The 129,211-nt window shown below is 40.0% G+C and overlaps 3 protein-coding genes across 3 annotated transcripts; 1 reads left to right on the top strand and 2 right to left on the bottom strand.

Annotated features, from left to right (window-relative positions):
• Nucleotides 1-45,370: 45,370 nt before the first annotated feature.
• DCAF13 (DDB1 and CUL4 associated factor 13) lies at nucleotides 45,371-71,382 on the bottom strand. Its single transcript, XM_032415819.1, has 11 exons — nucleotides 71,049-71,382; nucleotides 67,983-68,182; nucleotides 67,302-67,409; nucleotides 63,257-63,346; nucleotides 61,260-61,415; nucleotides 57,283-57,360; nucleotides 55,327-55,409; nucleotides 51,427-51,591; nucleotides 48,143-48,278; nucleotides 46,759-46,922; nucleotides 45,371-46,074 (listed from the first exon to the last, which is right to left on the bottom strand). Exons 1-11 carry the CDS (start codon nucleotides 71,116-71,118, stop codon nucleotides 45,987-45,989), a joined length of 1,338 nt encoding a protein of 445 aa, XP_032271710.1. The 5' UTR covers nucleotides 71,119-71,382; the 3' UTR covers nucleotides 45,371-45,986.
• SLC25A32 (solute carrier family 25 member 32) lies at nucleotides 71,251-84,309 on the top strand. The gene is made up of 8 exons (XM_032415820.1): nucleotides 71,251-71,295; nucleotides 71,521-71,818; nucleotides 77,210-77,360; nucleotides 79,382-79,467; nucleotides 80,603-80,763; nucleotides 81,146-81,259; nucleotides 81,575-81,720; nucleotides 82,877-84,309. The coding sequence occupies exons 2-8, from the start codon at nucleotides 71,665-71,667 to the stop codon at nucleotides 83,016-83,018; spliced, it is 954 nt and encodes a 317-aa protein (XP_032271711.1). The 5' UTR covers nucleotides 71,251-71,295; nucleotides 71,521-71,664; the 3' UTR covers nucleotides 83,019-84,309.
• Nucleotides 84,310-94,019: 9,710 nt separating this feature from the next.
• On the bottom strand, nucleotides 94,020-104,710 carry CTHRC1 (collagen triple helix repeat containing 1). The gene is made up of 4 exons (XM_032415914.1): nucleotides 104,483-104,710; nucleotides 99,909-100,130; nucleotides 97,666-97,882; nucleotides 94,020-94,508 (listed from the first exon to the last, which is right to left on the bottom strand). Exons 1-4 carry the CDS (start codon nucleotides 104,633-104,635, stop codon nucleotides 94,366-94,368), a joined length of 735 nt encoding a protein of 244 aa, XP_032271805.1. The 5' UTR covers nucleotides 104,636-104,710; the 3' UTR covers nucleotides 94,020-94,365.
• Nucleotides 104,711-129,211: the final 24,501 nt, after the last annotated feature.

Raw genomic sequence — 129,211 nt, 5'->3', positions numbered from 1 at the left:
ATTTTTGGCATATATATATAAGTTGTTCTCTCTTTAAAATTTTGAGATAGTTTCTTCTAACAGATCAAAATATACTCTAAATCTCTAGTGTATGGTTTTTTTCTACTCCCCTGCCTGATCACATTCTCTCCCTTTTTTCTTTCTTTTTTTTTTTTTAATCCTCTTCTTTCTTTTTTCAAACAACTTATCAAATCCTTTTTTAAAAATTTTTATAATTTCCATCTTTACAGTCATATTCCATCCCTTCATCATATCAACCCTTATTTTTGTACATATATAAGTTTTTCTTTCTTTAAAATTTTGGGAGGGACTTTCTTTTAACAGACCAAAATACACCCAAAATCTAGTGTGTGGCACTGATCTATAATCCAGCCTGATCATATTTGATCACATTCTGTTTTTGTTTTGTTTTGTTTTGTTCTGCTTTTGTTTGTTTTTATCTTTATCTTTTTCTTTTTTCTTTTTTTCTTTCATTTTCTTTTTTCTCTCTTTCCCTTTCTTTTCCCACTGCTTCAGGTCTTTTCTGATTTGTTTAGAGTATATTTTCTGGGGACGTTGTTACCCTGTTAGCATTTTGTTCTCTCATTAATCTATTCTCCTCTGCACAAAATGACAAGACGGAAAAAATCACCTCAACAAAAAGAACAAGAGGTAGTACCGACTGCCAGGGACCTACTCAATACGGACATTAGTACGATGTCAGATCTAGAGTTCAGAATCATCACTTTAAAGATACTAGCTGGGCTTGAAAAAAACATGGAAGTTATTAGAGAAACCCTTTCTGGAGAAGTAAAAGAACTAAAATCTAACCAAGTAGAAATCAAAAAGGCTATCAATGAGGTGCAATCAAATATGGGGGCGCTAACTGCTAGGATAAATGAGGCAGAAGAAAGAATCAGTGAGATAGAAGACCAAATGATGGAAAATAAAGAAGCTGAGAAAAAGAGAGATAAACAACTACTGGATCACGAGGGCAGAATTCGAGAGATAAACGATACCATAAGACGAAACAACATTAGAATAATTGGGATCCCAGAAGAAGAAGAAAGAGAGAGAGGGGCAGAAGGTATAATGGAGCAAATTATAGCAGAGAACTTCCCTAATTTGGGGAAGGAAACAGGCATCAAAATCCAGGAAGCACAGAGAACCCCTCTCAAAATCAATAAAAATAGGTCAACACCCCGACATCTAATAGTAAAACTTACGAGTCTCAGAGACAAAGAGAAAATCCTGAAAGCAGCTCGGGAGAAGAGATATGTAACCTACAATGGTAGAAACATTAGATTGGCAACAGACTTATCCACAGAGACCTGGCAGGCCAGAAAGGACTGGCAGGACATATTCAGAGCACTAAATGAGAAAAATATGCAGCCAAGAATACTATATCCAGCTAGGCTGTCATTGAAAATTGAAGGAGAGATAAAAAGCTTCCAGGACAAACAAAAACTAAAGGAATTTGCAAACACGAAACCAGCCCTACAACAAATATTGAAAGGGGTCCTCTAAGCAAAGAGAGAGCCTAAAAGCAACATAGACCAGAAAGGAACACAAACAATATACAGTAACAGTCACTTTACAGGCAATACAATGGCACTGAATTCCTATCTTTCAATAGTTACCCTGAATGTAAATGGGCTAAATGCCCCAATCAAAAGACACAGGCTATCAGATTGGATTAAAAAACAAGACCCATTGATATGCTGTCTGCAAGAGACTCATTTTCGACCCAAAGACACCCCCAGATTGAAAGTGAGGGGGTGGAAAACCATTTACCATGCTAATGGACACCAAAAGAAAGCTGGGGTGGCAATCCTTATATCAGACAAATTAGATTTTAAACCAAGGACTGTAATAAGAGATGAGGAAGGACACTCTATCATACTTAAAGGGTCTATCCAACAAGAAGATCTAACAATTGTAAATATCTATGCCCCTAACATGGGAGAAGCCAATTATATAAGGCAATTAATAACAAAAGCAAAGAAACACATCGACAACAATACAATAATAGTGGGGGACTTTAACACCCCCCTCACTGAAATGGACAGATCGTCTAAGCAAAAGATCAACAAGGAAATAAAGACTTTAAATGACACACTGGACCAAATGGACTTCACAGACATATTCAGAACATTCCATCCCAAAGCAACGGAATACACATTCTTCTCTAGTGCCCATGGAACATTCTCCAGAATAGATCACATCCTAGGTCATAAATCAGGTCTCAACCGGTACCAGAAGATTGGGATCATCCCCTGCCTATTTTCAGACCACAATGCTTTGAAACTAGAACTCAATCACAAGAGGAAAGTCGGAAAGAACTCCAATACATGGAGGCTAAAAAGCATCCTACTGAAGAATGAATGGGTCAACCAGGAAATTAAAGAAGAATTAAAAAAATTCATGGAAACCAATGAAAATGAAAACACAACTATTCAAAATCTTTGGGATACAGCAAAGGCAGTCCTAAGAGGAAAGTATATAGCAATACAAGCCTTTCTCAAGAAACAAGAAAGGTCTCAAGTACACAACCTAACCCTACACCTAAAGGAGCTGGAGAAAGAACAGCAAATAAAGCCTAAACCCAGCAGGAGAAGAGAAATAATAAAGATCAGAGCAGAAATCAATGAAATAGAAACCAAAAGAACAGTAGAACAGATCAACGAAACTAGAAGCTGGTTCTTTGAAAGAATTAACAAGATTGATAAGCCCCTGGCCAGACTTATCAAAAAGAAAAGAGAAAGGACCCAAATCAACAAAATCATGAATGAAAGAGGAGAAATCACAACCAACACCAAAGAAATACAAACAATTATAAGAACATATTATGAGCAACTCTATGCCAGCAAATTAGATAACCTGGAAGTAATGGATGCATTCCTAGAGATGTATCAACTACCAAAACTGAACCAGGAAGAAATAGAAAACCTGAACAGACCTATAACCACTACGGAAATAGAAGCAGTCATCAAAAATCTCCCAAAACACAAAAGCCCAGGGCCAGATGGCTTCCCAGGGGAATTCTACCAAACATTTCAAGAAGAATTAATACCTATCCTTCTGAAACTGTTCCAAAAAATAGAAATGGAAGGAAAACTTCCAAACTCATTTTATGAGGCCAGCATTACCTTGATCCCAAAACCAGACAAAGACCCCATCAAAAAGGAGAATTACAGACCAATATCCCTGATGAACATGGATGCAAAAATTCTCACCAAAATACTAGCCAATAGGATCCAACAGTACATTAAAAGGATTATTCACCACGACCAAGTCGGATTTATCCCTGGGCTGCAAGGTTGGTTCAACATCCGCAAATCAATCAACGTGATACAATACATTAACAAAAGAAAGAACAAGAATCATATGATCCTCTCAATAGATGCAGAAAAAGCATTTGACAAAGTACAGCATCCTTTCTTGATCAAAACTCTTCAGAGTATAGGCATAGAGGGTACATACTTCAATATCATAAAAGCCATCTATGAAAAACCTACAGCGAATATCATTCTCAATGGGGAAAAACTGAGAGCTTTCCCCCTAAGGTCAGGAACGCGGCAGGGATGTCCACTATCACCACTGCTATTCAACATAGTATTGGAAGTCCTAGCCACAGCAATCAGACAACAAAAAGAAATCAAAGGCATCCAAATTGGCAAAGAAGAAGTCAAACTCTCACTCTTTGCAGATGATATGATACTTTATGTGGAAAATCCCAAAGACTCCACCCCAAAACTGCTAGAACTCATACAGGAATTCAGTCAAGTGGCAGGATATAAAATCAATGCACAGAAGTCAGTGGCATTCCTATACACCAACAACAAGTCAGAAGAAAGAGAAATTAAGGAGTCGATCCCATTTACAATTGCACCCAAAACCATAAGATACCTAGGAATAAATCTAACCAAAGAGGCAAAGGATCTGTACTCAGAAAACTATAAAATACTCATGAAAGAAATTGAGGAAGACACAAAGAAATGGAAAAATGTTCCATGCTCATGGATTGGAAGAACAAATATTGTGAAGATGTCAATCCTACCTAGAGCAATCTACACATTCAATGCAATCCCCATCAAAATACCATCTACTTTCTTCAAAGAAATGGAACAAATAATCCTAAAATTTGTATGGAACCAGAAAAGACCCCGCATAGCCAGAGGAATGTTGAAAAAGAAAAGCAAAGCTGGCGGCATCACAATTCCAGACTTCCAGCTCTACTACAAAGCTGTCATCATCAAGACAGTATGGTACTGGCACAAAAACAGACACATAGATCAATGGAACAGAATAGAGAGCCCAGAAATGGACCCTCAACTCTATGGTCAACTAATCTTTGACAAAGCAGGAAAGAATGTCCAATGGAAAAAAGACAGTCTCTTCAACAAATGGTGTTGGGAAAATTGGACAGCCACATGCAGAAGAATGAAACTGGACCATTTCCTTACACCACACACAAAAATAGACTCCAAATGGTTGAAAGACCTCAATGTGAGACAGGAGTCCATCAAAATCCTAAAGGAGAACACAGGCAGCAACCTCTTCGACCTCAGCCGCAGCAACTTCTTCCTAGAAACATCGCCAAAGGCAAGGGAAGCAAGGGCAAAAATGAACTATTGGGACTTCATCAGATAAAAAGCTTTTGCACGGCAAAAGAAACAGTCAACAAAACCAAAAGACAACCGACAGAATGGGAGGAAATATTTGCAAAGGACATATCAGATAAAGCACTAGTATCCAAAATCTATAAAGAACTTATCAAACTCAACACCCAAAGAACAAAGAATCCAATCAAGAAATGGGCAGAAGACATGAACAGACATTTTTCCAAAGAAGACATCCAAATGGCCAACAGACACATGAAAAAGTGTTCAATATCGCTCGGCATCAGGGAAATCCAAATTAAAACCTCAATGAGATACCACCTCACACCAGTCAGAATGGCTAAAATTAACAAGTCAGGAAATGACAGATGTTGGCGGGGATGCGGAGAAAGGGGAACCCTCCTACACTGTTGGTGGGAATGCAAGCTGGTGCAGCCACTCTGGAAAACAGTATGGAGGTTCCTCAAAAAGTTGAAAATAGAGCTACCATACTACCCAGCAATTGCACTACTGGGTATTTACCCCAAAGATACAAAAGTAGGGACCCAAAAGGCTACGTGCACCCCGATGTTTATAGCAGCAATGTCCACAATAGCCAAACTGTGGAAAGAGCCAAGATGTCCATCAACAGATGAATGGATAAAGAAGATGTGGTATATATATACAATGGAATATTATGCAGCCATCAAAAAGAATAAGATCTTGCCATTTGCAACGACGTGGATGGAACTGGAGGGTATTATGCTGAGCGAAATAAGTCAAACAGAGAAAGACATGTATCATATGACCTCACCGATATGAGGAATTCTTAATCTCAGGAAACAAACTGAGGGTTGCTGGAGTGGGGGGTGGGGTGGGAGGGATGGGGTGACTGGGTGATGGACACTGGGGAGGGTATGTGTTCTGGTAAGCGCTGTGAATTGTGCAAGACTGTTGAATCTCAGATCTGTACCTCTGAAACAAATAATGCAATATATGTTAAGAAAGAAAAAAAGAAGAAGAAGAATGTAGCAGGAGGGGAAGAATGAAGGGGGGGAAATCGGAGGGGGAGAAGAACCATGAGAGACGATGGACTCTGAAAAACAAACTGAGGGTTCTAGAGGGGAGGGGGTTGGGAGGATGGGTTAGCCTGGTGATGGGTATTGAGGAGGGCACGTTCTGCATGGAGCACTGGGTGTTATGCACAAACAATGAATCATGGAACACTATATCTAAAACTAATGATGTAATGTATGGGGATTAACATAACAATAAAAAAATTAAAATAAATAAATAAATAAATAAATTACACCCTAAAAAAAAAAAAAAAATTTATTTTAAAAGCAAAAAGACTCAAGGAATAGAATATATATATTGTATCAAAATACCAGGCAAGCAGGATTTATAAACAAAGGAGATTTAGGGGATTTATAAGTCTTACATATCCTTCTTCCTTGGTGCATATACAGCTTATTCTTTGTTTGGAAAGGGCACAGAAAAATTTAATGTATCTTGCTAACTAGCAGGAGACCATCGTCATGGTTTGCTAATCTGAAGGCTGAGCCAAAGGCAGATGCTTAACTGACTGAGCCACCCCGACGCCCCTTGGTGAGCATTTTACGAGTTAATATATATAAAGTTCTCAGAATAGGACTGGTCTAGAATGTGGACTGTGAAGCTAGACTGGGTTTACATCCCAGCTCTACCACCTATGAGCTATGTGGCCCTGGGCAAGTTCCCTAACTTACCAGTGCCTGGGACTCCTCAACTGTACAATGAATGTGGCAAGAACAGTACCTACACCTCAGAGTTTTTATGAGGATTGAATGCATTATATCTGTAAAACGCTTAACAGTGTCTGGCAAATAAGAAGCTTCTCCCCATTCTCTCTCTTTTCCTGGGACTCCAGCTACATGTGTTAAACCTAATCACCATGTCCCATTTGACTTTTACTCTCTTTTCTGTGTTTTCCATCCCATTTTGTTCTCAAGTTTGAATATTTTCTTCTAACTCTTCTTCCAGTTCATCGTATCAAAAATAAATCAGATACGTGCATGTACTTTATTGTTCTAAATGAAGAATTTTGTGCACTCAGAAAATAAAAGTAAGTATGTGAAAAATACTCTGTGCATAGCATATACTTGACAAATGTTAGCTCTGACGATTAACCCCTATGTAACATTAGAGGAAACCAAAATCTGGGGAGAGCAAATCACTTTTCAAGGTTGCACAGCTAGTGGCTGATGCAGCTGGGATTTAAGCTCAGAGTCCATAGCCTTAATTACTTTAATTATCACGCCACGGCTGCTACTGCCGGAAAAGAACTACCTTGATCTTGAGGGTGGATACTGCCTTTGTTATCGAGCATATGTGTATGTGTGTGTGTATTTTAAGGGCTTTGTCAGACTGGGGTTCATTTCAACCTAATCCACCCTACCTATATCATGCTCAATTGTGCTCAAAATACCTACCTCCCAAATAGAAAGCCTAATTCTCATCTGTCACTCTGTAGATGCAATCAGTGGGAGCTCCCACCCAGAAGAGATGATCAGTGAAACAGTTCTCAAGCAAGCAGCCTGTGATTCCAGAATTAACCTCATGCTGCTGCCGTCCTGAGCCCTTGGGCTGAGATGTGGCTCATCTGAGGAAATGAATGAATCACCATTTGTTGTTTTTTTTTTTTTAATTAGTCTTTAGCTATTTGGAGCAGCACCACTTTAAATAATTAAAGGAATCCAAAGGGGAAAAAAATAAAAGAAATAGCGATTACTTTCTTTGCTGATAAAGCCAGAATGTACCAGTATTGACTAGCTGAGAGAGAAAAGAGGAAAAACTTTCAGATGATTCTCTAGAAACAGGTCTGCTTAACTAAAAGGCAAACATAGCAGGAAAACAGATTAAAAACTGGAATGATAGACTACAAAGAAAGTTTAATTATTTTGTTCAACCATCCACTTCCCATCAAACACAGACATATATACATTATCTTCTTTTACAGTAAGTTCAATGATTTCATTCTCCAACCATCAGCACTTTTTTTGCAGTTTATTTTTCCCCTAAAATATCATATTCTATCAGCTCTGATGATCACATCTGCAGATAACTCCTGAATTTTCATGTCTTTTGTCTCACATTTGTTACTACTTCTTAAAAATAGCTGCATGCTTATCCTGCCATAAACCCAAATCAAATATAATTAAAAGTAAACACAATTCTAGTTCTATCTAGGATATAGGGAGCTGGAAATAATATTGTTTCCACCCTAACAAGAGAGAAAAAGCAGGATAATCAATATAATCATACCTTTTCTTAAACCTATCAAAGAGCTGATATCACTGGACAACAAAGTACATTGAAATCCAAGGAAAGACAAAAACTTCCAAGGACAGAGAACACTGGCTCGCTTGTGGCAGAACATTGGAGGAAGAAACTCCAGATGCCATACAAGCAGGTAAGAAAAGAATACAACTAGTTTTTTCTTAGTAGACTCCATGCCCAATGTGGGGCTTCAACTCATGACCCCAAGATCAAGAGTCGCATACCCCACTGATTGAGCCAGCCAGGAATCCCCAGAATACAACTAATTTTTAAATGAATTGCTGAAGTGAGAGTCTGGTGAGAGTGTTTCGAATCCCTGCAAACTGCAGACACAAGGGGAAATCACATCCATTTACAGGCTCTTCTTCATGAATATCCACTGAGTGTGTATAATAGGTGCTTAATATATGTGTAGTGGAGAGAATATGGTGTCTGAACAGGGCCATTCCAGAGACAGGACACATTTAGAGATGAACATCAGACACACCTTGATGGAAAAAAAAAAGTCACAGAGAACTACAAAGAACCTGAATATCATGTGCACATACGCGCTTGTTTGGGAAGGAAGATAGAAGAGGCAGGAGGAGGACATGAATTCTCACTTGATTTGACTTGGAGAATAAGGGTTTTAGGTATCCACCATAGTGTGGCTCCCTTTCCACAGTTTCCTAACATGAGACCTGACCATTGTTAACACCGTGAAGGGAAGATATAGAGGAAGACGTGTGAAATCAAGACTGAGAAACGGTCGAGAAGGAAGACAAAATTTGACAGCTGTTTACATGGTTGCTACCTTCTCAAAAAAAAAAAAAAAAAAAAAGCCTTTATCCATCACCCATACTCACCTCCCTGCTCCCTCGGGCTTATATGTGCAAATATCAAATTCTGCCTTCATTTCCAGCACCAGGTGTATGTTTAGGAAATTCTCTTCTTATTACCTGCAATATAGATTATCTTGTTCTCCCCTTGGCCAAATGCCCACCTGAGTTTTTATCCTACCGCACTGCATGGGGGTAGGGCACTAACCAAAGAGCCAGGATAGCATCCGCAGGTTTGTCTTACCTGGGTGATGGCTGTCCCGGGTGAGCAAGGTGCCATCTATTAGTGACACTGGACGCCGGTCTCCCATTTCTGACATAGCACAGTGTCATATGCCCCGTTTTCCTTTTTTCACCCAATGTCTGATTCTACCACCAAGTCATTTCATTTCAGTAAACCTCCAAATTTTTTCCATATCCCTGAATCAAAATTTTGTGCTGCCTATGATGACCACCAGATTCAATTAGCAGCTTTGCTTTTAAAACAAGCCAACAACAACAACAACAAAACTCTTTTAACATAGAACTGGTCTTTGAGGGGAAGAGCTCTAAGAAAAATGTGTATGGAATTTCATCACACCCAAAACAAAGGAATTTTAAAGTAACCTGAATCAGAAGCAATCAAAAACTTACCACTGCTTGCCAAACCTAAATGGTAACATGATCCTCCACCTGTAGGGAAGAATAGAGCAATTGTGGTAGAAAAAGAGAGAATACAGAATTTCACCATGTGTTTCTTTGGTTTCACTTCTGACATAGGAAAATTTGGTTTGAAAGAAAACGTATCTAAAAATATTTTACTTATACTTCAGCTATAATTGAATTTCAGTGTGAATATATATGTATTTAAGTATTCAATAATATATATATTTAAAGTGCATTCTGACCCACCTCAGTTCATACTCAGAACCAGACATGGCAGGATTTGAAGGGTACTAGAAAAATCTCATACCCCTAAATAATCCTTTTTATACCTTGGGACAAAGATGTATCATAGTAGTCCCCAAGAAATTCTTCCTAGTAGTCCATGACTGGTAAGTTTCCCCATCACCACTTACCATGCGCACCGTGGCCTTGTCCTTGTCTGATTTATTTGTATGTTTGTTTGTTTCTGGTTTCTTCTCCTTTCTGGGTCTTGCTGTCTCAGCCCAGTTAGTCACTTAGGTTTCAACAAGGCTTTGTTCTGAAGTGAGGAGATTGCAGGATACAAATTATCCCGAGTGACAGGAATACAGTCTGGCTTCTTAAAACAGCTTGATGATTTTTAACTCACTAAACCCAATTTTAACAGATTGTTACTCAAATTTCACTGTCAGGTCAGGTGGTCATTAAGCTCAGTTCTAGCCACCATGCGTTGTCCTTGGTCCCAGCTAAACACCGCTTTCTCTCTGCAACCTCCAGATACTGCTTGAGCAGTTGACTCTGGATTCCGTTCTAACTCTCTTCATCAAATTTCCCATCTCAAGATCCCTTCGGTCTGTTCAGAGGAAGTGGTTTAAGCTGCTATTTCCTCTTTCCAAGGCTTTTCTGGATACTTATCTCTATAAGGCTAATGTACTTCTCCCACCGGACTCCACTAGCATACCCTTCCAACCTCCTATCCCTGCTCTAGTTTCCCATTTTTCTGGAATTTTCCCCAAGTGTCTCTTTAAGTAACTTCTACATTTCATTTTATCCATCTTCGTCTCTCACCGTTATACCTCCAATACTTCCAGAGACTTCATCCTTTCCCTCTTGAGACAACATGAAACCCATTTACATTTCAATTATTCTTACCTCCATACGGACAGGAGTACTATACTCTTAAATCCATACATTCATTAGGGAAGGGTTATCTTTTTTATTTATTTATTTATTTATTTATTTATTTTTATGGATTTTATTTTTTTAAGTAATCTCTACACCCAGTTTGGGGCTCAAACTTACAACCCCGAGATCAAGAGTCACACGCTCTACTAACTGAGCCAGCCAGGTGCCCTGGGTTCCCTTTTTTAATCACAACTGCTAATCAATGAAAACTTTGTTAGCAAAGATCACTTTACATCTGGGCACCTGACTGAGACAGGAAGGCCCTGTCACAGGTCACAGACTAGGGCCTGCATACAGAGATGCTGAAACATTGCATGGAACAGTGCAGTAATTCATTAAGGTTCCAAACAGGAGATAGCTCCGAAATTTAGGGATAAAGTTAAGGAAAGGTTAGCTTCTGATATTAAAACTGATGGAAAGTGAATAAGACTGCATCTGCAGAAATGACTCACTTGAAGTTGTTTATAAACATGTCCAAAATAGAGCCATTGTCTCTTAGTCCAGTTAAGAAAGTCACTGGGTTTCTCAAACACAAAAACAAAAACAAAACTGCAGTCTTGTCAGTGATATTGCCAAATGCCTCAGATTTTTGTCGTGCTGTCATAACAGAAGGAGGGCTGGAAGTCTGCCTTAGACCTAAGAAAAGGAAGGCAGGAGACCAAGCTGATGTTAGGTTTATCCAGCCTCCCCAGATGGAAGGGCACTTTGACTTCAGAGGGCCAATGTCAATTACTTAGTTAGAATATACCTAGAATAGAGCAGGGGCAAGCTACACTTAATTTTATAAAAATAGCCAGTAATTACATCTAACTATTTTTGTTGTCATTATTTTCACCAAGCGTTGCAGTAGGCAGAAGGCACTAGGAAGAGGAGAGGAGAGGAATGTCATGGGTGAGGAAAATAATGTACATTTAGTGCCAGATAGGAAAATAAATTGCTAAATGGAAGTTTCAAGAGAAATACAGCTCAGGGGTGGGTGAAGAGAAAGGAAGACCAGGAGAAAGGCAAGGCTGACTTACTGATAAGAGGAAGTCAAGATGAGGCATAATCACAAGGGAGTGCATTTACAGATAAATGCTGAATCTGAATGCTTGAATGAAGAGGAAAATTGGGGGAAACGTCCATGGAGAGCTTGCCATAGTAAGCATTTTTTTTTCCCAAATGAAGTTGATACTTTGTAATGTCAAGCAATTGAGGGGTAAGCATTTACAACCAGTCAAAGTAGGAGATAGGGAATAGAATGTGATTAGTTGGATTTATTAAATCAGCTATCAGACATATTGCAGAAAAGCTGCTAAAACTTTGTCACTTAATATAAGACAAATAAATTCGGTGTTTCCCAAATTTTGCTCTTTGGTTATTTACCTTTATCATCTTTGCCATATTCTCCTACCACCTATACTCTTCAATGTAATTCTTTAAAACAGCTCATGGATTTCTTTAAAACAGTTAATTAACAATATTTTTCATACTTTAGTTTCACCCTAAGCAATGGTATCTATGACACCTTGAGTTTGATAAGCTAGTTAGATATTTTTCTAACACACATTAACATAAATGCATAACCTTAAAAATAAAATCTCTGCATCTGGGTAACAGCTGAAATCAACCTCTGCACTGCTGGTAACACCCAGACCCGTTTTGAGAAACCCTAAGATAGGTATTGCTTGTCCACAGTAATGTTGTGGTTTGGTGTGTGAGAAGGGAAGTGTTAAATGCTCTTACTTTTTTTTCAGGCTCCTTCTTGCTTTTTGAAAGAAAGTGTTAAATGCACTTACTTTTTTTTTAGGTTCTTTCTTGCTTTTAAAAAGCAAGAGAAAATAAAACACCATTAACTCCCTGCCGCTTGGGATGGCTCAGAGCTTAATTTTTAAGTTATTAAACTCCTGAATTACTCAAAGTGTAATTCGGCATTTGCCTCTGGGCTTGAGATTCATGGAAGAGCAAGATCTCCCCTAATATGGAAGGAACTGTGGGTAGAGACATGTAGATAGAATGATGTTCCTGGATACTCTGAATATGCTTTTGTCCAGGCTATGACCCACAAAGAGAAAAGCTGTACATGGGAATTAGTGGTGCACCTCTTGAAAGACAGAACCTCTTTGGGGAAGGTCAACTAATATTTATACGTGAGTACCCTCCTTCTATGAGCTGAGAGGGGCAGGTGAAGATCCATACTACCTGGAACCATCACATGCACTTTTACTGTATTTCTACCAAAATGCAGCACCAATTTATTCTCCCAGTAGATTTACCCCTAAGATAGAGAAGTTGAAGCAAATAGCCAATGTTGGCCTCTGGGCAGATATAATCTCTATAAATCCTGAAACTGGCATTCTAACTGATAAAGCAACCTCTTGTGAGTTGTTAGAATGAAATGAATTCCTCCTAAACTTGAACAATTTCTTAATAAGTAATAAATAATTTCTCAACCTGCAAAGCTAAACATCTACGGAGACTAGCCATAAAAACCATTCACATCTGGGATATAGGCTGGTCAGAAGGCTGTCTCACTGTGTTTGAAACCTTAGTAGGTACAATAGGTACAAACTGATAAGAGGAAGAGGAATCTCTAGTCCAGTTTTCCAAAGGCTGGCCCTGCTTTGGATAGCATTATGAGGGCATCCTACTACTCATTTCAAAGCTGTGTCTAACATCTTATTGGTGGAGGCTCTGCCTTGATATTCAGTGAAAGGTATTAACTAATGGAGCTGCTTAAGAAATGAAATTAATTTATGTGATAGCTAAAATATTTTGAAACACAGCAAGGATTGGTTTGTGCTGTAAGCCTTCATTTGGTAAGAAGCTTGGCATCGTGTTACAGAACCATCTGCCTATCTTCCAAGGGCTATGTTGACCTTCTTATTAAATTGTCTTTCTCTCACTTAGCTCATCAGTTAACAATCTCTGTTAATTAGATGCTAAGAGGACAATGTGACGTCTAGGTAGCAGAATCTAGGACCAACTTCTAATTATATAGTACTGAAAACAAAAAGTCTTCAGCATTAGATAAGCTCTACTCTGGAGCAGGTTAGTACATAAACTTTATTGCTTTTTACTTTTGTTTTTAGCAGTCACGCTGTGCTAACTTCACAAAAGCATTTGATGCTATAAAACTCTTAGAAGAAAACACAGTAAATCTTCATGACCTTGGATTGGGCAATGGATTCTTAGATATGAGATCAAAAACACAAGCAATGAAAGGAAAAGTAAGCTGGACTTCATCAAAATTAAAAACCTTTGTGCATCAAAGGGCATTATTTAAAAACTGAAAAGAAAACCCACATAACTGAAAAGAATATTTGCAAATCACATATCCAAGAGGGAACCTTTACCCAGAATATATAAAGAACTCTTACAACTCAACAATGCAGACAAACAACCCATTTTAAAAATGGGCAAAGAACTTGTAAAGACATTTCTGTAAAGAAGATATGCAAATAGCCAACAAGCACATGAAAAGATGCTAAACATCATTAATCATTAGGGAAATGCAAGTCAAAACCACAATGAGATGCCACTTTATACCCACTAAGATGGCCATAATAAAAAACAAAAGGAAAACAAGTGTTGGTAAGGATGGGAACAAACTGGAACTTCTGTATATTGCTGGTGGGTATGTAAAATGGTGCAGCTGCTGTGGAAAACAGTGTGGTGCTTCCTCAAAATGCTAAACATAAAACTACCATCTGACCGAGCAATTCCACTCCAAGGAACATAGCCAACAGAATTTTAAAAAGATACTCAAACAAATACTTGTACATACATTTCTATAGCAGCACTACTCCCAATACCCCAAAGATAGAAACAACCCAAATGTTCATCAATAATAAATGGATAAGCAAAATGTGGTAGATCAATACAATGGAATATTATTCAGCCATAAAAAGAAATAAAGTACTGATACATGCTATGATGTGGCTGGACCTCAAAAACATTATGCTAAATGAAAGAAGCCAGACACAAAATGTCACATATTGTATGACCCCATTTATATGGATTATCCAGAATAGGTAAATCCATAAAAACAAAAAGCAGATTGGTGGTTGTCCCAGGCTGGAGGGAGACAATGGTGAGTGACTGCTTAATTGGTATGGGATTTTCTTTTGGGGTGATAAAAATGTCTGGAAATTGATAGAGGTGGCGACTGCACAATATCGTGAATGCACTAAATGCCACTGAGTTGTATACTTTAAACTGGTTAATTTTATGTTATGTGAATTTAACCTCAATTTATAACAAAAAGCAGTTGGTGATTGTTACTGAATGATCTGACATGCAAATTTGGAGCCAGAATCAACAGAATGCAACATTGTTATTTATACCCATGATGTTTGATGATGTATATAGCTCACTGAACTGAAATAATTTTCCAAAGAATCATAAAAGACTATCTTCTCAGGGAACCCTTTTATGACTGTGTATGTTCAAAGCTTAGGGGCTCTCTGTTAAATAGCAGTGTAAATTATTTAGCTTTGTTCCCCATAACTGATGGAGAATTGGTTCAGAACAAGTGACACTAACCTGAACATGACTGACTATCTGAAGTGACTGGGAGATCATGGGGAACTTGATAGTGTCAAATGATGATGCTGATAGATACATGGCATTGCAGCTGGCTGCTTAGAAACTACAGAAGTATGTCTGTCACTCTGGGGAGTACTAATCAGAACCAGGGGGAGTCGAAAGGAGAAGTGCTTTGGAAGACCTGTACATCTTTCCACTAAAAACAGATGAGTCTGCCAAGAGAGCATGTCCGATTCCCAGAGATACAAAATTGGGGTAGAAAAAATAAGAATACTTACAGAGAAGACATGCTTTCTACTTTATGGAAGTCAGTTTCATTTCATTAACTTGCACAGAAAATGACTTGATTTGAGCTATCTGCACTTCTGATACAAAGAGATTAACTTTAAATTTTCTCCTTCCTGGTCTGTAATTGGCCTCATTTACCGAACTGCTTAAAAGGATGATTCTTGAACTGTGTTACATACACATCTTGATGATGTGCTAAAGTTTGCAGAACACTAAACTATCCCCTTTGGAAAGGTCCAGCTTACTTACTGAATTGAAAACAGCTTATAATGATTAGTACAGATGAAACAATCTCACCTAAAATAGACAAGAGATAAAATGGAAAGTATTAACATCCTTTAGGGTGGGGGTGGTTCTCAGACTGAAATTCAAACCAAACCTTGTATCAGTTAGGGTCTTTTCTTGGTTGTAAGTATTCAGAAAATCAAACTAACAGTGGCTTGAGTCAGTAAGGATTTATTTGTCTCATTACAATTAGAAGACAGGAAACAGGAAGTTGTATCTCCTTTCTGAATGATGTCGTCAGAGACCCTGGCCCTTTCTATCTTCCATTCCATCACCTTTAGCTTAATACGTTGGACTCATGGTCACAATATGGCCACCACAGTACCAGACGTCACTTTCACATTTAAGGCATAAAGAAATTAGTGAGGAGGAGGAAAAGGGTAGCACCAACCACATCTGTCCCTTTATTAAAAAAGAAAAGCTTTCCCAGAAATCTCACAGTAGACTTCTGTTTATGCCATATTCGCCAGGACAGATTCTCATGGCCACCCCCAGCCATAGGGAGGTAGAAAGAAAGTATTTCTTTCTAAAAAGCTAGCATTTCTAGCCTCTCTAGTGGAAAACTGGGAATGGAGAAGAGGAAGGGGAATGTTTTAGACTAGTAAAATTTCACTGTTTGCCATGCTTTTCCTTGTACAAACATGAAAGAGGTTCTTAGGTAAAGAAATAAAATAACTGATTTTATGCATAATAAGAAGAACCTGAACAATGTATGACTCCTATTTCAACTCTCCTAATGTACAGAGTATGAGTTGCTTATGTTTTCACTTCATCTCAGAAAAAAAAGAAAACTAGCATTCTACCTTAAATGATGTGTGGCCTTCAGGAACTAAGAGATCTTCATGCATATTGACTCATTTGGTTTTACTACATCTAAGAGAAGGACATTGGGGGTGGGGGATGAGGGAAAGATGGGAAACAAGCTATATGATCATTTACTCACTTAAATTTAGAACTTTAATATTCCTGGTTTGAAGTTCAGGATATTTGGCAGGTACTTTTTCTCTACTATTCTTTCTCCCCTTAAATGCCCAATTAAACACATATACTTCACACACACACACACACACACACACACACACACACACACACAATGATATAAATAGTTGCCACCAGCATAAGGTACGGAAACAATTCCCTAAATGTTGGCATGAGCAAAGGAAGGTCGTGACTGAATCCCCAATGCCCAGGAAAAGAGGGAAATTATTATTTTCCTAGGGAATACAATCTCTTTTAAGTTACCAGATCTGAAAAATGAATTTATACAGCAATATTTCAGGGAACAGTGGTCAGATTTATGATGACATAAAATTCATTCAATTTTAGAGGAAAAAAAATCCAGCCTCTTTGTTATCCACAGAACCGATCTTACCCAACCAGGCAAAATAAGCTTAACCTTGACAAATTTTCTTCCCGCAGCAAATGCTCACATCGACTGGCAGATTCTCCTGGCTGTGGATTTGTGATTACTTTCTGAATTTTGAAGAACAAATGAAATGACTACATAAGGATCTAAATATTATCATCCACAAATCTTTCTGCTAACTGATTACTATGAGTAATTAAATGAGTTTTCCACGTTTCATAAGCATTTCCTGTGCTGGTCCATCCTTCGCAATACTACATATTGCCTCTGACAAATAATTCAAAAATAAAATATGAGCTTCAAAGAAAATAAAGCCAACTGTATGATAGAATAGATTTCAAGGAAGATTTTTATAATATCTTAGGGGGAAGAACTTTAAACATACATTTTCCAAGGCAAAAAGATAGCAGCCTTTAAGTATTGCACATAAATGTTAAAATAAATTTTATCAAAAGAACAAAAGTCTTTATAAGTTGCTATGTTTATAGGTTTAGCATTTGAACTTTAATAACTTGGACTGCAACTGTGATAGAAATAATCTGTAAAGATCACTTAGAGACAGAATGCATTCTCTTCTCCTAGGTTGAAATGGACTTCTAATCTGCTAGCCAAAGGGCATAGTTTAACTATCTCTATGGCAACCATTTTTTTTTTCATTTATTGCAGCATCTGAAGAAAGAACACACTGTGTACAGCTGGGTAATGCAGTTGTCCTAGACTTTAATAAATTTGCTTTTCTAAGCTATTTACAGATTTCTATCATATCCACAATCTTAGACATTAAGGTTGAGAGATACACAGAGTCTTCATAAAGTTCTACCGATATCTGGTTATATTAATCCCCCTTGGTAAACTCCTATAGTACAATGTTTTATATTTGGAAAGTACATTCTAATCATTTCTGTTTATCTTCTCAATATCCGTAAGGATGGAGTAAGTTCTGGACAGGGGAAGTGTTAGCTAATATTGAAGGCAGAGGAGTCTGCTGGGCTTTCACAGAGATTTTATAACAGTGAGCAAAAGTTGAGAAGATAGAATATCATCTTGTTGGAAATGCCTTAATCAAGTCAGACAGACAAGGAGGCAGAACTGAGAACCTAATGCTGGAACTGAGAGAAAGGAAGACACCTACTAGACCTACTAGCTTCCAAGCTCAGAGGGTAACAATAGTCCATAATTGGTGAGCTTAGTGTGCTGGGCACTGAGATAAGCATTTTACATCATTTATTATCACTCAAATCTCACAACAGTCCTGTGAGAAAGATATTACCACCATTTTCAGGTAAGGAGAGGAGGTTTGTGGAAATTGCTCAATAAAATTTAGGTCCCTTCTAGGGCACCTGGCTGGTTCAGTGGGTAGAGCACGTGACTCTTGATTTCAGAATCCTGAATTCAAGCCCCACATTGGGTGTAGAGCTTACTTAAAAAAAAAAAAGTTAGGTCCCTTCTCTGCTATTCTCCATTATGATGATGCCTAACAAATGATGACCATTCATTCAGTCATCCTTGATTTCAAGCTACAAGTATTTAATGTACAACTACTTAGTGCTAAGATAAAGTGCTAATCAGTGAGAATACCAAAATAAAGAAGGCAGACCCAAGCTCTACCCTCACAGGGTTAACTTTGTTAGTCTAATGTAGCACAGAGTCCATGTTCAAGAAATGATAATAGCTAATATTTGCCTAACATATATTACATACCAGGCACTGTTCTAAGTGTTTGACATATATTAATTCACTTAATTCTCCCAACAACCCTATAATGTATTACCACTACTTCACAGATGAGGAAACTCAGTCAAGGCTAGAGATTAAATAATTTACCTAGACTTACATTCCTTGTGATTGACAAAGTCAGGATTTGAACCCAAGTGGTCTAACTTGAGGGACCACGATCTTAACTAATCTACCATTCTTTCTCTCTAAAATTTCTTATTGAAAGAAATAGTTTGATTAGAGCCCTCTCTCATTGACTCCCAGGGCTATAGAATTTTAAATGAGGGATATATTTCTCTAAGAGAGTTCAAAATGAGAAAAGGAAGACAGAAATAACATCTACTCCTTAGAGTATAGGAAAAAGGGGACTTGTGGAAGGTATAATAAAGCAGAGAGGTCAGGGAGTTGAGAACACACCCAAGGATAACAGACATGGTCCATGACTTCCTAAGGCTCACAGTTGGCAGAGCAGTCCTCTGGGATTACATCATAAGGGACCTACCTGACCTTTAGGGACAGGAAAGTGTTCTCTGAGGAAATGATGTTTGAGGTGACCTGAAGAATTTGGGACAAGTCCCCTAAGGGCAGAGGGAACAATCTGTGGAAATCTTGGGGCAGAAGAAAGCCAGCATAACTAAAGAAACTGAGAGAAATCCAGTTGGCTGAACATAGAGATGGAAGAGGAGTGTGGCATCAGAAAGAAATGTGATGTTGATCAAGAGAGCAGACCATGGAGAGCCTTGTAAGCCATGTGATACTTTGGACTTTATTCTAATGGCAAGAATAAGCTATTGAAAGGCTTTTAAACACAGGAGAGTCGTCGTGGTGAATTTACTTTTTGAAATGATTACTTTGCCAAAGGGTAGAGAACAAATTAAAAAGGGGAGAAATTTATGTAAAAAGACCCATTAGGGGGGTGCCTGGGTGGCTCAGTCGCTAAGCGTCTGCCTTCAGCCCAGGTCATGGTCCCAGGGTCCTGGGATTGAACCCCGCATTGGGCTCTCTACTCTGCGGGAAGCCTGCTTCTCCCTCTCCCACTCCCCTTGCTTGTGTTCCCTCTCTCACTGTGTCTCTCTCTGTCAAATAAATAAATAAAATCTTAAAAAAAAAAAAAAAAGACCCATTGGGGGAAGAACTAAGATGGCAGAGTAGTAAGAGGACCCTAGGCTTGCCCCAGCCCTGGAACACAGCTAGATAAGTATCAAATCATTCTGAATATCCAAGAAATCGATCTGAGGACTAACAGAACAAAATGCATGAGAGGGAGAGAAGAGGCCACATCTTGGAAGGTAGGAGTTGCAGAGATGTAACTGGGGGAGAAAAGGAATGCGGGTGCTGCAGAGGGGAGGGAGCCCTGGTCACAGAGCAAAGGGAGAGAGAGAGAGAGAGAGATAGAGAGAGAGAGAGGAGTGCACAGGGGATCGCACAAGGAGAACATTTCCCCAAAGATAATGACTGGAAAAATGAGAGGGGTTGATTTTTGTGTGCAGGTGCTGCTTTTCTAGAGCAAGCATGCCTGAGAACCAGAGCAGTGCCCACCACCCCCCAAGATCAACACAAACCCTCCACGTGCACCACGCCTACTGACCATAGAGTTCTGCAAAGCTTCAGTTCTAGTGGAAATAGCATCAGGTATCATTTAACAAGCAGACCAGAACACACCCAGTTAAAACTCACCACACTCTGGCCAAGGTCCAAATACTCCCCACTGCAGGTAAGGAGAAACTCAGCAGATGACTGGCCTGAGGGATAGAGCAGCCAAAACACAACAGCAGAATGCAAACAGCACACTCCAGAGACACTTCCTGAAGCGGCAGGCCCTAGACACTATCTGACCTCTTCTTCATAAAGCCATTACTCTCAGGAGCAGGAAACACAATGGCTGTTCCTAACACATAGAAGAAGACAGAGACCTAGACAAAATGCTAAGACGGGGGAATTCATCCCAGAAGAAAGAACAAGAAAAGGTCACAGCCAGGGATCTAATTAAAACAGATATAAGTAATATGCCTGATCCAGAATATAAAACAACAATCATAAGGATACTAGCTGGGCTTGAGAAAAGCATGGAAAATACCAGAGAGTCCCTTACCTCAGAGATAAAAGAGCTAAAAACTAGTGAGGCCAAAATAAAAAAATGTTATGACTGAGATGTGAAACTGACTGGATGTAATGACCACAAGGATGGAAGAAGAAGAGGAACAAAACGGATATAGAAGATAGAATCATGGAAAGGGACACCTGGGTGGCTCAGTCAGTTAAGCGTCTGCCTGTGGCTCAGGTCATGGTCCCAGGGCCTGGGACTGAGTCCCATGTCGGGCTCCTTGCTCAATGGGGAGCCTGCTTCTCCCTCTCCCTGCTGCTTCCTCTGCTTGGGCTCTCTCTCTCTCTGTCAAATAAATAAATAAAATCTTTTTTAAAAAAGATAGAATAATGGAAAATAATGAAGCTGAAAAAAAGAGAGGAAAATTTGGGATCACGAAAGTAGACTTAGGGAACTCAGTGCCCGCATAAAGCATAATAATGTTCGTATCATAACAGAAGAAGGGAAATAATAAAGATGAGAGCAGAAATAAATGATATAGAAACAACAACAACAACAACAAAAAAAAAACAGAATGGATCAAAGAAAGCAGGAGTGGCTTCTTTGGAAAAATTAATAAAATTGATAAACCCCTAGCCAGACTTACCAAAAAGAAAAGAGAAAGGACCCAAATAAATGAAATCATGAATGAGAGGGGAGAGATCACAACCAACACTACAGAAATACAAACAATTTTAAGAGAATATTTTTTTAAAGATTTTATTTAGTCATTTGAGAGAGAGAAAGAGATAGAGAGAGCATAAGCAGGGGGAGGGGCAGAGGGAGGAGAAGCAGACACCCCCCGCCCCAAGCTGGGACCCCCAACAAGGGGCTCTATCCCAGGACCTGGAGATCATGACCTTAGCTGAAGGTAGACACTTCTGACTGAGCCACCCAGGCATCCCCAATTATAAGAGAATATTATGAAAAATTATATGACAATGAATTGGGCAAGCTGGAAGAAATGGATGAATTCCTAGAAACATATAAACTACCAAAACTGAAACAAGAAGAAATAGAAAACGTGAACAGACTAATAACCAGCAAGGAAATTGAATCAGTAATCAAAAATCTCCCAAGAAACAGAAGTCCAGGGACAGATGGCTTCCCAGGGGAATTCTACCAAACATTTAAAGAAGACGAGCGCCTGGGTGGCTCAGTCAGTTAAAACTCTACCTTCAGATCAGGTCATGATCCCAGGGTCCTGGGATGGAGTTCTTCCTGGGGCTTCCTGCTCAGCGGGGAGTCTGTTTCTCCCTCTCCCTCTGCCATTTCCCCCTCCCCACCCCACCTCCGTGCTCTCTCTCTTTCTCTCTTAAATAAATAAATAAAATATTTTAAAAAAATTAAATAAGAGCTAATCCATAGTCTTCTCAAACTGTTCCAAAAAATAGAAATAGAAGGAAAACTTCCAAACTCACTCTACAGGACCAGCATTACCTTGATTCCAAAACCAAAGACCCCACTTAAAAGGAGAATTACAGACCAATATACCAGATGAACATGGATGCAAAAATTCTCAACAAGATTCTAGCAAATTGAATCCAACAGTACATTAAAAGAATCTTTCACCACGATCAAGTGGGATTTATTCCTGGGTTGCAAGGTGGTTCAATATTTGCAAATCAATCAACGTGATACACCACATTAATAAAACAAAGGATAAGAACCATATGATTCTTTCAGTAGAACAGAAAAAGCATCGGGGCGCCTGGGTGGCTCAGTCGTTAAGCGTCTGCCTTCGGCTCAGGTCATGATCCCAGGGTCCTGGGATTGAGCGCTGCATCGGGCTCCCTGCTCAGCCAGGAGCCTGCTTCTCCCTCTCCCACTCCGCCTGCTTGTGTTCTCTCTCTAGCTGTCTCTCTCTCTGTGTCAAATAAATAAAATAAAATCTTTAAAAAAAAAAAAAAGAACAGAAAAAGCATCTGACAAAGTACAGCATCCATTCTTGACAAAAACCCTCAACAAAGTAGGGATAGAGGGAACATATCTCAACATCATAAAGCCCATATACAAAAGACCCACAGCTAATATAATCCTGAATGGGGAAAACCTGAGAGCTTTTCCTCTATGGTCAGGAACAAGACGGGATGTCCACTCTCACCACTGTTAATTTAACACAGCACTAGAGTCCTAGCCTCAGCAATCAGACAACACAAAGAAATAAAAGGTATCCAAATTGGCAAAGATGAAATCAAACTTTCACTATTCACAAATGACATGATACTCTTTATAGAAAACCCAAATGACTTCACCAAAAAATTGCTAAAAGTGATATACAAATTCAGTAAAGTTGCAGGATCAACATACAGAAATCTGTTGCATTTCTATACACCAATAATGAAGCAGCAGAGAAATCAAGGAATCAGTCCCATTTACAATTGTACCAAAAACCATAAGATACCTAGGAATAAACCTAACCACAGAGGTAAAAGATCTGCACTCTGAAAACTATGGAACGCTGATGAAAGAAATTGAAGAGGACACAAAGAATTGGAAAGACATTCCATGCACATGGATTGGAAGAACAAATATTGTTAAAATGTCTATACCACTCAAAGCAATCTACACATTCAATGCAATCCCTATCAAAATACCACCAGTATTTTTCACAGAGCTAGAACAAACATCCAAAAATTTGTATGGAACCACAAAAGACCCCAAATAGCCAAAGCAATCTTTGGAGGCATCAGAATTCAAGTTATATTACAAAGCTGTAGTGATCAAGACAGTATGGTACTGGCATAAAAATAGACATGTAGATCAATGGAACAGAATTGAAAACTCAGAAATGAACCCACACTGTATGGTCAACTAATCTTTGACAAAACAGGAAAGAATATCCAGTGGAAAAGCAAGAGTCTCTTCAACAAATGGAGTTGGGAAAACTGGACAGCAACAGGCAAAAGAATGAAACTAGACCACTTTCTTATACCATACACAAAAATAAATTCCAAATGGATGAAAGACCTAAATGTGAGGCAGAAAACCATCAAAATCCTAGAGGAGAACACAGGCAGCATTGGCTGTGGCAACTTCTTACTAGATATGTCTTCTTAGGCAAGGGAAACAAAGGCAAAAATGAAGTATTGGGACTTCATCAAGATAAAAAGCTTTTGTACAGCAAAGGAAACAATCAAGGAAACTAAAAGGCAACCTTTGGAATGTGAGAAGATATTTGCAAATGACATACCTGGTAAAGGGTTAGTATGCAAAACCTATAAAGAACTTATCAAACTCAACACCCAAAAACCAAATAATCCAGTTAAGAAATGGGCAGAAGACATGAACAGACATTTTGCCAAAGAAGACATACAGATGGCCAACAGACACATGAAAAGATGCTCAACATCACTGATGATGAGGGAAATACAAATATCACCTTACACCAGTCAGAATGGCTAAAATTAATGACATGGGAAACAACAGGTGTTGGTGAGGATGTGGAGAAAGGGAAACCCTCTTACACTGATTGTGGGAATGCAAACTGGGGCAGCCACTGTGGAAAAACAGTATGGGGGTTCCTCAAAGAGTTAAAAAGAGCTACCCTATGATCCAGCAATTGTACTACTAGGTATTTACCCAAAGGATACAAAAATACTGACTGGAAGGGACACATGCACCCTGATGTTTATAGCAGCGTTATCAACAACAGCCAAATTATGGAAAGAGCCCAAATGTCCATTGACTGATGAATGGATAAAAAAGTGGTGTATATATATACAATGGAATATTACTCAGGGATAACAAAGAATTAAATATTGCCATTTGTAAAAACATGGATGGAGCTAGCGTGTATTTTGCTAATTGAAATAGTCAGAGAAAGACAAATACCACATGATCTCACTTTTATGTGGAATTTAAGAAATGAAGCAGATCAACAAAGGGGGAAAAAAGAGAAAGGCAAACCATAAAACAAACTCTTAACCATAGAGAACAGACTGAGGGTTGCTGGAGGGGACATGGGTGGGGAGTTGGGTTGAATGGGTGATGGGTTTTGAGGAGGGCACTTGTTGTGATGAGCACTGGATGTTGTATGTAAGCAATGAATCACTGAATTCAAGTCCTGAAACTAATATTACACAATATGTTAACTAACTGAAATTTAAATAAAAACTTGAAAAAAAAAAGAGGCCATTGCCATGGTCTGAGTGATGTTTGATGGTGGGCTAGATTAGGGTATTGGCAGTGGGGATGAAGAGGAGAGGGAATATTCGAAGATAATTAGGAAGTATGTAGGACTTGATGACTGATGGAAAGACAGAACAGAGCCAAGGACATCCAGAAGTAGAAGTCTAGTGCCTGGGTAATTATCAAATGAATTAATGGAGCAATGTTAGCATGTTGCAGGGCAGATAGAAGGAGCCGAGGATTGGGATATAGGATGATGGTATGACAGCTGGAAGAGAAAACAGGCATTGATGCCTAAGATGACAGTAGGAGAAGTGTCTGTGGGTATGCGCAGTCTTCGAGCTGTGGAGGGGGCTCCTGAAGCTTCTTTGGCATTTTCAAAAACAATTCTTCTTTTTTTTTTTTTTACTAATTTGCTTTAGTTATCTGGTGCAGATTCACTGCTGAAAGGAAAATTTGAGCAAACATTTTAAAATGGAGAGCAGTTACTAGTGAATATTAAATATTTTCTTTATTAACTCAAATCGACTTTGGGTAAAAGTCTCTTGTATTAAAGCCATCACTGCCGACATTAGTTCTCTTCCTAGGAAGGGCAGTCCCTAACCAACCAGAAATTGCCTTACAAAAGCTTACTTGTAAGACCACTATATGATTCTTTTTTTTTTTTAAGATTTTATTTACTTGAGAGAGAGAGAGAGAGAGCACGAGCAGGAGGAGAGGCAGAGGGAGAGGGAGAAGCAGACTCCCCGCTGAGCAGGGAGCCCAATGTGGGGCTTGATCCCAGGACCCCGAGATCATGACCTGAGCCAAAGTCAGACGCTTAACTGACTGAGCCACACAGGCGCCCTGACCATTCTCTGACTCTTGCAATATAATTTCTAATATAACAAGTTACAAATTGTGGCTAAGTTCCCAAAGTAGCTCATAAGAAGTTATTTTAAGCCTTAATATAGTTAGGCTAAGACTCTATATAAATCATGTTGAAGAGATTCACCACATTTATTCAACAAACCCAATCAAGTATCTATGATTCCATAGACTCTGTTTATATGCTGAGAAATCAACAATAAACAACACAAAGTCCCTTGCAGTTCAGTTGGAAATAAAAGGCTGAGGATCGAAAGTAGTGACAAGAAGATTTTCTTTCTTCTTCTACCTTGACCCCTGTCTCATTTCTCTACCGCAGGAGTGGAAAGCAGAAACTGCAGGGAACGTAGGAGAGTGAAGTTTACTAAAGTAAAAATGTGATAAGCTTCCTTCTTCTTCTACCCGCACCAGATGCTGACCACAGTTTTTCCTTCCTTTGTGCTCCTTCTCCCTATGCAATCTCCCTTCTGTGAAAAACTGGAGCTAACCAATAAATCAGTGAATGTGGAGTGGGGCAGGGATTGAGAGATGAGAAAAAAAAATCATCTTGAGAAGAGCAAGACAGAGTTACAAGGAACAGCGAGAGGAAAATGTGCAGTTCCCAAAGGAGGAAACATGTCCCCATCAAAACCAGTTGCAGTTCATACGCAAGATACCCAGGTCAACGATTGTACAGGGTCTACTCTTCTTTGTAGGGTTTCCACTCAACTGCTTTTTTTAAAGAAAAATGATTCTCAGAAAGGCAAGATTGACTTAAGAAAAGCTAGTAGAGGGACACCTGGGTGGCTCAGTTGGTTAAGCGGCTGCCTTCCACTCAGGTCATGATCCCAGGGTCCTGGGATCAAGTCCCGCATCGGGCTTCTTGTTCAGCAGGGAGCCTGCTTCTCCCTCTGCCTGCTCTGCCTGCCGCTCCCCCCTGCTTGTGCTCTCTGACAAATAAATAAATAAAATCTTTAAAAAAAAAAGGAATGAAAAAGAAAAGCTAGTAAATTAGACTCTTTTCTAATGCAAACACCAAAAGGTAATTTCCTAATGAATTAGTTGGCCAAGAGCTATACACTTGTTCTTGAAAACAGACAGAAACTGACTGTTGCTAACTTCAGCAGAAAAGGAATTTGCTGGAAAGGTATAGGGTAGATCACAGATTGGATATGAAGGCTGGAGTTCAAGGCTAGAAATTTGATAGGGGCCAGGGAAGGTTACGGAACTGGAAGCAGGCCAAAGTCCCACTGCAGGAATGATCTGTTTGGGGTGTCTTGATGGACAGGTCCTCCACTGCTGCCCTCCACTGCTGCTGGATGCACCTCTATGTGTCAGTTCAGAACTGGCCCTCCATGATAGTTTCACTTACCCCAGATTCAAAGCACTGGGCAGAAGCATCTAATTGGCTTTGCCCATAAGGGAATAGGGAGAGGGAGTGTCTGGCTCCATCACTTCCAAGAATCACACAGTGCAGATTCCATCAAAGTAAATACTGGGCAACCACAAAAAGGACAAATGCCCACTGCATACTGCTTATGATAATTTACTAAAGTGTTATTTTAATGAAGGGGTAGAATTTCTGCCAAGAATTTCAGACATGTTTGTAAGGGTAGCAAAGAAACTGCTCAAGTAACCTCCACTAGTTGATTCATTTGACAGATCCCTTCTAGGTCTCTCCTTGACTTTAATTTTAAGATCTTTAAGCAAGCACCTTTGTCAAGATTGCTATTTGGCTAGAGTGTGGCATTGTCTCACTAGAAACCCTCAGCCCTGTGAAGGTGTGCATAGAACCACCTTAATATACCCATTTTTTTGTATGACATGGCTGAGTCTCAGACAGGATTTTGGCCTATAGTCACACACTATCAGCATAATTGGTTATTATGTAAAACAAACAGATTTGGAGTAATTAATTTCTTCTACCTTATTTACTCCAATTTAAGCAAAACATGATTAGTAAAATTATTTTAAAATATGTATTTCCTCTAGGAAATTGTTCACATTTTTTTCCTCATAAAATGAATGACGGTGATTTGAAAATCCCTGATGGATGAATAGGAAATTTTGTTACAACAGAAATTGAGTTCATTAATTATAAATTGGAATGGATAATGCTATTCAAAGCTTCACATTTCACCTGGAAAGAATCTAATTAACAAGATTGCTTTTTATAAATTAATTTTCTGACCTATTTCCTTATAGAATTGAAACTAGACCCAAATATATTTGTTCTAGTTACTTGTTATATTTGAGCTTGAAATTTTTGTATTTGGGATTCTATGTACTGTTGTAACATGTGTTAAGTTCAAATGAATTTTTAAATTAAAATTACAAATATTGAGAACAATAGCTTTGAGGAGCATGTATTACCATCATACCAAACTCAGTATTTGGGCTTACATTCCCTACCAATTCTAATTGCTTAAGGGAACTTTCTCACAAATCTAATGTTGTAATGTTTTGATTAAGGAATCTTTGGGGAAATAAGTTTCTTCATGAGGAAGTTAAGGTGTTAAAGCCAATAAAAAGCTTCATAAAGCATGCAAAGCAAGGCTTCCTGAGCATGTTAGCAGGACAACAGCACCTCTGTCCATAGCCTCTATTTTTCCCTGCTAAGGTGATGATAAAATTCCCTTTGAAGTAATAATGAAGTCTGCAAAGTTTGTGTTTTTCTCAGATGCAAGGCAGGCTGGAACCTCAGCAGCAAGAGAGAAGCTCAGGCTTGGCAAAATGGGGGCTGCAGTTGCTGGTCCTGGCTGTGGCTTTGTGAGCTTGGCAGAATTCTGGGGCTCATGGTTGTTGGCCAGGGCATGGAGGGACAGTTTCTGAGTACTGAAGTTTAGGAGCCAAAGAACTTACTACCCTCCATTAGGCCAGTAAGCAGGGCATGGGCTATCAGGATCCAGCGATGGGGAAGTCAATTTGGTAGGAGCTAGTTAGGGTTCCATGGCATTACTCACTGCAGGGACTCAGGGTGGAGCCACATGGAGAAAGGATGGTAATTGGGATCTACACCCAGATCCAGGGAGACACTGAGGGTATAGGGACAGTAAAAGAATTCCAAGACCCCCTTACAGTTCCCACCTCAGGAGGAATAGAGGCAAGATTGAGCCTGCTCCCACATATTTGGGGGTGACCATCAGGAGACACAGGGTTGAGAAGCTAGGAAAACGGAGGCAGTTAAAGTGAGTTAAGGATGAAATCAGCCTCCTCTTTCTGTGCCCTTTTATCAACTCGGAGTGACCTATCCCCCACTTTGGACTCCCAAGAGTCCGTTTCCTACTATTCCTTGCCCATATCAAAATATTGATAGGATGTTGCTATTCCTTTTGATCATTAACTAAAACGTACTAAACATTTTAGTGGCTTAGTACCGACAGCTCATTTTGAAAACTCCCACCTCTAGCTCATGCTACATGAGAGGTCAAGGGCAGACCTGTTAACCAGGGCCTCCAAGTGACTCTGATGCAAAGGACTCTGCCCTCAAGTAGCTGATCCCAACTAAGGGGTTTTCCTCTCTGGGAAACTGAAATTGAAAGACACAGAGGTAAGCAGCCAAATGATGGGGCACTGGAACTGAAAAGTCATGTCTAGTCAGGCTGGGGCAGTTGTTTGGGTACAGGAAGAGCTGAAGTTGTAAGAAATTACGAGCAAGGGAAAGAGGCCAATTGGTAGAGAACACATAGAGCAGATGCAGGAGTCTCATCTCCTTGCGGCTCTCCAATGCCCAGCTCCAGATCCCCGAATGTCTGGCTCAGTGGTGGTTCTGGAGTTCTTGTCCCTGGAGTTCCATGAGATTTCTTCCCCACATATTTCTTGAGCTGCCTTGAGGAAAATATTGTTCCTTGCAACTAAATGATCCCTAATCTACAACAAAGCTATAGTGAGTTTAAATCAATGTATTAACTCAACCAATCATTATATATTAATCTTTGTGTTTCGTTGCAGTAAAGAGATATTTTATTTAGTGGGGGCAGGAGAGAGGAAGTCACAAAATCATTCAGGCCTATTTTTAAAGCTGGCCCTAAAAGTATATCTAATTTCTTCATTTGGTTGGGTGAATTATGGGGGTAAAGATCCGAAGAGATGCTTTCCCTTTTTGTTGCTGTCAGTCTTCTCTCCGCTCCCTCACGCAAACATAGGCATATGTGTGTGCACTTGCTGTAAGCTTCTTTCCTGTCACTGTTGACTGATCTTGTCATGGGCCTCTCCACCAGGATCTGCCGCACATCCTGTTCTGCCTCGGTGCCTCCAATTCTCACACCAACCTTCATCTTTACCTAACAGTCACTCTTTCTGTCCCATGTCCTACACCCCTAAATATGTTTTTTGTGTTTTCTGATCCATTCATCTTTAATACCTATTAAGACTTCTATCCCATAACTCTCTTATCTCTCTGGAGAACATGAGCCCAAACCTTATATATCATTTGACCTAGGGTAATCGATTTCTGATAATATAGCATTGCTGCAACAGATTCTTTCATTAATAGTGACATATCTGAATGAGGGGATCACAGATTTATTTTGAAAACAGCCCTGCTATACTTCTACTCGTCCATGCAATATCCAGAACTAGCTGGCATTGATAAACATCATTCACTTCTGGGGGCTTCTTCCTTTCCCAGCAGGAAGCTAAGGTTTTCCTCATGGGTGCTGCTATGGTATCCTGCTGAGGCATCACAATGGACTGCCATAACTTGTTTTCAATTACTTGTCTATCTCCTTTGAGACTGAGCTCCTTTCAGAATCTTTTATAGATTGAGTGCCAAGTACAGAGACTAAATATGGATTATAACAGGGCCTATAAAGGTTCTATTAAAATAGAACCTTTTGGGGTTCTTAAGAGAATTAAAAGTAAATTAGTTTAAATTAAGTGCATGTAAAACATTTGCTGTATTATGAGTGTTCAATAAACATTAGCAGCTATTGTTATTAACACTATTATTAATAATAAAATTTGCTTCCTTATACCCAGGTTTCTGTCTGGGTATCTTTCTGTGTGACACACCATTCAGAAAAAGGTAATGGAGAAGGAGATGAAATTTGGCAGATGGAACAGAATAATGAGTTCATTTTTGGACATTACCTTTACTGCTTGTGAAGAGACCCAGGCATAAAGCTGACTTAAGACACACACCCATAGCTGGGACTCAAATGTCAACTAAATGAAAGAATGTTCACTCACTCTAGAGGGGAGGGGGGTGGGGGGATGGGTTAGCCTGGTGATGGGTATTAAAGAGGGCACGTACTGAATGGAGCACTGGGTGTTATACGCAAACAGTGAATCATGGATCACTACATCAAAAACTAATGATGTAACGTATGGTGATTAACATAACATAATAATAAAAATAAATAAAATAAATAAATAAATCATTAATTAATTCACTCATTCATTCATTCATTCATTCATTCAGTGAAAGAGTTCTTGGCCCTGACTTAATCCTAGTTATTTAGTAACTTTGAAAGGAGGGATCAAAGCAAACTTACATTTACTTTAAAATGTATGCACCATTAGCACTATTACATGTCATAATACTAAAAAACTGGAAAACACTGATCAATTTTATGTTTTAAAACCTCCTTCACCAAATAATCAAACGCTTATTTAGTACCTTCTATTATGCAGCTTTAAGGCCCTGTATAAATCACCAGTGTTCACTAGGCTGCAACCAATTTTGGATTCACTGCTCAAACATCCAAGCTGACCATGAATGTTCTCTAAAGACTTAAGATGCCAGATTTCCTGAGTATCTCTTTTTTCCCATGACACAGTCCTTAAGTCTCTCTAGTACTGAGATGTCACACCGATTTTTAAAAATCTCTGTAATCTATTCTGCAATTGTAAAAATGTAGAAGATAAAGAAATGGAGGAGATGGAGAAGGAAGGAATGAAAGGAAGAAGAAGAAGAAGAAGAAGAAAGGGAGGGAGGGAGGAAGAAAGGAAGGACAGACAGGACAGAAAGACTGCTCTATGTCCACATCACTAAATGGGTAGCAAGTAGAGGGAAATCAATTCCTCTTTCCCTTCTTTTTCTCTTTAAAAAAATTTTTTTTATTTTTATTTTAATTCCAGTATAGTTAACATACAGTGTTACATTAGTTGCAGGTGTACTCCCTTCCTCTTTTTTTTTTTTAAAGATTTTATTTTAAGTAATCTCTACACCCAACATGGGGCTTGAACTTACAGCCCTGAGATAAAGAGTTGCGTGCTCTACCGACTTAGCCAACCAGGCAACCCCCTTTCTTTTTTCTTAAAATAAGAAGATGAGTGGGAATCATTAAAAAAAAAAAAATTGTTGGATAACAACCTGCTTTCTCTGGTTCCATCAAAGATAAGGCCTAGGGGCGCCTGGGTGGCTCAGTTGGTTGAGCGTCCGACTCTTGATTTCAGCTCAGGTCATGATCTCAGGGTCGTGGGATCGAGCCCCGCATCAAGCTCCACACTCAGCGTGGAGTCTGCTTGTCCCTCTCCCTCTACTCCTTCCCCTCCCTCTCTGTCTCTGTCTTCTCTCTCTCTCAAATAAATGAATAAAATCTTTAAAAAAATAAAAAATAAACAAAAAATAAAGATAAGGCCTATAGCAGTGACCAAGTGCCAAGACTTAATAACAAGGTATTTGATGAAACTTCTCTTTCCTGAAGGTTACTAACAATCTTTTGTATTCGCTAGCATTTCTCTACCTCCTTAAGCAACTCTTTCATATCACCTCCATCCTTATTTCCTTCCTTTCCTGTTAGGGTTTCACCCTAACAACCACACTCTTAAAACATATCTGTGCATTTTATTCCAAAAGATTTTGACTGATAAAGTCAAATTCAAAAATGGTCAAAATCATGTTCCCATTTCTAGATTAATAGAAAGCTTGAATTACAGGAAATTGCTCATGTCTTTCACCAGTCAGATTCTGTTGAGTGCAATTCACTGAGACATCACTATGGAAACCACAGGGTGTAGCAGAAGGTAGTACCCGTGACTCAGCAGGTGTTACTTCCAAGTCAGTAGGACCCAATGCCCTGACAAGAAGCCAGGCAAACACCATACTATGCCTGTTTCATTTTTTAAGTGGTATATACATTGACACCGGGCTAAGGTGCAAATCAGACTTCAGATCAGCCAAAACAGGACCAGGAAAAATAGCAAGAGAAAGATCAGAGTCAAATGATGAAAGAGAAAGAAAAAAATAATAAATTTCCATTCTACTCAACTTTGTAAATCGGTGAATGTTGGCCTCAATGACTGGAACTGATTACTCAGAGGAAGCTGTAAGGGAAGGATGCGCTTTCCTGCTAGGCTCATTCTTATTACCCGTAAGTGTAAGATATTGCTAGATAATGAAACAGCTTTCCTACCTGTTTTTTCTTTCTTAATGAATTATAAACTGCTTAAAATTTGCAGTTTTGAATTTTGATTTAAAAAAAGAAGGATCCCTGTTGTTATTTCTGTAGTGGCTTGGCTAAATTTGACCAAAGCAAGGTTTCTCAACAATGGCACAATTGAGATTTTTGTACCAGATAATTCTTTGTTGTGGGGGTGTTGTCTTATGCATTATAGGATATTTAGCAGCATCCCTCCCTGGCTTCTACCTACTAGATGCTAGCAACAACCCTTTCCCCACCAGGTATAACAATAAAAAAATGTCTCAGACATTGTCAAATGTCCCCAAAGGTACAAAACTGGCCCCAGTTGAGAACCACAGGGCTAAAAGTAAAAAGCCCTGCTCTAAGGTAACTGAGAGCTATAAAGCCAGACTCTTCTTAAAGATTTTTAAGAAAAAAAAAAGTAAGTTTTTTATTAAACACCTAAACTTCAATGACAGAGGATTAAGACTCATTTCAGAAGTGACTCCCTTTCCTGGGGCACCTGGGTGGCTCAGTTGGTTAAGCGTCTGCCTTCGGCTCAGGTCATGCTCTCAGGGTCCTGGGATCAAGTCCTACATTGGGCTCCCTGCTCAGTGGGGAGCCTGCTTCTCCCTCTCCCTCTGCCCTTCCCCTCCTGCTTGTGCTCTCTCTCTCTCAAATAAATAAATAAATTAAATTAAATTAAATAAATAAATAAAATGTAAAAAAAAAAAAAAGTGATTCCCCTTCCTGAATATTTGCAATATGTGCCAAGTGTTTGGGGTTTTTTTAAAAACATAATTTTATACTGCTTTTTAAAAAAGCCTATATGACATGATATTACTAAAAGCTCCACCAAAAAATTATTAGAATAAACAAATTCAGTAAAGTTGCAGGAAACAACATCAACATAAAAAAAATCTGTTATGTTTCTATACACTAATAATAAACTATTAGAGAAATTAGGGGCACCTGGGTGGCTCAGTCATTAAGCGTCTGCCTTCAACTCAGGTCATGATCCCAGGGTCCTGGGATCGAGTCCCACATCAGGCTCCCTGCTTGATGGGGAGCCTGCTTCTCCCTCTCCCACTCCCCCTGCTTGTGTTCCCTCTCTCGCTGTCTCTCTCTCTGTCAAATAAATAAATAAAATCTTAAAAAAAAAAAGAAAAATCAGAAAACAATTTCATTTACAATTATATCAAAAAGAATAAAATACCTAGGAATAAACTTAACCATGGTGGTGAAAGACCTGTACACTGAAAACTATAAGACCTTGATGAAAGAAATTGAAGATGACACAAAAGAGTGGAAAGATATGCCACGCTCATGGATTGGAAGAACCAATATTGTTAAAATGTCCATACTTCTCAGAGCAATCTATAGATTCAATGCAATCTCCATTAAACTTTCAATGGCATTTTTCACAGAACTAGAACAAAGAATTCTCAAATTTATATGGAACCACAAAAACTCCTAAATCGCCAAAATAGGATGAGAAAGAAGGATGAAGCTAGAGGCATACTTCCTGATTTCAAACCATATTATAGAGCTATAGTAATTAAATTATAGTGTAGTATTGGCATAAAAAAAGATGCATAGATCAGAACAGAGAACTCAGAAATAAGCCCACACATATATAATTTAGTACTGATGACAAAGGAGCCAAGAATATACAATGGAGAAAGAACCATCTCTTCAATAAATGGTGTTGGGAAAACTGGACAGCCGCATGCAAAAGAATGAAAATAAACCACTTAAATCATACACAATAATTAACTCAAAATACAATAAAGACTTGAATGTTAAGAGCTGAAGCCATAAAACTATAAGCTCATTAACACTGGTCTTGGCAAAGACTTTTTGTATCTGACACCAAAAGCAAAAATAAATAAGTGGGACTACATCAAGCTACTACACTACAAAGGAAACCATCAACAAAACGAAAGGCAACCTACCAAATGAGATAATATATTTGCAAATCATATATCTGATAAGGGGTTAATATCCAAAACATATAAAGAACTCATACAACTCAATAGCAAAAAACAATCCAATTAAAAAATGGGCAGGGGCGTCTGGGTGGCTCAGTCAGTTAAGTGGCCAACTCTTTATTTCGGCTCCTGCTGTGATCTCAGGGTCCTGGGATCACCCGGTGTCAGGCTCTGTGCTCAGCAAGGAGTCTGCTTCAGGATTCTCTCTCTCCCTCTGCCCCCCCCCCTCAAATAAATAAATAAATCTTTTCTAAAAAATGGGCAGAGAATCCGAATACATATTTTTCCAAAGAAGATAAAGATGGCTAACAGGTACATGAAAAGGCACTCAAATCACGAATCATTAGGGAAGTGCAAATCAAGGCCACAATGAGATAATCACTTCATGCCTTTTAGGATAAAAGAGAGAAAGAAAAGGAAGGAAGGAAGGAAGGAAGGAAGGAAGGAAGGAAGGAAGGAAGGAAGAGAAAGAAAGAAAGAAAGAAGAAAGAAAGAAAAGAGAGAGAGAGAAAGAAAGAAAAGAAAGAGAAAGAAAGAAAGAAAGAAGAAAGAAAGAGAAAGAAAAGAAAGAGAGAGAGAGAAAGAAAGAAAGAAAGAAAGAAAGAAAGAAAGAAAGAAAGAAAGAAAGAAAGAAAGAAAGAAAGAAAGAAAGAAAGAAAGAGAAGGAACACAAGTGCTGGCAAGGATGTGGAGAAAAGGGGAACCCTTGTACACCTTTGGTGGGTATGTAAATTGGTATGGCCATTATGGAAAACCATATGGAGGTTCCACAAAAAACTAAAAACAGAACCACCATATGATCCAGCAATCCCACTTTTGGATATATACTTCAAAGCATTGAAATCAGGATCTCAAAGAGATATCTGCACTCTCATGTTCACTGCAGCGTTATTCACAATAGCCAAGACACGGAAGCAACTTCATTATCCATCAACAGATGAAAGGATAAAAAACCACACACACATACACAGTGTAATATTATTCAGCCATAAAAAAGAAGGAAACCTTGCCATCTACAGCAAAAAGGATGGACCTTGAGGGCATGTTGTGTGCCAGTCTCAGCCTATCAATAACCAATGCTGTGGCTGAACCAGCCCTTGTGGTTCTTATTATAATTGCAAGATGCCCTCAGCAATAACCATCAGGAAACTTCGAAAGAAACAAGGTTAATTACTAGAAATTACGTGGCACATCTGTGGCTACACAGGGAGGTTGTGGGTAGAGAGAAAAAGAGAGAGGGCATGTGTGGCCCTGGGGTCCTGATTTTATTAGGGTTGAGAATGAGGGCCTAGGGTTCAGGCTCACTTTTTACTGGTGAATTATTTAAAGCAGAATAGAAGGAATTTAAAGTGTGGAAAGAGAAAAACAAACAAACAAACAAACAAAACAAGTGGCCCAAGTGGTCACTTAACAAAACCAAGATCTCTAAAATAAACGAGACTGGTATGGGAGGGGGGACTTGTGGCCTGACTCTATTTAGTCCTATGGCGGGCAGGTGTTTTTTCAAGATAGCCATCTTTGAAGTAGATGCCTCTTTGAAGTAGATGGCTCAGCAATCAAAACTTCAGTCAGGCACTTGCATTACAAAAAGAAAAGCCAAAGGGCGTATGCTACAGGGGAATTATGCTAAGTGAAATAAATCAGACAGATAAAGATAAATATATGATCTTACTTATATGTGAAATCTAAAACAAGAACAAACACGAACTCAGAGATACAGACAACAGATTGTTGGTTGTCACAGGCAGGTTGGGCAGAGTGGCAGGTAAGCGAAATGGGTGAAGGGGGTCAAAAGGTACAAAAACTTCAGTTATAAAATAAAAAGTCCTTGGGGATGTAATGTACAGCATGGTTACGATAGTTAATACTGTACTGTGTATTTTAAAGTTGCTAAAAGAACAGATCTTAAGACTTCTCATTACAAGAAAAAGAACTATAATTATGTATGGTGATCATTTCACAGTATGCACAAATATTGAATCATATGTTGTACATTTGAAACTAATGTTACATGGCTATTACATCTCAAAAAAAGGTTTATCCTATACATTCATTTCATCAACATCTTTGAGTTGAGAACTCAGTGGCTATAAGTGATAAGCTCTGTGACTATTCATCTTTCATCGCTCCCCTCTGCACTCCCTTCAAGTAAAAATAAAAAAGAATGAGCGCAAATATCTAAACTTTCAAAAGTGGTCAGATGGTTTGTGGATAGGCCAGAACCCTGAAATAGTGTTTTTCCATCATTGAAAACCCCTGTCCATCCCCTTCAATAAGTAGAAAAATCTTTGGTCCTCCTTTGTGTTTTATAAAGTTGAAGAAAAAACATAAAAAGAAATCAAGCAAAGGGGAAAACTGGGGCTTTGTTTCTTTCTTTCTTTCTTTTTATTTATTTATTTTAGAGAGATTGAGAGTGCAAGCAGGGGGAGGAGCAGAGGGAAAGGGAGTATCTCAAACAGACTCCACGCGGAGCGCAGAGCCCAACGTGGGGCTTGATTCCAGGACCCTGAGATCATGACCTGAGTCAAAAACAAGAGTTGGATGCTTAACTAACTGAGCCACCTAGGCACCCCTGGGGCTTTGTTTCTTAACAGCATGATTTGATATATGCAATCTCATCCCCCATCCCTTAAGAATCACGGTTGGGTCCTGCTTCAGTTATAGTGATTACTCTTCAACGAAACCATAAAATCAGAAAGGTATTTTGTAATATTCATTTGGCCTGACTTTAAATATTTGACTGTATTTTTGGGTATGGATATATTTTCATGATTTGAATCAATTATTTCAATTAGTTGATTCAAACTGAGGTGTGGTATGAATGACAGAAATAGCCTGCATACCTTCATAAAGGTAAATTTAAGCAGTTATGCAGCAGAGTTCAATGGCTTGAAATTAGTCAACTTTTTATTTTATCAAATAAATTTTTTGATGTTAGCACCATCAAAAATTGAGTTACATGTTTTTATTCATGCATGTGAACAATACACTTTTTAATATTTCAGAACAAAATATACTTTTGTTTATTTTGTAAAAAAGGCACTCTCTGTAAATAGAGACATTCTGCATTCTCAGCCTTATGGAGGACAAAGGAATTAGGAGAAAAGTGTTAAGTCATGAAAATATATAACTAGAATCAGTAAATATTCCACCAGGAATGCAAGTCTGGGTTTTATTTTATGTCAACAAACATTTAACAAGCTCCCACTACGTGCTAAGAGCTAAATGTTGAACATGGCTTCTTTCTCTGCCATTGGTCACCTCCAATTCCATGAGAGTTAACATTACTTAAGACCAATATTTAAATAACACTTTGCAAATGAATTACACTTTCACTTACATTAAGTTCAAGTAAAAAACTACTGTGTATTTATTGAATCATCTATATGTAGAAATATAAACAGATCCTAATTCGTAATGACATGGGTATGAAAGCAGGTAGCTGTGGCAGCCACGGAAATGTGCCCCTCAGATCTCCTTCAAGTACTGGCAGCAAGGAGCACAGTCTACTAAGAACCCCAGCGGCAGCCCCACCACCAGGCTCCTGCCAAGGCTACACTTTCCTCCGCTGTTCCAGTCAAAGACTGAGCACAGTAGGGGTCTTAGTTCTGGCCCATCCCTGAGGGATTAAGAATTCTCTAGTAGGCAACTCTGGCTCAAGGACTCCCCATTGGCTTGGCTAAAGCTTTCTTAGAAATGCAGGGCTGCCTGAGGCTCTCCTGTCACAGGTGTCAAGCCTACAGAATGGACAGAAGGCTCTCCCTGCCTTTTTATTTTTTTATTTCTTGGCTCCCTGCCCTTTCACCTTCACAGACACTTCCCTCCAATAAATCTCTCGCTTGCTTAACCCTGTCTTGGCATCTGTTTCTCAGAGAACCTAACCAGAACCTGGTACTAGGAATAGAGCAAGAAAAAAAGAGGTAAGATGGATATTAGAGACAGGCTCACTCACTGCCTGGCTGATAAAAATGGCTCCAGTCTGAGTGGCTCAACTGCTGAAGATTTCAGTGTGATGACCTAGGAAAATGTCCTGATGGGAGGAACTACCTTGCAGGTGTGATGATTCAAGCATGTGAAAGAGACGAGGGCACAATGTCTCCAAGGACAGCAGAGTTGCTGGTTATTAAGTTGTACTGGTGCCTGGCAGAGGAATAATGAGAAACTGAGGGCCATTAATTAAAGGCTTACTGTGAGAATCAGAGACCGGACTCTGCTAGTTTACAAAGCAGCCCTTCCCTCCTGCAGTGAAGGTGCAGACAAAGCTGAGGAGCAGACAAAAGATCTGATCATGAGAGTTGCACAGCTCTGTAAACATTTAAATGCTCAGCCAGTGTAGTCTGTTTTGCTAAGGACAGGGCTCTGGTAGGGAAAACCTAGAGCTCTGAAATAGGAGGTGGGAGAACTCCAAGGATATTCTGATGATGTGGGCACTGCAAACCTCCCTGCACCCCTAGAGCTTGGAGAGGAGGTCCACCCTTTCCTAGTAAGAGCTAGCATTCTCCTGTATGGGAAGACACCACACAGGCTTCTTCCCAGCAAGGTAACACGTATGGAGCACTCCCTGTCTACACTTTGGACTGCTGAGCCAATAACTAGAGTCAAATTCCAGTATTTCCTGGCTAGGGATATGTTGAGCCTGACAAGAAAAGAAATAGATTACATACCAAAAGAGCTGCAAGAATTGGTGTATCCTGGCAGGAGCCAAGGGAATACTGCTGGGATTGAATTTCAAGGGGGGAGGGGCATAACATTGAAAAAGGAAGAATCATGTCTTTTGTCATGGGATTTGGCACCCTGGCAAGGACCCTAGGGAAAGGGGGACACTCACTGTTAGGATGGCTCCTAGAAGCCTGAAGAAAGTGATGGCCAATGTTGAGCAAAGTGGAAACACCTTGTTGCCCTGGCAGCCTGTAGAGGAAGAAATAGAGCTGAGGGAAGTTGGCATGATGGATGGATATATTATGTAAGGCAGAGACCATCAGATTATGTGCAAGGGAAAGCTTGGAGACACACCATTCACCAAGGTCAATAGGAATGTGCTGGTGAGAGCAGCAGTAACATCACCAAAAAGTTCAGTGCTAGTTCTCCTCTACAGACCAGAACCGATGGTAGAAAAAGGAATCCGAGAGCTGAGCTCATTAAAATCCATGGTGATCATGCCCTTGCCCCCAAACACATACAAGTAAGAGAGGTCAAGTGGTGGTGCTTAACCATTAGAAGCCAGGAGGCAGTCATGACCAGCAAGGTTGGAGGGGCAGCCAAATAGCCTTAATCTGCAGGGAGTTTGGGAAATCACTAAAGCATCATGTCCTTGAGGCAATTAGATGGATATCCAATAATGGTACTCCGACATCTAGAGCCATAAAAAGACAAGAATGGAGGAGGCCGGGTGTAATCACAGTAAAAAGGCACAATCCCTTGCTCAGTTACCAGACTTGAGCTGGAACTGCTGATTGCAGAGGTGGTTGGGTCCTTAGGGGGAGGGACCTTGCAAAACCACAAGTATATGATATAATGGTTTCTCAAAAGGACCTATGGCCATTTACTTACTGTAACTGTGCACGGGGAAAAGAGGGATACACAGATATTGCAAGGATTATTTGGCCCAAGATCTGAGTTGACATTTTATTCCCAAGACCTGAGGAGTCATTACGACCCTGTTAGAATGGCAACCTACGGGGATCTTATAAATGGAGATCTAGGGGCGCCTGGGTGGCTCAGTCGGTAAGCGTCTGCCTTCGGCTCAGGTCATGATCCCAGAGTCCTGGGATCGAGCCCTGCATCGGGCTCCCTGCTCTGCTGGAAGCCTGCTTCTCCCTCTTCCACTCCCCCTGCTTGTGTTCCCTCTCTCGCTGTCTCTCTCTGTCAAATAAATAAAATCTTTAAAAAATAAAATAAAATAAAATAGAGATCTAAAGTCTAACTTACAGTAGGGTCTGCTGAGTCCATGGACCTACCCAGTTGTCATTTCCTCAGTTCCCAAGTGTATAATTGGAAATGATATAGTTGGAATAACTACCACATTGGGTCCCTGACCCATGAAATAAGAGCTGTGACAGGAAAAACAAGTAAAAAGCCTCTTACATGCCACCTCTTCCCCCCCAGGACAGTAAATCAAAATCGATATTGCATTGGGGGTGGGTAGGCTAGGGGAGATTAGTGTCACCATTAAGGACCTAAAAAATACTGGGGGTGGGTGGGCAGGAAAGGAGCAGGTACATTCTCTTTCGTATCTGAATTGAATCTGCCAGTCTGACCTCTGCACAAACCAGACGGATTGTGGAGAACGACTAACATACGCCACTGCAAGCCGTCAGTGGTAGCGCTGATCCCCCGCTGCTGTGCCGGACACAGCACTGTTGCTAGAGCAGGTATGCCGGTAGGCCTCAGGGACACGGTGTGCAGCTACGCATTTGGCAAATGTGGTTTCTATTCCGGCTAGAAAAGAGGATCAGAAAGTTCAGGCTCACATGGAATGAACAATATTCACTTAATTTTGCCCTCAGACTATGAACTCTCCTGTACTCTCTCACAGTCCAGAGATCGAGGCTGACTGGACATCCGTCCATTAATCCTATCAAGGTTCAGCAATCTGCCACATTGAGTGATTTTTTAGGAGTCTAGTGATCAGGGGGCATACCACAAGATCTCTTCCAAAGCGTAACTGCTGCATTGGAAGGAAGCATTGGGCTTGGCAGACCCATTTGAGTTTTGTAGGCAACACATTTCACACCTAAGAATACTTACTGCTTTGGCTCATCTGCTGGGTAATACAGAAGGCAACAAGCCTTGAGTGGAGCCCAGATCAGGAAATAGTTCTGGGGATGCCTGGGTGGCTCAGCCAGTTAAGCATCTGCCTTTGGCTCAGGTCATGATCCCAGGGTCCTGGGATCGAGTCCCACATTGGTCTCCTTGCTCAGTGGGAAGCCTGCTTCTCCCTCTGCCTGCCACTCCCCCTCCTTGTGCTCGCTCTCTCTCTGACAAATAAATAAAATCTTAAAAAATAAAAATAAAAAAGGAAATAGTTTTATATCAGGTCTAGGCTATGGTACAAGCAGCCCTGATGCTTGGGCCACAAGAATCAGTAGACCTTACAGTATAGGAAGCATTACTGGTGGAAAAAAACAGTGTGAAGTTTACGGTAAGCCCCAGTGGGAGAATCACAAGACCCTGGGATTCCGCCGGAGCAAGGCTATGCTATCTGCAGTGGAAAATTAGACCTTTCGAGAAGTGGCTTCTGGAATGTGACTGACCTCTGGTAGACACAGAATGCTTGATGAGCGCCCAATCACCATGTGTCCACAACTGCCCATTTTGAGATGAATTTAGTCAGAACTACCAATATATGAAGTTGTATGAACTCAGCAGCAGTCCATCAGAAGACAAGAATGGTACATCTGAGATAGAGCCTAAGCAAGCTATAGGAGTAGGTCGCACAGACTTCCACATCACCCACCATAGCTGCATCGGTGTCATTCCTCCCATTTGCACCAACAGCCTTGGGGGGTAAACCAGCTGAAGGAAGTGGATAATGCCCAAGCTTAGTTTACTGAGGGGTTGGCTTGGCTCAATATGTGGGCACAAGGCACAAATGGACCATGGCTGCCTTAAAAACACATCAAGGGATGGCCTTGAAAGACAGCAGTGAGGGAAAATCTTCCCAGTGGGTGGATCTATGAGCAATGTACCTGGTTATCATTTTATGTAAAGGCGGCCTTAGATGAGATTCCTGGGCAGCGGTCAATGGCTGGTCAGGGTATGGAAGGAAAAGGGCTAGAAGATCTGACAAGGAAGTCTGGAGTAGAGGCATATGGATGGATATGAGGGAGTCAAGAATAAATATTTTGTGTAACATGTTAATGTCCACCAAAAAAATCCACCATGGAAGAGGCACTGAAGCACCGAGTAGACAGAATAACTCCACTAGTTGACATTAGCCAAACTGGAAGAGGCACAAGGGGCACATGGATGGAATGGCTTGTGGCAGAGACAGAGGCTATGAATGAGCTCAACAAATGAACTCCCACTTACCAAAGCTGATCTAGCTATTGTGTCTCTGACTGTCCAAACTGTTAGTGACAGAGACCAATGCTGTGTTGATATAGCACTATTTATTTCCCGAGGAGAACAAAAGACCATTTGGTGTCAACATGACTATACTGATCCCTTTGATCCTAGAAGGGCCAGTGATTCATTTTCACAGATATCTACGCCAGTATCCCCAGGTATCAGTCACAAAGTCTCAGCCAGCACCACTATCTGGGCATTACCAGAATGCCTAATTCACAGGCATGAATCCCACTCAACACAGTATTCATCCAGGGAGCCTACTTCAAAGCAAAGGAGGTAAGAGACCGGGCCCAACCAAAGGACCCCACTGGTCATAGCACATACACAGTGCAGAAATACACAGTCTCACAGATTACTGGAATGGCCTGCCAATGACATAATGTAAGCACCAGCCCAGATACAATACAGTAAAAGGATGGGGTACCATCCTTCTGAATGCATTAAATCCATCAAATCACAAACCTTTGTGTCCAAGGACCAAGAAAGAAAAGGAATGGCTCCACCATTCCTAGTGACCCACTGCTTCCCATTCCTAAAACTCTGGGCTCTGCAGGGTTGGAAGAATTGTTGCCAAAGGGGTACATACTCTTGCTAGGGAACACTGCAAAAGTCCTACTCCTAAGTTATAACTTTTAAGTTATGACTATCACCAAGGTACTTTGAACTTATGTCCAGGGACCAGCAGGCTAGAAGAGTGGTCAGCCTCCTGGCAGGAGTACTGACTTTGACCAGAGGCAGTTTGGAGGAGCTGGGAGAAATACGTGCAGAACACAGGCAATCTCTTTGGTGTCTGCTGATATTCCCTTGCTCCACTGCAACTGTTAATGGGTATGTGTAGCAACCCCTATCTGAGAAGGTTATGACTACCAAAGGTTCAGACCCCTCAGGAATGAAGGTTTGGGTCATGCTGTTAGGTAAGCCACCAAAACTTGCTAAGAAGGTGATAGCTGTGGATGAGGAAAATTTTAAAAAGATGACAGAAGACAGAGAGGATGAGTACTAGTTGCGGCCCTTCAGAGACAGGAGTTCCTGACCATCCAACCAAACTCCCTCTTCTAAAAGAGGTGCATGGAAATCATGGAGGAGTTGCTCCCCAAAGCTGTAAGAAGTGGATCTGTGTGGCACAAAGGGGTGCAGCTACAGAATGCTCTGCTCAGAATTCCTTCAAGAACCGGCTGCAGGAAGCACAGCTGACAGAGTCCTAGCTGAGGACCCCACGGCTGCTCCCTGGAACTGACTGAGCACAGGGAGGCTACTAGTGCTGGCCCAGTCTTGAATGGGGGACTCCTTTGACAAGCAACTTTGGTTCCAGGACACCCCATCAGCCTGGCCCAACCTTTCTTAGAACCACACTGCAGCCTGAGGCTCCTTCTACTCAGTCCTTTCTTCCTGCTCTCCTGTCACAGGTGTCAAGCCTACAGTCCAGACAGAAGGCTCTCCCTGTGTACTCCTGCTCCCGCCTCTTAATCCTCTACAGACAGTTCCGGCCAATAAATCTCTTGCCCATCTAATCTCATTTAGGTATCTGCTTCTTGTAGGACTTAAACTACACCAAAGCTCATATTTTTGGATCAGTTTTTGCATACTTCTTTGAAACCACACCCGAACTAATAGCAGTATAGGTGCAAAACTCAACTTCGTTCATCTTGCAAATCAAGTAAGTAGGGCCTACAATAGATCATATGAATTAAAAAGGTAGACAGATGATCTCTTCTCAGCCTTAAGAAAAATATGGTGAAATATCCAAGATATCCAAGAAAGCATAAATAATACAATGATCACACAGCTTAAGAAACTGAACATTAGTAAGAGTTGGAGTCTCCTGTGTATCCCACCCTATCTTCCTCTCTCTCTCCAGATTTTGATCTTTATCATCCCTGTGCATTTCTTTATATTTTTAATACAAATATATGCATTCTTAACATATATATTTGTGTGTTTTAAAAAATCTCTTCTTTCAGTTTTTTGTCTTTTTAAGTAGGCTCCACAACCAGCATGGAGCTCAGTGTAGGGCTTGACCCCATGACTCGGAGATCAAGACCTGAGCTACAATCAAGAGTCGGATGCTTAACCAACTGAGCCACCCAGGTGCCCCTAAAAATCTATTCTTTACTTAAAATTTCCTAAAATTTGGGTTATATATACTCATAGTAAAGTTTACTAAACTACAATTTAAAAAAAAAAAAACAACATATGTCACACAGCAGTATTTATGATTTACTGAGATTGAGAAATTAGAAATGGATCAAAGTTACAATGTTGAGAAAAGGAGGTTTTATTATCTTAACTTGACCATAAATTATAATTTTTATAAAAGTTATATAAATGCAAGCTGATCATCTTTAAAGTCTCAAAGAGCCAAATACAAATAAAGCACAGAAAATTAATTGAATTAAAAAAGTTCTGACATAATTCTTCCACGTTACATGTAATCATAGGAAGAATCATTGCAATAATTACCCAAAGTAATATTAAAGGTAACAAAAGAGCTGTTTGGTCTTAAATGTAAATTCAAATGTACAGTATATCTATAATAATAGATCAAAGAGAAAGTGTATCTGCAATTTCTAACAGTAATAAACATGTTAGCTAGCAAATACTGTATTCTTCAATGAAATAAGAAAGCAGATCAAGGATAAAATGTTGGATAGTCTTATCAACCAGGCCACCTTTCCGGACAGTTTTTCAGGGTAGTGTTCTACACATGTAACTGAACTGTTTGTTATTATTCTAAAGCCAGTACTTTATTTGCAGTCTGCACATCAAAATGTAACAAATAATTATTCATCAGGATTGGTAGGAATACCAAGTATTATTTCACAACTGCCACTATGTGTTTCTTCTTCTCTGACACAATTGATACAGATCCAGGCTTGCTATGTTTGAGACGATTCACCTCCCTAGAAATAAACAAAATAAACATAATTAAACGTAAGCACGTTTATGAGAAATCACCTTAACCAAAGAAAGCTTTCTTAGAAAAACCACAGTCTTTTCTTTCACCAGAAAACTCCTTATTAAAAAAGAAGTTTTCACAAGGAGATTGGGTAAAAAGTAGCTAGAGATCAACTTTGTTTAACTTATTTGCTTCTTCTCTTATCACATAACGATGTCCTATTACAAAGAGAAGAATATTCTCCTGGGAAAATGGTAGCGAGAGCTCTGTCTTAGATCCAAAATTCTATGATGGATAAAAATTTTTCTAACATGTTTCAAGAAATGGATGCTATGAGTTCTTTGCATTCTTTCACTTGGAAAATAATACCTCTTAATTCCAGCTTCATTAGAAATCATTTTTTAAAACATTATTTACAATAGTTTTTTTTAGTATGAGCAGAAATGTTTTCTTATTTTGATTGAATTCATTTTTACTGGTTGCCCTTTAAACATAATCTCAAAAAATAGGTAATGGAAATTCCCAGATAATCATTGCTTCCCCTTCAGGGAGTATCCAAAAACATCTCTACTGTGTAACAGCACATAAACTATTCCCTCAAAAGGCAGGTTTTTGTTTATTTCCAGCGAGCTAAGAGGAGAAGTTAGAAAAGGGTACTCAGAGAGAAATCAAATGCCCCAAATCATACTTCCGTCGGCGAGCTTCCTTCATGATGCGCTGTTCCTGGATCTGGCTGTAGATAGATTTTGGTAGATGCCGGTGACGAGCAATGCGTTTTATATGAGGATGATGTTGAAATTTCTCTTTCAACTTCTGGTTATAATCTTTGGCTGCTTTTTCTCGTGATGTAAGCTGGAAAAATGCATTTTGATATTTCAATGAATGGTTTGTTCTTTTTCTTCATATAACAAAGCTAGGAAGCACCGTTTGTCCCAAAAACTAAACTTCTAGGACATGCAACCAAAATTGCCAATGTAATTCTACCCTTTACAAGGTTATGTGAGTCATATCTCTGCAAACACTGAATTTCCTTTTAGGCTGTATGCCTCCAATGTAGATAGATGCCACCAAGTTAAAATATCAGTGCTGAGGGAGCAGGGCTATGTGGACCACTGAATCGGACCTTCTCTGGGCATAAATAACAGAGAAAAAGCTCCTAAAATAATCCCTCAACATTTTTCCATAAAAATAACTACTCAAAACGAAAACAAAAAGTGTTCAATTCTGTAATGACAAGGTCTTGTTTAACAAATGTTAAGGATGATATGATTTAGAGGAACTTGTAATGATGAACTGAAACCTAGGCATAGTGTAATACTTACCAATCATTAAGCCTAAAATAAAATTGTCTTTAATTACTGTTTATCATATCTTGATTTTCTTACTGGGGCTAAGTAGAAAATAACTCACATTTAACCTTTCCTTTTTAAACTCAGTATTTGTTGCTGATATAAACACTCATATTTGATACGTCTCATGTTTCTGCTATGTTTTTGATGTTTTTCTAAATGTCTCATATTTCTGCTATGAAACATGAGACATTTAGGATAACACCAAAAGAAAAACCAACCATAACCCCAACCCAGAGGTAGCCAGCCAATGATAATATGTGTTATATCTTCACTGAATCTTTTTTATAGCCTGAAGCTTTCTGTAATTTTTTTTTAAGTTAGTGTTTCACTGTTTTTGAAATTAAAAGACCTCCCAGGCACTTGCAGCCTTTGATGTGCCGGATTACTATTCCTTTAACAGAAGAAACAGGTATTCTCAGTTCTAACCTTCTAGTCTCTACACCTTCTCTCCTTATCTCAAGAAAAACACAAAGAATCAAGAAGGCTCAAATATTATCAAACGTTTTAATTAACAAAGGCCCCTGAAGGTGCCTGTGACATGAAAAAAGTAAATCTCAATACAGATTTGTCTATTTTGTTGCTAACTTATTTCTTTTTATCACAATTATGCCAGTTTGATCAAAATACTTAAAGAACTTCAAATAAATTCTTTACAATATAATAATACCCACTAAATTAGAAACTAGTTTTATGATAATGAAAGAAAACGAGTTCTCTTACCACACCCAATTTTTCAGAAGCATTAGCTTTCCATAGACGAATGTTCATTTCATCAGATCCACACATAATATATTTGCTGTCAGAAGTCCATTTTACACAGATAACATGTTGCATTCTCTTTGTGTGATAGACTTCCCTAAAGAAGAGGAATTAAGTTAAAATTAGGATTTTGATATAGATTTTCTTTAACCATTGCCCATCAAGTATCAGGATAGCACTTCTGAGTCTGAAGAGAGTATAAAAGGGAAATTCAAATTAATTTTAACATACTTTTATTGAACCAAACTAACAAGGTTCTATGCTAAACCCTGGGGACTTAAAAAAATTCCTGACCTCAGAGAAATTACAATTCAATAAGAAAAATAAACAAACTAAGCAAAACCAGATGCCCAGGATAAAGTTCACAAAATTACTGAAGGCATATAACACAAATAAAATATGTTGAAGCTAGAGTAATTTTTTAACAATAAGAAATAGATTGTCTCCTCCCTCCAAATCAATACAGGTCAATAATCACTTTTTTTTTTTTTCATTTTACTGGAGAATAAAATAAATGTAATAGCATTCAAAGAGCACATCCTGATATGTTGATCCTAATGTCTGATTTTTGTTTCAGTCAAATTGTTTTAAAAAGCTTGCTTAATTAAAGTGAGAGTTGATGATTTACATGTGTGAACAGAAAGGGAAGGCTATAGAAGTATCTGATGAGTTAAGAATCATTTTATAAATGGAAATGTAAAATATCGTACCTATTTGGAAAGGCTGTGAAACATGTTAAGTGAATTCACAGAAGATACTATATTGGGAAAGTGTTAAGAAGAGCATTAAAAAACAAGTAAAAGACGGGGTCAGGAAAAATAGAGACTTTTGGAGAAATGAACTTTCCATATCTGGGTTAGATGATTCAAAATGCAGACTTGAGAGAAAGGAAACGAGCCTGGCCACTCTGCACAGTAAAAGAAAACCCACACATGATGACCAGATCAAAAAGAATTTGGATTTATAAAAAATATCTGAGACACACTCACGAAACTAGTCTTTTACACTGTTTCTAACGGGTATGTTTCGAGCTCTTGAGTGAACTCGTAGAGAAACCCTAAGAAATGTATTTCTAAAAGGTGAAGGATGGTTAGAAAGAACATCAACTATTAAAATAAAAACATGATAGACTGCATTTTTCCCCCCTCTCAATTATCTGCTTTTACAAGATTCATTTCTCATAATCTCTACCTATTTAAGCGGCCCTTCTTTTCTTTAGCAATATAATATATGTATGTATGTATTTATTTATTTAAAAAGATTTTATTTGTCAGAGAAAGAGAGAAAGAGAGAGAACACAAGCAGGGGGAATAGCAGGCAGGGGGAGAAGCAGGCTCCTCACAAAGCAAGGAGCCTGATGCAAGACTTGATCAGAGGACCCTGGGATCATGACCTAGGCCAAAGGCAAACCCTTAATCAACTTAGCCACCCAGGCATCCCATAATGAATTTAAATGACAGGAAATTCAGGGTGCCTGGATGGCTCTTTTGGTTAAGTGTCTGCCTTTGGCTCAGGTCATAATCTCAGGGTCCCGGGATGGAGTCCTGTGGCGCATTCCCTGCTCAGTGAGTAGCCTACTTTTCCCTCTCCCTCTGCAGCTCCCCCTGCTTGTGCTTGCTTGCATGCTCTCTCTCTCAAATACATAAAATCTTAAAAAAAAAAAAAAAAAAAACAAATGATAGGAAATTCATCAGGCTTTAACCATTAAAAATAATCTGTTGATATATGAAACCAGTCAAATCCATGGTTAGTTCCTTAACCAAAATAGAGCCTCCTTAATGGTAAACTATGCAGAGTTCTTAACTTCTAGATATGTTTATACGCGTTAAAGATTTACAAAAGGGGGGCGCCTGGGTGGCTCAGTCGGTTGAGCGGCTGCCTTCGGCTCAGGTCATGATCCCAGGGTCCTGGGATTGAGCCCCGCGTCGGGCTCCCTGCTCATCTGGGAGCCTGCTTCTCCCTCTCCCACTCTCTCTGCTTGTGTTCCCTCTCTTGCTGTGTCTCTCTCTGTCAAATAAATAAAATCTTTAAAAAAAAAAAAAAGATTTACAAAAGCTCACTAAAAGTTACACTATTAGGAGATACCTTTTAAAACCTTAAATTCTTTACTACACAAATTATTCCATGTGAATGCAAGTAATTTACTAGTTTGCTTCGTAAATATTGAAATAGCAATTAAAGTCTAATTTCATTTTTTTAAGCTCTCAAATTAGTAACTTTATTATTTTTTTATTATGTTCAGTTAGCCACCATATAGTACACATCATTAGCTTTTGATGTAGTGTTCAACGATTCATTAGTTGTATATAACACCCAGTACTCATCACAATATGTGCCTTCCTTAATACCCATCGCCCGACTACCCCATCACCCCATCCCCCTCCCTTCTGAAACCCTTGGTTTGTTTCCCGGAGTCCATAGTCTCTCATGGTTTGTGTCCCTCTCTGATTTCCCCCCTCTTCAGTTTTCCCTCCCTTCCCCTATGGTCCTCTGTGCTACTTCTTATGTTCCACATATGAATGAAACCATATGATAATTGTCTTTCTCTACTTGACTTATTTCACTTAGCATAATTCCCTCCAGTTCCATCCATGTCGATGCAAGTGGTGTGTATTCATCCTTTCTGATGGCTGAGTAATATTCCATTGCATATATGGACCACATCTTCTTTATCCATTCATCTGTTGAAGGGCATCTCGGCTCCTTCCACAGTTTGGCTATTGCGGACATTGCTGCTATGAACATTGGGGGTGCATGTGCCCCTTCTTTCCACTACATCTGTATGTTTGGGGTAAATATCTAGTAGTGCAATTGCTGGGTCATAGGGTAGCTCTATTTTTAACTTTTTGAGGACTGTTTTCTAATTTCAAATACTGACTTATTGTAGTTTTTAATAATCTATTAAAAATTTACTTTAGAATTACATTTTACCATTTTAAAGTCTTTCAAAGAAAAACAGTTTAAAAATAAAGATTACTCAAAGCACTGGCTGTGCTATTTGACGTTTGTAATGAACTAGAGCAGACCACAGAACAAACCAGAACTACCTGTTAAGCAGATGAAGGCAAAGATCAGAGGAAATACCACTTGTATCTAAACCCAATCACAAGTACCATATACCACCGCTGTGATTACAAAGTTAGTCCACCATATACACATAACCAAACAACCTTTCAAAAAAGGTAAATGATGATCAAGACAAGAAAACATCAATAAGAAAAAATAGTTTACTGGTAGTCACATACCTGCTTCTACTTTTGTCCACAGGAAAGATACGAATAGATTTATCAAAACTAGCAGACACAAACTCTTTCCCAGTGGGAGAATAATCCACATCAAGCACCGCAGATACATGATCCATATGTACCATTACAGGAGTGTCCAGTGCACGCATATCAAAAGTATACAAGCTGTAAATGAAATTTTGATTATTCCATACAAATTTCTATAAAGAAACATATGCAGTACTAAGAGACACTAAGGAAATTAAGACCATTAGCTAAATAATGCACACCTAAATATATAGCTTTTTTATATAGCAGCAAGGGATAGGGAAAAATATTACCAGCTTTTATTATTCCTTAAGATTACACTTACACACTTCCATCCTCATTGTAGAAAATGTGAAACTTTCAAAAAAGTACAGAGTACAAAGCTTACCTTCAATTCCACCACCCAGAGAAACAACAGTTAGTGCAGTATAATTACTTCTAATCTTTTCACTATGCTAATATTTAAATATATACTTTTAACAAAATTTGTAACATTGTATAAAGTTCTGTATTCTGATATTTCATGTAGCATATTATAAACACTTATGGTTGCATACTTAAATGAGTTAAAATAACTTATAAATTATTTAAAAATTTAAATATATTTATTTATAATTTATTAATAAAAAATTTCCAACTTTCAATTTTAAATAATTCTTAAATTCCAGTATTTGAATTTTTGAAATTCAATCTTTAACTGAATGGGACAAATTCAATTAAATCTGGACAAATTCCTGCAAGTAAATTACTAAGTCCAAAAGCATGAGAACTTTTAAGGTTTTTGAGTTGACAAGTCATTTCCAACAAAGTTCCACTCCTGTCGGTGATATATAAAAGTGACTATGGCTTTTCAAAGGGTGTATTAAAATTAGAAAGCTATACTTTGTGCACAGCTGGTAAAAAAAAAAAAGGAGTTCATTATTTTCAAGATTTAAAAATTCTTTTTTTTTTTTTTTAAGATTTTATTTATTTATTTGACAGAGAGATATAGAGAGAGCACAAGTAGGCAGAGAGGTAGGCAGAGGGAGAGGGAGACGCACGCTCTCCGCTGAGCAGGGAGCCCGATGCGGGACTCGATCCCAGGACCCTGGGATCATGACCTGAGCCGAAGGCAGCCACTTAACCGACTAAGCCACCCAGGTGCCCCAAGATTTAAAAATTCTTAATCAACAGCTAAAATAATAATGCTTCAAATGAACCAATGTGCATAACCGACAACAGTAACACAGCATTACTATAATCAAGTTCCTAACATTACAACACTTCAAAATGCTAAGATTACTGAGCAAAAGTTTGAGGAGAAACCAGGTATCTATGTAATTTCAAGGTATCTCTCCAAAGATTAGTGTTAATTACAAAAGGAAAAAAAAATTGTAACTTTATAGTGCAGAAACTTGCCAGATACCACCTTAACTAAGTGATCAAGATTAACACCACCAGTAATAAGACACAGTGACATCATGTACCCCTGAAGTGATGAGCCAAGAAGGGCACATCTGTATTGTGGTATTCTTGCAAAAATTGTATAGTCTCAATCTAATAATGAGAAAACATCAGTTTAGCCCAAATTAAGGGCAGTCTACAAGGTAAACTAACAAGTAAATCCTTTTCAAAAGTATTAAGGTCATCAAAAACAAGGGAAGATTGAGCAACAGTCACAGACGGAGCAGACTAAGGAGACATGACAATTAAATGCAACGTGGAATCCTGTGTTGGATTCTAGAACGGACAAAGAACATTAATGGAAAGACTGGTGATGGAGTAAAGTCTGTAGTTTAGTTAATCAATGTCAAATGTATTGTACCAATGTTAATCTCTTGTTTTTGCTAACTGAACTATGGTTACATAAGATGTCAACCTTGGGGGAAGCTGGCTGACAGATACTATTTTTGCATCTTTTCAGTAAGCCTAAAAAAATGTTTAAAAAATTGACCTAACACTTAAAGAATACTTTTTAACATCATTACTATGAAAAATCACTCATGGTATTGGTAAAATATCCCAAATGACACAAAATTCTCAAGAGACAAGTCACTGTTGGTGGCGTTGTTTAAATCTCCCAACATACACAGGATGGTCAGCCAATGTCATACTGATCTTTGAGGTTAAACTTCTGAGTTGACAACTGCTTTATATTCATTGTCTAGAGCAGTGGTTCTCAACCAGGTTTTCTTTGTTTTAGCACATTGTGATTTGTTAGTAAATTCTGTTAATCTCTACACAAGAAAAAGGTTAAGAACTTATTCAAAATCTAAGTAAATCAACCCATTTGAATAGAAAATGTTTACATAAACAAAGTTTCAAGTTACAGGAGTCTTTAGGGATTATCTATTTCAACCCTATTATCTTACTGATGATGAAACTATGGCATGCAGTTAGTTTACATGACTAAGTCCAAATTTTTACAGCAGTTACTTGGGTGGGTTTTAAATTCAGAATGATTAGATTATTTGGTGGGCAATAAAAGAAAATACAAAAAACCATAGACTACCAAGGCAAGATCACTTTCAAGTAAGAGCAATTACGGTAGTCTAACAGCCTTCTTACAAGGGATGTGCTTTTTGTTTCAGGTGTCATATGAAATTCTTCCCAAGGCAAGAACTGAGAAATCCCAGAGATACTCTGTAAAAAGGTATCTTGCCAAAAGAGCTAATTAGAACAAACTTTAGAAACCTTAGTAAGGTTGGTCAGCAAAACACTATTTTATTACCTTTACCTGGAATAAGGCCATTTAATTTCTAATCGTTCATAAAGACTTAAAGGCCTTCAACTAATTTGGTTGGATATTACCACCTAATGAGAATCCAACTGAGCATAAGTAAAGAAAGTCATAACAGATGTTTTTAGTTGGTACCACTAAAACATCATGTAATAAATCCTATTTCTGAGCTAATTTATGTTTTCATAAATAATGACAGTGGAAAGAACAAAGAATTTAAATGCCGAAGATCTAAAGTTCAATCCAGTGACAAACTTTCACCTTCTCAAAAAAACATGTATTAAGAATCTACCATATGCATTGTACTACAACAAATGCTTTGGATTAAAGAAAAGGTAAGACACTCTTTCCTCCCTAGGGGATTAAACTCCCAGCTTTAACACCCTCATGTCTAAAAAGGGGATAACATACATGTCCTCCTACCTACCTTACAGGGATACTGAGAAGATAAAATAAGACAGCCAATGTGAAATGCCTCAACAAGTTTTAAGGCAATATATAAGGGATCATAAAATTCCATCTAGGTCAAAAATGTAAGGCTGCTAAGTCACTTTGCACGGAGTCTATAAACATTAAGGTAAAAATTGAAACTTTATTTTTCCTTTTGTCTTACTGAAGTTAATAGTGATGCTGATAACATGACTATATGAATATCAGCTATGTGAAGAACTACACATTTGGTAGGCAAATATTTTCAGTTTCTATTAAAACATGTATGGTTCAGTCATTATTTATATGGTACAGAGATCAGCCAACTTTTTCTGTGAAGGGCCACATAATAAATATTTTTAGCTTTGTGGGCCATGTGGTCTCTGTTGCAACCACTCAACTCAGGCATGATAGCACAAAAGCAGCCATATTCAACATATAAATGTGTATCATTATATTCCAATAACTATGTACAAAAACAGGCAGCAGATAGGATTTGGTCCATGGGTTGTAGATTACTGTCTCTGGTCTGTATCACTTTGAAAACTGAGAATATTTTTCTAAGAAGCTCTTCTCCCATTTGGGAAATACATTTACTTTAGCAAAGCAAGTGACAATTTTCTAATATTTGAAGGACTATTACCTACGAAAACATATTAGTAAGATTTATACAACTGAGTCACTTCACATAGAAACAAGTAAGTTTTAAAAAGAAGAAAACTTACTTGTAATCTTCATTTGCTGCAGTAAAAATGAAAGCTTCCATAGGGTTCCAACAAATTGTATTTGTTCTCATATCTAAGATGACCTGAGAAAGGAAGAATACACTAACCCATTACCATTAAATCAATTCCCTCTCAAATGGATAAGTCTCCCACTTCATTTCCTTTCCTTTTTTTTTAATTGATTTAAGCAAATATTTAGTAAACACCTGTTATGTGCACAGTACTCAGTTCGGTGCAACAGGAAAAGAAATCAATCAATCATTGTTTCCAGAGTACACAGGCTAAATAGTAAATACTGAAAAGTACAAAAATGCTTAATAAATGGTCCTTCAACCTCAAATAACTTATAGTTTAGTGAGAAAAATGAGATATATGTAAGAAAAGTTAAAATACAAACAAACAGTAAATGATTAAGTATCAAATTGGGGGCAAAATTAACAGTGATTTTAGGGTTAAAGAAGAGAAGAAAGGTTTCAAAAAAGACAAGCATGATTTGAGCTGACCTGGGAAGGACCAGCATATTAGTGTTCTCAGCAAGAACACTACTGGCATTTTGAGTAGAATAATCTTTTGTTTGGTGTAACTGTCCACTGTAGATGTTTAGCCTCTCAGGCACATGTCCACTAAAGGCTAGTCTCTAAAATGTCTCTCCCACATTTCTAAAAATATACCCCTTGTTGAGAACTAATAAGTGTAGGAGAGAAAAGATAGAAGACACAATGACAGCCTACTATATAGAATAAAGAAATGAGAGAAAATAGTATCTCTACCTCCATCAAGGCGACTTGCATGTGACAAACCCTATTTAAATTTTGTCTTACTGACTGAAACAAATATATCAATGGAATGCAAACTGGGACCAGATCTGGAAGGCCTTGAAAGCCAGGCTATAGTTCTTTTCTTCAACTAAAAGTAATGGAGCACCATTAAAAACAGAAAATGTAAGGGCAGAGGGGGCAGAAACTACTATTTATTAAACTAGATTTCATCTTAGCATTTGGCTAAGTGGTTAAAATATCATGTTTTATTCTCACCAATGTGCTGGAAAGTAATTATTAACATCATTTTACAGGAGAAACACAGATTAAGTTGCCTGCTTAAGGTCTAACACCAAAGTTCATGCAGGATTGGCCCACTATACCATGTGAATGAGTGAAATGATTAAAATGGTACTTTGGAAAGATCATCATTTTTATGTAGTTCAAACCTCAATGAATATACTCTACTTCTAATATTTTCGAATTTACTACATGTAGTAAAAATGGTTTAGAAACAACAAAAATGTTAAAAGCATTTCTTTCACATGTGGACTATCACAATGGACTTGTGGCACATGAGCAGTGTCTAGGCCCTTCTGCACTCTGAGTTGGAGCACTTGAAATCAACTTTATCCCCTTTCACTTACAGGAGCACTCCTCTCTACTGACAATACATCTGTCCCTCTTGAGAGTCAGCTTAAGGTTGTTTCAGCTTTGGTCTCTAAGTCCTGGAATGACTGCCTTAAAACTGCTGGGAGATGTGTCACCTTGAACAAGATAGTGCCTATCTAAACAAAACGTCAACAATAGTATCCATTAGCATGTAATTAAACAAAGCTGGTTATGTGAATCCATTACAAAACATTCTAGAACAGAATACTGTATGTGTCTTTTGAAAACCAGGGGTGTGAAGTAATGGGATGCAATACTTAAGAACTTTGAGCTCAGTAAGTACAAATTTGGGTGCCTAAAATTTACTGGCATTATGGAAGATATGAAGTTGACTAGGATATAGAACTTAGTGAAGATTTAAGGGTCTCGAAAAAGCAACAGTGAGATGAGAGAATGCCATTATAATGCCTTTGGCTTCTAAGAACAAGCCTGTGAAAATATTTAATTCTGAAAAAAACATTTGCTCCATATTTTTTTGTCACTCACTTCATAGAGGAATGCATTAACAATTGTACTTGAAACTCACCTTTTTCAGGGGAGTAGACTGCCTCATATCATATAGTACTATATTCCTGTCAGAAGCACAACTTCCCAAGAGAAATGTCTAAAAACAACAATCATCAGTTAAAAGCCAGGCTTGGCAGCAAACCCTGTCCATTCAAAGAACAAATGATTCAAATGCCCTTATTGTTTATGTTTAAGATACAAAGTTATAATAATATCAAAGTCCATTTTTAAGATAGAACAATGAATCACTCATAACCTCAGCAACCTAAGTCAAGTATTTTCATTGCTAAATGCCCATGAGTGTATTTTACATGTCAGTGATGGGAGTGTTCAGATAATTCAGTGTTCTTTTTATAACAGAACATATTCTATTTATCCATTCTTTTTTTTTTTTTTTTTAAGATTTTATTTATTTGAGAGAGAGGGAAAGATAGAGAGTGAGAGAGCACAAGCAGGGCCAGGGACAGAGGGAGAAGCAGACTCCCCACTGACCGGGTAGCCAGACATGGGGCTCGATCCCAGGACACCAGGATCATGACCTGACCCAAAGGCAGACACTCAACAGCTGAGCCACCCAGGTGCCCCTATTTATCCATTCTTCAACAATCCTAGTTTTCAGTATTATCACGAACACTTCAACAAACATTTTCATAAATTCAAATCTTCTTTTTCTAAAATTTCAGTAATGGATTACTGAGTCAAAAGTATGAACAATTTTATGGCTTTGATATTTAGGACAAATTGTTTTCCAAGGAGCTGTATCAATATACACAGCAGTGTGGAAATATGTCAGTTTTACTGCAACCAGGAAGCATTAAGGTAGTGGCATTTAAAAGTTCATATCTGTACAGAAATATTTTCTAATCATATAAACTATTGATTTTTAATACTTAAACATTTCCTCATGCTCATTACCTTTGTATAAACTAAGCCTGTTCTTTGTCCAACTGTTTAATTGCTGCATGTATAAACTAATTTTTAGTTACCAAGAGATTATCATGTTAATGGTATAAGAAAATATCCTGGTATCTAAGTTTTACACTCTCAGAGACCCAAAGCTGGTAAAAGAGAAAAAAGATTAAGTCAAAGTAGCAGGGTATAAAATTGTTTGTATGAACTACTGGAACAGGAGGTGCTGCAGTTTGACATGAGTTTGGCCTTGTGGTGCTGCTGAGAGGTCAGCCAGTCAGAGGGCACCCTTCCTGCCCCCAGCACATACCCACCTGCAAGTATTTAATTTACTTTTAAGTCAGTTATAGTGTCCAAGAGGCTGATATAAGTAACCCCTGGCTTTATGTTAAAACAAGCCCTCTACCTACCAGCAGGACCTGAGTCCTGCCATGCCTCCTCACTCATGGTTCCTGACACTTATAACTCCTGGCTTCTGCCTATCACTTCCTACTGCAAGCTTAGGAAGAAGACTTATCTACTACATGGCTGTATGGCCAGCTAACTACTACTGTATGTGTGTACACAGTCCAAATAAAACATCATAAAGCTAATGCTACAATCATGATCTCTTGTCCAGTCCTTTCCAAAACCTTCCTTTTTGGGGTGCCTGGGTGGTTCAGTCAGTTTAAGCATCTGCCTTCAGCTCAGGTCATGATCCCAGGTCCTGGAATTGAGCCCCGCATTGGGCTTCCTGCTCGCATCGGGGGGGCTCCTGCTCGGCAGGAAGTCTGCTTCTCTCTCTCTCCCTCTTCTTCTGCCCTCCCCCACAATGCTCATTCTCTCTCCCCCAAATAATAAATTCTTTAGAAAAAACAAAAACAAAACAAAACCCAAAACCTTCATTTTTAAATCACTTCCTCTGAGACTTTCCCCTAGTTAGTGACTCCTCTCAATCTTTCTTGGTTTCTCATTATGCCACCTCAAAGTCTGACTAGGTTCCATTTCTAAAAATAAAGACTTTAATCTGAGCAAAGCAAAAGATTCTGCCTAGACTGAAAGCCGACTTTTACACTATAAAATGTGGCAATGCTCAGCATAAAACTTTTGGCTTTACCAAAATTGTAGGCTTCAGTATTTTAACAGAAAATTAACTATTCATGATTAGAGGAAACAAATACACTCCCCACTTGTTCACAGCAACATGCCCTTCCCATTAAGTTTAATATAGGGTAAGAGACACGCACACCATTTGCTTTTACCACTCAGTTCATAAGGGTAATAATAATAATAAAAAAAACCCATACAGCTTAACAAATATAGTTGTTATACAGGCAAGTTTGAAAAACATGGTCACTAGGTCATTACTAATAACTAATTATGATTTTTGGAATTAACCATCAGCTCTTCTGACACAGGTGTTCACCAAAATAGAGAAGCAAAATACTGTTTATCCCTCAGAGAAATAGGAATCAAATTCTCTCTGTTCTGTTTATTTTTTTAATAGTAATAACATCATCCTAAATTTGGGTAGCATCTTTAAAAAATATTCACATAGAATTCATCATGTTTTACCCTCATGACAAACATATAAAGTACACTGGAAGATGTATTTAATCTCATTTTAAAAATAAAGAAGCAAATATAGAGAAGTGTGACTTGTATAAGGTCACTGCCAAGGTACACTGGCAGAAAATACAGTTCCAGTTTAGCTCCACACCAAGTAGGACACAAAATGTTTCTACAAATTGCTTGTGTTTGTAGCCTGCTTCTGCCTAGGGTCACCTTGGCCTGGCTCTACTTAGCTGGCTTGCCCCCGCCCCCCATGCCATATCTCACTTCTACAATCAAAAGGTGATGGAGGATGGAGTGAGGAAGATACAGTACAGATACTCTAGACCAAGGGTCAGCAAACTTTTTCTGTAAAGGACCAAAGAGTAAATATTTTAGACTTTGTGGGCCATTGTGCTGTCATAGTACAAAGGCAGCTACAAACAGTCTATAAATGAAAGGACATGGCTGTGTTCTAGTAAAAATGTGATTTATAAAAACAGGCAGTGGGCTCACGAACCAGTTTGCCAACCCCTGCTCTTGACCTATAGCCCCTCCCAGAAGTGTGCAGGTAGGTATGTGCTGCGGGCAGGAAGGATGCCGTCTGACCTCTCAGCAGCACCACAAGGCCAAAGTCACATCAAACTGCAGCACCTCATGTTCCAATACTTCATATAAACAATTTTATACCCTGCTACTTTGACTTAACTTTTTTCCCCTTTTATCAGCTTGGGTCTCTGAGAGTGCAAAACTTACATATCAGGATATTCTCTTATACCATCTAACATCATAATCTCTTGATAACTTTGAAGATTAGTTTATACATGCAGCAATTTCCTTTTCTTTCTGCAGGAAGAGGCATCTCTACTGAGTCTTTTGGACAATGAGTTCATCTATTGTTATGTATTCAGAAATAGCTCAGGGGAAGGTCTTAAGTAAGGGCTAGCTTAGCCTTTAGGGCAGCCTCCTTTCCTAAATTCAGACCTCAATAAACAATAAGTAGAGTTTAATCTCCAACTCTTCCCTCAGACCTCGAAGGACTTAGGAATCACCATATCAGACATCTGAGCAAAGAAAAATATAACTATCATCAGGCAGTATAGTAGTAATCGTGCATATTATTATAGATCTTTAGTGCCCTTGTCACTTACAAATAATTAAAGAAAACAATGCTCAATGCCTCTTCTGACCTCGATGAGAGTTAAGAAATGAACATCTCCCCAAACATACAATGATGCAATCTGTGGAACATGAGCACTGAAGGCATGAGTAAAACCGTTCACAGTACAGTATTTGCTTGACTTCTACTCCTAAGAGCACATGCACACACCTTCCTTTAATGCTACGTAACACTGGTACATGGGGCTAAACTGTGCGCAAACATGTCAAGATTGACCAAAGGTGTCAGAACTCAGATATACTCTGGAAAACTAACCAAATGTCAGAAGCCCACTAAAATTTAAACAAATTCTTATATCATACACTCAAAAGCTTCCTAAACAGAGCTGAAATTATTAAAGAAACAACAAGCAGAAGTATTTCAAAAAGCAGCATTACCTCAATTGGGTTAAATTTAACACTACTTATACTGTCGAATCCCCAGGTCATTGAACATACAGGACTTGTTCTTTGTTCATCCCAAATGTCCACTTGCTGTCCACATGTGGCAAAAACAGCTTCTTTCCAGTGATGATCAATTCCCGTATACACTGTCTTTAAGAGCAAAGATGTTGTTTTAGATGGGTCTTTTTATCATTAATATTTCAAATCTGCATATTTTAAATATATTTACCCACACTCTCATTTTTTTAAGAAAATCCCTGTTTACAAAGAAACTCCTTTGAAGCCTTTACTTAAAGACTCAGTAGAGCATATGACTCTTGATCTCAGGGTCGTGAGTTCAAGCCCCACACTAGGCGTGGAATCTACTTAAAAAATGAAAAAAAAAAATAAAGGAGAGACGAACCATGAGAGACTATGGACTCTGAAAAACAAACTGAGGGTTCTAGAGGGGAGGGGGGTGGGGGGATGGGTTAGCCTGGTGATGGGTATTAAAGAGGGCACGTTCTGCATGGAGCACTGGGTGTTACACGCAAACAATGAATCATGGAACACTACATCAAAAACTAATGATGTAACGTATAGGGATTAACATAACATAATAAAATAAAATATATACTCATAAAAAATAAATAAAGGATAAAACAGTATGATAAAAAGTAATGATTCCTATCACACATTCTAGGAATAAAGAAAACTGTTAACATGGATGTATTTAAGTTTGAATACATACCTGAAGTAATCCCTAAATCATCACTGGGTATTCCAGGATCTTGCAAACAATTAATGAAATACGGAAGTAAGGTCTAAAACACTCAGTTCCACATTTAACATATGAAGTACTGATTCCAGGACAAAAACACCGAAACCAACAATTGGATTAAAATTTAGGGGGAGAAATAAACCTGGCAAGGATGGATGCTAATACTGTTAAAATCAGTAAAATCTCATAAATTTGGTATTATCCATTTAAAAGATGTGACTGATCTATTCAGGGCCAGATTAAAATCTGTCTTTATACTATGTGGTAAAAAATGTTTGCAAAGCAAATTAAAAGGAAATATTTAGCCAACACTTTAGGCTTTTAAGAACCCTTAGCAGCATCCGCAGGCTTCCAATTATATTTTCTATTCATGAAAGCAAGTCTGACAAACTTTTCCACGGTAAGAATTAATCCCCATTACCACAGATATAGGGGTAAGACGAAATATTTCAAAAATATTTGGAGCTCCTAGAGAGAAGACATTTTCAAGAATGAAGCCAATTTTGTTTTAGGAATTACTACTTTTTTTTACCACCTACAAATTATTTCCATCTTATACTCATGCCCCACCTCCATGTGCCTTTAAAAACATTTACAATTTCTTGAAATCTGAAAAGCAGAACTTAAATATATACCAACATAATACTAAAATGATAAACTGATTTTAAAAATGCATTTATTTAAAGATTAAATCTAACTTTAGAAGTTCGCTTAATATCAAAATGTAAGCATTATGAAACATGGGTAAAGGCCATATGATCTGAATTACACTTAAGCTATAATTAACCATATCATCTGATTTGCAGAATAATGTTCTAAGAAATGTAAATGAGATTTATACAAATAGCATCATATTATAATACCTCTTCGTTGCCTAAAGGGTTCTTTCAAGTAAGAAATTCTGAGCTTTGTGTAAGATCTATGATAATATAAATCAGAGAGAAGCCGAAGCATTATTTTTCTTATAGATTTCCTCCCATGGACTTACCATAGGAAATGTTTCATTGAATCCTCCAGCTAAACACAGAAATTGAACCCAGTAAAATGAACACCAAAGACCCGTTCAAATTCTTTAGCTGCAAAACACCTTAACTGCATTAAATATTGCTTAAAATAGGTCAATTATTGCAGCCTAAAGTCTCATTTACATCTTTTTTTTTAAATTAAATTCTGACATAATTTTAAGAGAAGAATTTTAATAGACAAAGTACAGGTCAATTTATTTCCGTACCTTTCCTAATATTGTATGCAATGGCTCCTCCTCTTCTCCATAGCTCGGTCCATCCATTTTCCACTGCTTCACAGTTTTGTCATCACCAACCTCGAAACATTAATGATTCAGATGATAATGAACTACTGTTATTAACTGTAAACTTGATAACATATACATCAAATTATAAACATCTCTAATTTAAAAAATACATATCCCATATCCTTCCAGTACTGTATTTGTTGATGCATTTATGTCCCACCATGTTAGAGTACGGTATAGTATAGATTTGTGACAAATACACAGGAGAGATAAAATTAAAAATAAGATAGTGTAAGTCAAGCAAAAGGAGAGTAGAAACAAAGGTCATAAATATTGCAAGAAATTGCTTACTGTGATAAGGATGGCATTTCAAATTAGGGGAAAAAGTGGATTATAATAAAATGGTATTATGATACCAAGTTAGTCATTTAAAAAGTTTGAAGCAATCTGATACCTGACATAAATATAAAATTCCACATAATTTTAAATGTAAAAAATTAAATACAAAACATAAAAATAGTAGACAGAAGTCATTTTTATTGCCATGGGTAAAGCCCTTCTTTGCATGATATAAGACTCCAAAACTATTAAGTCAGTGTTTTCCAACTGTGAAATGCAGACCTCTGAAGGACCCTGAGAATTTTCCAGGGGTCCATGAGGTCAAAACTATTTTCATAATGTTGTAAAGACATCATTTGCCTTTTCACTGAACTGACAGTTGCAGCAGATGGTAAAAAAGCCATGGTGGGTAGGACTGTTGGCACCTGAGCCCAAATCAAGGTAAGGTAACAAACATGGTAGTTTAGACTTGGGCATGTGGCAGATACATTCAAGATATTAGGTGAAATAAGCTGCAAAACAGAATGCACAATATAACTTAGTTTAGGGTTAAAAACATAAAATAATCATATACAGGGCACGAACAATTGTATATATACACCAAACCACTAGTTTTAACTGAAAGTAGAAATACAGGGTATGTTAACTTTCTAGCTTACGTTTATATTATACACAATCTACATCTACTTTCTAAATAAAAATATTAACAAAGATATATATTTATCTAGGAGAGGAGTGTAAATTTAGTTCTTTCCTTACAGCAAATTCAAAAAGGGAAACCCTTTCTGCAAAACAATTCATAGTGCCCATGATATTAGAACAGGTAAGTGATTAGGAAAGAAGTTTTAGTACTAAGGTCAGACAGGAATTTCTTTTGTTGAGGATGCTAACAGAATCCTTAACAACATCCTTATAATAGACAAAAAGTATTTAATAGGGCTATATCTTTTTTTTTTTAAGATTTTATTTATTTATTTGAGAGAGACAGAGAGAGAGAGAGCATGAGAGGGGAGAGGGTCAGAGGGAGAAGCAGACTCCCTGCCGAGCAGGGAGCCCAATGTGGGACTCCGGGATCATGACCTCAGCCAAAGGCAGTCACTTAACCACTGAGCCACCCGGGCGCCCAATAGGGCTATATCTTAATAACAACCTGAATCTGAGCTATTGGCATCATACCAAAAACTCAATATTGGAAACCCATTACTGGGAGCTAGTAAGATGTAATTCAGGTACTGAGGTCTTCGCTAATCTGGCTTGACCCACTGGAATTTTAGCATTTATGAAAGACAGGATAAATTGTCATTGAGAATGTCTACCCTAAAGACTGCTTCTTTCGATCAAGCTTCTGATAGTATCTGCAAGCCCAAGACTGAATTCCCTTGTAATCGACTAAGCTACTCTACACAGTCTGTTGAGTATAAGCCTTAGCAGATCCATCAATCCTGAGAAAGGATTAACGTTTTGTAGAAATGAGGAGCCAAGCAATATATGCCTGGCCAGAATATCTTATCTCAAGGCTGAGTAAGCTGAAGAAAGACCTGTTGGTGCCACAAATTGAGATACAGTAGATGTTATTTTGCAACATTGTATATCGAACATTTTTTGAAACATTAAGTGCTAAAATTTGGCCAACAAGTAGTTTTCACATGTCTTACCTGAAGAAAGGAAGTGAATAGTGAATATGAAATATTTTTCAGCCTTTATTCATTTTACGCGTTAAAAAAAAAAAAAAAAACTAGCCAGGAAATCCTCTGGCTGGGATATTAAACTAATCAATATATCCAAAAGAATAACCAACTGGAAGTGCAGTTATAGTCAGTCTGCTCCAACTTCCCACCCAATTCCTTCTATAACATACTGTATACAGGGTCATGAAGGTTGTTTAAACCCCTTTAGTGAAAAATACCTGAATTCCCTGCCAAGTAGCCTATTTCGGTTTTTGACAGCGAGTAAGTCTGTCACTACACGGAAACCAAATCTTTTAACATTAACAACTATTCCTAATGCTGCTATACAGAAAAGTCCATTTCTTCTTTCACACGACAATCTTTCAAATATTTAAAGGTTTCCCAGAAGTCATCTCTTCCCTTTGCTATGCCTTTTCAATCTACCTTGGCACCCAGCATGCTACTCAAGATTTACATGGTTGATTAGTGTGTAGGTATACACAAACTGCTATATATATATATATAGGTCAAAACATATGAAAGGATAGACACCAAACTGCCAACAGTGGTAAAACTGAAAGATGAGAATCACAGGACCTTTAACTTTCTATTTTTTACAGGTCTATATTCCTAAAATATTTCTTTCAGTCTTCATCCTCATCATCCTTTCTAGAAGTTCACACAACCAATGATCCTTTCCTCCTGAGACATAAAGCTCGTTTACAGGGTCTTCTAGCTCTGGCTACTCCCAGAGTTTTCCTACTTCCTAGGAGCAGGTATTCCCCAAGGCTATTTCTTTGACATTTCTGGATTTCTACATTTTCCCTGTCACTTTCCCCCAAGATGCCATACCATGGCTTCAATCATTATTCCTGTACTGATGATACCAAGTTTAGTTCTGACTTCCTTCCTCAACTCCAGACCTACATCTGTAAGGGTCTGATAGACCTCTTCACTCAGATAGCCCACTGTAGTCCAGTTCATCATACCATATCCTTCCCATTCCCTCTCTCCTCTAAAGTTTCTGACACTCTTGACTTCCCCATTTCTGGAAGGAAAAGGAATCTTCCTATACACCCCTCAGTTGCCACGCCTGTCACACCACCAAAATGTTTCTAAACCTAACAACTACTTTCCACGGTTTTCCCTCCCTAGCACAGACTCATTATTGCTTATCCAAATTATTAAAACAGCCTCCAAACTGATCACTTACTGCTGTCAAATTAATTACCCCAAAGCACAGCTTAGATTCTTTCATTCCTGTTACAAAACTTTCAATGAACTTGAGCAGGTATTTGCACACCAATGTTTATAGCAGCATTATTCATAAAAGCAGAAAGGTGGAGACAAATGTCCACTGATGGATGAATGGATAAACAAAACATACGTCTGTACAATTAGAGTAGTATTCAACCATAAAAAGGAAAGAAATTCTGACAGCTGCTACAACATGGCAGATGCACAGAAAAAGAAAGTGAAACAGTGGTTACAAAGGGTTGGGGGCAGAGGGGAATAAGGAGTTACTGTTTAATGGACATGAGTTTCAGTTTGGGAAGATGAAAAAGTGGTGACAGTCACACAATAATGTGAATGTGCTTAATGCCACTGAAATGTACACTTAAAAATTATTAAAATGGTAAATTGTACATTCTGTATATATTACCACACACACAAATACTTCAAAAATTTACTACTATCTGACAAAGTACAAATTACTCATCTCCAACACTGAAAATCTTCCAGAGTAAACAACCTTTCTAGCCTTGCCTTGCATTAATCCCACTTCTCAGTGTTCTACAGAATATTAATTCGATAACATGTTAAGTATTTATTTAAAAAAATCAAGAAGTATGAAGAAGGCTGGAGTATATAAAGAAAACCAGGACTTTTCAAGGCTTTAAGAAGTGATTTTGGGTTGTGAAACTCCAAAACTTGGAACAAATAAATGAATTCAGAAAACATTAGCTCAGTCTCACACGTGTTGAAAAGAGTTAATGACTTAATTGCATTATACTTACAGTAAAAAAAGAAGTCCCACAAAAGCGAGTACATATTCCTCGTACAAAACCTTCATGTGCTTGTATTGTACGGTTACATTTTCGTTTAGTCAAGTTCCAAATTCTAACCTATGGTAAAGCATACCAGGAAATTTTAGTGAACTATAAACATAAAATGTTCAGGCGCAGGAGTACTACGTTCCAAGAAAAATAAATTCACACTGAAAGGGCTATGAATCACTCTACCAGATTGCTAAAAACAAAATCCTCTAGTTTAAAATACTGTGCTGCATATGGATAGTGTATCAACAAGCAAAAAATTCAATCTGTTAAGTACTCTGTTGATACTAGTTTAAAGTGTTTCAAAGCTTTTTCTTGCCAGAGTGGAAATAAGTGTTGAATCATTAATAACATCCTCTGTGGAAAAAAAAAAAAACCTCACCAATACCTTTACTACTGTAAACATGCTTGAGCCTTCAGCTCAATTAAGCCTTCAGCTGCTATGTTTCTAATTTCTGAGGCTTAGATGAGAAACTACTGTAGTTTGTAATTCAAACAGAATTCATTCTTGAGAATTAATAGAAAACAGGACATAGAAAAATGAAATCAAATCAATTAAAATCCACAGTAACGCAAAACTAAAGAACATTTGCAACACAACTATTTTTAGTTTAAAACAGCAATGTTTAGAATGACACTTGCCTCTCCATCACATGCCCCAGACAGGACAGTAGCCAGGCTCTTTGGATGCTTTGCCAAGCAATTGACTCCATCTCGGTGACCATCCAGAGAAGCAAGGAATGGTTTTGCAAATACCCGTTCCAGTTTGGTAGCATTTAAAGCTCTTACGTATTCTCGTGGGACCTCAAAAGGATGTAAGGTAGGATCATAGTTTCTTGGAACTGAAATAAAAATGTCTCCTCTTAATAAAATAAAATAATTAGATTTTAATATTTCCTGTGGTCTTCCTCAGCTAATTATTCAATTTGTTACCCAATAAGCCTTTGTTAGGAACACTGTTCTATGCCTAGCACTGTGAAAAATACAAAAGCAGATGACGTTTTACTCAGAAACCTTTCCAAAACTACCGGAAAATCATGGAATGCATACATCTTGCAAAATAATTAGACCCTACATATAACCTCAGCTTTTCCTTTTACATGTCTGACTACATTCTTTAACTGGATTGTAAAGCCTTCATGGGCAGGGCTTTCACTACATTCTTCACTTTACTACTTATGCCTAGCACAGTGCTTGGTACAAAACAAATATATGACAAATGTTTACTCAACCGAACTCTAAGCTCCTTTTGAGGCAGGGAACACTTAATCTCCAGTGCTAGTCACTATACTGATAGGCATACACTGTTGTGACTATGATTATAGTTACTTTTTATTGAGCATTTCACACATTTGTTTACTTACTTAAAAAAGTTTACCATGTCCCAGGCACTGTTCCAAATACTGTATATTAATCATTTAATCTCCACAGCACCCTATGGGGTAAGTTCTATTACTATTTCCCATTTTATAGCTGGGAAATTGAGGCACGGAGAGGTAACTTGTCTATGAAGTGATAAAGCCAGGATTCAAAACCAAAGCAGTCTGGTTTCAGAATCCATGTTCTATTAACTATTATGCTATGCTGCCAAACATGTTGTCTCAGTTAACAGTTGTGCTCAGGAAATATTTCTAAGCACACATGTCTAAAAAACCCTTAATGTTTAAAAGTAAATGGATTATCTTACCCCACATCTTCACCTTGCTGTCTTTTAATCCTCTAACTCCCTATTAATGGTACTATATCCAACATTCAATCAAAATTTACAAGGAAATAACACCTAAACACCTAAACAAGAATGAAAGAATAAAAAAAGGTAACAAATGGAGTGCCTGGGTGGCTTATTTGGTTAAGCAGCTGACTACTGATTTTGGCTCAGGTCATAATCTTGGGGTCCTGGGATTGAGGCGCGCGTTGGGCTCTGCACTCAGAGGGGAGTCGGCTTGAGATTCTCTCTCTCTCTCTCAAATAAATAAATAAATAAATATCTTTAAAAAAAAGGGGGGTAACAAATGTCTTCCTTGATTTATGTTTTACAGAGCTCCTAAACTTCTATTTTTCCATTTTGCTATTAAAACTTCCATCAAATGTGCCTGGATGGCTCAGTCAGCTAAACGTCTGCCTTCAGCTCAGGTCATGATCTCAGGGTCCTGGGAATGAGCCCTGGGACAGGCTCCCTGCTCAGCGGGGAGTCTGCTTCTCCTTCTCCCTCTGCCCCTCCCCCTGCTCATGCTTGCTTTCTCTCAAATAAATAAATAAATAAAATTAAAAAAAAAAAACCACTTCCATCAGAAACTATAAAGAAATAGGAAGATATAGAAAATAAGACATTCAATAACATCAGATGATGAATAATCTCCTAACATGGAGAGTCTACGACCAGCCACTCACTCACTCATTCCTTCCTTCAGACATTTACAAAGCAACCACTATGTGCCAGGTGTTTTCTAGACACAGTGGATAAAGAAACAAATAAGATTCTTCCCTTCTACACAAGCTCAGTCTGATGGAAAGGACTAATAACCAAAATAATCATGAGACAATGTGATACACACTCTGACGTTAGTACAAAAATGTGATCAAAGCATAGAAGAAGGGTGCTTTAAATGGCTGGGGGGGGCAACTACAGGGAATAAATATGCAAAGATTATTGTTCAGAGGAAGGAGCTAAATTGAGTAAGGGTGTGTGCCACAGGACATCTGAAAGAGAAATGTCTGAAATGTACTCAGATCTCCAAGGGTAAATGTAAGCTACTTGCAAAGAAAGTAGTAACTAGTGAAATTAGAGAGGAAGATGGGACCAGAGGTTCAAGAAGCAGGGATGATGTCAGGTCCAAACGACATAACCTAATTTGCATTTTAGAAATATTACTATCTTGTTACCTAACCTGTAAACATCTTGTGAACAGAGGCCACATATTTACCTCTCAGCATTACTCATATATATGTGGATAATCTCTACTACTCAATCAAAATACTGAAATATCATCCGAGCCTCATCTGCTATGGCTTATCCCCCTTACTCAAACTCCGAAGACATGGCCCTTCCCTTATGCTTTATCTTTATTCCTGCCTTAAGGCCTTTGTTATTCTCTTTTCAGACATGGGTAGTCCCTCGTCATTTAGATATTATGATCTATAAATGATAAGCAGTCAGGATGCTAATGGGGGAACAGACCAGTAAATAAGAATAAATAAGACCAATAAATAAGACTTATTAATTTCATTTTAGCCATTTTCCCCATCAGACTTCTGCACAAGAGTTTAGAAAATCGATGGCTTTACGTTTCACCTTTGTCTCTTTCCACATTTAGAAGGACGTAACTGTAAGAAGTAAAGTGGCCGAAAGTTCGAGAGGTTTAAAGAAGCCTGTTAAATCCTTGAATTCACGAGTTTGGCTTTCACGTTCCACTTCTCAACAACTGGAATCTGAGAAAAATCAGAGAGCTGCAGCTGGAAAGGGGAAGGCGGAAGCATCCCAGGTATGACCAACTTTCCCCCTTACCACTAGAAAAAGTTCTTCAAAAACGGCCTTGAAGAGAAGTCACCTGCTACCCAGTCCCGCAACGTCCTTATCTGTACAAAGTTAGCCTCGGCAAAAGGGAACAGGGCAAGAGCCAGACTGGAGCGCCAGTGTGCCCCCAGCTTTGCTCCGTGGACGCTGAGGCCACACTCAAGGCGGGCAGACTCCCTAAGAACTTGTCTCACCTCTTTGTAAGTCCAGCTTGGTTTCGCGGACATAGTTGTCCGGGTTCCGGCTCAACATCTTCACCTTCATTTTGGCGGCTAGTTATCCCAGACCACCCAAGCCTTTCCTCCGAGTTCGGGTTACCCCCGCCTCCTCAGGCACATGCTACTTCCGCTTCAATACTACTTCCTGTCATGTGACTTCCACGGTGTGGAAGCCAGCCGCCTCAGCAGGACCCTGCGGCGCTCCGTAGTTCTGCCGACCGAGGTTGGCCCGAGGTGGTTCTTAGCAGTGCTCTCGGGTCCGCTTCCCTCGGCCCGAAACGGCCGCAGCTGGGGGCGGAGCGGGGCGGGGAGGGGGGCGGAGCGGGGCGGGGAGGGGGGGCGGGGACTTGGCGGAGGCGGGCGCCCCGCTTCCTTCGCCCTCTCCGCTGGCGTGACGTGCTACCTCGCCCCTCTCACGCGGGCTCTGCGCTGGGGTCTCTCCGCTTAGTTACCGCGTCCTAGCACTGGTCCCGGAAGTGGGCTCGCCCCCAGCGGTTTCTGCTCCTGGGCGGCGACGGTCGCCACGGTGGCGGCCACTGCATCTCCTACCACCTCCGCGGCCCTGGGCGTGGTATCAGCGGGCCCTGGGACTATGACGGGCCAGGGTCAGTCGGCGTCAGGGTCGTCGGCGTGGAGCACGATATTCCGCCACGTCCGGTACGAGAACCTGGTGGCGGGCGTGAGCGGCGGGGTCCTGTCCAACCTCGCGCTGCACCCGCTGGACCTCGTGAAGATCCGCTTCGCGGGTAAGAGCCCACTCGGACCCTGGGCTCCTTCTCCTTGCTGGTACCCCGAACTGGGTGATAAGCAAAAGGAGGCCTTGCTTTCCCCTGCCCCTTGCATACTACGAGGCGAGCGTTGAAGCAAATGCTGCTTATCCGGCCTCACCTGGAACTAGATTTGAGGAAGGGGAGCCTGGGAAAGGGATCCGGCCGGCCTCGTTCCAGTTCCCCAAGTCTAAGGGATGGAGAACAGGGATAGAAAAGTCTGAGAAAAGTTCAAATTGGCGTAGGATGGAGGACTCAACGCCGTATTTGTAAAGTGAGAAAGGGATTGGCACATTTTAGGGTTTAGCCCTCGCATGTGCTAATCATTCACCAACCGTTGGAGGTACTTTGAAATCTTACGGTAGCCACGTGTTTGGCAGCTGAGCTGAGAAAAAGTGCTTGGGCTACGGCGTAATCCTCAGCGGGTGGCTGGGAATAGGTTTGGGATAGGATTCTCTTGAAGGCTTGTTTTTTGGTGTTTATAGTGTGGTACAAAGTCCTATGAAGGAATAGATAGCTAGAATCCAAATGCTATTTTTTTTAATTTACGTTTATGGAATTAAGTGCAGGGAGTTAAGTGAAATTTACAAAGCACCTTAGAAGTTAAACTCAACAGTAAATTCCGGAAAAGATAGTTTCGAGGAAGGTCTTGATAACTTTACTGGGAGACTATTTTCTGGCATTTGGTTTTCTTACTACTACAAGTTCTGCCTTGAGAATTAGATCTGCAGAAGTGGTTCATCTTCAAGAGTCAGAATGATTCTATCCGCCTAAAATATATTGTTCTCTTAGTATTTGTAGACTGCTGTATAGGATACAGAGGTACCTAAACAAAGTTCTTATCCTCAAGGGACTTACAGTCTAATTGTAGGCTTGAGTGTTAGTCACATAAAAGATAATTCTAAGACAACATAAAATCGAGGGCAAAATCCAAATATCAAAATATGAGTAGAGACAATCAGGAGAATTATAGATTGCTGACAGCCATAGGTATCTGTATCTGTAAGATTCCATTAGATCTTGAGGTTCCCCACAGAAGGACTGATATTTTGACAGCTGGAAAGGAGTCAAGAAGCTATTCTACAGAGGAAAATCAGTGAAAATTATGGAGTATACTTCCTAGAAGAAAACCCAGAAAGGCATATAATTTCCAATGTTTTGTCTAGGAGAAAAGGTGACAGTTGGGATGATCACTGAGGAATAGTGTTGGCTTGGTGAGTTTAAGACTGTGCTATGAAGCAGATTATGCCTGAAGAAAGGGAATTCTTGGTACCTGAGAAGATTGGTCATCTTGATGAAATGGGGAGAGTCTTAGGAAACCAGTGTGGCCAGGGTAATAGGTAAGGTGATTGAGACTGGATGGGAGGACAAAATTAAAGATCTAGGAATCAAAGTAGGACTTTGTAATGATAAAGTGTGGCTGTGAAATCGTGACAGAAAAGAGGAAAATTTAGGAAGATGAATAACTGAAATCAAAATAGTTGATTGGCCATCAGCATTAATGCTGTAGTTTTTATGCTTCATAAAACTTACGCCCTTGTAATGAAATTTTAATTACCTAGTGACAGGGGTATTAGTCTTGAATGTCCCATTAAACCAAACCTGGAATATTTCGATGAGTTCAGGTGCAAATTGGAACTCAGAAGTGTCCAGAGTGGTAGAAAGATTAGAAATCACTTGTGAGAAATGACTGAAGAACTAGTTTGGCTGCAGGTGGGTGGAGGGCAGGGACAGGTATTTGAAGAGCTGCCATGTGTGAAAGGGATTTATCTTATTATGAGTTCATCTAAAGACCAGGTAGAGGTTGAGTGGAAATGACAGGTAAGCAGATTGTGGCCTGCCCCAAGTGGGGGTGCTCAGAAATGAAACTGGTGATATCTGGAAGTGGTTCAGGGCTAGATGACAGTAGATAGAAGATGCTCTTGGTTGAGTGGAAAGGTCTTGAGGACCCTTCTAACTTTAAGATACAATTTTAAATCATCCAAGAATGATGAGAGAGAGGGGTGCCTGGCTGGCTCAGTTGGAGGAGGGTGCGACTCGATCTTGGGGTCGTAAGTTCAAGCCCCATGTGGGATGTAGAGATTATTTAAATAAAACTTAAAAAAGGACTGATGAGAGAGAGAATGCATGCCCCAATGAAGAATGAGGTATAAAAACAGTAAGTTTCCAAAATAACCTGAAAGCCTAATAATCCATAAGTTAATCGAGGAACCAAAATGTAAAATCAAGTAACAAGAATATCACATAGTCCAGTTTTGTATATATAGGGTAATATTGCACGACCCTGTAGCTTAAAGAAACTAATATTCACTTAATGCTTGCTGTGTGGCATACATGATTTTAAGGGCTGTATATGTATTAATTCATTTAGCCCTTTGTAATTTTTATAGTTAGGTTCTATTATCTTTCCCATTCTGTGGATGAGATAACCACAGAGTAATCAGGTAAGTGACGCAGGGTCACACATTAAGTGTTGGAGTGGAAGGGGGCTGCAAAGGAAATTTAGTGGCCAGTGAAGAAAGAGGAAAATCAGGAGAGTGTGGTGTAAAAATAGCCCAAAGAAGAGTGTTTAGGAGGTAGACAGTCTTAGGTGCTGCTGAATGGTTGGTGAGAAAGAGGATTCCCAAAGTTCACTTTAGGGGCTTTGGAGCACTTGCAGTAATGGGTGGAGGCCCAAATCACAAGGCAGTGGACAGTTCATACTATGACACCATTGTCCTACTTTCTAGCCTAATTTCCTACCATCCCTTCCCTCCATCAACTGTACACTTTTCACCAAAGCCCTAATGTTCTCCCAGACGGTGCCAGGCACTGGGATGCTTGCAGGTTATCTACACCAGCTATTGCACTTGTCTAGAGACAAACCTTTCTCTCCTTTCCCCAAAGACAAGTTTCTAATCAATCTTCAAGGCTCTACCCAAGCATTTCTCTCATGTTCCCTGTCACTCTACTGCATCTCCCCAGTTCCTTCTATACAGAACATTTTTTTGTGTTTCTTCTGTAATCCTATAGCACTTCATTCACCATAGTGCTTGTAACTTTGCAACGTGATTGTTCCTGTTTGGCCTTGAAGATTATGTCTTCCTCAGGGTCAGGGTTTGTGTCCTACTTATGTTTAGATTCCCCCTTTGCCTGGCAATAATAAGGAGTCAATAAATAGTTTTTCAATTTTTTTTATAAATTGATAGGTGTACAAATGAATATTTTTCAGATTTAAAGATTTGATCCTAACTATATAGTGGAGACAAGATTATAGTATCAGGGAAGTATAGGGTATAGAATGTTGTTGCCTGTTACTGAGATACTTAATACTCTACTTTTATAATTAAGTGACCTGTCAAAACAATAAAGAAGTCATTGGTTCATACCCATGAAAAGCAAAGATGGTGTTTCTGTGGTTTTGTTTTTTACCTCAAGAGAGAAATTGTGTTGTGAGCTTATTATTGAAAGGAAAATGGAAAGGTACTTAGAAGAAATTTATGAGGAGAATAAGAGATGTGAAATTCAAATTCTGTTGTTTATCAGAAAGATTATGAAATAAACACAGCAAAATATTTCTTGAGAGCCAGTCCCTCTATTACTTGCTTTTAAACTTGGTATCTTGTATAAACTTGACAGCAACCTGTGAGGTAGGTCATATTTATCCCCATTTTATAAATGAGGATGCTAAAGCTCAGAAAGATTAAGATCATGTAGCTAATTAGGGAAATTAGATATCAAACCCAGGTCTTCTGACAAAACCTCATGTACTTTAATCTCATTTCATGGTGTAACATTGTTAGGTTAATGATGAAAGAAATTGACTTTTCTCCCTTTCCCTGGCAATGGCAAACAGTGATTCTTTGCCAGGCTGCATTTTGTGATGGAGTAGTGACAAAGGGGACAATGAACTGGGCATGCTTTTATATGGCCAGAGGACTGTAATTTGTATAAACTAGAGGGCAGTTTCAGTATGTACTTAAAACCTTTGACCCATATTAATTCCCATTCTAGTAGTTAATTCTAAGGATATAGGAATTTGAATGTTGTACAGAATATTCTCTAGAAACCTTTTAATAATAGCAAAAAAAAAAATGAGAACAACTTACATGTCAAGTAGGGGAATGATTGTACAAATGATGGGATATCTATGAGAGGGAAAACCATGATAGCATTTTTAAAAATCTTTTGATAGTCTATTTAATTACAAATAACAAGTTTATAATAACAGAGGAATTCTCACAATATACTCTTGAGTGAAGAAAAAAGCAGTATACAAAACTATATGTAGTAAAATTCCAATTTTAAAAAATCTAGATTATAAATTTGACATTATTTCATTCCATTTCCCCATAGGAAACAGAAGGCACATTCAAAATAAGATAATTAAGGGCGTGGCGGGGGGGGGGGGAGGTTGCTTAACAGGACTGTTTACAAAGATACGAGATTATAGCAAAACCACAAGGAATACTGCAGTATTCTGGAGCTAGAAACCGTTTGGGCTGTTGCCACCTGAAGGGCCAAATGTCAAGGGGGAGAAGGTCACTGAGAGAGGGCCACCTTGAGAGGAGCTGTGACTGGCAGTAGAAAAGTGCAGCCCACCTAAGGCAACGCCATAGGAAGGGAGGTAAAAGAGTAAATACCTGCATCCACTCTCTTCCATCCCTCTGATCTCTTGTCAGGCCTCCCCACTAGCCGAACTCAACTAGAAACTAGAAGACAAGGTCAGGCTGCTAGGCAGAACGTGGTAGAGAGGGATGGACAATGGATCTGGAAAAGAAACAATATTCAGGGTATAATAATTGAGTAAATATATATTGAGCGCCTACAGTGTACAAAGCACTAAGATAGGAGTAGAAATAATTGCATCGAAGAAGTAGTAGTCTCTGCCCTCACAGAGCATCTTCCTACTGGGCAGCCAGAATAATTGAACAATAATGATTGCAATGAAGAGTGTTTTTATTATGGTAGGGAAAGTATGGTATGCCATGGGTGCAAAGAAACTTGAGCTCATCTAGGGGATAGGAAAAGGATCACCAAGGGAAATTATTAAACAGACCTGAAAGAGGAATCAAAGTTAGCTGTGTAAAGGAGTTAGGTGGCTGGGAAGACAAGAGTGTTCATGGCAGACAGAATAGCCTGTGTAAAAGCTTTAAGGTTCAGAGACTGTAAGAACTGAAAGTTGTTGAACATTCTAGCAATATGCATCAGATATTTTAAAGAGAAATTAATAAAGAGTAAATAATTCCAAAAAATAAAGAGAAATATTTTTCTCTATCTAAAAAGGGTTTTCTTCTGAATTTATCTCTACTAGGACTATGTGATGTCTGTGTTTATATGTGATTCAGAGCTAGAACTTTCCTCTCACCTAATTTTGTGCCTTTACTGCAGTGAGTGATGGATTGGAACTGAGACCAAAATATAAAGGAATTGTGCATTGCTTGACTACCATTTGGAAACTTGATGGACTACGGGGACTTTACCAAGGAGTAACCCCAAATGTGTGGGGTGCAGGTTTATCCTGGGGACTCTACTTTTTCTTGTGAGTAGATCTGGGAGATTTTACAGTACTAAATAAAAGGAGTTTTTGTTTTCAGTGATCTGTACATTTCAGTTGATGAAGCAAGATGAGTCATTTCATCAGTTTCTCTGAATAGGAAGGGTCAGAAGGAGCAAAAGGCTTATTACTTTCCTTCTCTCTCAGCTATTATCAGAGGCATTTGGTCTGCAAGAAAGTTCTAAATAGGAAGAAGGTGAAGGATGAGTTGGAGAAACACTCTTTACAGAAGCCACCTCTGTGAGGTGAATTCGGGAAGATGCCTTATCAAAGTACTCCTGATTCGTAAGGAAGTTGGAAAGCCGAAGAGGACATGTCTTGGGGTCCTCATAAGAACACATACAATGGGAGCCCCCTCTTGGGAACAGAAAGTAAAAGCCAGTGCGCGGCTAAAAGAGCTTGAGGCACATCCCTTCTTGCCTCCTATTTGACCTGCTCCATCGTCTTCCTAGCTCGTTCATTTCCTTCCTCCTTCCCCTGTCAGGTATGGTCACCGTGTGAAATAGCTGTGATTCTGTGAGCAGTGAAGAAGCCGCAGAAAGTGCCTGTGACAGGCACACTCAGCTTACTGACTGTGCAAGAGCGTGGGAACAGAGCACTGCATTGCAGGAGCGCTTGCTGCCTCTGTATTTGAACTGGAATCCAGGATTGGGGAGGCTTGTCTTTGTTTTAATAGATGGCATTTTTAGGAGAACATCAGGACCTGGTCTATTTGCCTTTTTCTCTTTTGTGTTGTATATTTTACTTTATCTGCCATAATTTTATGGCGGTATCCAAACCACAGTCTTCTTGGCATTGGGGAGGAGCAGAGGGAGAGAGAGAATCTTAAGCAAGTTCCCCGCCCAGCGCAGAGCCTGGTGTGGGGCTCCGTCTCACAACCCTGAGATCATGACCTGAGCCAAAGTCAAGAGTTGGAAGCTTAACCGACTGAGCCACCCAGGTGCCCCCAAACCACAATCTTAAAATATTTTTTAAGTGAATGCAAAACAGATTCAACCTCAATATTGTTTAAAAATGTATTTTTCTTCTTTTTGGTTCTGAAACACACTTAGATGGGTGAAACTATAGGTATAAAATTGATTCTATTATGAATTTTAAATTGTGTAGGTTCTCTAAAGAGAGTTTCTAAGGACATGCTCTATGAATGTAAGGTTTATGTGATGAGAATTTCTTTAAAAAGTGTACTTGTTTCATGTTAGAATAGTATTGGTAAAGTTTGGAAGGATTTATGTAGCTGAACTCTTCTTCCAAGAGGAAAATGGAAATTGGAGTTAGAGAGAATAGGCTGATCTGACTCCTCTGCTGAGAAACATTGAGTGGCTCTCAGTTTTCTGCCAAATAAAGCCCACGTGTCAGTCTGCCACTCAAGTGTGTCTCGGTTTTCTCTGTCTTCCCCTGCCGCCCTTATTATAACCTTGGCTCATGCTCACCTGTTTCCCCATTGAAACTGTACCTGTCTCCACACCCCACCAGTGCCGCCTCCTACACAAGCCTTCTGTGAGCTCAGCCATAGTTTCTCTAGCTCTTATGACACCATCTCTGTTGTCTTTGTTATGATTACTTGTGTGCTGCCTTTGGTCCTTGTTAATCCACTAGGAAGGACCCACCGAGTGTTTTATCTAGCAGAATTGCCAACCACAGTACCTGAACATGGTGCTCAGCACTTCTTTGTTAGGGGCCCCCTTTTGTCCTTCTGCCTTGTCTGCCCCATTGCGGCACCACTGCTACAGCCCTCCCCCTCCTAGTTTTCCTGTTGTCGCTATTAACTGGTTAAGTATGTGATTAAAATATTTTGCATATGTAGTGGTAGCCGTATACACTTCGGGGGCGGGATGGATAAACTCTTAGAGTAAACCATTTCCAGGAAATCCATTCTTGGTTGCCTTATGCATTGACTTTTACTTCTGGGGTACTGCTGTTAAGTTACACACATTTTAAAACAGACTTTACTGCTGTATGACACCTATTCAAATATTTATCAAACTGCTTATGTTTAATTCTCTTAGTTACAATGCCATCAAATCATATAAGACAGAAGGAAGAGCAGAACGTTTAGAGGCAACAGAGTACCTCGTCTCCGCTGCCGAAGCTGGTAAGGCAGTGTGTGAAATCTAAAACAGCAACTACCAACTTGATTTTCACTTTTGCATTTTGTTTGCTTTTTTCCCCCCATTGAACAATAGAGTTTAAGTATGCTTATGTAACCAGTTATCACATGGAATTTCTTAGAAAGCAACTATTCTTACTGGTTACTCTGGACAGATTTCAAGAATTCTAGTTATCACAAAGGAAGTAAGATTTAGAAAAGTTATGAATTCCTGATAGTTTAAGATGATTTGGTATGGTGTTTTCTTCAATTAAAGTATAATTTCAGTTTTCAAATTAGACAGTTTAGTAGCCTTGTTTAATTGTCTCATGTATGTATAATATTCCGAAGAGAAAAGCAGAACAGGACCCATAAATCTTTATAACTCATACTTTGACACTTTGTTTACTGATAGTTCTTGTCTTAAAAAACCTACTCATTTTTGAATACCTAGCTGCTTAGCACAGACCTGAATCACAATGGGACTTAGTAAATGTTTGTTGAATAAAAGACTACTTAGGAAAATCAGCAAATGAGAAACTTAACCAGGTGAAATTCTTCATATACAAAATTGTCACTTTCTGTAAAGAATGTAAAATATTATTTATCATGTAGTTCTTTAAGTTTTGAGATGTGTTAGCTACTTTGAATGGATTTGAGGAGGATTGTGGTAAAGTTGGGGTGGATATATATATAGGCACATGTAGAAATTATTGAGGTGTTGGATTCCTGATCCTTTTCCCCTAATATCCAACCCCTCTGGGTTATACTTTGTCCTACTCCTAAATATTTATATCTTATCAGAGTCCGCTTCCTAGGACTCCCATCTGTTCTCTACACCAAACCATACTGTTTAGGAGCCAGGACATCTTTGCTGTCTTCACACCTCAAAGGGAAAGTGTTTCACATTTCCATTTCCCTTTTAATTTACCTCCCACTAACTGAGGGAGGAACTTTTTATGACCACCAAAAACTATGGCTACCCTTTAACGCTCAGACTTTCTCAGAGATTATATCTCACTGTTTCAGGTACAACCCCTGGGCAACCCATTGTTTATATTAAAGGACTGTTCTTAATCTGGATTGTCGTAAGTGACAAAGTACCTGTATGCTGAGTAATCTTATTTAAATTTGATTTTAGGAGCCATGACCCTCTGCATTACAAACCCATTATGGGTAACAAAAACTCGCCTTATGTTACAGTACAATGGTGTTGTTAACTCCTCACAACGACAATATAAAGGAATGTTTGATACACTTCTGAAAATATATAAGTATGAAGGTGTGCGTGGATTGTATAAGGTAATGAATTATCAATATTTCTTGAATAACTGACCATTGTAACTTCCCTTGACTCTGTTGTCTGAGTTCTGAATGACCTCTAGTCGGTCCTCAAAAGAAGCCAGACTCAGGCAAGAAACAATTTAATGAAAACCGAAGTTCTAGTTTATAAACAGAAATTGTGCTTTAATCTGTTTATCCTAATTACCATAAGGTACATCATCATGACACTGGTGGGTGTGAGAAGGCCTGTCTAAAATTTTGTACAGTAACCATTTGTCTAAGTCACACATCGAGGCCACCCATTCCTTACTCCCGTCCCTGGAAACTGTGGTCCTTTGGGAACTGGCTTAGTTTTTGGTTTTTTTTTTGTTTTGTTTTTTTTTTAATTGTTCCCTTTTAGGGATTTATTCCTGGGCTGTTTGGAACATCACATGGTGCCCTTCAATTTATGGCATATGAATTGTTGAAGTTGAAATACAACCAGCATATCAACAGATTACCAGAAGCCCAGTTGGTAAGATGGTTCTTTATAAAAAAAAAAAGGATATCATTTACATTTATGAGCATTTAATAGATGGAAATTTTGTTATGTTTACTTTGGTAATATTGCTATGATGACAACTGCCACTAATTTAATTTACAGTTAAATATTTTATAGGCAAATGACACGTGTTAAAAATAGAACCCCTTATTTGCTAGAGCTTGTATTAAATGGGGAAACCATATTTTTCACTCTCAGATCCATTTAAACGCTTTCGTATATAATGTTTACTTTTATATTTGTAGAGGAATCCCATCTAAAGAAAAATGTTTTGTTTTGTCATTTTAGAGCACAATAGAATATATATCTGTTGCAGCACTCTCCAAAATATTTGCTGTGGCAGCCACGTACCCGTATCAGGTCGTGAGAGCCCGTCTTCAGGATCAGCACATGTTTTACAAGGGCGTGCTGGACGTGATCACAAAGACATGGAGGTGAGAGAGCATGCGGCGTCTCAAAACGGCTCTCAGGAGCTGCCCTGCATGCCTCAAAGTATCCGGTTGCTATTAGTTGGGTAGCAAAGGCCACTGTGCTGTGGGGAAAACATGGCTGGTGGCCCCTGCTTTTCTGTTTCCCATTGACTACCTATAGAACCACAGACTTAATCTCTGAGGCTTGATTCCTTCATTTGTAAAATCAGAAAATCTAGGCTGACAAGGTTGTTAAAAAAATCAAGTGAGATTAGGGCTCCTAGGTGGCTCGGTCGGTTAAGCATCCGACTCTTGATTTTGGCTCAGGTGATGATCTCAGGGTTGTGAGATCGAGCCCTGTGTCAGGCGCTGCACTGGGCGTGGAGCCTGCTTGCAATTCTCTCTCTCCCTCTCTCTCCTCCCCACCCCACCCACCCGCACCTGCTCACACTCTCTTTCAAAAAAAAAAACTGCGCTTCAGCAAATTAATATACCAAAATTTAGGTGTCAAAAGATAGTTGAATGGCATTGAATATAGGAAGTCATAAAAACCCTAGTTTAATATAATTAAACTGCTACTTGCACAATAACTTGCAAACAGTTGTCTCCATATATGGAAGAGATGCTTGCTCTTCAGCCTGTGGATAAACTGTTATAGATAGACATCCCCGTATTTTTCTGTAATTCTGAAAGGCCAGAGCAGAATATTTAGGATGTTTACATTGAGTTCAGTTCAGTAAATATTTATTGAGAACCCAAGTGATAAGTTCAAAGGCCATATTTCCATTCTAGGCATTAAGGAAATAAAGTTTTGTTTTTGTATGTGCTAGATTTAGTGTCGCCTCGCATTTATATAAGCTATAAGATTTTTAATGCGTACATCAGTTAATCAGTTAATGCTCCTGTATGCTTGTACGTTTAGAGACATTTGAAAGATGGTAGTCATCATAGCACTTTTCAGTTTTGGAGTGCCTCTGCCCTCTCTTCCTGAGTCAGTCACAGAAGGAATGGAAGCCCCTACAAATAGCTCGTAAACTACATTACTTCAGCATGTCGAAAACATGGACTTAAAGCACAGGGAGGCTTGAATGCTGATTTCATGCCCTATGCCAATTAAGCTTCTGTATCGTCAGGTTAGCTATGTAGGAAATTAAGCATGTATCTATTTTTCCCTCTAAAGGAAAGAAGGCATCGGTGGATTTTACAAAGGAATTGCCCCCAATTTGATTAGAGTGACTCCAGCCTGCTGTATCACTTTTGTGGTATATGAGAATGTCTCACATTTTCTGCTTGACCTTAGAGAAAAAAAAAAAGTAAGCTAGAAGAAGATAATTCCAGTACATCTGCTTAAGGGAGCAACTGTTCCTTTCTTTGTGTTTGAGATGTAAACCTCGGAAGAAGACTGCACAGCAACGTGGTTCACAATGGAAATTGGTCTGTAATCATTAGAAGTCAAAGAACTGCTCAGACTTTGCAATGTTTTTCTGCTTTTTGCCTTCCCCGTACGTATGGGACTTGGCTACCTCTGCCAGAAATGGCTCCCATCAACACAGTAGTAAAACTGACATCAAGCGGAGAGTTTCACAGATTTCTGTATTTCACCGTTCATGTAGAAGCTAATTACAGTATTTGCTAAATGGATTAGATAAATGTGCTTCTTTTTCTGAACTCATTTGCCTGGATTGGCTTTAAAATCAGTCTCTGTGCAATAGAAAGAAAATGGCTTCTGAAAAGAATTATCATTGCTGTTTCAAGGGTAAATTAAACTTTAAGGATTTGCTGGGAAAAGTACTGCTTAAATCCAGACCATTTTTGAATTGGGAAATTTTGGTAAGAAAAAAAAAAAAAACCACTGTCAGTGTGCTTTAGTTTTAATTCAATTGGAATGTGCTAACTAGGGAAATTTGAGAAGTTATATACTTCTCTTAATTTGAGAAATATCTGATATTTGTTGTCATTCTGTCATTAATTTTTTTCTCCAGGGGCTCTTCCATAATTTAAAATGTAATTGTGGATCCAGTTATTATATTTTTTGACATAGGTACTTAGTTTCTCTTAAACTTAGAAAATCTGAATTAGGATCCAGCTTTGTCAGCCCTTACTTAGCATATTTGGCTATAAAGCACTAATTGGCTGTAGATGACTAGTAGATCACCTCATACAGATACTGGAAGGATTGGAATGTGTTTGTTGAGAAAGTGTGTGAAAATAAGTAACTTCCTACTTCAGCTATCGGATATATGGGTTCAGATCCCAAATAAATGATTAATCTCCATTGGTTGTTCATATTCAGGTTTAAATACAAATTACATTGATGGCCATTATTGATTTTACTTCTTTAAGCCATTGTAAATATCTATAAAAGCCTGCCCCAAAAGGATGCCAGAATAATATTTTTATTTATCATAAACCTTTATGAATGCTGTTGCACTTCCATCTATTTGTTGTAAATAAAACATTGTGGTTTTCAAAGCCATATTTAAATGGTTCTTTGAAAATAGGTCTATTTTTTATATTTTGAAAATGGCATTGTTTTAAAAATATGAAACAGTAAGTATCTAATTGTATTTACTCTAATCTCTTGTAACATGCACAGGAATACTTTATAAATTAAATGAGATGTATTTTTTCATACTTCTGGATTTACTATAATTAATATGAAATTACTCTTTGGAGTTTTAGAGGTAGTGCCATTGTTTGAATGCCTCCTGTGTACTCCCAAATTACTAAAACATAATTCCTGTCTTCTAAGAGCATACAAGCTTGCAGAAAAAATAAATAAGCATTAAGTAACTAATAGTTCTAGACTAACAGGCAAGAAGATTTCTACAAAGCCCTGTCAGAGTTCTGAGAAAAGAGAACTCATTGCACTCATGCAACAACAAATTGTTACTGAGCTCTTGCTCGGCACCGTGCCAGCCCTGGAGATAAGCAGGAAACAGGCCGGACAACCTTCCTGCCCTCAGGGGGTTTTCATTTTAGTGCGAGCGACAAAAAACATAAATTATGCATAATACAATCTCAGATATTAAATGCTGTAGATAGAACTAAAGCAGAGTTGGAAATAGTGCTGCTATCTTAGGATGGTTAGGGTAAGGAAAGACCTCTTGGAAGAGGTAGTATTTGAAACATTTTGAAAGAAAGGAGGAAGCAAGCCACAATGAGATAAGGAAACACATTCTAGGCAGAGAACTTATGAAGTACAAAGGCCCTGAGGCAGGAATTAATTTAGCTGGAGGGGATGAGTGAGGAGAGGGTGGCCAGGGAGGAGGAGGTTGGAGAAATGACCCTTATAGTATGGTAGGAAAGAGTACAGGATTGTCTTTAAATTTCAGCTTTCCCATTTGCTATTTGGCCTCAGGCCAATCAAGTTTTCTCATATGTAAAATGTGTCTTAGATTTGTTCCCTTGTGAATGAGGATGATAAGAGGATGCTTGGGCAAGTGATTATTGAGGGAGTGCTCTTATGAGAATCTGTAATGGAGTGAAGAAAACAGGAGAAGTTTCAGCCTGACCCTACAGGACACTCTGCAGTATGAATTAGACCACAGAGATTGTCCTGCCCTGAGGTGAGAGGCTGGGCTATTGTGTTCTCACATCAGGCAGTCATTGACTACCTGTCATGGGAGGAGGGGAGGCTAGGTCCCTCTCAGTCAAGAGCAATCCTCCAAATAAGGTGGAGGTGACAGCTCTTAGCAGCCCTGTAAGAAAAAAGGGATTTGGTGGGTCATCAACAACGTCTGCCAATGAGGATATTAAAAAGTAGGTAGCTCATAGGATCATTGATCGGATTAAATGGATCAGTCCGTGTAAAGTGCTTAGCATTTTACAAACATTAGCATGGGCCAGATCTTATAGGCCATGGTCAGAGGTTTAGATTATGGGAGAGATCATTCTAGTGATTGTATGAGGAAACAATTAGGAGACAAGAAACAGGGTTACTAGTTAGGAAACTTTCACAGATACCTAGTGAAGAGCTAGTGATAGCATGGGCCTGACTGATGGAGTTGGAGATAGTTTATAGCTTGGGGGGAACTAGAGCAGGGTTCATGGAAGGGAAAACTTGAAGCTTGGCCTTGATGGTAGAGATTTCAAAGGGAACCATGGAAAAAAGCACAGGTGACATGTCTTGAGCAGTGTGTTGTCAATGTGGTAATAAAAGGAAGAAGAGAAAGCTGAAAGACCAGGACCAGAATGTGAAACTCTGAGTCTTACTAAATGTGTTTGGGTTTTATTTGATGAGTAAAAGAGAAATGAGAGACATGGTTACGTCTTAAGGGTGACAGAAGACAACCAATCAGATACGAGGAGCAAACTCAAAGGGAAGGGGTTATCAACCATGTAAATATTTCAGTAAGATGAAGATGAATGTCACTGATAACTTTAAGCAGATTCCAATTATAGAGGCTGAAGACAGATTGCAAGCAGCTAAGCAGGTGGGGCAAAGAGCAAGTATTCATTTCACTCTAGGCTCTTCTTTCTTGGATTTCAGCAGATAAAGGAAAGGTAGAGAGAGAACTTTAGCTTGAAAAAGGTACAGGGAGTCTAGGAAAGGGTGCGAGCGGGGAGGTTGGCCAAGGGAAAACCAGAACATGATCATAAAAATGCTCGAAGGTTAAGATCTAGGCCAAAACAAAACTTGGAGTTCAGCATCAGAGAATGAACATAGGGTAGAATGTGAACCAAGACAATGTTGGGTGCCCTGCCTTGTGAAAAGAAGGCTATTATATTGTCAGTATGTGCTTTTGTAGTGTGGCAATTTTAGAAGGTCGTGTTGTTTAAAGCCGTACTGGAGAAGGGATATCAAACTAAAAAACACGTTTGAGTTCAGGAGTCATCAGAGCAAGGTCTGTCTTTTGAATGTGGACACATTACTGAACATAAAATCCTCCAGACAGAGTGTTATTACTTTAATAGCAAGGCCTTTTTAGTGACTGTAGAATTACAGAAATAAAATACCAGGAAATGATTGATTTAACTGTTTCTTTTCTAAAAATGTATTATTTAACATGCAGAAAGTATGTGAAGTTTTGGGTTACTTTGGGTGAGGTCTTAAATTTCTTTCGGAGTGAGTGAATAAGAAATAGACTCTGGAAGTATCTATAGTGAATACCTTGTCACTGGCTGCTTGGCATCTATTTCCCTTCTGAGACTAGTAGCTGGAATTTCTTTTCAGAACCTCTCTCCTCCCTCCATTCTCACCTTTGTGGTTTAGATGGAATTGGCCTCACCTGTCCCAGAGGGGGCCCTGATTAGCAGAGCCAATCTACATGTGCCATCTCTGTTCATAATGAATGTTTGGGATTGACACAGTTGCCTAAGCTGGCCCAGTCGGATGACTCTGAAAAAGACATTTTTTTTCTGTGTGTCCTGACGTAAGTTCTCCCTTTGTTGTTTCATCAGTTAGGATTTGTGTCCTGATTGACAAAGCTCCTCAAAGCCAATTCAGATTATGAATTGGGAAGTGGGAGTTTGGAGTCAAAATGAAATAAAAACCAGGGAAATGACAATAAAAATTGAAAGAAACTAGGACCTAAATCATGTCATATGAGATTCTGGATCAATTCTGACCCCCAGCTACATGTACCTCTATAGTTTTCATTTGAGTGAACCAATAACTTTATTTTTTAAGCCACTCAGTTGGATCTTCCTGTTACTCGCTGTGACTGGAAGCCTCCCAGATGACACACAATCTGTGATACAGACCCCTAAGTCTGTGTGTCATTTTCCCATCAACTGTCATGATGTTGAACTCTCGTTTCTATGGAAATTGATGTTACCTTTAGGAAAAAGGAGCACTTTGTGACCCTTCCATAGGTTGTATAGGTTTTTGAAAATGTTTTTACCTTAACTGAAAAACATTAGTTATTTAATATTTATAAAGAATTAAAGGGGTTATTCACCTCACCATGAGAAGCATGAAAGAGGAAGACGGACCAGTAGCCTTAGAAAAATAACTAAAATCTGCTATTGGAGAAGGTCCAACTGTACAAGTGTTGGATGATTTGGAAGTTGTCCCCAATGTATTTTCTGACATCAAATATTACAAAATTGTGTGTTTATATTAAATTTCAGTATATATTAATTGTGATGCCAGGCAAGGCTAGAAAGTGATAAAACCAGTTCATACTCAACATGTCAAAAAGCAACAAGATGCTTTTGTGAAGTGATTCACATTAACCTCTTTCTCATCCAGGCTTTAAAAGATTTCATAAATAGGGGGCACCCAGATGGCTCAGTTGGTTGAGCATCTGACTCTTGATTTCAGCTCAGGTCATGATCTCAGGGTCCTGGGATAGAGCCAGCATCAGGTTCCTGGCTCAGCAGGGAGTCTACTTGTCTCCCTCTGCCCCTCCCCCTGCTTGCGAGCTCTCTCTCTCTCAAATAAATAAATCCTTTTAAAAAAAAAAACTAACTCATAAATTGATAAGGTAAGTGAAGCATGAAAGATTATCCTTAGTAGTAGTAAGGCTGAAATTAGAGAATGAGGCTTATAACTGTGTAAAAGAGGGCTTCCTTATACTAAGCCTGAGTCATACAGACCTACCCATCCAGCCACAGAGAGCACTGGACCAACACTCTTATAGTCTGTCCTTGTAAAACAGTAAGGAGGGAGTGCCTGGGTGGCTCATTCGGTTGGGTATCTGCTTTGGCTCAGGTCATGCTCCCAGAGTCCCAGAACCGAGCCCCATGGCGGGCCCCCTGCTCGGTGGGGAGTCTGCTTCTCCCTCTCCCTCTGCCCCTACCCCCCGCTCCTTCTCTCCCACTCTCACTCAAATAAAATCTTAAAAAAACAAAACAAAACCAGCAAGGAGATACAGGGCTGAACTCATGCTGTGAGCAGCTTGTTCCCAAAGAGGAGAGAGAGAAAGCACAACTCGTGCTCACTTCCTTGTCCCCAACTTTTAACAACTGATCACACTCTTATCAATCTAAGTCCAAGCAGGAGACAGAACACACAGCAAATTTAACCAGGAGAAGATTAAGGAATTGCTAAGCTATGATAAATATATTACAGGAACTCTAAACAGTACCCTAAAGCTGAGAAAGAGTAGCCACGGAAGGACAAGCTTGGAAGAGGGTCCCCCTTTGAAATTCAGACCTCTTGAAGAAAGTGCTGTTGCAGACCACTGGATGATGAGAAAGTCTGGGTTTACTGGGTCAGAGCTGTTTTAGAATTACATAATAGGAGGCAGGAAAAGATCCCTTAGGACACAAAGCCAAGGCTAGTTGAGCAGGTGGCCAAGGGAGTTGGGACATTTTTGCAGGTGCAAAACCAGGGCAGACTTTGTCCACGTTGGAAAGGCTTCAGGAGCAACTCTGGGACAGGCAAGCCGAGACTTGTGGATGAACATGCTGGGGAATGACGGGTACTGCTGCAGCGGAGGCCAGGAGTATGTGGCGTCCCTCTCAAGTGCAGCAAGATAATCAGACCACCGGGGCTGGGGCTGCAAGTTCTAAAGGACTGTGCATTCTGGGTGTGCAACTGGAGCAAAGTACCACGAGATAGACACACACACCACTGATAGGAGCAAGAAAAAGCACATTGCAGCACACTGAAACCAGGAAGACAAGCTTCTTTCTTCTGCAATGTCCCTCCAGTATTCTCTTAGCAGGCTCCTTCTAAAGGAGACATACTTAGAGGCCAGTTCATTATCACAGCTGTAGGTACTGAAGATAGAATTTAGAGCTCAGAAGCAATAAATTGATGAGTAGTTTAATTGACCCTTTGGAGTACTTAGCTTCATTTGCAACCTTCTACACACATCCCAGTTCCTGCACAAGGACGAAGCAACTAACTCTGTATTTTAACCCTAGCATGAGACAGCCATCCCGATAAGTGAAGTGCCTGCCCTTCCCCCACATGAGAAAACAAAGCCCAACAGTCATGGAATCCATTGCTGGCTATATTAAATACTCCTCAAATTCAGTCATGGTCCCAATGAATATTTTGTTAACTAAAGACTACATTGTAAAGTTGACCACCAACTTTTATACAAAATAAAAATGGGAAGGAGAGAAAGGAAGAAAAGGGGTTAGCATGTATAAACAGGCATATAACAAAGAGAAAATATCCAAAATTACCACAGTCCTGGTTTCTGTCCTTGTTCACAAGGTCGTAGTTGGTACCTATAGCTTCCACCTTTAACTACCCATTCCACATCTTCCTTGCCCACAGCCACAACCCACAGCTCTGGGCTCTTTACCTGGTGAAGTCGATCCAAATCCTCCTTTCTGAAAGGTCTGGATCCCCAGTCACTCTGTCTTTTCTGGTTCCTGCAGTTCTCCATTAATCTTTGACAAGGAAGTACTTTTTAGAACCTCGGAAAATATTCTGGGTTCCAAACACTTCCACCATAGTAGCAACCAATTTCCCTTGGTAATTGGGATCCATCAGCAAAGCCGATAGATAAACCTCCTGTTTTTCACCTGTTGGTTCAGTGGTATAAAGAGTGCAAAATGGCCAGGTGGCAGTCTGCGGTAGGTGGGCTTCTAATACATATTATGATCCCTGCCCCCTGATGTAAACAATCTATTTCTACTTGAGCATAGTTGGTTATCAAGTCCGTGATTATGTTATATGGCAGAAGGAATTCTGCAAGTGTAATTAGGGTCCCTAATCAGTTGGCTATAATCCAAAAGGAGATTATCCTGGGTGGGTCCAACCTACCTAATCAGGCAAGCCTTAAAAGCAGACAATTTCTCTTGCTGGTCTGGAAGAAAAACAGCCATGTTGTAAGAGGAGGGGCCACATAGCAAGCACCTGGGAGCGACCTCCAAGAGGTAAAAGCGGTTCTCAGCTCACATCAAGAAAACAAGCTATTCAACACAGCTGCAAGGAATTGGATGCTGCTAACAATCACATGAGCTGACAAGAGAATCCTGAGTGTCAGATGAGAGAACTGAGCCAATATTTTGATTTCAGCCTAGTGACACCATGAGCAGAAGACTCAACTAACCTATACCTAGACCCTTGGCCCACAGAAACCATGAGATAAATAAATTTGTGTTGTCTTAGTCTACTAAATTAGTTATGCAGTCAATAGAAAACTAGCACAGTCCCATCTTCCAATTCAGCGGAACTACTTTTGTGTCCCCTGGTGGAAGCAGTCCCCTCTTGGATACCAAGATCTCCAAACCAGCCATTCAAGGTTGCCAGGACAGGAAGCAAAAAGTCTACAAATGAGTTATTAGGTATAATAGTGAGAGAACACACTCTCACTTCCACTGCTTGTATTCTGGCTACAGGAGAGATAACAGCATATAATGATTTCTGATCCAAGCACATAGTGTGTCTTGTAAGACAAAACCCCATTCTTCTAGGATGCTGTCTACTGACTCGTACCATAATGAGTCCTCAATAAGCCATTTCACCTTTCCTTTAGACTAGACCCTCCTAGGTGATGGGGTATGTAGTAAGACCAGTTAATTCCATGGGGTGAGCCCCATTGCTACACTTCTCTGTTGTAAAATGAGGTTTCTGGATCTGGAGCAGTGCGGAGTAGAATGCCATGACAGTGGTTAAGACATTCTGTGGGTCCATGCATAGTAGTGCTGGCGGAAGTATTATGGGCATGGAGGGCAAATCTATATCCAGAATATATGTCTATTTGCATGAGAATGAATCTCTGCCCCTCCATGGTAGAAGAGGTCCACTAGGTGTCTGGCTTGTCCTCTCAGGGAATGGTGCCAATGTTACATACTCAATGCTGGTCTCTAAGTAGTAACACTAGCCAGGCCAACCTTTTAAGGGAAATTCCATGCTGTTGAACAGCCTCCATCCTTGCCACCATGGCCCCTTTGTTCATGGGTCCATTGAACTAGCACTGGCGTGGCTGGGGAAAGGAGCTGACATCAATAGTGTGTTATTTTGTCTATCTCATTATTAAGAGCCTCCTCTGCAATGGATGTTCTTTGGTAGACATTCACATGGAACCCAAGTATCTTCACAGTCTGTGCCAATTTAAAGAGGTCTGAACTAACTTGTCCCCACCCAAAATGTCCTTAATCCCAGTCCCATTTCTCAAAATTTTTACCCATCTTGGTTAACTTCTCTTTTCAACATTATTTCATCTAGACTCCTTTTCACCCACTTTTCCTTTCCAGATATTCTGAAGCAAATTCCAGACATCATATCACTTTACCTTAAATATCGCAGGACCTCTAAAAGATAAACATTATTCAAAAATAACCACAATATGGGGCGCCTGGCTGGCTCAGTCAGTGGAGCATATGACTCTTGATCTTGGGTTTGTGAATCTGAGCCCCATGTTGAGTGTAGAGATTACTTAAAAATAAAATCTTTTTTTTTAAATATTTTATTTATTTGAGATAGTGAATGAGAGAGAGAGAGCATGAGTGGGAGAGGGGGGCAGAGGGAAATGGCAAAGCAGGCTCCCCACTGAGCAGGAAGCCCTATGCAGGGCTTGATCCTAGGACCCCAGGATCATGACCTGAGCCGAAGGCAAATGCTTAACCAACTGAGCCATCCAGGTGCCCCTTAAAAATAAAATCTTAAAAAAAAAAAAACAGTTCAAAAAAATAACAATACCATTATCATACCTAAAAAATAAGTAATTATTTGATATCAAATATCCAGTTAATGTTCAAATGTCCTCAACTATCTCAAGCATCCAATTAAAGTTCAAACATTGAGATGGATTGATATGATAGTAAATCTCTTTTAATCCATGTTTTTTCTTTCTCTTGTTTTGCAATTTATTTTTTGTTGAAGAAATCAAGTTGTCTTTCAAGTTTCCCACAGTCTAGATTTGCTGATTATGATTGTTATGTCAATTAACATGTTCTTCTATGCCCTAAAAATATTCCTAAAATTTAAGGGTTTTATCTGGAAGCTATATCAAATCCAAGTTTGATTGTTTCTTGGCAAAACTACTTCTTGGGTGGTGTTACATACTTTCATTAAGAGGTACATAGTCTGGTCCCTCCCTTTTTGGAATGTTATCAGTCACTGATGGTCATTGCTAGATCCCTTAATTTGTGAGGGGTTGCAAATTTGATATTCTAATTCCATCACTCTTCATTTGTTATCTATACCAATACACACTACAAAATACACACCCACTTCTATAAGGACAAATTTCCCTTCATCAACAATTTGGTCACCCAGAAAAGTGGTTCATATTGAGAAAGTAGAATAAATGCTTGGTTTTTTCTATTTACCAATTTTCAAAGTAACAAGTTGGTTTGCTGGCATCCTCCAAGTTGACCAATGAAATTTATGTTAATATCATTATGAACTCCTGCATTAAAACATATTTGATGTGTTGCAAACCATTGCAGTTATTATCTTTATTGACACTTACATTGTACCATCTTTGCCAGTGGGAACCAATTCAAGCTGGATCTTGGATCCTTTTCAGTTGTCTTTCAGAGCTGCCTTGTTTTCCAGTATGCCACGATGTTCCAGACTCACACTGTACATTTCCTGCCCCAGAGCTGAAATCACCCATTTCTTCAAGGAGGCTTAGTTCCTTTTAGTAGGAAATGGAATGTGGAGATCTCAGTCGGGGTGTTACCCGACTGGTCATCATTTCTAAGCCTTTTCTAGGTCATTGTTTGCAGGCCAAAAACTAGGAGGCTTTGTTGTTATTGTTTTATAGGCTTCTTTAAGATAAGGTACTTCAGGAGTTCATACTGATACTTCCAATTCAAGGCCAGGATTCCCCTAACTTTATCAGTCTGACACCTGTACTTCCTTCCTCATGAATTCTTTCTGATCACCTCAGCCAGAGGTAATAGAACATCCTCTGAATTGTACCACCCCTCAATCAACTTTTATGTCAATCAACATATTGATCTTTGATTTATTGTTATTTTTGTATATATCTTATCTTCCCTACCAAGTGGCAAGCAATTTGAGGACAGAATTCCTCTTTTTATTCTTTGTTAAAAATAATGATCTTTTTGGGCACCTGGGTGGCTCAGTCATTAAGCGTCTGCCTTCGGCTCAGGTCATGATCCCAGGGTCCTGGGATCGAGCCCCGCATCGGACTCCCTGCTCCGCGGGAAGCCTGCTTCTTTCTCTCCCACTCCCCCTGCTTGTGTTCCCTCTCTCTCTGTGCATCTCTCTCTGTCAAATAAATAAATAAAATCTTAAAAAAAAAAAAACAACGACCTTTTCATTCTTTGTTAAAGATAAAATTCCGAAAATGCTATTGCATTTCCTGACAGGTAAATATCCTTTTTTTCTTTATATTCTTCAAAATATGGAACTCTAATTTTACTGGCAATTAGGTTAACATACTGAAGTTGTTTGAAATAACTTTTATTTCACAGATATAAAACAGTTCTGAACATTTACAACTTGTACAAAGACTGGTATGGTAGCCTTTCTGTTTTAAAAAAGTGCTATCCTAAGAGAATAGGAAAAGTTCAAGACCACAACGACATTCCAAATTATAGTTACAGGGAATGGGGAATATGAAGAAAGTATTCTAATCAACTACAAAATCCTGAAACCATTTTTGATGGAAGGAAAATGAATAATACTGGATTTTCAAACAGTGTGAAATCACACTTTGGTCTGAAACACGTTTAGCTTTGCTTTTTATTCAGATGTATACATACAAATTATATAAAAATGCCACTAAAATGAACCCTTCAAAGGTTTAATAAAAAAGAGGTAGGGAATGAAAATTAAAGGATTTATTTTGGCAGTTCTTCAATAATGATGCGAGATACTGAATTCCATCCAGTAGAGGCATCTCCTTTCGGGTAATCCGAACAAGTCCCAACCCAGATGGCAACATCCACTAATCCAGCTCCAATTCCTTCACAAAGCCCTTCCACTGCAGAACAGAGATGAAAGTTAGACCTTTCTTTAGAACAAAAAGCAAAAATCTTCACCTAAATGTTATTACTTTAGCAAAGTAGGTGACAAATCTATTGAATGCACAGTGAATTAAAAATTCTAATACTCAATAAGGACTTCATAAAGATAAGTTCTCTTTTTCTTACCACATAAATATTTTTTAAAAACCTATACCTACCCATCTGATGCTATAAGCTGAACAGGCAGTTTTCTTGCAGGTTTCAGCCATAAAACCAGAATCTGTTTAGTTACTGAAAGTTACTGTTTAGGTGACTGAAAACAAAAAAGCAATTTATTTGACTAAACAAAGGAAGCCAAGACTTTTATTTGCTTTGCAGGTCTTTTTTAAAGAAAGCCTTTTCTAACACTTACCTATACACTTGATGCATAGAAGAAAGGACTTTTGTAACATTAAAAGAAATTCTAGCATAATCATTATACCAGTCCTTAGATCTGGGAATCCCATTTTACATGGACTTTCCTCACCGTGAACAAACAAACAAACAATCTTGCTTTTCCTCTATGTTCTTATGCTTTATAAATATACAACTTTTCTCAGGGTCTCTGGACTTTCACATACTAATATACAACTTGCAGTCCATCTTACCAAGATCCTTCTATACTAAAAAAAAAAAAATCCCCCAATGGTCATTTTAACAGACAAAAAGATATGTGTCTGTGTAAGGGGGGAAAGGAACCAGAGGTTGCCAGATTCTTTCAGAAAATGAGTCCTGACATATAAGTAGTATAGGGATTGCCATCATGTGACTGGTCAGGTTTCCCATCTGGTAGGTTAGTACATTCCAACTGAGCCTCAGGGATGTAGTCCTGGAGCAATCTTCTTCCTTGAGCTGACACATCAATGAATCTAAGGTAAGTCCCTCAGAATCCAGACTTGACTGGTTCAGGCCCCTTTCAAAGCTGGGAGAACGAAGCAGTGTGGCCATAATCCCATTTAATCTAGCACCACACCGAGTGAGAATGCCCAGAAATACTCATGTTCTCCCAAGTTCTGCACGTCCATGGCCTAGAAACTTGTTCACCTCACGCTACAGGACATAAGACAAATTCGGGTCTAGCATCAGTCTCACATGAGGAGAATCAAATGGTCACTTCATGGTCTTTAACCTGTGAAGTAATATTTTTTGAATGAATGAACATTTTTGCTATGATAAGGTAATATTGCAACTTATTAAGCACCTAAAATATGTTGGATTAGGGGGTTCTAGACCCGTTTTCCTCTTGGCCCTAGGTAACAAGGTGACATTCAATTGTTTTTCAAACTCCCCATGGGCATATCCAAGGCTCTAAGTCATCCTCAATGTGCTAAGCGTGTCTCCTTTCTCTCAAGAAAGAGTTTCAGTGTATGAGGGAAAGTGATTTTATTACAGAGGTAACCTTCTATCATCTTAATACAAAAACTGTTATAAATAACAAATTACTTCTGACATTCCACCCAAGTGATCACACCAAATAAATTTCTACACCATGGTCGGGAACTGCTATGTTAAATAATTTATAAAGCATATGCATGTATAGGTCACAGTTCCTGGGCCTGAGGGCTTATATTACAGCAAGATATTAGCACAAACACCTTAAAGGTAATACAGTAGAAAGTAAGTTGCTTATACCAACTATATATATCACATACATACTATATAGTATGTAATGTTTAATATATATACTTATATATATAATTTAATAACATATATACTAAACATTTATATAATTTAATAACATATATACTAAACATATATCATTTCCTAATTGAATTTTGATGTTATATCTAGATTTTTCTTATTGTAGAGACTGCTTCTCAGATGGAAAACACATCATCCTTTCCAGCACAAGTGTCTAAGGACTTAGTGATGAAGCTTTTTAACCTGATCAAAGAGAGGGCTGGAGAGACAAGACAGCAGGCAAGGAGCTGGTTTCTGCTCTCTTGAACACTGATTCTACTGTCCTGCATAACACATTTTATTTCCCTGGACCTTCTCTATATGCCAAGAGAGGGGGTTCAAATATCTTCTTTATATCTCAAGGATAGTGTGGGATTTGAGGAATAATGCAGAAGGGATGCCCTTGATTTCTCAGGAATAAACGTGCTCTGTTAATTTTTGGGTTCAGTATCTGACTTGGATCCCCAAAGCATGCTGAAATAGAATTTCCTCTATTAACAGTGGAGGGATCTCTTCTCTTCCCCCTGCCATTTTTTAAGTACAAGGTTAGTGAGAAATCCCTGCAAGACATCAGGGGAATGAAGCTAGTGATACATACATCTTGTGATTCTCCCAGCAGGGACTGTCATGATGTACAATCCCACTGCAACTCAAGAAACCAAAATGGCCAGCAGCCAAATATCGATAGAGGTGTGTCTGGGTGATGACATTAATAGACACCCCGACCCCTTCTATTTCTTTGGTATCTTCCAAGCTTTCTTTAATGAACCTTAAAATAGAATAAAACAAACCAATAATTTTTTTTTCTTACAGCTTAAGTGACCACTGGTTTAAATGAATGTCTTTTCTCTTATACTAGGCAGAAACAAAGAATGCACTATAGAAATGTCCTCTTTTACAAATTCAGCAGACAATATCTATCCTTTTAAAGGACAAGGTGGAGAAATAATCTCCTTATCAAGTGGATCTCAACCTTGGCTGAGCATTAGACTACCTGGAAACGATTCTGAAATCCCAGGGCCTTGGCTGCATCTAGACCCATTAAGTCAGACTCCCTGGAAGGGTGGTACCCAGGTATGGGGAATTTTTTAAGTTCCCTAGTTGAGCCTAATGTGTAGCCAGGGTTGAAAACCACTGCTCTGTGGCATTATGGGCTGTTTTGCCATTTCATCTAATTCAGTGATTTTCAACCTTAGGGATCTTTAAAAAAAAAATACGGTATTATCCCCAGAGATTCTGATTCAGTCCGTCAGAGACAGAGCCCAGTTATCTGCGTATTTTTTTAAAGATCCATTTCAGGGAATTCTGAATGCAACCAGAATGAGTAGTTAGGTACTGAAAACTTGCTATAGGTCTCTTTATCACAGGCTGGAGAACCAACATGATAGTGGCTTCAAAACCAATCTTTGGTGTCTAAAGCCATCAGGCACATCCTGCAGTCACTATTCCACGTACCAGAAGAAGTGCGATGAATATTAATTGTTGAATTGAGTTCAGGGCTTCCTTGGTCCAAATAAATGATGGCTTCAATGGGAAGAGGTCCTGAACATTCAGCTCCATTGAACGTGAAATACCAACGCTGACAGCATGCATTCCTGCATTTTAACCGAAGAGAGCCACTGAACAAAACTCTCAGAGCGCTATTTGAGCGCATCTTCGTAAATGTACACTCCTATCACAAACACAGAAATAGGGTTCAATTAGCATTTTCAATCTTCATTCAAAAGGTGCTTTCAAGTTGTAGTGTGAATGTTATTCAATTTTCCTTTTCCTCAAACTACATTTTAAAAAGCTTAACTTTTACAGAAGGAGAGAGATTCTCTGCAAGGCAGAGAAGAGACTCATATTGATATTAGACACTCTAAGAAAATCAAATTATGGCATTCTTAGAATTCTTCACACCACGGAAGGTATCTTTTAGTCTTACTCAAAACAGCTGGTCTTCAGTATTTTAAGCCAAACCAGTCTATGTATTTACTTTTCTTTTTTCATTCCAAAAATATTTCCTGAGCCCTACGTGCTGGATGCTACAGTTAACGACAGTAAATGAAACAGAATCTCTGCTCTCATGGAACTTATATTCTAGACTATATATTTATTCTTGAGCAACAGCAAACAGTATCAGGGGTAAAGCAGAGGTGGAGGTTTTAGGCTTATATAATGACACAATGAGAAGGCCCCGGGTTTTTTCTCTAATTACTCTTTGCAAAATTTGTCTCTCTACTGGCTCATGGTCTACTATCTTTTACTTTCAGAAAGCTCCCAAACTCATTCTGACCGCTCCTAAAAGAAACTTAAAAACATATTAATAATTCGGAGTGCACAGGGATAGTTTCAGAGAGAACTCAGCAACTTTTGATGAACTATAAATAAGTAACCAGTCTATCAATGTCAGGAGTTTAAAGAAGCAGGCAACATTTTAACACATTTAAACACAATGCTTTCTAAGAAATAACAGGAAAATAAAAATGGTCACAGTCACCAAAACTCTGGAGGCTCTATGGAAATTCTAGTACAAAAAATCAAATCAAGACAGCCTCCAACATTTTTATAGATAATGGAACAGACAGTAAAGAGCTGAGATGAGGAGCATCTCAGAGTTCTGTGAAAGTAAGATCTCTTCTACTTGCATTTGCATTTGGTGGTAGGAGTGGTTGATATCAAGGAATAACGTATTGTTGAATAATAATAATATACACACGGAACCATGTACAGAGTTGGTCAACAAAAGAAAGAGCCTTAGGAATAGCACCAGTTTCTTCAATTCTGTGCCATCCCAGTCGTCTGGCCAGTTACTTTTAAAGCAAACACTAATTAAAGTGACTGAATCATTAACCAAAATGCATTGCTAGACAGGCTCTTTTGAGTACTTTTCCCCCCTAAATGTTGCAGAAAAAATTTAAATGCTTACTGTTGTACATCTCTGGTCCGTTCCACTTCTCTTAAGCTTAGTAATTTTAAGCCACATCTGCTACCCAGAATAAGGACAAATACCAATGGACTTCCCACTTGGGAGATCATTCCTATCACATGGTTAGTTTCTTGGAAATTTCTTCCCACCCTTATGGTGTCTGGAGCCACAGCAGAATTTCTTATACTAATTTATTTATTTATTTATTTATTTATTTATTTATTTATTTATTTATTTTAAAGATTTTATTTATTTATTTGACAGAGAGAGACACAGCGAGAGAGGGAACACAAGCAGGGGGAGTGGGAGAGGGAGAAGCAGGCTTCCCACTGGGCAGGGAGCCCGATGCGATGCGCGGCCCCATCCCAGGACCCTGGGATCATGACCTGAGCTGAAGGCAGACGCTTAATGACTGAGCTACCCAGGAGCCCCTTTCTTATACTAATTTAAAGTTAAGTTCACTTTCAAACAAGATTGGAAAGCTGCTTACTGTCCAGCACAGATACTTATGCTCTTTTTGTTTGCGTTTTTAAAAAAGGAGTGTTATTTTAGATATTATTAGGTTTAAAATAACATGGTGATTTATTTGTCTTAGAAACACCTTTATAAAATTAACTCTGAAATGTTATCTTTTTTATTCATTAATTCTAACTTAGCCACAGGGTCCCCACTCCTTAATTTTGTAAAAAGTCTTTTAGCAAAAATAAAATAAAATCTTAAATTCACACTCAACTATGAACACTCTTAAGTTTTGCTTCAACTTTAAAATAATTCAGACTTTACTTACCGCAATTTTCCCAAGATCTATGCCATAATTGAGTGAACTCCATGAACACTGCTTGTAGTTAGGTGTCCAGGACTCCTCAAAGCTTTCCCTCAAGCATTCCCCCTTTTCTCCTTTGAATCCATCCCGACCTGGGATCCCAGGGGTACCGGGAATGCCATTGGCCCCAGGGCTTCCATCTCGCCCAGGCATCCCTGCAGGTCCTTGTAAGCACATTCCATTATACTAGAGCAGAAAAAGGAAAAGGGGACAAACCCTCAACATTCAAGATTCAAAGCTCTTTCTGATTAGAATTGCATTCTTAAAAGATTTATTTTATTTATTTTAGAGAGGGAGAGAGAGCAGGAGAAGGGGCAGAGAGAGAGGGAGACAAGAAGACACCCGCTGATCATGGAGCCCGACACGGGGCTTCGCTTGGGGCTCAATGGGGCTCGACTGGGGGCTCAGCTGGGGGTTCAATGAGGGGGGCTTGATCCCAGGACCCTGAGATCATGACATGAACTGAAACCAAGAGTTGGTCGCTTAACCAAGTGAGCCACCCAGGGCCCCCTAGAATTGCATTTATTTTGAGCAATCAAAATCAGCAATAACTGATTTTAAAGTTATTTCTAAAATATTGAGATTTCTTTCCCATTTTTTTTTTTGCACAGACTGCTCACACACACACACACACACAGAGAAATCAAAAAAGACAAAATGTTTTCATTTGCCTGCCTTTTTTCTACTGCTTATTAAAAGCATACATGATTTTTAAATTGCTGTATTCCAGGGTGAACATAATTAGATATACTGCTTTTTTCTTCTAACCCTATATGTTGTAAAGCACTGTAAAGTATCATAATGATACTTTAAAAATTTTATGCAAACATTGCACTATTTTGGGATACTTAGGTTATTTCTATTTTTTCTATCATTAGTATTATTGTAATGAAAATTTTCACCCATATAGCTTTTTTTGTCTTTTGAATTATTTCCCTAAGACATAGTCCTAGGGATATAATTATCAAAAAATCTTAGTTAATAATTATCTTACACCAGCAATATCTTTGAATTGGATTGCACATCTCCCGCTTCTATTTTTATGTGAAGGAAGTGTCATTAGATTAAAACTTCTGGCCTCCAACCTCACATCTCCTCAGGAGCAAACGGCCTGGTCACAGGTGACCACTGGTAAGTGCCACCAGTAAGGTGGCAGTAATCTCTCAAACCTCTTTTTTTTTTTTTTTTTAAAGATTTTATTTATTTATTTGACAGAGAGACAGGAACACAAGCAGGGGGAGTGGGAGAGGGAGAAGCAGGCTTCCCACAGAGCAGAGAGCCTGATGCGGGGCTCGATCCCAGGAAGCTGGAATCATGACCTGAGCCAAAGGCAGATGCTTAACGACTGAGCCACCCAGGCACCCCTCTCTCAAACCTCTTAAGTGCCAGGATTCTCTCTGGTTTTCTTGGTGGGCAGACAGCAAGAGTATCAGGTAGAAATTAAGAGCATGGATTCTCTGGATTTTTAATCCTGGTTCCACTGCTTATTAGCTATGTGAGATAAGGCAACTTGCTCAACATTTCAGTGCCTGTTCCCTTCCCTGTATAAGAGGGAAAATAATAAAGATTCTTACCTTGTAGGGTTCATGTGAGATTTAAGTGAGATCCTATATAAAACCGTGCTTAGACCCGTGCAGGGCCCACAGTGCGCACTGCATATGTCAGCCATGACGATTCTTATTACCCCCCAAGACCCCGTGAGGCAGTGACACTGGGCAGGTGTGCCTGCTCCCTTGGGGGGACCTTACCAGGGTCCAGACCTGGGAAAGACAGCATTGGCAAACCCGTCGGCCAGCACACACACACAAGCCACACACACCAACATAGTTGGGTATGTGGTAAAGGTAATATTTTATCTCCATCTAACTCCCCTGTCTTTTTCGGAATTGGTCCATTTATTAGGACCCCAACCTCAAATGCAATCCACTTAAATTTGTACTTTAACATTCCCCTATTGGTGTAAATTGTACTATCATTCTGTATAACGACACTGTCCAGTGAGAACAACAACAACAAAAAACAAGATTCCTTATATATTAAAATAACTTCTGGACTTAGACATGGTCATATCATAAAATCCAGCAATGCCGCTGCCTAGGAAGGATCCTCATGTACATAATGTTTCCCAATCAATTTCTTCTCACATCACCAATTTCATCTATCAAATCACTGATAAATGATTTTTGTCATGACTTTGGCCACTACCATTTTCCTGATGTAAGAAAAGGCACTATTTATTTATTACCAAAGAAACAGTAAAAGTATTTAACAAAATTACAAATGTATTTAACAAAATTTGAAGACAAGCTAAAGTATAAAATATTCTAAAACAGTTTGGTTTATTTTAGACTTACTTTTCATTTTAGTAATCTCATTCACTTTCACTAGCAGATACATGTTTAGACATAGATTTCAAGTGGGAAGGGAGAAACAAGACTTCTGATTTTTTTTCACTATTATCCCCCCTGAGGCAAGATGATACACAAAGTTTTATTTTCCTATATATCACTAGTTCTCAATCAGGGATGATTTTGTCCCTCAGGGTATACTTAGCAAATGTCTGGAGGCATTTTTGGTTGTCACAACTTGGGAGGGGAGGGTACTACTGGCATCTAATGGGGATAGGGACCACAGATGCTGCTAAACATCCTACAATGTGCAGGACGGTCCCCACAACAAAGAATTATCTAGCCCCAAAAGTCAGTAGTGCCAAGGTTGAGAATGTTTATTCAGATTTTTATCTAAAACCTGCATTTCAGTGGCCACATAATTTTATTGAATTTGGTTCCACGGGTATTACATGTCTTCTTTCACTTTAAAATGTTAACCCAGCATAGGCTTAGTACTAGGCAGGCGTTCTGTAAACGTCTGTAGAATGAACCCCTGTTTTTCCACTGGCCACCAGGGGGCAGAGCTTGCTGGAAGCTTGAAAGGAACGCTTTGAAAGCTCTTGTACAAAGAAGTTACTTTATAGAAACCTTCTTGAAACCTTCTCAGTGACCACATGAACATTTTTTTTTTCTCCAGCAAAACCAAACCTAATCTACAGGATGCACCTGAGCTTGGTTGCACAGTAAGCTTTTCCAAGTTGGGCGAGAGTTGTGGGAAACCGCAGGTACTGTAAATCCGTGGAGGAAAAGAAAAAATTGCTAGCTTTATGGAGAAAAGGGGTATTTTGTGTATCATAATTACAAATTCATAAAATGCAAACTGCACATGAACCCCAGCCATTTGGTACAGTTTTAGGCAATTTAGACACTTAAAATAGAACCGTAGCCCTGAACACATTGTCTGCTTTGTGGAGCAAAATTACATAGCGCATCACCAAAAAGTGCAGTGTGCAATGGCAGGAATTTTTTTTCCAGAGGTTTTGAATCTGGCATGGAACTAGCTGCCAGGGAGTTTGGTTTATTAGCTCAGTTTATAATGGCAGCTTAAAGAAACAGGTGTTTTGTTTTGTTTTTTTTTATCAAAACAATGCCCCCCCCTTAGGTCCTGCAATGCCTGTAAACGACACCTGTCTGCAAATAAGATTGGCCTAAGGACTGAAGTTTATTATGTGCCAAGGAATATGGTAGTTGTGAAAGGACAGCTCTTGACACAGGGCAGAGGACTGCTCTGCTCTCCACTGGGTTTGTTGACTTTTGGAGGGAAAGAGCTTTAAGCAAACAGACCTTCCCATAGATTAGACCCTCAGAAAGCACTTGGGCTGTTTGTTTTCTCTTCTGAAAACTGTCTTCTCCCTTAGCTCCACTGTGATGCTCCTGCTTGGTGGCCACAGGCTGAGGACCCAGGGTATCTGGAAGGATTGATGCCCATCTGTCTATAAACAGAACAATGACTTGGGTCCTGGGAGGGTTAGTGCAGGGTCCCTTCATTTTCCCTTCTGGCCTTAATCCCTCTGAACCATTCCTGTCCTGAGCTGTGGTTGTCCGACAAAGTAAATTGCAGCCCACACTCCCTAGGAAGATGACCCAACATGACTCATAGTGTTCAAGTTACAAAGAGTTGGACGGATACTTTGTGAGGGTTATTATTCTCTCCTGCAGGCAGACGTGGCCACCAGCCCCAACACAGGACACGTCGCAGGGCTCTGGCCCAGGCCCACCCAGGGGAACAGCGAGTCCAGGGTCTCCCAGACAGCTCCCAGGCCCACCTTCTAACCTACTCAAGCTTCTCATTCTCCCCACTTGCCGCCCTAACCCTCTCCGTCCTCCCGGGGTGTTGGGGGTGGGGGGGGGCGAGGCCCTCAGAGGCCAGAAATGTATTTTGGGACATCCCACCCGACCCACGTCGCATCTCCGCTCCAGCATTTGGGTCTCCCGTGCGAGTTCCATGTCCCCGTGTTGGGGGTGGGGGGGACGGGCGCATTGCTCGCATTGCCCAGGTCATACCTTACACGTGGACTCAGACAAAGCGGGACACCCAGGCGCACGCACGACCCACAGACGCAGCGGTACAGACCACCCCCCACCCCACCAGCCGGACTCCCGTCGCCCCCGTGCGGCCCGCGGCTCTGTCCCCGCCGCCGGACTCACCAGGTCCACCACCTCCCTCTGCCGCAGCAGCGCCTTTTGCTTCCCCTTGGGGCTCTCGGAGGCGCTCGACGGCGCCCGCAGCTGCAGCAGCAAGAGCAGCAGGAGGCCGAGGAGCCGCTGCGGGGAGGCGGCGGCGGGGCTGTGGGGGCGCATGGCGCGCGGCGGCCCCGGGACGCGCGGAGCAGGAGGACCAGGCGGAGGAGACGCGGCGCCGGGACGTGATCAGAGTCTGGCCCCGCCGCGTTGCGAGGCCGCCGCAGGCTGCATCAATGCCCCTTTCACCCGCGCGCCTCCCTCCCTGCCTCCCTCCCGCCCCTCTGGACACCGAGTTTCCATCCTGTAATAGGCGGGAGCCCCCACCCCAAGCCCGACACTGGGCGGGCCCACAGCCGGGCCCGCCCCCTCCGGCGCGGCCGCCTGGACCCTGGCAGAGAAGCCGCCTGCGGAGTCGGGGCAGGGGCGCGGGGCACAGGGGGGCGGCGGTGGGGGGCCACAGGTGGAGGCTTCCAGGCGGGGGTGGAGATGGCACCGCCTAAATGAACATTGAGAGGCACGTGCCCTTACCGGGGTCCAGAAACCACCTTCGGGGGTTGTCAGACTGTCACAGTAGGCAAGCTCTTCTTCGGAGATGACATTTGGGAGCGGAGCAGGGGTGGGGGAGGAACCATAGGTATCATCGGATTCTCCCAGGGCCCCATAACCTAACTGATTAAGAACTGATGTTTCATAAACCAAAAAGCAGACTCTTAAATACAGAGAACAAACTGGTGGTTGCCAAAGGGATGGCGGGTGGGGGGATGGGTGAAATAGATGAAGGGGATTAGGAGATACAAACTTTCAGTTAGAAAATAAGTCAGGGAGGTGAAGAGTACAGCATAGGAAATATAGTGGATACTATTGTAATAACCTTGTATGGTGACAGATCGTGATTACGCTTATTGTGGTGAGCACTGAGCGATGGTATAGAGTTGTTGAATCAATATGTTGTGCACCTGAAACTAATATAACATTGTATGTTAATTATACTTCAATAAACATTTTTTTAAAATACATTAAAAATTTAAACAGAACTGATGTTTCAGGGCGCCTGGGTGGCTCAGTCGTTAAGCGTTTGCCTTCGGCTCAGGTCATGATCCCAGGGTCCTGGAATAGAGCCCCGCATCGGGCTCCCTGTTCAGTGGGAAGCCTGCTTCTCCCTCTCCCACTCCCCCTTCTTGTGTTCCCTCTCTCGCTGTGTCTCTCTCTGTCAAATAAATAAATAAAATCTTTAAAAAAAAAAAAAAAGAATTTCAAGACAGTTTTAACAGAACTATATACCAAGGATAGGATTCTTTTAAGCATAGCTGCACAGGTCACTCACCCATGAGACAGCCCTGCATAAAGCTGAACAAGGTCCCCGCTGGTGCCTTTATGTGCCAAACCACTGCGGTGGCAGCAATCTACAGGCTGGAGAGGAGGGGAGGGCACCCCCAGAGGGTATCCAATTGCAACTCCTGCTGCCGTTCCACCCAGGGAGTTCAAATGGTCCTTCTCTGTGTAAATTTGGGGGTCCAGATTGGATTTTCAGAAAACAGCTCATCTTGTATTACCATCCACGTGCTTTTTTTTTCCCCATTTCTTTTGCTTTAAGAAAAACTTTTTTAGGGGTGCCTGGGTGGCTCAGTCGGTTAAGCATCTGCTTTTGGCTCAGGTCATGATCTCAAGGTCCTGGAATGGAGTCCCACGTTGGGCTCCCTGCTCAGTGGGGGGTCTGCTTCTCCCTCACCCTCTCCCCCGGCTTGTGCTCTCTCTCTCAAATAAATAAATAAAATCTTTAAAAAAAAACTTTTTAATTTTTATTTTTTTTAAGATTTAAAAAAAAATTTTTAACTTTTATTTATTTGACAGAGAGACAGCGAGAGAGGGAACACAAGCAGGGGGAGTGGGAGAGGGAGAAGCAGGCTTCCCGCTGAGCAGGGAGCCCAATGCGGGGCTCGATCCCTCAGGACCTGAGCCGAAGGCAGATGCCTAACAGCTGAGCCACCCAGGTGCCCCAAAAAACTTTTTTAATTGAAGTATAGTTGACACACAGTGTTACATTAATTTGAGTGTACAACATGATGATTCAACAACTCCACACGTTATGCTGTACTTGCCACAGGTGTAGCTACCATCTGACACCATACTATTAATATGTTTTTAAAGTACACATTCACGGGGCTGGGTGGCTCAGTCGTTAAGCGTCTGCCTTCGGCTCAGGTCATGATCCCAGGGTCCTGGGATCGAGCCCCGCATCGGGCTCCCTGCTCCGCGGGAAGCCGGCTTCTCCCTCTCCCACTCCCCCTGCTTGTGTTCCCTCTCTCGCTGTGTCTCTCTCTCTCTGTCAAATAAATAAATAAAATCTTTAAAAAATAAATAAATAAATAAATAAAGTACACATTCATATAACTAATCAAATTACACTGTAAGATAAGTTAACCAGATATCATTATCTATATTTCACAGATAATCTATATTAATGTATAAGTGCCTTACACATACCCTCTCAGGTCCTAAAGTTATCACAAATCTATTCCCACTATGGGTTTGATTAACTTCACTGTCTCTGAGCTTACTTCTATATAGCTCTGTGTGTTTGCTAAGTCATTTTTCCTACCACCTCTAGAATTTACTATTTCAGTCCAGTTGAGTTTTCTTGGTCTAAAATTTACATCCATTCTACCATTACAGATTTTAGTTCCAGTTAGAGATTATGGACTAGTTTAGTGTCTCAGATGTTATTTCCAGAGTGACCTTTCCCAGACATTTCCAAATGTTCTGCATATTTTCTGTTCAGATATTTTACTTCTTTTTCTATTGGACTATTCATGCACTTCTTATCTATCATAAAAACTACTTTAAGGTTGACATCTCTAAAACATTTGATCTTCCCATTAGGGACATAATGTATCTCCCCAGTTTTCCAAATCCTCTTATGCATCAGTAAAATTTTAGGATTTTCTTTATATATTTCTTATTGTTGCTATGATGTATTTTGCTGCTATTGCAAATGGAATCTGCACACACACCCCATAGACTATATTATTTTTCTATTACTGCGTAACAAATTACCACAAACTTAGTGACATAACACAACACAAATTTGTTACCTCCCAGTCTTGTGGGTCAGGGGTCCAGCTCAGATTAGTGTCACAGGAAGCTGAAGTCAAGCAGTCAGCCAGGTGAGTCTTCATCAGGAAGCTTGACTAGGGAAAGATGCACTTCTAATCTTCCTTGGATTCTTGGCAGAATTCATTTCCTTGTGGTTGTAAGACTAAGGTCCCTGCTTTTTTGGCTGTTTGTTGTCTGGGGACCGTTCTCGTCTACCAGAGGCTACTCTCATGTCTTTACCATGTGGCCCCTCCCTGTAAGCCTTTGAATCTGTGGGGAAGAGTGTAGTACCTTTTAAGGTCTGATATGATTAAGTCAGGCCCATCCAGGATAAGTCAAAGTCAACTGATTAGGGAACCTAATTACACCTTCAAAATTCCTTCTGCCATATAATATAACACAATCATGGAGGTGACAGCCATCATCTTCACAGTTTTGCTCATACTCAAGGGGAGGGGATTATTTACCACAGGGCAGAAATCTTAGGGTGCTGTCTTAGAAATCTGTCTACCCCATGTATCAATGGGCTATGGCTGGGAGCTTTTGATTGTCATCACTTGTTTCCTTATAGCGTAAGAAGTGATGTTTTCTAACATAAAAAGTTCTGGCAGGTGACAAGAAGATCAAGGTGGTCAATAAAAATATTGTAATCACACTAGTGGTAGGAGTCAGCCACAGAATTCTGCATTTCCCTTGCAGGAAAGCAAGCACAGGGAGTCCTCAACTTTTAAACTGTTAGGCATTCACATACCTCTCAGTCACCCTTTGTTTGCCAAGTGCATCTTCCACGCATCACTTGATAATGAACATTTCAAAGTATCATGTAATCATAGCCTGCCAGTCAAAATTCCAGCAGCATCTCTATCTTCGTAAACAGTATTTGTGCAATTATTTGACAGCTTGTATTTGTTAGACCCCACGCCCAGCGTGGAGCCCAACACGGGGCTTGAACTCACAACCCTGAGATCAAGACCTGAGCTGAGATCATGAGTCAGACGCTTAACCGACTGAGCCACTCAGGCGCCCCTGTTCTTATTATTTTCTAAAAAAAGAGCAAAAGAGAAAAGAAAGGTAGTGATGTAAATAAGAACTCATAAAGTTAGTATAGTTGAAATAAAATAGAAATAAATGGGCTGAAAGTACCATTTTTTAAAGACTCGAGGGGACACTTACTGGAATTAAGGTAGAAGAGCCTATAGCATCAGTCGAGGTCTAGTCAGAGTAACATAAACCATGCAGGCGAGTTCAGAGAAGATTTATCAGCTGCTACCAGGAGAAACTGGAGGCTAAAGCTGTAGCTATCCTCTGTGTAGGGGCTTACTGAGTGCTTTTCCCTGGTACTCACGGAGTGCTCTCTCTATATTAGCTATTATTATTTTTATTATAAGAGTTGGGGATTCCATACAAAATTAAAGGGAGCCATGGTTCAGTAGAGGACACTTAACATATACATCAGTTGTATTATTCAGAACCCAGTGAGGAAACAGAAACCACTCTGAGTATGTAAAGAGAATTTACATGTAGGAATTAACGTAGGAAATTGACTACAAAGTCTAAAATGTCAACAGGGGACAGTGAAGCGACCCACAATTAGCCATGGCCATAAGCTGCTACCACTCTTAAGCTGGAGAGACCTAAGCTGACCAGTCAAAGCTGGAATCATGGTGGGTTTATCCACTGGAACCTGGAACCGTGAAAGAGATGGAGCCACTGCCAGAGAAGGAAGATGAGTAATACCGGCGCTATTCCCTTCTTCCCCCCTCCAATCTCGGATTGGTCAAACCCAGCTAGCAGCCCCCAGAAACAGGAGTCTGGGAAACAGCCTGCAGAGCTCAGCCTCCTGAGATACAGAGCAGAGCTGGGGAAGCTTGAAGAATGATCTGAGGGCAAAGAGCACCGATCAGTCCTGAAGGGGGTCCTGAAGTCCTCCCTCCACTAGCTCATGCTTACGTGTGTACACACATGCAGCTCTCAAATCCAACACTGCGGTGGCTTCATCTGCAATCCGAAATATGTAAAGTACCAGACTGTTTGGACTGGTATTAAACCGTTAATCTATCCACATCCGGCACTGATAAACAGTAAGTATCTAGCACCCTTCCCAGCACATGAGTGATTGGGATTTTTATAGTTCTACAAGAAGAAAAGGTGATGGAAAATTATAGAACCCAAATCATTGATAAAAGATAAGTGTAAGTCCCTTGCCTGTGATTATGGCGAGGACATTCTTCACGTACCCTTTTTTATTTGTGCACATGCCTGAGGGCAAGCCCTGGTGGTCTGTGTTAGACTTGCAAGAGTTACATTTCATTTATTCTGAATCACAGCATGTGACATGCTTTCAACTTGGGTAGTCTTTCATTTCCTGTCAAATTTTCTTCCCTTTCTTAAGTTACCCGAAGCTGTGCGCTTTCTGCCCCTCTTCATTATGCCCTGTGTACAGAAGTTTTGAAATCAGCATCCCTCTGAACAGGCTCTGCATTGTAAGAATTCCTTAGAAGATGGTTCACCATGGAGATCTGTGTTTGAGAATGGTCAAGATTAAAGGCGTCTCTGGGCAGTTCAGATGACTCTGCAGCCCGTGTGCCTCTTTCAAGGCACAAAGAGCCGCCTGTTTTCTGCTAGAAGAAAGCCAAAGTAAGCAGGATATTTGGAATTACATCCTAAAACATTTAGGTTTACAAAATGCATCCAGGTCTCTCGTTCCCCTGCACACATCTCCAACCCCATCAGCTAGACCATGGTTTCTGGTTATTGCTTAGTTGATATAAAGTCAGGTCATTGGAGTGGAAGTCAAAACAAGCCAAAATATTAATCCCCTCCCTCACCTATCAGAGTTTTTAGCAAATAACAAAGCAAGCTGAATGCAATTTCACTTCCTCCCAAACTGCCCAATAGAGAATGCTGCATAGTGACAACATGGGAATGGATTGGTGGCAGGAGGGAGAAAATCAAGAGGTTTGGATATGAAACAAGAAATGGCTAACTGTCCAAAGAAAAAACAAGAGTGAATGGAGCAGATCACTATTTATTAAGGCATGGAAGTTACCAGTTGAACTATTTGCTAACCACCACATGTAGAAAATTGAAACTAATTTTAATTAAGTTAAAATTGGTTTAGGCAAATTCTCCTCCTATGTTCTTTACCATGATTTGAAAATAACCCTTTGGCAATATTATCAGATACTTTGGCATTGTTATCAGAATCATCAGCCTTACAAAATTATCAGCATTATCAGAAACATCCTGTTGCCCCTTTTCCTTCTAACTCTTGGCTAAATGAATGATTCCTATTTTTATGGACTGTTGACCTCCTCATTTATTTATGGGTTCTATAGAAAGCACGCTTTGCTATTTATAGATGACCCAAAGCTGGGAGAGGTAGTCAAACTCCTTGCAGCAAAGCGTCTCGGGGGTGGGGGACAAGAGGGAAAACTGAATTAGCCACTTGTTAAATGAAAACCAAAGAATTATTATACAGAAAAAAAAGTCACCTGAAATTGAATGGGAGACCACAAAAATCCTCACTTATCCGTTAAACAGATATAAACATCCAATGACCCCAGTCATACGCAAATTTTCTTTTTGGATCTTAAATTCACCAGTTAAATGTGGCAGCAGGTAGTTGTATGTGATCCCCACACCAGGGATGAGAAGAGATACCCTACAGCTTGATCCCCTCATGGTTTTGTTGCAAAATCTCGTCAGCTAACTGGAGTCCTTGCCATGGACCCTCATTTTTTTGTTATTGAGGTTATATTAACATATAACATTAAATCAGTGTGAGATATGATCCCATACTTGTATATATATTGCAAAATCATCACCACAATAAATCTAGTTAACACCATTGCCACGTGTAGTTACAATTTTTTTTCTTATGATCACAACTTTGAAGGTCTACTCTCTTAGAAGCTTTCAAATACACAATACGGTATTATTAACTATCTTATCATGCTGTACATTACATCTCCAGGACTCACTTATTTTATAACTGGAAGTTTGTACCTTTTGACCCTGTTCCCCCAATTTTTAAGGTGATTGCTCCCTTGGGCATGAAAGGAAATTTGCACCCATACCCCCTTTCATTTAGGTAGAATTCTTCTAAGAGCCAGGTCACTTCCTCAGCATCTGCTTAATATGTCCCCAGGAATTTCTGCTTCTTGGTAATTCATTAGTGTCCGATGACAAGTCAAGGTATGGTTGGAATATTACATTCTGGGCCTATCGCCCAGTCACCACGCCTTCCTGGCCCATATTCATGCACATAGACAAAGGCAAAGTCCTGCATTTCTACTTTGACGATAATTATATCGCTCCATATTTCACTACTAAAAACCAAGGTAACCTTAGTGATATCGTAACCACGATAAGAAATAAAAAGCATTGACAGACGTAAACTGTCCTGCATGGTTAAAAACCCTGCTGGAGTGTGGTGCTCAATGCCAGGCAACATGTTTGTTTTAAAGATTTATTTATTTGAGAGAGAGAAAGAGAGAGCACCTGTGAGTGGGCGGAGGGGCAAAGGGAGCGGGAGAGAGAGAGAGAATCTCAAGCAGACTCTCTGCTGAACACAGAGCCCAACAGGGCGGCTCGATCTCCCGACCCTGAGATCCTGACCTGAGCCAAAATCAAGAGTCAGACACTTAACCGACTGAGCCACCCAGGCGCCCCAGGGAACATGTTTTAAGAGGAACGAGGGCAAATAGAACACAGGGATGTTTCTTGGCAGAGGGAGCTCAAAAATCATGTCAGAGATGGAACAGTTGGAAAGTTGGAGCAGGGTGGCGAGGAGGAGACAAGGGCTGTCACGAAAGGGAGGCAGGAGCCTTGGTCTACTGTGCTCTGTGCTCGGGCGGATGGGATGAGCTTCTCGGAGGTTATCTGCGGCATTCCAGCGCATGTCAGAGTGGAAGCGGTCGTTGAGGATGATGTTGGCTCCATAGTAACCGGCCAGCTGCCCCCACAGTGAGCAGGCAGGAGCAGGGGTGCTGTCCAAATGGGCAGCAGCACCTCCACAAGGCGTCTCCTTGAGGGGAGTTTGCATAGGCAGTGGGTTGATTCTAGGAGAAATGATTACTACGTTCCAGAAATAGGATATGAATTGGCAATGTCTAAATCCCCGAAACTGAGCTTAATAGGTAGTGAGTGTCTCGGGGACTGAGATCAGGTACCTACTCTCCAAACAGCCTGGAGGCAGAGCCAATTTAAGAGCGACGAGGCTGTGGGGGGCAGACCCCAAGCTTTATAAAGCAGGGCTCAGGGACATCATTTTCCTCTCAACATTATCTCGTGACTTTTAATTTCGAAGAGACTCCACCCAGCCCTGCCTTGCCCAGCAACTGTGCCAACCCTCTCTTTCACGTTGGGTTGACTCTGCCACTTGAGTTAGCTCCATTATTCCTGGAAGTCATTCACTCACTTATTTAACATTTATGCAGTACCTACTATGAATTAGGATCCGGTGCTAGACACTGGGAATAAAAAAATAAGAGAAAGGCACAGTTTCTGTCTTCAGAGAGCTCTGAGTCTGATGAGAAAGGCAGATTTCTAAAAACAAATTTCTAAACATACGAATGCAGAACAGAATGGTGAATGCCATGGTAGGGGTGCGTACAGGTTGCCCGAGATGGGGAGAGGGAAGAGGAAGAGGCGCTGCCATGGAAGGCTTCCTGGAGCAGGTGATGTCTGGCTATTTGCAAGAGTATGGCATGGAGGGTAATGAGAGGAAGAGCATTTGGTCAGCGTGGCAGCACAGGGACTGGCACAGAGGTAAGGAATAGCCCCCAGTTCAGGGAACTACAGACTTGGGGTTGCCAGAGCTTATGGTGCAAGGCAGGGGTGTCCGGCAATGAGCTGGAGAGGCCAGCAGGGGTAGAGCATGGTGAGCTCTGTATTCCTTGCAGAGGTGATTGGGTTTGTAACCAGGACTGGCCTGGTCAGGTTGTTTAGGCAGACCCTCCTGGCTGCAAGCAGGGGCTGGACTTGAGGGAGCCGGGTGGTATCTGGAAGATCGTTCAGGCCAGCAGCTGTCTGCAATGCGACTGTGTCCTGATCGATCTGAGAACTGTCTCTGCGAGAGTCCACGGAACTGCCCAGGATTTGAAGCCGATTTTGTCTGGACCGCCTGCCCTAGGAGCAGCCTGAGCATACCTGCTATGATTATGCATGAGTATATCTTTCTCAGAAGAAAAAAGATGATGCCCACTGGTGTGGGTGAGAGACAACAGGGATGGAAACTTGCATACTGATAGCTGGGTTGATGAGGAGGGAAGGGTGACAATGAGAAAAATCTAGAGGATGCAATCAGAGGATTTAGTGATTGATCAGTCTAAGATGGTGGTGTGAGAGAGTGAGAGGACCACCGGGATCTCCTCCCTTGCCAGGATTTCTAGCTTGGGTGACAATTCACAGACTGGGATGCCGCCAAGTGGAATGTAAGTGCAGCCAAAGAAACAGTGTTCAGAACGCACAGAAGGAAGACCGTGTGAGGACACAGCCAGAAGGAGGCCATCTGCAAGCCAAGGACAGAAGCCTCAGGAGAAACCAAACCTGCTGACACCTCGATCTCAGACTTCTATCCTTCAGGACTGTGGGAAACCAAATGTCTGTTGTTTAAGCCCCCCCGCCTCTGGTATCTTGTTATGGTAGCCCGAGCCGACCAAGACAGGTCCATAACCCAGAACCGGAGCCACTAGCTCTCAACACTTGCATTCAGAAGACTCAGGCATGTGCTTCTATTCACTTTGGGGAACCGGTTCTGGGGGGGAGATGTATTAGCGCAGCGGCTGTCAAGCTTCGATGATCATGAGCATCTCCTGGAGCTTGTCAAACCCCAGTTGCTGACCCCACCTCCAAACCTTCTGAGTCCATAAGGTCTGGGGAGGGGCCTGAGAATCTGCATTTCTACCAAGCTTGGAGGAGGCTGCCGGGCCAGGCGGCATGCATTAAAAATTGAAATAGAAAGCTAAAAAATATTTTTACAAATTCATTTTAAAATAGCAATAATTAGCTCCATTATATGTTAGAATAAATAGCATTTTAATGAAAAAATAGCTATATTTTCTAAAACAAAAAAGTTAACAAAGAGAATGGCATTATTTTGCATCTTTTGCAAATCTTTTTTGCAGCCAGATTCTCCTATTTACTTCTGTATTCAATCTGTGGCCATATCACACATCATGTGGCCTCTGGAAAACTCCGCTGTGCACATGTGACCGAATGAGGGCAGAAAAGATAAACAACATCTTATTATTATGAACATAGTTTCGATGTCACATTTTCCCTGAGACTGTCTCAAGCAGCTCCAAGGGTCTCTGGACCCCACTATGAGAACAGATGATTTGTGGGATGGGCAGAAGAAGAGAGCCCCAAAGAACGGGCCAGAGAAACAGGAGGAAATCCAAGAGAGGCTCAGCAGCGGGAGCAGAACCACGGTCTGTGCTGTGGTCAGAGCCCAGCCAGCTGGGTTGGAGTCAGTCCTCCTCTGGACACATGCACATGGCTGAGCACACATGTGCCTTGCACACTGGGGAAATTAAAATCACGGCACAGAGCAAACATACTTGGTGTATGATTAGCAGCTTCATCCCATTCAAGCACATGGTGGGCTTCCAGATTCTTGGACTATAGGTTCTGCTCTTCAGCCCTGGACTTTGGCACTAGATCCTCTTATGAATCTTTGCGGACCTTCTGGGCTTTGGAGTTTGTTGATTTTCTTGGAACCCTCGTGCTGTTCTTCTCCTTCCTATCTCCTTGCCTTTAGCCTTTGTCCACAGCATGCATTTCCTTCTCCCCGACCTCTCCACCAAGCTGGGCCTTCAGAACTGCTCAGCCGGAAAACCAGCCCTTAGTTCTTCCAGGCTGCTAATTCCCTTGCATTTACACTCCATTTTTAAGGGACAGGACTTTATTGGAATATGCCTTCGAAACTCGCCTCTAGTCATTTAATTTAATTAAAAATTTTATTTTTTTGAAACTCGCCTATAATCTTATTTAATTTAATTAATTAATTTTTTTTTTGAAACTCACCTATAATTTTAAAGTCACCCTTTTCCAGTTCAAGAACAGGTAGACTTTGGATTTCAGGACACAGGCTGGGCAATAAATATTTATTAAGTGAATAAAGAAATAAATATATATTAGCATTCTTCCAGAGGCAGAAACATGAAATGACCCTGTGATGTGTCCCTTTTCAAGAGTGAGAAAATTCTTTCCAGAGTCCTTCTGGCACATTTCCTTCCTGTCTCATTGGCCAGGATTGTTGCACATGCCTGTACCCTAAAACAAATCACTTGGCACGAGACATTCGCCTCCCGGGGCTAGAAAAAGACCATGCCTTCCCTGAAAGACGTGGCTGCTTGGAGGACAGTGAACAACATTTGGGCTCTATTAGCAAGGAAGAAGGGCAAGTGGCAGGCCTAGTGACTGACTGTTGGGTAGACAACTGAGAGTATCTGCCAGAGTACAGTCTTCCTCATAGTGATAATCTTACCATTTCCCCACTCCTGTCACCCACAGGAAAGCCCTTGGTTTGTTCTGCAACCTACTGTCAGCTCTGGGTACCTTTTGGAAATAGGAGACATCCAGGGAACGGGCTTATGATAAAGCATCAGGGAAAGTAAGCCTCTAAGTCCAAAGGACGTGTCACAAAGTTCCATTTGTGGATATTAACTACTCTCTTCTTGCACCAGTAGTTTTTCTAGTACACAAAGGCCAATCAGAGAACCCAGGTCTGTTTTTTAGGGAAGTAGCCCCATCTCTGTGTGGTTGCTGTGGAATGTTCCTGAGAGGATCCATTTTCATGAGTGTTTTATGTAAAGACTAAGGAGCTTACATAAATTTCTGGCTCACTCAGTATCTTGCCTAATGTTTGTTTCCTGCCTCCCCAGGGATCTAATCTCCATGGAATGTGCTTCCCCCCACCCCTCCTGGGGTGATCATTCCTGGGGCCCCACTTACTGAGGAGCCTTGTGTAAGCCTGGGAGCTCTCACTTGAGAAGCCAGTTTTTCGGGTCTGTCATTTTGCCACAGGCCCTTCGTTGTCTCTTGATAATTCTTCAAATGAAATTTCGGCTCTCTCATAATGCCTGTATTCTTTCCTAGACTCAGAAACTGAATTATCAGGAATTTGTTTCCAAATTGCTACTAATGATTACCACCATATCTCTGTTATGATGATTGTTACTACACTTTAGCTCACTGGTAGGTCGTTTCCACACTGGCTGTTATTTCCGCCGGTGTGGTCTTCATTTCTACACTAAAGAAAAAAGTATGAATCCTTGTGATAAATTTCTTCATTTACAGAGTTCTCCACCAGTTTATTTATTTAAAAGAAGTGTAAGATGATTGTTCCATTCCCTCTTCTATTCTGCCTGCTGTACTTTAGTCTGCCAGTAAAAAATAAAATGTATATACAGCTTATAAGTTTACAGATTAATGGTTCTCAGTAACACACCTGCCCAACTGATTGTCACCTTTCATGAAATAACTTTTAAATATATGTATTTAGAAAATTTGCGGTTTAATCAGATAAAGGAGTTTCATCGGAAGTCCCTGAAGGGGATACCACCCATTTAGCAATTAATTTGTTTTCATTGCCATATTTTTGGTTTCCCCAAAGATTGGCAAGATGGTAGGGGCTGTATTTGACAGTTCTTTGTATCTTCCACAATACTTAAAACAATGTGTTGGGCACAGAACATAATGATGTTATGTAATGCATATTGCATTGAACTGAAATCCTAGGCTTGCCTTCCTGTGAGTTTCAGAGAACAGATGGATAGAATCTGGTTGGGAAAAGGATCAATCCCTTTTAAATCTGTCACCAAAATGAAGTTAAAAACTTGGCTCGACAGTTAGAAAACAAACAACCCGATTAAAAAATGGGCCAAAGACCCGAAGATACACAGATAGCAAATAAGCATATGGAAATTCTCTACATCACATGTCATTAGGGAATTACAAATTAAAACAACACTGATATGCCAAGGCTTACCTATTAGAATGGCCAAAATCCAGAACACTGACAGCAACAAATGCTGATGAGGATGTGGAGCAACAGGAACTCTCATTCATTGCTGGAGGGAATGCCAGTGGTACAGCCACTTTGGAAGATAGTTGGCCATTTCTTACAAAACTAAACATATTCTTACCATTTGACCCAGCTATTATACTCTTTAGCGTTTGCATGAGTTGAAATGAGTTGAAAATTTATGTCCACACAAAAACCTGTTTATAGCAGCTTTATTTATAATTGACAAAACTTGGAAGTAACCAAGATGTCCTTTAGTAGGTGGATGGATAAAAAAACTGTACTACATCAAGACAATGGGATATTATTCATCACTAAAAAGAAGTAAGCTATCAAGCCATGGAAAGACACAGATGAAAATTAAATGCATGTTACTAAGTGAAAGAAGCCAATCGAAAAGCCCGCATATTATAATATGATTCCAACTACATGACATTCTGGAAAAGGCAAAACTATGGAGACAGTAAAAAGATCACTGGTTGCCAGGGGTTGTGGGGGAGGGGTGAATCAGCAAAAGAGAGTTTTCAGGGTGGTGAAACTATTCTGTATGAAACTATAATGGTGGATACATGTCATTACACATTTGTCAAACCACAGAATGTACAACACCAAGAACAAACTATAGTATAAAGTATAGACTTTGGGTGATAATGATGTGTCAATGTAGTTCATCAAATGTAACAAATGTACCAGTCCAGTAGTGACGGTGATCATGGGGGAGGCTATGAATGTGTAGAATAGGCGGTATATGGAAAAGCTCTGTACCTTCCATTCAGTTTTGCTGTGAACTTAAAACTGCTCCTCTGTTTAAAAAGACGAGTACAATTGGGTGGAACAGTACAGTGTTGACAAAGGTCCCCATAAAGTCATGGCTCTGTGTCATTGTTTGAACAAATTCTTCCTAGAATTGCCATTATCCCCATTGTAAAAATCACTTTGGCTGTGGCAATATGCAAAGCAGATCGGCAGGTGACATTTCTCTAAGTACCAAAGAGTACAGGAACTCAGGGCATAACCCAAAACTTTAAACCTTTTGTTCTAGAGGCTCAGTATCTATTTCATTTGTCTTTACCAGACCTCAGATGGGGAAAAGCTTTCAGCTTATCACTTATTACCCTGTGCTGCCATCATTCCCCTATGTTTATAGCAGAATTTTCAAGGATTTTGTACTGAAGGTTGAAGTCCCTGTAGGAATAAATCACATTTTTCCAGCCAGATGGTTACTGCTATGTTCCCTGCCTACTCTTGACCAATAGTGAGTCCTAGATGTACTCAGTCCAGATGATCCTACAATGTCCTCTTACTTTGCTACTCGTTTTGCAGCCTAAAGAAGCTCAAATTTAGGCTTGTTTGGGTGGAATAATGCAACTCTAGTTGAGGTCATCGAAGGGTCTGAGATTCACATTCCTATAATATTTCAACAACCATGTATTGAGTGTCTTTTATGTGACAGACACTCTGTACTGGTGGCTATGTATCACCCCCAAGGAGCGGACTGTTGGATCAGTTAAGATGCTTTCAGCAGCAAATAACAGAAAATTCTACTTATTGTGGCTTAAATAAGGACATTTATTTAACATGAAGTTCAGAGGGAGGGCTGCTCCAGAGTTGGTTAATTCAGTGACTCAACCACATCATCAAGGATTCAGATGTTTTCAACTTTTATGTTCTGCCACCCTTAGGATTTGGGGTTTCTCCCCATGTCATCATTCCCCCCCCTGGGGCAACAGTTGGTCCAGGTGTCCCTGCTGGATGAAGCAATGTCTAGAAGAGGCCCAGTTCTTGTGGTATCTCCTGGTTTAAGAGGAAGAGAATCTTTCCCAGTAGCCCCCTGCCCTTGCACATCCCATTGGCCAGAAGGAGGTCATCTCCCCAACCCTCAAATACTTCTCAAACAGGAAAAGGAGATAACCATAATAGAAATTAAGCAAAGAAGAAGAAACTCCACGTAGAAAGAGGAGGCCCAGACTCTGGTAGGATTATCCCGGGGGCTCCTGGGGATTCCCTAAGAAGGCAAGGAAGTACAGATTTCCCTCCCCTTATAACTTGTCACCAGGACTCTTACTGTTCTTCTTGGACTTTGCATCAGAAGCAAGGATTCAAGTTATACCATGGGCAGCTGCGAAGATATTTTCCCCCTCCTGCCTGACAGAGCCTTGGGAAACCAAAGGCAGAGGGAGGTTCCCCTCCTGTCTGAGCCCAACAGGGTGCATTATTAGCAAACTCTTGGCTTTGAAGTTAGGAGTCAAGTCCAGTATATCTAATTCAATTCAAATTTTCTGTTGGAGTTATGGTAATCCTAGACCTCAGCTCATCCAGAACTATGAGCTAAACACTTAATTCCTCAGTATATTTAACTCATGTGGTTATGAGTCATTGTTAATATGTTCAACAGATATGCTGGTTTCCAAGCTGCATATCCAAAGTCAGGGTTTTAATTGTTTTTCTTAGTGATTTGCTCATGTCTGCATACCAGCAGTCAGGCTTGGCTGACCAAAGCCATCTTGAAATATTTAACTTAGAATTGAGTATAGGACCAAACATGTTAAATATTTCCAAGATCTCTATCCAAAGACCTACAGATCCTTCATCAAAGTTAAGGTCCAAACCAAGTTACAGTAGTAGGTAAAACCAACGATGTATCTTATACATTAATATCATCTATGCGATGAATGAAATTTTACATGCCATGTAGACATTTTTTTGCATGTAAGAACAAACCTTTTGTGTCTTTTGCAAAATTTGGGGAAAAAAGGAAATGTTTATCTGGTGAGCAATAGTTTTGAATTCTAGAATAATATTGATAATAACAAAATTCATAAAGTTGCTTATCTTCATATTGATGTATATCTTGAACTGCAATATGCCTTCATTTAGCTGAAGCATGAAATAAAACAAGTAATAAAAGTTTGCAAAACAGGCTGTTCTTTCTTACCACTTTGAGCATGCCCCATGGCACCCAATTTTGGAGGCAGGCAGTAGTAGATGCTCATTTTGAAATCAAACGATATAGAAGTGTATAAATCTGAAAGTGAAAGGTTTCCTTGTTATTAACTCTCACCATGATCTTGCTCCTTGAAAAGAACTATTGTCCGTAGCTTAGTACATAGCTAGATGTTTCTAGTCATCAAACATATACACAAGACAGTGTTCGAATATAAGTTAAATAGGATTATTGTATTCATATGTGATATTGTGACATAATAAGAAATATATATTTGATCTTTGTCCCCACTTCTGGCACAGAGCTTCTAAAACCCTTGGAATTTCTGAAGTGATAAGAGTGTTAAATGGGTCTTGATATTCATAACAAACCCCTTTCAACCACCTGGGTTTATGTGAATGAGATGACTTTTGGAAAATACCTAAGGATGGATACTGATTGCTGGGGAACCAACCACATGATTAGAGGGTTGGCTCTTTCAGTCCTACCCCGTGACCTCCAAGGAGAGGAGAGGGGCTGGAGGTTGAATCAGTCACCAATGGCCAAAGGTTTAATCAATCCTTATAATGAAGCCTCCATAAAAAACCCAAAAAGGTGGGCTTTGGAGAGCTTCCAGGCTGGTGAACTCGTGGAGGTGCTGAGTGGTTGCTCAGAGACCGTGGAAGCTTTATGCCCATTTCCCCAAACCTTGCCCTATGGACCTCTTCACCTGGCTGTTCATCTGTGTCCTTTATACTATCCTTAATCATAAACTAGTAAATGTAAGGAAATGTTTCTCTGACTTCTGTGAGCCGCTCTAGCAAATTAGTTGAACCTGTGGAGGTAGTTATGGGACCCTCCAACTGTAGCAATGGGTCAGAAGCAATGGGGACAACCTGGTCTTGCAATTGGCATCTGAAGTCGGGGGCAGTCTTCTAGGACTGAACCCTGACAGTGGGATCTCCAGGCAGACAGTGTCAGAACTGACTTAATTGCTGGATGGCGTTGAAAAAAACGCACACATTGGAACACATTTTGTAACCTGCTCTTTTCACTAATGATACTTCCTGGACATCTCTCCCCGTGAACATTTAGAGTTCCTCCTTTTCCTTTATAACATTTTCACAGCATTCTAATGAATAGAATAAGTTATATAACCAGTTGCATATTTATAGATACTTAAGTTTCAGGTTTTTTTTTTAAAGATTTATTCATTTCTTTGAGAGAGAGAGAGAGTGGGGGAAGGGCACAGGGAGAGGGAGAGAGAGAGAATCTCAAGCAGACTCCCCGCTGAGTGCAGAGCCAGACATGGGGCTCAATCGGACAACCCTGAGATCCCACGACCTAAGCCAAAACCAAGAGTTGGACGCTTAACCGACTGAGCCACCCAGGCGCCCACTTAAGTTTCAGTTTTAAATGATGCTTCAGTTAATATCATTGAGTAATATTCTAGTATAATGCTAATCTCTAACAGAACTTATTGTCTATTTAGTTACTTGCTCATTGTCTGACACCCCCTGGAATATAAGCTCTGTGAATGCAGGGGCTCGTCACTTGTTCCCGATTAAAGATTTTTATTTATTTATTTGACAGAGAGAGACACAGCGAGAGAGGGAACACGAGCAGGGGGAGTGGGAGAGGGAGAAGCAGGCTTCCCGCTGAGCAGGGAGCCCGATGCGGGGCTTGATTCCAGGACCTGGAGATCATGACCTGAGCCGAAAGCAGAGGCTTAACGACTGAGTCACCCAGGCGCCCCCTCCTTGTTCCCGATTATATCCTTAGCAGCTGGGACAGTACCTGACAGATAATATCACTTGTTGTTGTTACTGGGAGCACATAGATATTTCTAGGTCTTTTCAACGATCCAACCTGGGGTGAGGTGGCTACTTCTGGCCCACTCCCTACCTAGTCCTCTGGCTTAGCTAGTTACAACTCCTTCTTGCCTAAGCAGTGCCCTTGTGGGGATTCTGCTTCTCTAACACCTTGAAATAGTCACAGTTTGAAAACTAGGAACCAGTTCAGAGCTCAGGAATTCCACCCCCACCACGTGTCCTTTCCTCTTGGCAACTTATCTGACTGTATGAGGCAGGTGGGGAGCCAGGACACATTGGGTCACTCACATCCTTTCACACTTGTGCTCTTGGTAAAATCCAATGGCTCGTTTACCATCCATCTGCATATCTTCTTTGGTATCTGTTAAGGTCTAATGCCCATTTTTTAGTTTGGGTTGTCTGTTTTCTTATTGTTGAATTTTAAGAGCTCTTTGTATATTTTGGATAACAATCCTTTATCAGATGTATCTTTGCAAATATTTTCTCCCAGTCTGTGGCTTGTTCTCTAATACCCTTGACATTGTCTTTCACAGAAGTTTGTAATTTTATTTTTTTTTAAGGTTTTATTTATTTGAGAGAGAGAGCGTGAAAAAGAGAGAGATCACAAGCAGGGAGGAGGGGTAGAGGGAGAAGCAGGCTCCCTGCTGAGCAAGGAGCCCAGTATGGGACTTGATCCCAGGACTCTGGGATCATGACCTGAGCCGAAGGCAGACATTTAACCAACTGAACCACCCAGGTGCCCTAGAAGTTTGTAATTTTAATGAAGTCCAGCTTATCAATAATTTCTTTCACGAATCATGTCTTTGGTGTTGTATTTAAAAAGTCATCACCAAACCCAAGGTCATCTAGGTTTTGTGTTTTACAGTTAAGTGTATGATCCATTTTGACTTAATTTTTGTGAAGGATGTAAAGTCTTGTGTAGACTCATTTTTTTTTTTTGCATGTAAATGTCCAGTTGTTCCAGCATCATTTGTTGAAGTATGGGAGTTTTTCCAATCTTTACTTTTACCCAACTAACTGTGATTAGCAACAGAGCGCTGAGAAGAAAGCACACCTGCCTTTTTCCACTTGATTTATTAATAGATTTACCAAAAATCTCTATGGTTTGTCTGAGTGGTTCCTCGTTTAGTTTTACCTCCCCTGATTTTTGAGACTGTATGCTAATTTTTGTGTTTGAGGGTCCTGAATGGTGCCTACATCTGAAAGCCCTCAAGAAGTGACAAGAGTCAGGCAGGTGAAGATAACAATCCCACTTCTGTTAATGTTAAGGCTGCTGCTGCAAAGCATGGCTTGTGAGCCGAGTGGGCTTGCTTCTGCTCCTTGCCTCCTAACCCTCCTGAGTTTAGACCTTCGAACAGGCCACCTAAGGGAAAACAGCTTACACCCACTACCCTCCCAAACACACATGTTGGATATTTATTGATTTTAAAACCTAGAATGCTAAACACACACTTTAGTAAAAGGCCTTTATAACCAGGAAATGGCCGTTTCCAAATCCAGAGCAATTTGGAATTTGGAATAAGCATCTCAGTAAAATATAAAAATAAATTTAAGGTTGTATTGTTGTCGTGGGCCTTGTTTTTTTTTTTAAGATTTTACTTTAGTTATTTGCCAGACAGAGAGAGAAAGAGGGCGCACAAGCGGAGGGGAGGGGCGGCAGGCAGAGGGAGAAGCAGACTCCTTGCTGAGCAGAGAGCCTGATCTGGGACTCGATCCCAGGACCCTGGGATCATGACCTGAGCCGAAGGCAGACGCTTAACCGACTGAGCCACCCAGGCCGCCCATTGGCCTGTGTTCTTTATGAGACACATGATTTTAACTCTTTGGTATATCTCGAGTTCTACCCTATGAGGACCTTGCCTGCCGCCAGAAGTACAAACAGTTGACTTTAACACCCCCACCCCATGGAAATGACGCCGAAGGACTGCAGCTCACAGGAGAAACACAATCCAGTATGGACACCAGCCTCTCATTCTGCAGAAACCGTAAAACCAAAACATACGAACGAAATAGCTATCGGGAGTCACTGAGTTCAGGATTTATAGTGTGTATATAATCTTGCCAGAATATAACTTACGTGTTCTTCTTGGCTGTGCTCCAGAGGTGAGAGGTACATCCAGTAGGGGGAGAGGGATCACTCGGAAAGCTCCAGTAATCTCCCAGGACACAGCTGGGCCTTATCTGTGGCTAATGTATGCGGTATTTTATCCCCCCGATTAAAAATAACGAATCTCCGGCTTAGGTGTCAGGTGGGTAGGAACGTTATTTTTGCTCTCGGCGAACACGTTAAGAGGAAAAGTTGACTCACCTGCTCTGGAGGGAAAGGACTAAGGCATTTTCTAAAAGCAAGAGCTAATCTCTCAGCTGTTTTGGCAGTAGGCAGGGACAGACAAGAAACATCTGGCCTTCACAGTTCTGCCCAAGTTTGGAACTACCCAACCAGTTGGGAGCTGCTGATCAAAACGGGGTGGTCCCCGAGAATACCTCGCCGTAGCTACTAGAACAGAGCCAGTTATAAATGGCCAACATCGGGGCGCCTGGGTGGCTCAGTCGTTAAGCGTCTGCCTTCGGCTCAGGTCATGATCTCAGGGTCCTGGGATCGAGTCCCACATCGGGCTCCCTGCTCGGCGGGAAGCCTGCTTCTCCCTCTCCCACTCCCCCTGCTTGTGTTCCTGCTCTCGCTGTGTCTCTCTCTGTCAAATAAATAAATAAAATCTTTAAAAATTAAAAAAAAAATAAATAAATAAATGGCCAACATCCCTCTCACATGCCCCGTCTGAACTCAGCAGCCTGGGCCGACTGCATTGCTCTCAGGGGTGCGTGAACGCACTGGGGGAGTCTCTGGAGAAGGACAGGGGTCTGCCTTCTGCCGAAAGTCACCAACGCCTTAGCCTTAGACTCTCCCTGACCTTCAGCCCTCAGACTTCTGCATTCACTTCTGAAGTTGGTGAGTATGAATTATCCACGGCCCGGGGCACTTAAGACGTTGGTGGTCTGTTTGTGCTGGGTGAGGCGGGGGGTGTGGTGGATGGAAAGAATTTGCCATCGTGGGTTTTCTGAGGACTTCAGTCTTCCCTTGTGTCCCTCCATATCACATCCTGGGGGCTTGGTCGTCTGGCCTCCTGTGTCTCCCAGTGCTGGGATTAAGTAAGCAGGTCTAAGCTTTACTCGTGGGGGTAGGAGTAGAGTCTCGGGAAGGGTCTCAAGAGAAAGAAGTCGGCACAGAGGTTCTCAAAACACCTGTGGGATTGCCAACAAAAGAGAAAATGGCTTCGGGGACTGAGAAGCACAGCAGGGAGGAAGCAAAGAAAGTTTGCACTAGATGAACTGGGGGCCTTCTGGGGTCTCAGTGGGGTCTGCTGCCCCCCCCCCCCGCAGGGCATGCGGCTCACAGCGGGAGGCCTTGACTGCCCGCAGGCTCTGTCCCCCTCAGGCAGCTGGGCTGGACCCACCGCAGCAGCAGCAGCTAGATCCGGGCTCAGTAAATTTTCTTAAAAAAAAAAAAATTAATTTGTAATTATACCACATGATATATTAACAGATTCTCTTTATAAAAATTTAAACATTACAGACTGGGTTCAAGTCTGCTTTGATTATCACCTACAAGGCTGATCTCCTCCCCAGAGATCACGCATGTTATCACATTTTCTGGAGTCTTCTCGTGCATTTACATTTATGTATCAATAGAACATATACAGGGTTATTCTGTGTGGAGAGGAATTGCTTACATGCATGGTATCATTATGCATTTAGATACATGTATATGTAACAAGGGAAAACATAGTACGGTTCTGTGGGGGAGGGTTTACATACACGGTATTATTCTGTAAGTATAGTTTTGGGACTTGCTTTTTGGTGCATAACAATGCCTTGGAACTCTTCTGCATCCGTGGCTTTAGATTTCATTCCTCTTAAGTGCTAATTCTTTAGGTGTTCTCGCCTCTTTCACACGTGGATTCATTCTCCTCCATCGCTCTGGACACTTGGTGAGTAGAGAGGACAGGATTTTATATTGTTTAGATCTCTCCCGAGTGTCCAGGGTAGCCAGACTCTGCCCTGCCTCTGAAGTCCCTGGGGCTCCCTCCCCCCCATTTCGGGTGTGTTTGCCCCTTTCCTGGTCTTTGCTTCATCAAGAAAGCGGTGGAGCCTCTCCGTGTCTGCGGGGCAGGCCTGGAAAGCCCTGGCCAGAGCCTGAGGACCAGAGACAAAGAGGCAGTGATGACTGTCAGTCGACGAAACACAGTCCTCCTGTTTTGTTTTACTGTACTTTTTCTTTGCCCACCGCCTGCCAGCCAGGTCAGCTCTAGAAACACAGCGTGCCATTCTCCTTCCCTTGGAGCCTGCCCGGATAGAGGTGGCGGCAAGTGCCAGCAAAGATTTTGCCGGTGGTCAACTTTGTTTACCGGCTCTGGAGGTTTCGGTTTCACGAAGGTTTACATGAGGGCCACTGGACTGGCCATTCGAGAGGATGAGAACGGCTACAGGAGCTTATACTTTACTGGTGAATTTTTCCAGATAAAGTCTAAAATCTATGTATTCAGCCTTATATATTTTCTGACCGTGAAACTAATTAGATCCTAGAATAGGCCCCCAAGAAAATAAACCCACAAACTTGCCAGTTTTACTTTAGTTAGCACCTTAGAAAATAAGGTGGAGAAAATATTAAGGTATTTTATTTTCTTTTACGGTTAAGAAAAACTTTTCTTAATCCTTCTCGATTTTTGCTCTCAACATTTTCTGAACGTAATATGTAGATTATTAAACATCGAGTTTAACAGACTCTTTGCACTTATGTCAAAACTCAGTATACAAGCCACGTTAAGTAGGAAATATTTGTAATAATAATAATGTAAATAAATGGCATGAGTTTGAAGAAAATGGCTTATTTGAAAAACTTTAAGATGTTTCTGTTGAAACTTAAGTAGTTTCTCTCTCTCTCTCTCTCTCACCCCTCCTTTTGTGGTGGATATCCTTATAAGTTTTTTCTGGTTTTCTCCTTTTTCCTTCTAGGGATGGAAAATAAAAGCCTTGGATTTGGCTGGTGAAATTTATTCATTTTAGCGTCATTTTTTTCATTTATTTTCATTTCTAACTAGTGTTTACCACTTCTAGTCCTTCCTTCTTTTCCTCTTCCCTACTTTTTCCATATGGCTCCCTTTTGCTTCCCCTCCCCCAGCGGTGTCCACAACAGACTTTCCTATGCTGTTCACCCTTCACCCCTATGGTTCAGCTCTGGGTGCCAATGCATTTGGAGAAGTTTGGATTAGGCTTTTAATCTTTTCTTGTCTGCTCTCTTTCTTGGTGCAAAGGAGTTAATGAAAGTTTGATTCTTCTGCACATACAGATCACAGTGGTCACTGTTAAAAACCTTCAGCGTCTGGAACTTTCAGTCTTTGACTCGTGCTGGGGGCAGTGAGGTATTAAAGATTACGCTTTCCATGCAGAAGAGTTATAGCAAGGCTTCTTGTGATTATTAAAAAATATATCTTTCCTTTCTTGAGAGTACCAGTGCTTGCCTTGGCAACATTAAAACTTTCCAGCAGTGGTAACTGGAAGAGCCCACCAGTGGCATATTTCTGAGAAGTAAGGAAGCACGAAAATGGTGATTTTGATGATCGATGGTAATTACAAGCTGTGTTTGGTCTAGTTCTCCGAGGGAAGTCTAGGAAAGATTCCTTCACTACCATAAATAACCTAGCAGATGGATCCTAATGGATGTACTTTTTGAAAGATGGCATTCCATAAAATTTGGTTGATTTGTGGCTGATTTTCAAGGTGAAATGCTTTATCATATTTTTTCTGCTGTGGAGTTGAGCTGCACAATGCTCATGCCAATATTGTTATTGTAAATGTAAATCTGTAATTTAGGTCCACTTTCTTGGTCAAAAAATGCTCTGTAATTCTTATAAAAATTGAAGTCACCACTTCTGAAACAGTTGGCTCTTTTTGCATCACAGACTCTGGTCTCATGAAAAAGAGAAACTGCTGTTTTCTTTTGAATTAGATGATAGTCTTGAAGTCTGCTATTAGAAATAGAATATTTTTAAAAATTTAAGCTTACTGATTACAAATGCTATGTTCCTGGTTGAGGAATCATTTAGAATACAGGTAGGTATGGATGTACATTTTTATCTTAAATAAATTGCTAACAAATCAAATCCAGCAGGATATTAAATGATACACCATGATGACTTTGAATTATTCAAAGAAGGAGAGAATGGCATTATACTGGGAAATTTATTTTATGACATTAGATTTGTAGATTGCAACATTGCTGGCCAATGACTGAGTAAGGTGGTTCCTCCTTACCCCCCCTGCCCCCCCAGACCAGGCACACACCTAGACTGTATTTCCCAGCCTGCCTTGCAGTTAGGTGTGATTCTGTGCCTGGGTTCTGACAAGTGGAATGTAGCTGGAAATGATGTGTGCCACTTCCCACTCGGACCCATAACAATCTTCCTGTGCAATCGGTTACTCTCTCTTCCTCCATCTACTGGCTGGGTGCAGAGAATCCTGCAAAGAATCTGCAGCTCTAAGGGATGGCTGTGGATGGCTGCATCGGAAGCTGGAAGTGGTGGGTCCTTGAAGAATCAGTTGGAGGGCTACCTCAAGAACATTTGCACCTGTTCCTTCAGCTGCTAACATCTTGAGGATTGTTACAGCAGTTAGCCTACCTTGACTAATACAGCAACAAGGCATTCAATAAAATTCGGCACCTACTGCTAATTTGAAAAAAATTGTCAGAATAGGATTCGTTATTAACTAGTGAAAAAAGATCTATCTTCTATCAAATGCCAACGTTGTTTTTAATG

Source organism: Phoca vitulina, unplaced genomic scaffold, assembly GCF_004348235.1.
Source record: "Phoca vitulina isolate PV1807 unplaced genomic scaffold, GSC_HSeal_1.0 scaffold18, whole genome shotgun sequence".
NCBI lineage: Eukaryota > Metazoa > Chordata > Mammalia > Carnivora > Phocidae > Phoca > Phoca vitulina.
This window is presented reverse-complemented; position numbering and strand designations above follow the sequence as displayed.

Bases quoted from the DNA above. Each gene is read 5' to 3' on its own strand.
- CTHRC1 (XM_032415914.1), bottom strand. From the start codon at position 104,635: ATGCGCCCCCACAGCCCCGCCGCCGCCTCCCCGCAGCGGCTCCTCGGC. The intron at 100,131-104,482 runs GTGAGTCCGGCG...TTTCTGCTCTAG, and splicing joins AGAGGGAGGTGGTGGACCTG to TATAATGGAATGTGCTTACA. The intron at 94,509-97,665 runs GTACGTGGAATA...TCTGTTCTGCAG, and splicing joins TATTCATCGCACTTCTTCTG to TGGAAGGGCTTTGTGAAGGA.
- SLC25A32 (XM_032415820.1), top strand. From the start codon at position 71,665: ATGACGGGCCAGGGTCAGTCGGCGTCAGGGTCGTCGGCGTGGAGCACG. The intron at 71,819-77,209 runs GTAAGAGCCCAC...CCTTTACTGCAG, and splicing joins CGTGAAGATCCGCTTCGCGG to TGAGTGATGGATTGGAACTG. The intron at 77,361-79,381 runs GTGAGTAGATCT...TAATTCTCTTAG, and splicing joins TGGGGACTCTACTTTTTCTT to TTACAATGCCATCAAATCAT.
- DCAF13 (XM_032415819.1), bottom strand. From the start codon at position 71,118: ATGAAGGTGAAGATGTTGAGCCGGAACCCGGACAACTATGTCCGCGAA. The intron at 55,410-57,282 runs GTGAGTTTCAAG...TTCCTTTCTCAG, and splicing joins AGTCTACTCCCCTGAAAAAG to GTCATCTTAGATATGAGAAC. The intron at 46,923-48,142 runs GTAAGAGAACTC...GCATTTTTCCAG, and splicing joins CTTCTGAAAAATTGGGTGTG to CTTACATCACGAGAAAAAGC.